This window comes from Myodes glareolus, chromosome 19 (genome assembly GCF_982192425.1).
Source record: "Myodes glareolus chromosome 19, mMyoGla1.1, whole genome shotgun sequence".
Classification (NCBI taxonomy): domain Eukaryota; kingdom Metazoa; phylum Chordata; class Mammalia; order Rodentia; family Cricetidae; genus Myodes; species Myodes glareolus.
In genome coordinates, this window is record NC_142044.1 from 43359310 (window position 1) to 43502692 (window position 143383).

Below are 143383 nucleotides of genomic sequence, written 5' to 3' on the forward strand. Positions count from 1 at the left end.
CCACAGGAACTGCAGACTAGCAGGGATGTGGGCCCTCTGCAGAGTACAGAATACACTGGAATGTTCGCAGAGTCTTGAACAGTCTCTGAGAGGAGCAGCAGGGTGGAGCTGTAGACTCTCATGGTGAGGGAGTAGAGTAGGGGTCTTTAAGATTAGTTTCGCCCCACCTGGACACCTTGAAAGATCTACTAACAGCAACTCAGTTGACCAGTGACATGACAAGAAATGTTACTCAGGGTGGCTGTCATTTAAGAGTTGAGGATGATCTTGAGGTCATTTTAGCCCAAAGGAATGTGACTCTGATGCAACAGGAAGCATTAACTGAAGGAGCTCTAGGGGGTGATGTGTGGACAACAGCATCTCCTAGAGGAGGGGTCAGTGACCAAGATGTCTGATCACCATGGTTACCCTATCACAGTCCATACACTGGAGAAATCATGGCCCAGAACAGCACTCACCTACTGCTGGTCTCTCTTCTTCTAGCAACTGGGATCTTCCAAATGAGCCTGTGACTTGGTGGCTTCTGAAATCATCTAATGGCCAGGACAGACAAACCCCCCATGTCGGGAAAACACAGGGGTGAGAGTAAGTGTGCTGTGTTGAGAGCCCCGGGAGGCTCCCTGGGAGAGGAAGGACAGCTACTGCTCCACATGATCACAGTCTGGACACTTGTACCCCATGAACATCTGATTTGTCTTTGCTCATTATGGAAAAACCAGGCCCAAGATAACAAGTGTCAGTTTCAAGAAGGTTCCAAGTTTTCGAACCAAGTGCAAATATTGCTTCTCAGCCTCTAGACTATAAGCAATTGTTGAACTGCACATAAAGATGATGGACTCTAGGCCATGAATGTAATATTTTTGTTTGAAGCACAGATAACTTTGCCCTCAGTTTGCCGCATGTGTAATCATCAGGAGCAGCAGGTCCATTTGCTGAGTGAGCACAGCAGCTTTTGGATTATACCAGAATGAGCTGACCAGAATTGACCCAGCAAAGTTGGAAATCACCTAGAGACTTGCTGCTGATAGTTTGGAAGTTGCCTACAAAGTTCATCCAGGGAGAGGACATGGTCTCATGATCAGAAGATTCCTGAGTGGGAGAGGGGACTTGTTATGAAAGTCACATCACCAGACAGCTCTGTAGCAAGTTTTAAAGGTACCATCTGGTCTCCCCACCTATACTATGAGTTAGAGGACATCGGAGAGCTGGCAGGTGTCATTCTTATGTCATAGCAAAGTCTTGAAATCCACTGTACCTGGCTTCTGTAACCAGGGTGGAGGGTCACCCCAATTACACAAATGCCTCATTACCCAGCCAATCCCCTTCCGAGTAAATGCACAGAAGCAACAATGAAAACAGACGCACAGGGAGATGTTTGTTCTCCTACGTTCATAGCAACTTGATTGACAACTCTCAAGGCACAGCCTGGATGTCCACTGTGAGCTGAACTGAGTGAGACTGTGAGTGGAATCTCTCAGCTTTAATGGGCAGGGAATTCTGACTCACACAACACAGTGAAGCCTGGAGACATTAGTGTTGACGAAATAAACTGAACACAGAAGGACAGATGCTGCATGTCTCCTTCATGAGAACAACAGGGAAGGGAGAGCCCACAGTGGAGAAGCCCGTGGTGGTTCCAGAGGTTGTGGAGAGCAGTGTCAGCCCACAGATGAAGAGATCTGGATGCTGGAGATGTTGCTCACATGCACACACACACACACACACACACACACACACACACACACACACACACACACAGGAGTGCTTACAGTGGGCCACATGGATATTTTACCACAGCTTCAAAAATCTAATTTTTCTTTAAAAACTTATTCTTCTCTCATGCAATACATCCTGATCACAGCCTCTCTTCCCTCCCCTTCTGCCAGTTCCTCGCCCCAGTTTCCCCCTCCCCCCGATCTACTGCTCCTCCATTTCCCTTCAGAAAAGCGCAGGCTTCCCAGGGATATCAACCAAGCATGGCATAACAAGATACGGTAAGACTAGGCAGAAACCCTGATATCAAGGCTGGAAACAACCCAGGTGGAGAAAAGTGTCCTGCAAGCAGGCAAAAGAATTGAACACACCCCCCTCCCACTGTTGGGACCCCAGAAAAACACCAAGCTAAACAACCACAGCCTGTTTGCAGAGTCCTAGAGCAGACCCAGGCAGTCTCTGTTATTGACACTTCTGTCTCTGTGAACCCCTGGGAGTCATGGTTAGATGATTCTGTGGGCTGTGTTCTCCTGGTGTCCTTGGCCCCTCTGGCTCCTACAGTCCTTCCTCTTCTTCTTCTGTAGGGTCCCATGAGCTCCTTCTAATGTTTGGCTGTGGGTCTCTGCATCTGCTCCCATCATCTGCTGGAGAAAACCTCTCTGGTGACGATTAGGCTAGACTGGTCCTGTGAGTAGAGCAGAACAATTAGGAATCAGCTCACTGACATTTTTTTTCTCAGTCCTGTTTGGTTCTACCCTAGGTCTGTGAGCCCAGTAGCTTCCAGTTCCTGGCCTTCCAGGCAGTGTTGGCTGTGGGCTCCCTCTTGTGGCTTGGGCCTCAAGTTAGACTGGTCATTGGTTGGCCACACCCACAGACTCTGAGTCACCATTGCCCCAGTGCCTCTTGTCAGCAGGGTCAAAGGTTTTGTGGCAGGATTGGTGACCCAGTCCCACCCCTGGGAGCCTGACTGGTTACAGATGATGGCAGCTCAGCTGCATGTCCTCCATTGCTGGGAGTCCTCGCTAGGGTCGACCTGACAGATTTTAGGAAGTTTCCACCGCACTAGGTTTTCATTCTGCCCCTTCAATGCCCACCTAATCCAGTCATCTCTCTCTCCATTCCTCCACTCCCCATCTGTTCCCCAAGTCCACCCACAAATCTATTCTATTTCCCCTTCCTAGGGGATCCATGCATCTCTCTTAGAGCCCTCCTTGTTACTTAGCCTCTCTGGGTCTGTGGATTGTGCATGATTATCCTTTACTTAACAGCTAATATCCACTTACAAGTGGGTACATAACATTTTTGTCCTTCTGGTTCTGGGTTATCTTGCTTAGAATGATTTTTTTCTTGTTCCATTCATTTGTCTGAAAATTTCATGACATCATGTTTTTTTTTTTAAAACATCTGAATTGTACTCCATTTTGTAAATAGACCACATTTTCTTTATCCAGTCTTGGGCTGAGAGACATCTCAAATCCAAACTTCTTTGGAAAAAAATGATAGTCAAAGGGGTCTGGAGAGATTGCTCAGAAGTTAAGAGACTCACAAGGCTGTGATTCACCATTGCCGTTCTTGTCAATGACCAGGGTTCAATTCCCAGCACTCAGAGGACAGCTTACAACCATCGTTAGTTCCAATTCCAGAGGATCCAGCACCGTCTTCTGGCCTCCTTGGACCAGGCATGCATGTAGTGCAGCCACAAACATGCAGGCTAAAAACCCACATACATCAAATATGAATAAGAAATAGATATTTAAAAAATTAAAGAAAAGAAACAATTGCAATGCATTGACTTAGGAAAATTATAGGAGGAGATAGCAAGACCCTGCCCAGCGCCGTGACAGACTGAGCAGGACAAGGAGGCTCATATGCATGCCTGGGGCTGTATACTCTGGGCTTCAAAGAGAAAATACAAGTTTGCCTGGTGCCTTATGCCGCTGGGCAGTTGGGCATTATTATGGTGAGCAAATGTTATGGGACAGATAGAGGTAGGTAGGTAGGTAGATAGATAGATAGATAGATAAGTAGATAATAGATAGATGATAGATAGATAATAGATAGATGATAGATAGATAGATAATAGATAGATAGATGATAATTAGATAGATATATAGACAGACAGACAGAGAATGATAATGGTTCATCTCCTCACTTCCCAGGGACACAAGCACATCTGAAGAGGTGACAGTGGTGAGGAGCAGGCTGAGGTGCTGACTTGATTGCCATCCAGGGCCATGGTGATGTCTGGGCCTGACCTGCTGCCCCGGGGCCCTTGTCTGGGTTCATGGCCCTGTTACATCCATGGTCTGTGTTGATGTCTCTGGCTCCTGATACTATTGAAAGCCCAGAGGATAGGATTGTCCAAAGTTGTCCCGACCCCTCTGCAACACTAGGGAGAAGTGGTGTTGCCCCTCACCAGCAGAAGCTCTCAGGAGAGAGGGTCCCGCACCTCACTTGGGCAGCATAATAGACGTGACCCTGTTTGGGGGGCAAGTGAGATGGCCCTGAGGGCATAAGAATGGGAGAATGGGTTGCACCCCCTCCTCTGCCGTGTGGTATCATGGGTGAGAGAAGATGCCCTTCTCCCTTGTCGTCTGCATCAAGAAGGGGAACAGACACAACTTGTGATCAATTTCAGAATTCAGGATAATGGGCCCCACACCTCACCTGGGCAGCACATTAGAGCTGAACTTGCAGGAGGGGCACTGCTGAGTCTGCCCAGAGGAAATGAGATTGGGATAGCTGGTACTGCCTCCTTTGTCTGCAGTGTGGTAGTGGGAGCAAGGCAAAGGTGCCCTCCTCCCTTGCCCCTGCCATCTCCAGCTGACAGGGAGCTGATCCTCCTGTTTACCAGCTGCAGCCCTTGGGAAAGTGAGCCCTACACCTCCCCTGGGCAGCACAATAGAGCTGACCTTGCTGTCAGAGGTGTGGGTGAAATGGTCTAGGGAATCCGAGTTTGGGAGAACTGGCCCTGCCCCTAACCTGCAATAGGGTGGTGTGGATCGGGGAGACATGCCCTCTCTGCCAGTCTTCCCTTCATCACCTGTGGCAGGTGGGGGAGCTGGTCTGAGGTCATCACAGTGGGAGAGCTGTTCCATCCATCACCAGCTGCAGCTCTCAAGAGAGTGGCCTTGGCACCTCACCTGTGCAACACAGTAGAGCTGGCCCTGGTGGCGTAGGTGTGGGAGAGATCTGAGGGCCTGAGAACAGAAGAACTGCCCCTGTCCCTTACTCCTTGCTGCATATGGTGCACTAGCCAGGGCAGCGCTGGTCATGCCGTTGGGGGAGAGCTGGCTGGCTGACCAACCCTGCGACTACCCAGGCCCAGAACTGTGGTTCTGAGTTCACCCACTACAGCATCCACCCCATCTGTGATCTGCTGGAGCACTTGAAAGGGCCGGTCCTGCAGTCCCAGAGCTGCAGGATCTCATGACACAGGGCAGCCACAGGATATCTAAGAGGAGTCCCAGTGAGGGCCCAGCATCGATAGTGTAGCAGAAACCAGAGGCCTTGAACCAGATCAAAGACTTCGCAATGACCGCTTGAGGTAAAGATACATGGACAAAGGGGTTTACTACATGAATTACTGTGTCCCAGTGCAGCTTCCATGATGAGATTTTTCTTTCTTTTTCCCCCTTACATTTTATTTTAGTTCATTTTGGGGGAAGAGTGGAAGGGCAGAGGGCGAATATTAAGAAATGGGGAGATGATTGGGATCTAGATACATGAGGAGAAAAACAAACAATAAATAAAAAGTCTAAAAATATAGAAAAAGTAAATTATAGATGCTTCAGAGACAACCCTGGTCTGCAAACACGTCCTTGTTTGCAAATGAGAAAATTACGCTTAAGAGTGATACTGTTGGGATTATACCCAGGTGTGATTCCTGTTTTCTCTTTGTTTTAAAGCAGTCGTACTCGCCAAAGGGAGAGAAATCCTCAGACTGTCAAGGGTTCTGAAAATGTGATTTTCATCCCTGCATTTTCCCTGGAGCCTAAGATGACTCACGACACTTCAAATACCACAAGATCATTTCCCGGTTCTTGCCTGGCCTTGAGGACAGAGGATGGTGTAGTTTGTCTGACTGTGTCCCCCATGAGCAACTGCTGTTCATGTCAATCCTCCATACGTTCCTGAAGCTCTTTGTTTTGTCTAATGGGGTGGTAAAGTCTTCAGAAATGTTGACGCCACAGGTTAGGGTTAATTATCAACCTCCTGCATGATGATCCAAGAATTGTTTCACCTGATCCTAGCTATCCATGTTTTGAGAATTCTATGTTGGCACCTGAGTTTTCCTGGGAGATATGAACAAATGTCTAGTTATACCAGGCCAGGAAAGGTACTGGTGACAGACCAAAGAAATGACCCTACCTGAGGCTGGTTCGGTAACTAAGCAGGTTCATTTGGGTTACTTACAGGAGATTATTTAAGGGGTTGCTTAGAGGTGTGTGGGTGACATAAAGACAGCTGTCTCAGAGCAGCCACTCCAGCATGGGTGACAACCCATAATATCTGTGAGTCTGGAGATTGCTGTACAAGCTGTGGGCGGGCCAACTGGAAAGGTCTCTAGCAGGTAAGGCGTACTGCTAATAAAGATGGGGCTGAGATTCCTTGAGAATCTTGTAATTTATGAACGTCTTAAGCCTTGCACGTTTTGTTACCTTCTTGAGCCTTAGGAGCATCTCTTCTCCTTCGCTTCAGAAATGACAGCTCCACAGGTCTCTACCCCTTCCCCAGCTCGTACAGTCTCTGTTCCCTCCACACTTCCATGTTCCCTGAGACTTGTAGGGGAAGTAATATAATTGTGTGATGACACACTTGTGTTTATGATTGTGCACAGCCCCACTTTGCCACAGCAATGGTCACTTATTATAGGGAGCTTGGCGGGGTATCAGCCTCCAGTGTATACTGCCCAGTGCATGATTTTACCTTCACGGCTGTCCAAGGCTGGAAACAGCCATGTACAGGTGTGAACACCAATGCTTAGAAGTCGGCTAACATTTCATCTGTTTATCCGAATGGGAGATGTATCCCTCCATGATGCAGTCCCATGTTGGACATCTCTCTTTTCCCTGGCAAGGACCATCTATGATGTTCTCAGAAGACTCCTCAGAAAGTCCTGGTTGACTTCATCTCCCCTGTGGAAGAAGAAATGGAGAACACACCCATATTTTGCTCTTTTCTCCACCGCTCCCCCTAACTCCCCCACCCAGAGTCAATACTCTGCATATGGCTACACATTTGAGCACTGCTTGATACAACAGGCATCTATCAATGGACAGCATGAAATCTTCATTATAAGGGTACTAAAACCCAGGAGAGAATACCAAGTCAGAAGTTAACCAGAACGATAGTTTGAAGGGCCATTCTAGTCCTGTGTGAAAATGGGCAGGAACACCACGAAAACAACCATCCTTAAAGCTCTGCAGGGGCTGAGAAGAAAGCAAGAAGGCATCTTGGAGAAGAATGATGCTGTCCAGGTGTCTGTCTTGGCCACTCAACAGCTGCACTTCATACACATCTGCACACAGAACCCTGAGCCCAGTTAATCCAAGGCTTGACTTTTGGGTGAGGAATATGTCTGAGCTCAGCTCAGCCAGCCAGGAATGAGTTTCACTGGGTTCCCTAGCGGGACTGCAGGGGGCAGAGTCTGGAGGAATCGAGTCTCTGTAGAGTGAGAAAGCTACACAGAAACACAGCAGAGGACTTGCTTTCTGACACCTTGAGAGAGGCTCAGGACGAATAGACATCAGACAGCTGGTGCCCAGGGGAGTCAGCTGGCTAACACAGCAGAGACGCAGTGTGTCCAGGGATCCAGCATTGTGTGACTGAAGCCATCTTGAATCAGAACTATTGGAATGGTCATAAATCACCCTGACCTGCTTTCTCTGCATGGTTCCTGCAATTTCAGTGGCACATGGGGCTTAACAGATGTACCCCAGTGCTGTGAATGTTAGCAATATGCCTGGCATCATTGCTGTCACTTGAGACATGAGCAGGCACATTTTGACTCTGATAAGCATCACCACTATCCTCCCTCTGAGCCAACTGACAGGGCCACCACCTTTCGTAATGCCCGTGTCCCTGGTGTAGTCTGTGGCTCCCTATTAAAAAGTACAGGGAAACCTTTGCATTCTCTCCTCCTCCCTAACGTGACAGCCTCAGCAAATGAAGAAAGAGGAGGAGGAGAAGAAGAATGGAGAGACCAGGCCCATTAAGGACTTTCTGTTTGAGGATTAGGCATAGGGAAGCTAGTGAAGGAAGCACCCTTGACCCCAAACCAGTCAATGGGACCAATGAAACAGATGGTCTGGCAGAGATGTGCCCATCATTAACATGGTAATGACAAGGATGCGTATCGGCCCCTCTGATTGGTTATTCTACCATTTTCATTGTGCTGTGCACTGCTTGGGAACCCAATATCAACTGGAGCAGTTTTTCCAAATTGTTACTTTCCAATTCTTTCCCAAGGAATCTGCTCTGTGATGATGGGACAGAAAAGCTCCTAAGGAATTTTCCAGAGGGGTAAATATAATTGCAGTGCACTTTCCTCACAAACTCAGCAATCCAGACAGGTTGAACAACTTTGGTTGCACCAACTTAGGGGACCTAGGTTCCCTGCTCAGTTCCCTGAGAATCAGTGAGGGGTCTTTAGATAGCAGAAGGCCTGGAGGGGATTTTGATGATCAAGCATAGGATAAAGACAGGGTGACAGTTCTTTCAGTCAAGGTAGAAATCAAGATTCTGACAAAATAGACATGGTCTGGATGGCCCGGACCACCACAGACAGCTTTGATGGCCATTTACATAGGAGAACCTATGACCCCTTTGGAGACAAATATCTAGATGGTTAAGATTAAGACCAGTACTAATATGGACACTGGGTACTAGGATGGGCATCACGGTACTAGGATGTGCACTGGGATATAGGATGTCACCGGCCAAAATAAGAATGACAATGGAACTGAGATTGACATGATTACTGAGGCCACAGAGACCATGACTGAAGTTATGACTCCATGACAGGTGGGAGGGAGGGAGGGAGGGAGGGAGGGAGACCCCCAGCTCTTAGTAAGCCTCCATACCTTAGCACAACTGACTCCATGATGGGAACACCATTCAGGCTGTAAAACTCAGCATGTGGACAGAACCACAGAATGGAAACAAAGACTTAACCCATCAAAGTCCGTACTTCTGAGGAAGTCTCTAAGTGTACTGACCTTGATTTCTTACTTCTGCAGTTCTGCCCCTGGCTAACTGTTCTTGTTAACTGAAGCATGCCAGCCTAGGATAAGGATTTTGTGCTCAAAAGCTCCCCCTGAGAAAGGCTTCTTTCTATACCGGGATTCTGAACACCCTTGTAGTCACTGGCCAGCCAATAAAGACTTTCTATGGGATTAAACCTGTGTCTGAGTCGTCTTCTCTGGCGGATACCCTACCACATACAGTTTCCCTTACTGGAATCCCATGCTGGTGCTCAGGTCTATCATGTGACCTACAGTGTGAGGTTTCCTGTTTATGAGGGTGGTTTCTTAACTTCCTTCTAGACTAGAGAACAATAGGAAGAGCAGTTGAAGGTTTTGCTTTTATTGGCAACACAGTAGCTTGACCTGTGTGCTTTGATGTGCACTGCTATAGGCATCAACTCCAGAGATGGCAGGTTTTCCTGCGATGGGAAGTCAGACAAACGACATCATGGCCTTTCATGCAAGCTCTAAGTCTGCTGTGAGGGAGTGTTGGTTTACTGTGCTGTTCAGTGGACATAGCAAACACTTAACCAGTTGATGGCCAGTAGCTAGAAAGGGCTCTTTCAGAGAAAGACCCATGTTGAATGTGGTTGTCGACAATAAAAGACAATTTGTCCTCTGTCTGCTTTTCTTCAAATAACTGCATCCAAGAGAAGGTGGTTCTGACTCACTCTCCTAGTTAAAATAAGACAGGGGTTGACTTAAGCTTCTGAACACATGAAACATTTGTACAAAGGTATCTTCTGTGAAAATGATTTGTAATCTGTAGACATTACTTAGAAGACACCTTGAGATGTAAAATCCTATCTTTCAGTTGAAATAATTTTGACTTTCTCCAAATAAACTTAATATTTAAAGATTAAAAACAGTAAAGATTACAATCAGGACAGGCTGACACTTTCTGCATGCTTGGTCGCATGTCTCCTTCTCTTGGCTGGGCGTTTTATATTATAGTTTTCCCCAACGGTCAGCAATATTTATTTAACTGTAGGTTATAGATGTGGGCAGAGCCAGTTGATGTGAGACATCATCTTGCCTAACTCCCCTTCCATCTTTGAGAGGGCCGAGGCTCACAGGCTGAGTCTCAGGATCCTAAACTAGTCAATATACCCACCCCAACCTGCTTGATCTTTTACTTAAACATCGCTTCCCCTCTCTCCCCAGATCACCTACTGACCCAGCTTGACACATGGAGATTGGTTTTAATTTCACTGGTCCTTCCAGCCACCCTGTCCCCTTCATGGGCTGGCCCCTTGTCAAGAGCTCTACCCCCTGTGGTGTCACCACCACCATCCTCAGCATCTCTGTCATCACATGGAAGGTGACCGATGGACAGAGGAGGAGTTAGTTCAGCTGATGCTGGACAGAAAGGGCTGTGGCTCACAACACATTTTCCTATGGGGAGGGAGGCTTGGAGCCTCCTGCTGCCAGCTCTTCTGTTTCCCTGACCTTCCCATTACTTGCTCCTGCACACTCCTCTTTGTTCATACCCACAAACCACTATGTGCTTTTAGACCATTCCAGCAATCTCTAATCCTCTCTGGTCCCTCAGTTCAGGCTGCTTTCACATCTTTCCTTGACCTTCTAGCCATCCATATTAACCATACAGTGAGCCACACAAATACAAACTCCTCAACGCTCAGTTCTATAGACTCACTCCCACACTCTCTGCTTTCCTAACTTTCATTGCTGTTGCTGTGATAAACATCCAACAGAAAAGCAACTGAGAGGAGAAAGCTTTTATTCAGCTTATAATTCTAGGCTATGGTCCATCACTGAGGAAGTCAAGGCTGAAAGTCAAAGCAACTAGTCACAATGCATCCACAGTCCAGTGCAATGAGAAGTGAATTCCTGCATGCAGGCTTACCCATGCACAGCCTGATTTTCCTTATACAGTTCAGAACCATACCTAGAGAATAGTGCTGCACATAGTGAAGGAATTTAGAGTCATAAAGAAAAATCTCTCCCAAGCATGACAACTTGAGCTAGACAATCATTGAGATTGTCTTCCCACAGGATTCTAGATTGTGTCAAGATGACAGTTAAGACTAACTACCTCCTTCTTTCTCCAGCAAAATGCCTCCGTGTCTCTAATCGGTCTAAGTCTTCTCAGCTGACCTCTGGGTTGCTCAGTGACAGGGAGGCTGTCACTAAGAAACCTGGAGGGTCTTGTGGATCTTGGCAATCTCTCTCACCTTCTCCTCTAGCTCCTGAGCCAGCGCCCGCAGTTCTGTGGCTGACTCTGACTTTGCTCCACCATGTAAATGCACTGATTCTCTTACAAGGTCATACACATCCACTGCGAGGAAGACACCTGCAATGGCTGCCCCTCTGATTCGGGCCTTTTTTGTCATTGCCAGGGCAGTGCCTCCAAAGACATTCTTCACCTGACTAGCTCGTTGGGCAGAGATTCTTCTAGCAGTCGTGAGGAGCTTGGCATCTGCCACTAAGTGAGGGTTGGCTGTGGCTACCCTAATGGCACGGATGATTTGTCCCAAGGTTTTCAATTGTTTGAAGACACCATAGAACCTTTTAGAAAGTGTGAGAGCAATCTTTTCCAGGATAAGAACCTTGTTTATAATATCCATGGTGTCTGACAAGAGGCGCTTGGCTTTGGCTTCATCTGACCACTTGTTTGTTTCTTCCACAACTACAGTGGCAGCACCGGCCACAGTAGCCACTGTTCCCAGCCCCACCCCAGTGGCTGAGAGCAGCAGACTGCCCCCTGCTGTCACAGGTGCCAGAGCTAGACCCAGGATGCCCAGGACTCCAGAGGCAACGCTAGTGGAGTTGGTCACCACGTGGGAAATGGTACAGCCCTTGTGCACCTGGTCAAGATGGTCAGCCAGAGCTCGGAGCTTCCTGATGTTTCCCTCTATCTTCTTTTGCAACTGAGGAAATTCTTCCATAAACCTCTTCCTGTCCTGCAGGTCTTTCTGAAGCCGTTCTTTGTCCTCCACGACTGGGAGCTCTAGGAGCTGCTTCAGAGCCTTATGCAGTGCAGCTTCCTCATCTCTGTAACAGAAGAGGTCAGAGCATCAGAAAGACAGCCTGTTTCTCTATAAGGTGGGTTCCCCCAAGATCTGTCTCATTCAAATCACAGAATTACATTGTAGAAACAATGGGAAATAATTTTACTATGTGCAGGAATCTGCATTCTGCAAGGAGCATTTGGTGGCCACAGACTCTCCGTGGTTCTTAGTCCATAGGTGCAGTGTGTGAAGTCATGTGAAGACACACATTAGTGACAGGCACATGATAAAGATGGCTCCACTCAAGGTCTGTGCCATCACTACCAAATATTTGCTCATTGGAAACTCTGTAAATGAGCACTGGGGTGTGGGATCAGAGTAAAATGGGGGACAATCTGGGGGTCCTGTGGAGATGACCTGGACAATTCAGCCTCTGCCACCAACACCTTCCAGGCTTCTTCTTTGGCCAACAGGAACTGCAGGTCTCTTCTGCTTGCTGAGTCCTGCAGATACTTAGTGACTTCCTGGATGAAGAGTCTCCTTAATACTTGGGAAGAAAAGCATGAGGTTAGAGAACAACATGGAGGGGACTAAATGGCAAAGAGTGTACCTATGGCATTTAACAGCCCAAGTATTCAGCATCTGCCATTGGGTGCGTGAATGGAGTCAGCAATGAAGGGAATGTGCTGTGCCTTCAATTCACATATAAAAAGCCTTCTGGATGCAAACAGTTTTAGAGATGAGCCTTTAAGAAAGAGAAGAAATGAGGATTAGATGATGTCATAAACACATGTCCCTAATCCATGGGAGTGTGGTACTGAGAACAAAAAGAACAGATACTACTATGTCATCTGTCTATCTATCTATCTATCTATCTATCTATCTATCTATCTATCTATCTATCTATCTATCTCAGTGGTCCTCAACCTTCCTAAAGTTGTGACCATTTTACACGGTTCCTCAAGTTGTGGTGACTTACCCCAGCATAAAATCATTTTCATTGCTACTTCCTAACTGTAAATTTGCTTTTGTGAATCATAATGTAAATATCTGTGTTTTCTGATGCTCTTAGATGACCTCTGTGAAAGGGTCTTTCAACCTCCAAAGTGGCCGAGACCCATAGATTGAGAACTGCTGACCTATCTTCGGACCTATCATCATCGATCTCTGTGACCATGTGTCCCTACCTCCACTTGGTCCCTTCCCGCCTTTCTGTCTCCATGCACACAGGAGAGGAGGTGTGCAGACTCTCAGTTAGGGTGCCGCTCCACATCTGGAGGAGTGCCCTCACCACACCTACCTGCCATTCCTTCATCGTGGACTTTGGCTTTCAGAACTGAGAGAGACAGAAGTCTTAGGTTCAAGCCCTCAGCCTGAGGGATGATGGGATGGCAGCTGTGACGACTCATATGCCTATCTGTCATGGATCTGTCATGGTGGTTTGCAGTGAAATGAAATGTCTTCTGCTCTGAACAGTTGGAAGGTGTCATTTTCAGTCTCAGAGAGTGACAACCTTGCAAGGGTGACTTCTGTCTTCCTTAAGGCTCGTGCATGTCAACATTGGCATCAGAGCCTATGAATGGGACTCACAACTCTCAGAGGTTTGTGACATTAGCTTGTTGAATAAAGGTAGCATTTCAATGAAAACAACTGACAACATCAGAACTAATTGAATGTAGGAAAGGTGAGGCTAGCTGTGGTGGTTTGAATGAGAATGAACCCCATAGGCTCCTTAATCAGGATGCTTGGTCCCCCATTGGTGGATTTTTTAGGAATGGTGGCCTTGTTGGAGGAGATATATCACTGGGAATGAACTTTGAGGTTTCAAAAGCCCACTCCCCTGTCACCTCCCCACCCCTTTTTCGCCTCATGCTTGTCGATCAGATAAAAGCTCTCAGCTGTGGCTCCAGCACATTCCTGCTTGCTGCCATGATGGTCAAGGGCTCATCCTCTGAAACTGCAAGCCCCCATGCGTTAGTCATGGTATCTTAGCACAGCAATGAAAAGGGAACTAAAGCAGCAGATGGCACTAAAGTGGGGGTTATTGCTGGGACAGGCCTGACCGTGACAGTTTTTATGGATAAATTTTATTGGCAGAGGAGATTTAGAGACAGCCTTGTGTTGACTCTGCCACTTGGCTATTATAAAAGATTCACAACTAAAAAGAGCAAGCCAGTGAGTGCCGTTTCTCTATGGCCTCTGCACCAGCTTCTGTCTTAGGTTCCTTACCTCCTTAAGTTCCTGACATTGATGGTCTTCGCTGATTAACTGTGGTGTGGAAAATGGGAGTGAAATAAACCCCTTCATCTGTGGTTACTTTGGTTGTAGTGTTTAATGACAGCAACAGGAACCCTTTTTCATACCCTAGCTGTAGTGAGTTTTCATAGGAGATGAAGGACTCATTCGCAGGAGTTGCCAAGCTTGTGAAACCTGGTGTGAACAATATCCCACACAAGTGTTTTCCTGTGTGGTGGGGAGCTTGGAGTCTCCTCAGACTTTGGAAGTTGTCACTAAGCCATAAGACCTGCTCTCCTCCACTTCTCTAGGCCCTCCTAACCCCTCTTGAGAGGCAAGGGAGGAAGGAGGGGAATCTGAGCATGTTTCCGAAGACAGGGCCAAGAAAGAGACCTCTACCTCTTATACCCAGGTAGAGGAGTCTCCTCTTGGCACATTTTGGAGGCTCTCTTTTTATCTTCAACTCAACAGGCTCTCAGTGTGGAGGTCCAAGGTTCTATACCACACTCAGGACACAGGCAGAGAAGAGGAATCCATACCTTTAGTGGCCATGAGGGCTGCAAGGTCCCTGAAGACAGGTGTGGGGTCTCTCAGTTTTTACTCGTAGGTATCTGTGAGTCAGTTGTCTGTGAGTCTGGGCTAAAAGGAAAAGAAAAACAAACTGTAGGATGGAGTGGGGACAGCCTCAATGGAGGCCGCTGTCTCATGGTTCTCTGATATGGGATTCCCCTCTGTATGCTTTAATATGTTTTATTGCCATTGGTTAAAAAACAAGCTGCTTTACCCTATGGAGGAGCACAATATAGCTAGGTGGGAAAACTAAGCTGAACGCAGGGAGGAAAAAGGCAGAGTCAGACAGACACTGTCCAAGAAGCAAAATGTGAGGTAATGAACCACAAGCCTCTATTATAAAAATAATTGAAATGGGTTAATTTAAGATGTAAGAGCTAGCTAGGAATATGCCTGAGCTGTTGGCCGATCAGAGCTGTAATTAATACAGGTTCTGTGTGATTATTTGTGTCTGGGCTGCCAGGAGACGGCAGCACAGTCTCCATTTACACTTCTCACCGTGATAGTAGAGTCAGAAAGTGACTGTCCCTGCCCTGCTGCTTAAGGACCCATTGAGCCTTCCCTACTCTTCCATCACCCTAGTCAGAGCAGAGGCCTCCGGTCCTGCTAGGTCCATGGAACAGGAGGTCATCTGGAGACATGACCATTGGTAGGGACGGAGTCCCTTCTGGAGATGAGGAGAAATGTGCGGGCACCTGGCATGGGAACTGTGTGCAGCAATGGCGATAGTCAACATTAAATGAGGAAGTCTGGTGCATGGGCCTGGGCTGCCACGGCAGGGCTCATGCCTCTGCAAAGAGAGGAAAGAACCCTGAATCTGCACATCACTGGTCTGTTGTGTGACGACACATTATTACATTGCATCAAGAAGGTTCTGTCAGAAACAAAAGCTGGTGCCTGGGCCATCCTCTGAGCCTTCCCAGACTCCTATTGTGTGCTAGATAAACATCTATCTTGGTAAGTCATATTTGCACAGTTAGCTTCTTATAGTCTCAAATATACCCAGGTCCCTTGTGGTGGAAAGAAAGAATGCCTGTTAGTCTTTACACTTTACCTCCTGCTCTTTGTCCACAGTCAGGGTTTTCACAGATGCATTGGACACAACTGCTCCTCACTTTCTGCAGCACACATCCTGACTCTCCTTCAAACTTCCCCTGCCAAGCCCTGATCCTATGTTGGATTCTTCCCATCTCCCTGGTCCAGCTGTCGATCTCCATGGTGAGCCTTCGTCATCACCGAGAATAACCACCACAGGCTCACTGGATGACGGGAGTGTCCTTAGCCACTGTGCAGGAGAACACTGACTACTCAGAACATGCTACTTCTGACATGTGGGGAGGGAGGAAGGAGGCCATGTAGTGGCAAGGCCTCCCTGCCAGGAAGCCCACAGCTTCCTTTTGCTCCCTTATCTATAGCTGTCCTGGTCATTCCCAGGCCAATCCATGTGTAGCTGTTGGTCTTAATGTCCCACAGTAGGACAGTGACTGTGAAGGCCACAGATGACTGGCCACCCAGAATGAAGGCCATGCTTCCCCAGTTTTTTCTTCCTTCTGGACTTCTTCTAGTCATGAGTTTCGAGGCTTGCAGTTGCTAACAAGTGCCTGAGTGATCCAGTTGTGAGCACCTAGGCACAGGGGGTTGATGATACGGGTTCTTGCTAAAGGCACCATATGGCAAGAGAGCTGGTGTCCCTATCTCCTGTGTCCTGTTTTATAGGCTACAGGACGCCAGAGGCTGCTAGGAAGAAAGACTGGCATTTGGGGTGACTTATACTTGGGTGAAATGTCTGCACACTTGTTCAGGGAGGCTGCTTGTTTGTTCCCAGCTGTCCAGAAACGAAATAATCACACAGACATTATATTAATTGCAATACTGTTTGGCCAATAACTTAAGCATATTTCTGCCTAACTCTTATACCCTAAACTAACCCATCTCCGTTAACCTGTGTATTGTCATGTGGCTGTGGCTTACTGGGTAAAGTTCTGTCCCCTGCCTCCGTCTCCAGTGGGGCTACATGGCATTTCCCTGACTCCACCTACTCTGTCTATCTATAGCTTTTCCAGCCTGGCTATATTCTGTTAAATCATTGGCTGAAAGCAGCTACTTTATTAACCAATGGCAATAAAACACATTCAGAGCATACATCACCTCCCACACCACACTCTGATTTCCTGCTTCTGTGTCACTGTGTGCTTGTGACACAGCCCAATGAGAGTGTATCAGTGGGCATAGGTCCTGGAGCTAACACTTAGTATCACAAAATAAATGAAGGGAGAAGAGAGTGGAAAGGCAAGGTCTCCTTCATGCTTCCTTTAGACCACCACCTCTCATGCGCTAATCTGCTACACAAAGAGCCTCTTAGCATCTGCTTCCTCTGGACGGGAGCCAGGAGGAAGTGTAGGTGGTCCCAATCCATTCATTCTGATGATGGTCAGCTGGAAGCCCAGGCTGGGAACCTCTACTCCCTTGCTGTGCACAAACTCTCCAAGAGGGGCAGATAGAGACTCTCAGCAAGTCTCGATTCCCTTTGGCTGTGGAGCCTCCTCTAGGGCAAGGAGACAGGGGTTCAGGACAGCTAGAACCTGGGACTCCTTAATTAGCTCCCAGGTCATGTTCAAGCCCATGCACGCTGGTGTCTCCTGCATACTGCACCCCCCCTTTATTCCATTCTCTCCCTTATTTCCCTGACTGTACCTCACTGGCCCTCAAGCAGCTCCCAGAGCTATAGGACGGTGAGTCTGTTCTCACAGGAAATGTCTCCCAGTCCCATATGGTGCCCAAATCAAACAGGACAGCCTCATTCCATGTGTCCAGACTGCTGCTGGCTGGAATCTGGAGACATTCATTGGATATTTAGACACTAACTTCTGATGACACAGCCCTATTCAAGGAGAAAGAGTGGATTAAAAAATAATAATGAAGTTTCTAGGACTTTTTGATTTTACAGACAGAGGTAATCTCCTCTACCCCCACCTGTGGTCTGGACTTTGACCTTGTGTTGACATTGCTCAAAGTGCTAAATATGTGATTGTGCAACTTGTCCCTCCATGCCCCACACTGTGCCCTGCCCACCCAAACACATAAGACAGTCTATCTTCCTTCTCCAACCCTCACCGGCTGGGCAGAGGCTGGGGAGGCCCAGGGGAGGCAGGCCTGCCTTCCACCTGCTCAGCCTGCTTCACAGAATCCTCCACAAGACTCAGATTTCCCCAGAGCCTTGGCATGAACATATCCTCGGAGACACAGTGTGTGGCACAACTCCTGGGCACTTTGAAGCCACCAAGTCAGTCAACATTTGTGCAATCTGGTCTTGGCAGCTGTAACTACCCAGGGCCAACCACAGGGTGCACAGGACACATGAACCAGTGAGGTCTGGGTTGTCTGCCTGCCTTTCTCTACACCCTTCATTTCCTCCATTTCCAAAGGAGTGAGGCCCCACAACAGTCACCTGCCCTGGGAGCCTGTTTTCCAGGTCTTGGGCAGACTGGAACTTCATCAAGGCTCTGGGAACCTTGGTGATCTCATCTGAGGATTTCCACCCTTTCTTATGCTAATGACAGAGAGGGACAACCAGAGCCGGCCATGACTGCAAGTCTACACTGTGTTCTGGGCTGATGTTTGACCTAGATCATTTTTTTTTCTCTGCAAGAGCTGCTGGGAGGAGGAGCAGTTAGGAGGAGATTAAGAGGTCCCCAACTTACCAGAAAAATCTTCTCCTGGTTGCACTGGAATCTCCCCTGTGCATCTGCCCACTAGCTGTGCAACAGTATCCCAATAAGGAGCAGCTTTGTCTTTCTGCTGGTTAATACACAGCAAATACACAGCAATCGAAACTGAAATCACCAACTTCCTGAGCACGGCCAGACCCACACAATAGAATGCTCACCTCTAGGGCACCACCCACAGTTCCACCCTATTTCCTGACTCACACAAAGGAACAGCCTTAGCTGGACATCCCAAGCCTTTCTCAGTCCATAACATCTTGAATGGGACTTCTCTGTGAGCTTGAACAACAAAGATCTGACATGACGGATTGTGGGCCCTCCATAGATCACCCCCTAAATGATCCTGCTCTGTCCACTCACCCTCTCAGCAGAACATTTCTTCCTCTTCTACCTCGGCACCCCCCCCCCTCCAATCCTGGGGTCTTTGATGCAGACAGCGGTGTGGTTGCATTCAGCAGTCGGCACCTGGATATCTGCTTTCATGGCTTCTTCTGCCTCTAGCCCTGTTCTGTACCTGGAACCACCATGCATTGTTTCTTCTCAGAAGCCCTCAACATCCTCCATGGCAGACTCCCTTGTTCCCTTTTGGCTCCTAAAGTACTTGGTGTCAAAGTCCACTGCCAGGGCAAAAGCTCCTGCCTCTAACCTGGAATAGCTCCAGGCAGAAGGAAAATTTACCCAAAGATGAATGAATCACAGGGACCAACTGACCTTTTATTACAGTGGGCATCATTCCAAACATGTCCTTGGGGTTTGATGTCCATCTCCATCCAGCCTCTCAGAGAAGGATAGCAGGCGACTCTGGATCTTCATACAACTGCCAGGAACTCATTTACTCATGGTTGGAATTTTAGAATCATTTCCTAAAAACTAAAGATCCCATTTTTAAATCAAATCATTACCTTATAATTGATAATTGTTGATTGTGGGGAGGTGGCCTGTGATTTTTTCCAGGTGTTAAGAGGTAATGGCTTTCAAACTACAGTTCAGGAACCAGTCACGACTCAAGCCAAGATCCATATTCAGACAGTAGACACTTGGGAGCACACTTTCCTTTTCAATGTTATATTTTCTGTAGCCTTTCTTGTTCTCATTCTTCCCTCTTTCATCTGCGTGACTTTATCTTGACAGTCAGAGGACACCACAGTGAGACGCAGAACCATGAAAATGTCCACAAAGCTGTGGGGCTGCCATGATGGAGACCCCCTGATCAGGGGACTGGAGGGAATGGAGCGTTACTACACTCCTGAATGGAGTCGGGGTGGTGTTTGGGGTTTTAGAACCCAGCTGCAGATCCAGCTGAGAGAGAGAAATAAGGATCTTAGCCTTCATGTACACAAGCAGAGACCATCCCACCTGAATAGCCTGACTTTGTGCTAGGAATGGCCCAGTTGCCCAGTGACCTGGTCGCGCAGGGCGGCTGTCACTACAGGGCTGAGGATGCTGCAAAGCCTTTGTTCCAGAGGTGACTGTGCTCAGTGGGAACGCAATTTTAAGCCTATTTAGTTTACAACCTGACCACAGTTTCCCCCTCCTTCTCTCCTCCCAGTCCTTCACCCCTGTTATCATCCAGGCAAATGCAAACTTGGCTGTCCACCCCTTGGGGACCTGTCAGAGGCAGAGTGGTCACCCCTGCATGCATGGCAGGCACTGCCCTGACTCTGTACACAGGTGCAAAGGTCCCTAAAGAGACAAGTTCCACATACTCCCTCTCTTGTTCAGCATTTCCCTGAGGAGGCAGCTCTCTCTCTCTCTCTCTCTCTCTCGCTCTCGCTCTCGCTCTCGCTCTCTCTCGCTCTCTTATCTCCCCTCACTCTTCTTCCTTACCCCAATAAACTTCCCTCCCATATAAGTTCTGCTTGATGGAATGTTTGTCCCCCTGCCATGGGATTCGTGGTCCCATCTCACACCTTACATCAGAACAACCCCCCCATCCCCCAACCCACCCTCCTCGGTTTCTATTTAGAAAATGGCAGGGCTCCTGTGGATATCAACAAAACATGTTGTATCAAATTGCATTAAGACTAAGCACCTCCCCTGGTTTTATGACAGGGCAAGGTGACCCAGTATGGGGAATAGGGTCCCAAAAGCCATCAAAAGAATTAGAGAGAGTGTTAATACTGCTAGGAGACTCACAGGAAGACCAAGCTACACACCTATCCCACGTATGCAGAAGGCCTAGGTCAGTCCCATTTAGGCTCCTGAGTTGTCGGTTCAGACTCTGTGAACTCCCATGAGCCCAGGCTTATTGATTCTAAGGTTCAAGGACATCACAAGAAAATCCACAGAATAACTAACCTGGAAATGTAACTGTAATGCAATGGGAAGCATCCCTGCAATGGCTTTGGGAGGCAGAGGGTGAACATCAGCACCACCTAGTGGAACCTGGAGGGGAAGCAGCAAAGGTGCTGAATGGTGATCCAACACAGCCCAGAAAGGACAGCTGAGACAATGTTGAGACAAGATTGATACTGCACTGCTGCCCCCAAATAGAGGCTACCTATATGCTGACTTCCCTTCTCTAGGGGCCTTGGAGGGGACAGGGTTTGGGTGAGTTTTGTTTTGTTTTTCATTTTTTGTTTTTGTTTTTGTTTTGCTTTTTCGAGACACACTATCTCTGTGTATCAGCCGTGGCTGTCTTGGAACTCGCTTTGGAGAGCACACTGGCCTAGAACGCACAGAGATCCTCCTCCTGCCTTTCCCTCCCAAGTGCTGGGATGAAAGGCTTGTGCCACATTCAATCATGTCATGTGATCAAGTAATCTCGCTTCTGAGTAACCTCCCAAAAGAACAGACATTTGTTATGGCCACTGAAAGCAATGCGATTTGTAACAGCCTAAAGATGGCCCTGCCTGTAAGATGTCCTGGTCAATGGTGGCACAGAACTTGTGGGGATGGTCACCCAATGACTAGTTTATCTTGTGCCCTATGCCGCAAGAGGGAGTTGAGCCAGGAAAGGGATTTTCCAACTGAGCATGTGACATGGGACTTCTTCACAAACCCCGCATCAGACAAAGGTCTGATCTCCAAAATATAGAAAGAACTCAAGAAACTAGACATTAAAATTCTAATTAACCCTATTAAAAGCATGGGATACTTAACTGAACAGAGAATTCTCAAAAGAAGAAGTTTAAATGGCCAAAAGACACTTAAAGTCATGTTCAACCTCCTTAGCAATCAGAGAAATGCAAATCAAAACAACTTTGAGATACCATCTTACACCTGTCAGAATGACTAAAATAAAAAACACCAGTCATTGCCTATACTAGAGAGGTTGTGGAGTAAGGAGAACACTCATCCATGGTTGGTGGGAATGCAAACTTGTGCAACCACTTTGCAAATCAGTGTGGTGGTTTCTCAGGAAATTGGGAATCAGCCTACCTCAGGATCCAGCAATACCACTCTTGAGAATATACCCAAGAGATGCCCAATCATACTACAAAAGCATTTGTTCAACTATGTTCATAACAGTATTATTTGTAATAGCCAGAATCTGGAAACAACCTAGATGCCCCTCAATGGAAGAATGGATAAAGAAGGTATGGAATATCTACGCATTAGAGTACTACTCAGCGGTAAGATGACATCTTGAATTTTGCATGCAAACGGATGGAAATAGAAAACACTATTCTGAGTGAGATAACCCAGACCTAAAAAGATGAATATGATATGTACTCACTCATTAGAGGATTCTAGCCATAAACAAAGGACATTAAGCCTATAATTCAGAAGCCTAGAGAAGCCAAATAACAAGGTGAACCCAAAGAAAAACAAAGAGATCATCCTGGAAATTGGAACCCATTTCTTTACTAATGCCTAATGAGGGCGATCGAGGCTTACAATGGGTGACTCTCCTGCAAATTAGCCACTCTATATGTCGACATCAAAGCCTTGACCATGGAAGCAGTTATGGTGAGCTCAGTCTAGAAAAGAGAAACTACTTGAAAAATTGTTGGCTGAAGTGAAATTCCGTGAAAACCCCACACCCGTTCAGCTGGAAGCAGTTAATTTATCTATGTCCATTTCTGTGGGAAGCTCAAAGTTTCCCCGTCTATCACTGTAAGGAAGGTTGTATGTTATATTTATGAACACTATTGAAGTGCTAAGGGTCCGTGAATGGGATTTGATGTGAAATGTCACCACTGTCACATAGGTTTGTAACTTGGTCCCCCCAGGCTGTGCTGATGGGGACACTGTGCAATCTCTGCACTAGGACCTATCAGATCATCTTAGATTGGAAGAATGGGGGATGAAAATGCCATGCAACCAACTACATCCTGCTCCTGAAGTCCATCCCACAATTTCTCCACTCTGTGTCTTATGCCCTTGTGAATCTGGGATTAAAGAAGCTCTCCTTTCATAACCCAAACATATGAAGTTATTTGATCACAGCCATGAGAAGGATCAGTATAGCTGCTCAAGATAGAAAGTGAGAGGAGGGAACAGCAACCACGGAACTCTGTGGGTGGTGCTGAGCCGCGATTGGCCCAAGGCAAGTGACATCACAAGGGTTTATTATGAGGTAAGCTAGATACCAGCGCATATAAGGTGCTTCCTGGGGCTGGGTTTTGTCCTTGTACAGCAGAGGAAGAGTTGTTTGCTGGAGAGCATTTAGATTTGGTCATTTCTCCTAGGCTCGAACATTCCAAACTGGTTGGATCTTGAAGAAGTGAGTTTTTCTGGTTTTTTGTTTGACTTTTGGTGTTTGGCATTTATTGATTGATTTTTTCAACTATATTGGTTACTGTTTTAAATGTGGCTGTTATTTCTATTCCTACACTGACTGAGAGTTTCCATTTTTTAAAACCTCATTTCTTTGTCATTGTTAGCTCTACTCTGGTTTGTTTTAAACTTTGGTGGTTTGTACTTACAGTGAAGAATTTAGGAAACTGTGCTGAATATTCAACAGCTGTGTGCCACCTCCCTGTCCGGGTCAAATGACCAATACTTTTATTATACAAAATCCATCTTCTCCATATGACAAAAGGTACAAAATAACAATTTTTGTGTTTGTAGAGTTGTGTTATTTACATTAAAATTTTCTGTAATTCCATGTTTGTCCCTAGCTGTGGCATTTCATTCCTTTTCATGGGTGACTGTGTCCACTGGATATTGTGACTATGATATGCTCTTTAAGTTTTTGTCTGTGGATTGATTCTTGTGTTCCCAGTGAAGGCATCTTGATCATGAAGAATGGTCTTTTCAAAGTGTCATTGACAGTAAAGGATCTAGTATTCTCTTTAATGCTATTCCCATGTATTTAGTAAATGACTCTGTCAGATACTTGTCTCTTTTCAAGGCATCTTTACTTGATTAGAGAGTAAGGACTTTATGAAAAAAGTTTGTTTTATAAAAAGATTTGAAAGTATCCCTTTCCTCGTTTTATGGCCTACTGGAATATTTCTGGATTGTTAGAGTTATGTCTTTAGATTGTTGGATTCATCAGTAAAGTTTCCTGGTAACAATACATTGTCAACCCAAAGGTTCTTTCAGATAGTGTTACCTAGGTTATTATTTAGACTTTCAAGTTTTCCACTGATTCTTGTGTCTCTCCTTGTTATATATGAGTTCATTTCTTTAGTGGGGCAGGGAAAGATGGGAGGCTGTGGCGGGACTGCAATACTAGAGGAGATCCTCCATCCAGGCCCAAGGACTCTAGTAATGATGGCCACTCAGTGGGAGTCTGAAGCACTTTCATTCCCATCAGACAAAGTATGTCTCCATGGACTTCAAGGTTTCTGAGTGAAGGTGAGGTCCTGCACCATCAGGAAGCAGGTTTATTTAATAGGAGGCCTATGCTACATGGCAGGGGTAGGAATTTGGAATTGAGGCTACTTGCAGGGGTCATTGTTTCTCTGGTGGAGGTGTTGGGGGAGACTCGGGCAGTGTGACTTATGATAGCAATGAATCTGCCTTGATTTCTGGGGAACACGTGTGGGATGTGGATTGGTGAGAACACCTTTTTCAATGCCCATGTTTATTGGTTACTATTCTGTTTTCATAAAAGTTCGTAAACAGTCTGCAGAAAGGCTGCTCTATTACCTCCATACCAATCCCTTGCAATCACAATGGAACTCTAAAACACAGCCTGCTACTACACAGAGAGGACCAAGGGGTGAGAGAAAAGCCACCCGGCAGGACACCCTACTCTCTAGGCCCTCCATACTGAAGCAGAACCGCAGGCCTCTCCCCCACGTCCATCAGCTTCTATAGTCAGCCAGCAAGTGAGCTTCCTGCAGGTAGGCTGCTCCAAAACTCTTGAGACACAGACAGTGATAGTACCGAGCAGACCAGGGACAGTTTCCAAATATGCAGACAGACACTGCAAGGAATGGACCAATAAGCAAAGACACTGGCGGCATCAATTGAAGGAAGAGATGGGTAGGCACCAATGCAAGAATTCATCCAACAATATGAAAAGCAACATGGTAACACCATAACCCAGTGGTCCTACAGCAGGAAAACTTGATCATCCTAATCCAGAAAAATCAGGAAAAAAAAAGATTTTAAAGGTAACTTATGAAGAAGATGGAGACCTTAAAAGAGGAAATGATGAAATCCCCTAAAAAATGGAGGAATAGGCAAACAAAAATTGGAAGAAATTACTAAATATCTCAAAGAAACCCAAGAAAACAAAGAAAAGGCAAACCCCGAAAGATACAAAATTTGGAGTAACCATCTGTATCTTATCGGATCACCATGATTTAAAGTAAGAATTTAATAACAGCAACAACATTCACAGAAAGCCAACAAACTCATGGAAATTAAAATGCTCTATTGAACCACCCCTGAGTCAAGAAGAAATAAAGAAATAATATAATAAAGAAATAAAGAAAGAAATAAAAGACTTCCTAGAATTCAATGAAAATTAAGGAACAATATACGCAAACCTATGTGACACTATGAAAGCAGCTAATGGAAACAGAGGCAGAGACCTGCTGCAGAGCAATAGACTGAGCTTCCAGAATCCAATAGAGGACTGGGAGGAGTGAGAATATTAGCAAAAAGGTTAAGACCATGATGGGTACACCCACTGAAACAGTCTACCTGAGCTAATGGGAGCTCACCAACTCCAGGTGGGCAGGGAAGGAACTAGCATAGGACCAAACTAATCCCTCTAAATGTGAGTTACAGTTGCACGGACGGGACAGCCTATGGGGCCACTGGCAGTGTTACCAGGATTCATCACTACTGCTTGTATTGGCTTTCTGGGAGCCTATTCTCTTTGGGTGGATACCTTGCTCAGCCTAGATATAGTAGGGAGGGCCTTGAACTTTTCCTAAAGCAATGTGACTTGCCCTCTCTGAAGAGTATCAGTAGGGGGTGGGATGGGGAGGAAGGTGGAAGGTAGGAGGAAGGGAGGGAGTGGGAAACAATCTGGAATGTAAAATGAAAAAAGTTAGTTTCTTCAGTTTTAAAAATAAGAAAAAAAAATCCAAAACCAAAAGCTAAAAAAAAGTTCATAAACAGAGAATCTGAAGAATGAACGCACATATCTGACTTATTTTTGGAGGGAAGGAGCCCATGGTGGTGCGACATAGGCCTGGCAGCTAGTTGGAAGCTTGAAGTCAAAACAAGAGTCTGAGTCACAGCCTCAAACTTAAGCAGGAGGCAGAAGCAGCCAATAAAGACTAGGATTGCTCATCTCAAGGACAGTTCCAGGAATGGACTCTGACACCAAGACTGCACCACATAAAGTTCCCCAAAATGTACCACCAACTCTCCTGTGTGTCCATGTGTCCAAATGCCCCATGTGTATGAGGCATTTTTAATTCAAAGTAACACAGGGATTTTTATACTGTATGTCAATGTGCTGAGCACTGGATTACTAGTTTGAGATTTCTGCAACAAGGTTGTGGAGCCAGCTAGAGGAATTGTCCACTTGGGGATAGAGAACTTCTAATGCAGCTCACCAGCCACCTAACATGCAGCTCTATAGGGAACAAGATGCTCCCACCCCCGTGGCTTCAGTGCCTCTTGAAAGCCTGTGCATAAATCAACCTTCTTCCAACTCTGGTCTGGGATTTGGTCCCAGAAATGAGAATAATGTTCAAGGCAGTGGTTGTGCTACAGAACCTGATCAAAACCACTGTCAGGTCTGACAAGCCATGATTGGTCGGTTGCTGTGGTGACATCACAAGGAGGCATTATGAAGAATCCTAGCAACCAGTCTATGTGAGGCACTGCCTGCATTTGGCTTCTGTCCCTGAATCTTGGAGTAGCTGTTGGCTGCCTACAGAGAAGTTGGACTTAAAACTTGCTCTGACAGACTAGGAATCTCCAGTATACTGGACCTTGCAGGAGTGAGTTCAGTTCCAGTATGTGATATCTCTTCCATAGGTTAAGGCTTGCTGTTAAATATTTACATTTATGCCACTGGTTTACATTATAGGTTTGATTTATGTAATCTTCTCTTTCTTCATTATCACCAATTTTCCTATTTGAAAACTCATTTAGTCTTTTTGTAAAATGGTTTTAATTTTCTTTGTGTTATTTTACATGTCTTCTTCCCCTAGCAATTTCATTATAACATCTCACACACAACTATACAACATTTTGGTGATAGTGTCTGACTCTATTTGAATTCCTCCACCCCATTCTGTGACATTATGTACCTGATAGTAAATTTGAATCTATGAAGTATCTCTGTGATAGAGGAGTAAATTCTGAAGCTTGGCCTTACTGTAGCGACATCCCAAGTGTAGAAAAGTAACACATCACCTGGCCTGTGCCAGTTTTCCCTCCACAGAGGGAATGATATCATTGCCTTGCCTTGCTGAAGAATAATGGGAAAGCGAGTTTCTGAAAACCTGTGCATAGAGAGGATCTAGTCTGTTGGAGTTGACAGCCATTCATTTTGACTATTTGATGTCATGTCATTTTGGATCAATGGGTTTTATTAGGGAGATGGCCAAATCCTTTTCTTAGCAGAAACCAAGAAGGAATTTTTTCTCAATAGTCAGACTACTAGCCATAATAATTCTCAAGGACTAGAAATTTGCATTAAATTGTTAAATGAGCTGTATAGGTACAATACCTTAGAAAAGATTAGAAATGTATGTACAGTATGTTTTAACAAAATTAATCTCAAATTTGTATATAATATACAAAAGTAAAATCAATGTAAAACATTTAAAACTAATAGTTGCTTTTACAAAATAGATTCAGTAATCTACCTTTCTAATTTATCATATTTATATCCCCTTTTTTATTTTTCTTTTTCTCCAAAGTAGATCCCCGAGCCTATAAAATTACACACCAACCCCAACCCTATAGCAGTGATGATCAACCCCTAATTAATGTCCCTAACCCTGAGGACAAACTTTGTTAGGAGTTTTGTTTGTTTTGAGGGGACGTTGTCTTCTAGAATTACTTTCAGCTGTCATGGGGGCAGTGTGATGTCTATGGGATCCTGTAAAACTAAAATGATGGTTAAGTTTCAAAATCCTGTCTGGTCTAACTGTAAATAGTCTCTGAGTAGTTGATAGGGTTTTTTGGAAATTCCCATCTCAACCATCCCACTCCGCCAAGCTCTCCCCAACCCTCTCCTTGTACCCTCTCCCTCTCCCTCAACCCTTCCTTCTATCCCCTACTCCCATGCCCCCAACTTTTGCCAGGCGATCTTGTCTGTGTCCAATTTCAAGGTGGATCTATGTCTTTCTTTGGGTTCACCTTATTACTTAACTTCTCTAGGATCATGAACTATAGGCTTAATTTCCTTTGTTTATGGCTAGAATCACTAATGAGCAAGTACATACCATATTCATATTTTGGGTATGGGTTATCTCTCTCAGAATAGTGTTTTCTATTTTCATCCATTTGCATGCAAAATACAAGATGTCATTGTTTTTTTACCACTGAGTAGTACTCTAATAAATAGATGTGCCACACTTTCTTTATTCATTCTCCCATTGAGGGGCATCTAGGCTGTTTCCAGGTTCTGGCTATTACAAATAATGCTGTTATGAACATAGTTGAACAAATCCTTTTGTAGTATGATTGGCATCTTTTGGGTATATTCCCAAGAGCGGTATTGCTGGATCCTGAGGTAGGATGACTCCTAATTTGCTGAGAACCCCCCATACTGATTTGCAAAGTGGTTACACAAGTTTGCATTCCCACCAGCAATGGGAATCCTCTCCAGCATAAGCCATCATTGGTGTTTTTAATTTGAGCCATTCTGACAGGTGTAAGATGGTATCTCAAAGTTGTTTTTTTTTATTTTTATTTTTTTAATTTATTTATTTATTTGTTTATAAAAATTTCCACTTCCTTCCCTCCTCCCCATACCTTCCCATTCCCCCACTCCCTCTCCCCCCCCCACTCCCTCTCCTCCTCCCTCTCCAGTCCTAAGATCAGTCAGGGTTTCCTGCCCTGTGGGAAGTTCAAGTTCCTCCCCCCTCCCTCCAGGTCTAGGATGGTGAGCATCCAAACAGACTAGGATCCCAAAAAGCCAGTACATACAGACAAAACAAGACCCAGTGCCATTGTCAATGGCTTCTCAGTCAGCCCTCATGTCAGTCACATTCAGAGACTCCAGTTTGATCACATGCTTGTTCAGTCCCAGTCCAGCTGGCATTGGTGAGTTCTCATTGTGATTTGCATTTCCATGATAGCTAAGGAAGTTGAACCTGTTCTTAAGTATCTTTTGGCCATTTGAAATTCTTCTGTTGAGAATTCTTTCTTTAGTTCAGTACCCCATTTTTTAATCAGGTTATTTAGAATTTTTAATGTCTAGTTTCTTGATTTCTTTATATATTTTGGAGATCTGTTCTTTGTCTAATGTGGGGTTGGTGAAGATCTTCTCCCATTCTTAGGTTGGCTTTTTGACTATGTCCTTAGCTTTACAGAAGCTTCTCAGTTTCAGGAGGTCCCATTTATTCACTGTTGCTCTTATTGTCTGTGCTACTGGGGTTATACATAGGAAGGAGTCTCTTGTGCCCATGTATTGCAAGCTACTTCCCACTTTTCCTTCTATCAGGTTCAGGGTGGTCAGATTTATATTGAGGTTTTAATCCATTTGGACTTGAGTTTTGTGCATGGTGATAAATATGGATCTATTTTTATTCTTCTTCAGGTTAACATCCAGTTATGCCAGCACCATTTGTTAATGATGCTTTCTTTCTTTCATTGTATAATTTTAGCTTCTTTGTCAAAAATCAGGTGTTCATAGGTGTGTGGATTAATATCCGGGTCCTCAATTCGATTTCATTGGTCAACATCTCTGTTTTTATGCTAATACCAAGCTGTTTTCATTACTGTGGCTCAGTAATAGAGTTTGATGTCAGGGATGGTATTGCCTCCGGAAGTTCCTGTATTATATAGGATTGTTTTGGCTATCCTCAGTTTTTTGTTTTTCCATATAAAGTTAATTATTGTTCTCTCAAGTTCTGTGAAGAATTTTGTTGGGATTTTGATGGGGATTGCATTGAATCTATAGATTGACTTTCTTAGGATTGGCATTTTTACTATATTAATTCTACCTATCCAAGAGTATGAGAGATCCTTCCATTTTCTGGTATCCTCTTCAATTTCTTTCTTCAAAGATGTAAAGTTCTTGTCAAATAGGTTTTTCACATCCTTGGTTAGTGTTACCCCAAGATACTTTATGCTATTTGTGGCTGTTTTGATAGGTGATGTGTCTCTGATTTCTCTCTCAGCTTCTTTTTCCTTTGTGTATAGGAGGGTTATTGATTTTTTTAGTTGATCCTTGTATCCTGCCATATCACTGAAGGTATTTATCAGCTGTGGGAGTTCTCTGGTAGAGATTTGGGGTCACTCATGTATACTATCATCATCTACAAACAACAAAAATTTGACTTCTTCCTTTCCAGTTCAAATCCCCTTTATCTCCTATGTTGTCTTATTGCTATTGCTAGAACTTCAAACACTATGCTGAAGAGATATGGAGAGAGTACACAGCCTTGTCTTGTTCTTGATTTTAGTGAATTTGAATCACTTTGAGTTTCTCTTCACTTATTTTGATGTTAGATGTCAGCTTGTTGTATATTGCTTTTATTATATTTAAATATGATCCTTGTATCCCTAATCTCTAAAATACCTTTTTCATAAAGGGGTGTTGAATTTTGTCAAATGATTTTTAGAATCTAATAAAATGATCATATGTTTATTTTCTTTCAGTTTATTTATATGATGAATTTCATTGATCAGTTTTTAAATGTTGAACCAGCCTTGCATCTATGGGATGAAGCCTACTTGATCATAATGGATGATTTTTTTTAACAGACTTGATTCACCGAGCTGGAGCCTGGGTCCTCTGAACAGAGACTCTGGTGTGGGTTTTCACAAGATGGTCAGTGAATTCCTGATAAGGAGACTTGGTGAACACAGTCTCTTTCCAGAGGTCAGGGGTCAGGTAGCTGTAGGTCTTAGAGATGGCATCCAAGGTGGCCTTGGCAAAGTTGCCCAGGGTGGCAGAGCAGCCCCTGGCTGATGTGTAGCAGTCATCAAACCCAGCCACCATCAGTAGCTTCTTGGGCACAAGAGCGGAGAGTATGCCAGTGCCTCTGGAGGCAGGGATGAGACACACCAGCACAGAACCACAGCAGCCTGTCACTTTGCAAGGCACAGTGTGGGGCTTGCCAATCTTGTTCCCCCAGTAGCCTCTCCGCACAGGAACAATGGAAAGCCTGGCCAAGATGATGATGGCCCCTCAGATGGCAGTGCCTACCTCCTTGGAGCACTTAACACTGAAACCTACATGTCCATTGTAGTCCCCAGTAGCGATGAAAGCCTTGAACCTGGTCCGCTGGCCTGCCGTAGTCTGCTTCTGCACGGGCATGATCTTCAGAACCTCATCCTTTAGGGATGCTCCCAGGAAAAAGTCAATGATCTCGGACTCCTTAATGAGCAGGGAGAACAGGTAGATCTCCTCTAGGGACTTGATTTTCATGTCCTTAACCAGGCGCCCCAGCTTGGTGACAGGAATCTACTCCTTGTCTTCAGCTTTACCTCCTCGAGCCCCGCGGTCTTGGCCAGGGTCTCAACCACAGCTGCGCCCCCCCTCAGACCACAGCTGTGGCCCCCTCAGTCTGCTGCCAAATCCTAGCCGGCCTCCCAATTCTACCTTCTCCCCCCACCCTCCCCGCCCCTCGTCCTCCTGGCCCTCCCGCTGCACAGGTGTCATCCGCCATTGGTGTTTTCCAGAAGAAGAAGATAATGGATGATTTTTTTTGATGTGTTCTTGAATTCGGTTTGCCAGGGTTTTATTAAGAATTTTTGGATCAATGTTCAGAGTGAGATTGGTCTATAATCCTGTTGCTTGGTTGAGTTTTTGTGCTGTTTTGGTATCAGAGTCACTGTAGCTTCATAAAAAGAGTTTGGCAATAACTCTTCTGTTTCTATTATGTGGAATACATTGAGGAGTATAGGTATTACCTTTTCTTTGAAGTTCTGGTAGATTTCTGCACTAAAACCATCTGGCCCTGAACTTTTTCGGTTGGGAGAATTTTGATGACAGCTTCTATTTCCTTGCAACTTATAGGTCTATTTAAATTGCTCACCTGGTCTTGATTTAATTGTGTTATATGATACTTATCTAAATAAATGTCTCTTTCTTTTATATTTTCCAATTCTGTGGCAAAGAGGCTTTTAAAGTAAGACCTAACGATCCTCTCAGTTTCCTAAGTGTCTGTTGTTATGTCCCCCTTTTCATTCCTGATTTTGTTAATTTTGGTTTTCTCTCTCTGCCTTTTGATTAATTTGGATAAGGGTTTGTCAATCTTGTTGATCTTCTCAAAGAACAAGCTCTTTATTTCACTGATCCTTTGTATTGTTTTCTGTGTTTCTATTTTGTTGATTTCAGCCCTCAGTTTGATTATTTCCAGTCTTCTACTCCTCCTGGGTGAGTCTGCTTCTTTTTTTCTAGAGCTTTCAGGTGTGCTATTATGTCGCCAATGTGAGCTTTCTCCTTTTTCTTTTATGTGTGCACTTTCCTCTTAGCACTGCTTTCATAGTGTCCCATAGGTTTGGATATGTTGTGTCTTTATTTTCATTGAATTCAAGGAAGACTTTAATTTCTTTCTTTATTTCTTCCTTGACCCAGGGGTGGTTCAGTAGTTGACTGTTCAGTTTCCATGAGTTTGTAGGCTTTCTGGGGATAGTATTGTTGTTAAATTCTACCTTTACTCCATGGTGATCCGATAAGACACAGGTGGTTACTAGAATTTTTTTGTATCTGTGGATGTTTGCTTTGTTACTGAGTATGTGATCCATTTTTGAGATGGCACCATGAGGTGCTGAGAAGAAGGTATATTTTTTGCTGTTTGGGTGGAATGTTCTTTGGATGTTTGTTAAGTCCATTTGATTCATTACATATGTTTGTTCTCTTGTTTCTTTGCTAAATTTCTGTCTGGTAACCTGTCCATTGATGAGAGAGGAGTGTTGAAATCTCCTACTATTGGTGTTTGGTGTTTAATGTGTGAGTTTAGTTTTAGTAATGTTTCTTTTACATATGTGGGTGTTTTTACATTAGGGGTATAGATATTCAGTACTGAGACTCTATTTTGATGAATTATTCCTGTTATGAGTATAAAGTGTCCTTCTTCATCTCTTCTGATTGATTTTTTTAAAATCAATTTTGTTAGATATTAGGACAGCCACACCTGCTTATTTCTTAGGTCCATTTGATTGGAAAACCTTTTTCCAACCCTTTATTCTGAAGTAGTGTTTGTCTTTGAGGTTGAGGTCTGTTTCTTGTAAACAGCAGAAGGTTGGATTCTGTTTTTGTATCTATTCTCTTATCCTGTGCCATTTTATAGGTGAAATGAGTCCATTGATATTAAGTGATATTAATTACCAGTGGTGGTTAACTCTGGTTATTTATTTTTATAAATTTATTTATTTATTAAAAATTTCCATCTCCTCCCCTCCTCCCATTTTCCTCCTACTTCCCCCATTCCCTCTCCTGCTTCCTCTCCTGTCCTAAGAGCAGTCAGGGTTCCCTACCCTGTGGGAAGGCCAAGGTCCTCGCCTGCCCATCCAGGTCTAGGAAGGTGAGCATCCAAACAAACTAGGCTCCCACAAAGCCAGTCCATGCAGTAGAATCAAAACCCAGTGCTATTGTCCTTGACTTCTCAGTCAGCCCTTATTGTCAGCCTTTTTCTCCCCATCTCCCCTTACCCCAACTCATCCCCACCCCCTTGCTCCCAACTTTTGCCCAGCGATCTTGTCTACTTCCAATATCCAGGAGGATAAATATATGTTTTTCTTTGAATTCACCTTCTTATTTAGCTTCTCTAGGGTCATGAACTATAGGCTCACTGTCCTTTGTTTATTGCTAGAATCCACTTATGAGTGAGTAAATATCATATTCCTCTTTTTGGGTCTGGGTTATCTCACTCAGTAAAGTGTTTTTTATTTCCATCCATGTTCATGCAAAAGTGAAGATGTCATTGTGTTTTACCACTGAGTAAAACTCTAAAGTGTATATTGCCACAACTTTATACATTCTTCTATTGAGGGGCACCTAGGTTGTTTCTAGGTTCTGGCTGTTACAAAGAGTGCTACTATGAACATAGTTGAACAAATGCTTTTGTAGTATGATTGGGCATCCCTTGGGTATATTTCCAAGAGTGGAATTGTGGGATCTTGAGGTAGGTAGACTACCAGTTTCCTGAGAAACCACCACACTGATTTCCAAAGCGGTTGCACAAGTTTGCATTCCCACCAACGATGGATGTGTGTTCTCCTTACTCCACAACCTCTCCAGCACAGGCTATTATGGGTATTTTTGATTTTAGACATTCTGATAGGTATAAGATGGTATCTCAAAGTTGTTTTGATTTGTATTTCCCTAATCTCTAAGGAGGTTAAGTATGACCTTAAGTGTCTCTTGGTCATTTGAACTTCTTCTGTTGAGAATTCTCTGTTCAGTTCAGCATCCCATTTTTAAAATGTGTTAATTAGAGTTTTAATGTCTAGTTTCTTGATTTCTTCATATATTTTGAAGTTCAGACCTTTGTCTGATGCTGGGTTGCTGAAGATCTTCTCCCATTCAGTAGATTGCCTTTTTGTCTTAATGACAATATCCTTTGCATTACCGAAACTTCTCAGATTTATGATGTCCCATTTATTCATTTTTGCTCTTATTGTCTGTGCTACTGGGGTTCTATGTAGGAAGTGGTCTCCTATGCCACTTCCTACATAGTCATGTGTTACAGACTACTTCCCACTTTCTCTTCTATCAGGTTCGGTGTGGTCAGATTAATATTGAGGTCTTTAATCCTTTTGGACTTGAGTTTTGTGCATGGTGATAGATATGGATCTATTTCCCTTCTTCTAGAGGTTGACATCTGGTTATGCCAGCACCATTTGTTAAAGATGTTTTCTTTCTTCCATTGTTTGTTGTAGTGTTTGTGTGTTTCCTTTCTCGAGTTGTATTGATGGAGGGTTATCAGATGTCTGTGTTATTATGGGTGTTGTTCCTTGGGTTGAGGTTGTCCTTCTAGTACTTTCTGTAAGGCTGGATTTGTAGATACGTATCGTTTAAATCTGTTTTTGTCATGGAATATATTGTTTTCTCCATTGATGGTGAAAGAAAGTTTTGCTGGCTATAGTAGTATGGTCTTGCATTCATGGTCTCTTATTGTCTGCAGCACATCTATCCAAGACCTTCTGGTTTTCATGGTTTCCACTGATTAGTCAGTTGTAATTCTGACAGGTTTACCTTTATATATTACTTGATCTTTTTCCTTTGCATCTCTTAATTTTCTTTCTTTGTTCTATGTGTTTTGTGTTTTTATTATTATATGGTGAGGGAATGCTATTTTTTTGATCCATTGTATTTGGTGTTCTGTAAGCTTTTTGTACCTTCATAGGGATATCCTTAAGTTGGGAAAGTTTTCTTCTTTAATTTTGTTGAATATATTTTCTGGGTCTTGGAGCTGGAGGTCTTCTCCTTCTTCTACTCCTATTATTCTTAGGTTTGGTCTTTTCATGATGTCCCAGATTTTCTGGATGTTTTGTGTTAAAAATTTGTTGGATTTGCTGTTTTCTTTGATCAATGAGTCTATTTCCTCTATAGTATCTTCAGTGTTTGAGATTCTTCTATTTATTGTATTCTGTTGGTTATACTTGTCTCTGTATTTCTTGTTTATTTACCCAAATTTTCCATATCCAGCCTTCCCTTGGTTTGTGTTTTCTTTATTACTTCCATTTTTGTCTTTAAGTCTTCAACTATTTCCTATATCTGTTTGATTGCTTTTTCTTGATTTTTTGGGTATCTTTGAGAAATTTATTAATTTCTTCCATTTTTGTTTGTCTTCTCTTCCATTTCTTTAATGGAGTTTTCACTTTCTGTTTAAAGGTCTCCATCTTTTTCATAAGGTTACGTTTAAAGTCATTTTCTTCTGCTTCTTCTGGGTTAAGATGTTCAAGTCCAGCTCCTGGGGATCCCTCTTCAGGGTTCATTAAAGATACCACAATAAGCTAAAGGGTGTGTAGAAATATAAAGGGTAAGAAATTTACTCACAACAGGATGTCTGTCCATGTTTTTTTTTAATTCTTCCTTTTTCCCATCCCTCTTCATCCTTGTTTTAACTGTTTCAAACATTCCCAGTCATATGTACCCTTATAACCAGCAATTTTCAGGCACATCAGGTTCCAGGACTGGAATTCTGTTGCCCATAAAAAATCAGAGAAGAGTTTTCTCATACACACACACACACACACACACACACACACACAGAGAGAGAGAGAGAGACAGAGAGAGAGAGAGAGAGAGAGAGACAGAGAGACAGAGACAGAGAGACAGAGACAGAGACAGAGAAAGTGTTAGACTGAGAGATCTGTGGCTGGAAGCTCAAAGGTAGACGTGGCTCCTGAATGGAGAGTGTTGGTTAAGAAAGGAATTAAATCATCAGGGAATTCTAGAGGGAAAGGTTAGTGCACTACACCATATTTTTAAGTGGTCAGTAAAGGGCTAAAAGTTTTATTTTCAGTAAAATTTTGAATAGGGCTTAAGAGTAAAACGCAAGCAGTAATTTTCGTGAATTAAAATCACCAGTAAACTGAGGTGAAAGTGAGAATCAGGAGTTAGGAATCTTTTAAATTGTGAAAAACAAGAACAACAGCTTGGACAGGTCATGATTCTTTTTTTTTTTTTTGAGATCTGTGAATATCTTAAATGGAATGCTTTTCCTGAACCCTAAGCACTGACAAAGTTCTTGCTGATAAAGATAATTGCAGGCCAAGGCTGGTTCAGGCACCCCCTCCTCTGTCCAGAGAACAATCTGGGGATCTCTCCTTGGACCTGGGATCCCATATATTTTGCTTATCACCATAGATCCCTCACCTGGCGTTGGATGACGATACAGATGGAGGCCCGCGTTGGAGCACCGAACTGAGCCCCCCAAGTTCCAAACGAGGAGCAACAGGAGGAAGAAAATGACGAAGGACTGCGAGGGATACTATCACCCACTGATACAAGGGGTCGGATCTAATGAGAGTTTACCAAGGCCAGATGGACCGTGACTGAAAGAGCATGTGATCCAACCAGATTCTCTGAATGTGGTTGGATTTTCTGAATGTGGCTGGCCTGCAGTCTTTCCGAGAAGCCATTGACAATGACACTGGGACTGGTTTCCTCTGCATATACTGGATTTTTGGGATCCAGTCTGTTTGGATGCTCACCTTCCTGGACCTGGAGTGAGGGGGGAGGAACTTGGACTTCCCACAGGGCAGGAGACCCTGACTTCCCTTGGGGACAAAGAGGGAGGAGGAGAGGGAGGGGGGGAGTGGGAGGGCGTTGGGAGGAGGGGCGTAAATGGAAACTTTTTATAATTTAATAAAATTACTAAAAGAAAAAAAAAGATAATTGCAGGAAGGCAGATCTGTGTTTATTTAGGAGAGAGGAATGAAGGCCTGGCAGTGGGAACTTTTTTTCATGAAACAATTCTGAACTGTGGGAATTAATTCCCAAATATGTAAGAGAAAAGGAGTCAAGTACAGAGAAAATCTACAGAAAAAGACAGCCACTTTATTCACACAGCAATAATGATAAAAAGTCTTGCCTTTTAGTTTAACTTTTATCAGAGCCCTTGGGTCTGATAAGTCACTCGAAAATGGTGGCTGAGCAGTTAGGTACTGTATAATGTTGTGGCATGTAACAGGGATGGCCGTCAAGTCCCAAAGACAGACGTGTGGGATGATGCCAGTCTGCATGGAATGTTCAGTTGGTCCCTAGAACCCAGCCTTGCTTGCTGTTCTTTCTGTTAGCAGAAAAAGAGAACCATTCAACAGTTATTGAGCTTAGAGACAAGAGATTTGTCCAGGCAGTAGACTTTGACCCCAAGTACTGTTGGGAACCAAGAAGAGAACAGGGGAGTCTGCTGTGGAGAATGCTGGTGCTTCTGAGAGGAAGCAATGCTGATGGTTCCAGGTTGCATCAGGGGCTGGAGGTGTAAGAAACCATGTAGGTAGATATCCGGGTGCCAGACTTGGTGAACGCAACAGCACAGCTATCTGCATAAACAAACTCCAGGATGAGGGACTGTGCAGAGATGGGGGAAGAGGAGAAAGAAATGTTCTGCTGGAGAGAGTAAGTGGACAGAGCAGGGTCATTTAGGGGATGATCTATAGAAGGTCCCACAATCTGTCATATCAGGTCTTTCTTGCTAAAATCCACTGAGAATTCACAACTAATGTGTCGTGGATTGAGACGGCCTTGGGATGTGGAAATAGATTGAGTCACTTTTTTTTAAAAGTAATTTTATTAAATTATAATAGTTTCCATTTACACCCCTCTTCCCAACACCCTCCCACTCCTCCCCTCCCTCTCCTCCTCCCTCTTTGTCCCTAAGGGCAGTCAGGGTTTCCTGCCCTGTGGGAAGTTCAAGTTCCTCCTCCCTCCCTCCAGGTCCAGGAAGGTGAGTATCCAAACAGACTGGATCCCAAAAATCCAGTATATGCAGAGGAAACTAGTCCCAGTGTCATTGTCAATGGCTTTTCAGAAAGACTCCGGGCCAGTCACATTCAGAGAATCCGGCCACATTCAGAGAATCTGGTTGGATCACGTGCTCGTTCAGTCGCAGTCCAACTGCCCTTGGTAAACTCTCATTAGATCCGACCCCTTGTATCAGTGGGTGATAGCATCCCTCGCAGACCTTCGTTATTTTCTTTGTCCTTCTGCTCCTCATTTGGACCTTGGGGGGCTCAGTCCGGTGCTCCAATGTGGGTCTCCGTCTGTATCGCCATTCATCGCCAGATGAAGGATCTATGGTGATAAGCAAAATATTCATCAGTATGGTTATGGGCCAAGGCCGGTTCAGGCACCCTCTCCTCTGTCCAGAGAACAATCTGGGGATCTCTCCTTGGACCTGGGATCCCATATATAATCAAGTTTCCTGAAACCCTAAAATGACTCCCTTAGTTGAAATATATTCTTCCCTGCTCCCATATTCATCCTTCCTCCCTTCCCCCCATCCCGGTCAACCGAGGTTTCTCCATTCCTCCCCTACTCCCTTCTCTCTAACCCTCTCCCCTTCCAACAACTCTCCCACCCCCCCCATGCACCCAAGGTTACCTGGGACTCTTGACTATTTCCTACCTCCTGGCGGATAGCTAAATAATCTTCATCAGGTTCGTCTTCTTATTTAGCTTCTCTAGGATCACGAATAATAGGCTCAAAGACCTTTAATTATGGTTAGAATCCACTTATGAGTGAATATATACCGTGTTCCTCTTTTTGGGTCTGGCTTACCTCACTCAGTAAAGCGTTTTCTATGTCCATCCATTTGCAGGCAAAATTCAAGATGTCATTATTTTTTACCGCTGAGTAAAACTCTAATGTGTATATGTTCCACAACTTTTTTAACCATTCTTCTATTGAGGGGCACCTAGGCTGTTTCCAGGTTCTGGCTATTACAAATAGTGCTGCTATGAACATAGTTGAACAAATGCTTTTGCAGTATGTTAGGGAATCTCTAGGGTATATTCCCAAGAGTGGAATTGCTGGATCCTGAGGGAGGTTGACTCCCAGTTTCCTGAGAAACCGCCACACTGATTTCCACAGTGGCTGCACAAGTTTGCATTCCCACCAACAATGGATGAGTGTTCCCCTCACCCCACATCCTCTCCAGCATAGGCTATCATTGGTGTTTTTGACTTTAGCTATTCTGACAGGTGTAAGATGGTATCTCAAAGTGGTTTTGATTTGCATTTCCCTGATCGCTAAGGAGGTTGAGCATGACCTTAAGTGTCTTCTGGCCATTCGAAGTTCATCTGTTGTGAATTCTCTGTTCAGTTCAGTACCCCATTTTTTAATTGGGTTAATTAGAGTTTTAGTGCCTAGTTTCTTGAGTTCTTTGTATATTTTGGAGATCAGACCTTTGTCTGATGAGGGGTTGGTGAAGATCTTCTCCCAGTCAGAAGGTAGCCTTTTTGTCCTACTGACAGTGTCCTTTGCTTTACAGAAGCTTCTCAGTTTCAGTAGATCCCATTTATTCATTGTTTCTCTTATTGTCTGTGCTACTGGGGTCCTACTTAGGAAGAGGCCTCCTGTGCCTATATCTTGTAGACTACTTCCCACTTTCTCTTCTATCAGGTTCAAAGTGGATGGATTAATGTTGATGTCTTTAATCCATTTGGACCTGAGTTTTGTGCATGGTGATAGGTATGGATCTACTTTCATCCTCCTACAGGTTGACATCCAGTTATGCCAGCACCATTTGTTAAAGATGCTTTCCTTCTTCCATTGTATACCTTTAGCTCCCTTGTCAAAAATTAGGTGCTCATAGGTTTGTGGGTTAATATCCGGGTCTTCTATTCGATTCCAAAGGTCGATTTCTCTGTTCTTATGCCAATACCAAGCTGTTTTCAACACCGTAACTCTGTAATAGAGTTTGAAGTCAGGGATGGTAATGCCTCCTGAAGTTCCTTTATTGTATAAGATTGTTTTGGCTATCCTGGGTTTTTGTTTTTCCATATAAACTTGATTATTGTTTTCTCAAGGTCTGTGAAGAAGTTTGATGGGATTTTGATGGGGATTGCATTGAATCTATAGATTGCTTTTGGTAGAATTTCCATTTTTACTATGTTGATCCTCCCAATCCAAGAACAAGGGAGATCTTTCCATTTTCTGGTATCCTCCTCAGTTTCTTTCTTCAAAGACTTAAAGTTCTTGTCAAATAGGTCTTTCACTTCCTTGGTTAGAGTAACCCCAAGATATTTTATGCTATTTGTGGCTATCGTGAAAGGTGATGTTTCTCTGATTTCCCTCTCTGCTTCTTTATCCTTTGTGTATAGTAGGGCCACTGATTTTTTGGAGTTGATCTTGTATCCTGCCACGTTACTAAAAGTGTTTATCAGCTGTAGGAGTTCTTTGGTAGAGTTTTTGTGGTCACTTATGTACACTATCATATCGTCAGCAAATAACGAAAGTTTAACTTCATCCTTTCCAATTCGAATCCCCTTGATCTCCTTATGTTGTCTTATTGCTATTGCTAGAACTTCAAGCACTATATTGAAGAGGTATGGAGAGAGTGGACAGCCTTGTCGTGTTCCTGATTTTAGTGGAAAGGCTTTGAGTTTCTCTCCATTCAATTTGATGTTAGCTGTCGGCTTGCTGTATATTGCTCTTATTATATTTAGGTATGATCCTTGTATCCCCAGTCTCTCCAACACCTTTATCATAAATGGGTGTTGAATTTTGTCAAATGCTTTTTCAGCATCCAATGAAATGATCATATGGTTTTTTTCTTTCAGTTTATTTATATGATGGATTACATTGATAGATTTGCGTATGTTGAACCAGCCCTGCATCTCTGGGATGAAGCCTACTTGATCATAATGGATAATTTTTCTAATGTGTTCCTGGATTCGGTTTGCCAGGATTTTATTGAGAATTTTCGCGTCGATGTTCATGAGTGAGATTGGCCTGTAATTCTCTTTCTTGGTTGTGTCTTTGTGTGGTTTTGGTATTAAGGTAACTGTAGCTTCATAAAAGGAGTTTGGCAATGACTCTTCTGTTTCTATATTATGGAATACATTAAGGAGTATAGGTATTAGCTCTTCCTGGAAGTTCTGGTAGAATTCTGCATTGAAACCATCTGGTCCTGGGCTTTTTTTGTCAGGGAGATTTCTGATAACAGCTTCTAATTCTTCACGACTAACAGGTCTATTTAGATTGTTCACCTGTTCTTGGTTCAACTTTGGTATATGGTACTTATCTAAAAAAATGTCCATTTCTTTTACATTTTCCAACTTTGTGGCATATAAACTTTCGTAGTAAGATCTAATGATTCTCTGAATTTCCTCTGTGTCTGTGGTTATATCCCCCTTTTCATTTCTGATCCTATTAATTTGCATGTGCTCTCTCTGCCGTTTGATTAGTTTGGATAGGGGTTTGTCAATCTTGTTGATTTTCTCCAAGAACCAGCTTTTTGATTCATTGATTCTTTGGATTGTTTTCTCTGTTTCTATTTTGTTGATTTCAGCCCTCAGTTTGATTATTTCCAGTCTTCTACTCCTCCTGGGTGAATCAGCTTCTTTTTTTTCTAGAGCTTTCAAGTGTGCTGTTAGGTCTCCAATGTGTGCTTTCTCCGTTTTCTTTATTTGGGCACCGATTGCTATGAACTTTCCTCTTAGCACTGCTTTCATAGTGTCCCATAGGTTTGAGTATGTTGTGTCTTTGTTTTCATTAAATTCAAGGAAGACTTTAATTTCTTTCTTAATTTCGTCCTTGACCCAGGGGTGATTTAGTAGTTGACTGTTCAACTTCCATGAGTTTGTTGACTTCCTGGGGGTAGCATTGTTGTTGAATTCTAATTTTAATCCATGGTGATCTGACAAGACACAGGTGGTTACTAATATTTTTTTGTATCTGTGGAAGTTTGCTTTGTTACCGAGTATGTGGTCAATCTTCGAGAAGGTTCCATGAACTGCAGAGAAGAAGGTATATTCTTTCCTATTTGGGTGGAGTGTTCTATAGATGTCTGTTAAGTCCATTTGATTCAATACCTCCAATAAATCTCTTAATTCTCTGTTTGGTTTCTGTCTGATTGACTTGTCCATTGGTGAGAGAGGAGTGTTGAAGTCTCCTACTATTAGCGTGTGTGGTTTGATGACTGCCTTGAGTTCTAGAAGAGTTTCTTTTACATATGTGGGTGCCTTTATATTAGGGGCATAGATATTCAGGATTGAGACTTCTTCCTGATGAGTTGTTCCTGTTATGAGTATGAAATGTCCATCTCCATCTCTTCTGATTGATTTTAGTTTGAAGTCGATTTTGTTAGATATTAGAATGGCCACACCCGCTTGTTTCTTAGGTCCATTTGCTTGGAAAATCTTTTCCCAACCCTTTACTCTGGGTAGGTGTCTGTCTTTGTGGTTGAGGTGTGTTTCTTGTAAACAGCAGAATGTTGGATCCTGTTTTCGTATCCAATCTCTAAGTCTGTGCCTCTTTATAGGTGAATTGAGTCCATTGATATTAAGAGATATTAATGACCATTGGTTGTTGACTCCAGTCATTTTTTTGGGGGGTAATAGAGTGTATGTGTTTTCCTTCTTTGAGTTGTGCTAGTGAAGGGTCGCTAGATGTCTGAATTATTGTAGTCAGTGTTGGCAATGTTGGATTCCTTGGGATGTAATTTTCCTTCTAATATTCTCTGTAAAGCTGGATTAGTAGTTACGTATTGTTTAAATTTGTTTTTATCCTGGAATATTTTGTTTTCTCCGTTGATAGTGAACGAAAGCTTGGCTGGGTATAGTAGTCTGGGCTTGCATCCATGGTCCCTTAGTTTCTGCAGTACCTCTATCCAGGACCTTCTGGCTTTCATGGTTTCTATAGAGATGTCTGGTGTAAGTCTGATAGGTTTACCTTTTTGGTTACTTGACCTTTTTCCTTTGCAGCTCTTAATATCCTTTCTTTAATCTGAATGCTTTGTGTTTTGATTATTATATGGCAAGGGGATGTTTTTTTCTGATCCAGTCTATTCGGTGTTCTGTATGCTTCTTGCACCTTCATAGGAACATCACTCTTTAGGATGGGAAAGTTTTCTTCTTTAATTTTGTTGAATATATTTTCTGGGTCTTGGAGCTGGAGGTCTTCTCCTTCTTCTACTCCTATTATTCTTAGATTTGGTTTTTTATTATGTCCCATATTTCCTGAATGTTTTGTGATGAGAATTTGTTGGATTTGCTGTTTTCTTTGGTCAGGGCGTTTATTTTCTCTATGGTGTCTTCATAATCTGAGATTCGTTCTTCTATCTCTTGTATTCTATTGTTTATGCTTGATTCTGTAGTCTCCGTTCGTTTACATAGATTTTCCATATCCAGCCGGCCCTCGGTTTGTGTTTTCTTCACTGCCTCCATTTCAGTTTTCAATTCTTGAACTGATTCCATTACCTGTTTGATTGTTTTTTCTTGGTTTCCCAGGGTATCATTTACGAATTTACTCATTTCTTCAAACTTTTTGTTATATTTGTCTTCCATTTCTTTACTCATTTCTTCCATCTTTTTGTTATATTTCTCTTCTAATTCTTTAAGTGAGTTATTCATACCCTGTTTAAGAGACTCTATTGCTTTCATAATGACACTGTTTTCCATTTCTTCCGGAATAGGGCGTTCAAGTCCTTCTGTCGTAAGATCGCGGGGATCTGGTGTTTTTATGTTGTTTTTCAGATTGTTGGAGGAATTCTTGCCTTGGCGCCTGCCCATCTCTTCCTTCAGATGCTCTCCAATGGCTCTTCCCTCCACTGGGTCTTCTTGTACTGGATTAGGGCCCCTTGCTATCCAGGAATCACTTTGCCTGCAGCCTTAGCTTGCTGAAGGCAGGCTATTAGAACAAAGGGACTTCCTTCCCTTTGCACTCACTGCCTGACCCGGCCCATGGTGCCCACCCCGGCTGAGATGGAGGAATTTAAGCCCCGAAAGAGGGAGAGGGGAGGGGATGGGTTCCAGGCAGAAAGCTGGGATGGCGTAGCAGGAAAGAGGGATTAGCTGGGGGAAGCTGCCCCTTTGGAGTAGCCAGGGAGATAAGGATGGCGGGAATATTGTGTGTTCCCTAACCGGACTTGTGTGGCGGTCAACACACTTACCCCTCCACAGGATCAGAGCCCCTCGCTGGTCAGAAGACTCCCTGCCTGCAGTCTTAGCTTGCTGCAGGCCGGCTATCAGAACAAAGGGACTCCCGTCCCTTTGCACTCATCACCTGACCCGGCCCGAGGTGCCCACCCCGGCTGAGATGGAGGAATTTAAGCCCCGAAAGAGGGAGAGGGGAGGGGAGGGGTTCCAGGCAGAAGGCTGGGATGGCTTAGCAGGAGAGAGGCGATTGAGTCACTTTTTAACTCTATCTGTCATGTCACCTAAAAAGTAAGTGGACACTGCGTAACTATAGAAACATGTTTTAGATTGCACTAATGTTACTTGGAGAAGACAGGGCCATGTCAGGAGAATATTGAGATTACTATGCCATAGAACTAACTGTACTTTCCTACTGATGTCCATGCCATTAGTTGCTTCCATTACGTTGACTTAATTTTCTATAAAACTAAGGTTACACAATCCCTACTTCCTTCTGTTTTTTTACTTTTTCAAGTCAGGGTTTCGCTGTAGTTTAGAACCTGTTTCGAACTAGCTCTTTTAGACCAGTCTGGCCTCAAACTCACAGTATAGTGACTGGAGAAAAGATTATAAGAGAAAAAAAATATTTAAAAGTCACTATGTATTTTTGCCAAACCCTGATTGGACCATTGCATGTGACATCACCATGGATTCTAAGTGAGGTAAGTTAGACATCAGCCAATAGAAGGGTGCCACCTAACATTGGGATTTATCCCTGTTCTTCAGAGAAGCAGTTGGGTGCTGCGGGGTGAGCAGTTGGATTCAGTTGTTTCTCCTAGATTTGGACTTTTCAAAACCTGGAGGATCTGACACAGTGAGTATATTTCCCAGGTTTCTGTCTAGGCTTTTGTTATTTGGTATCTATCTATCTATCTATCTATCTATCTATCTATCTATCTATCTATCTATCTATCTATCTATTCTTACCTCATTGGTTTTGAGTTTGATTTTGTCTTTAAGTTCTTTTTCTCATTTCAACCAGTTTTCATTTTATTAATTTCTTTTCTTTATCATTTTTCCAAGGTTCTTGTGTGATTTACATATTTAGTTGTACATATTAATTGGTTTTGATGACTTCCTGTATCTGCCTGTATTGCATTTTGATCATATTTACCTGCCTCAGTTCACTTACCCACCATTTGAGTGTGACAAGAACTTCCAAATGCAGAAAGGTTGTTCCCCCTGCTTGTTCATGACCCCTAGGAAACAAAATGTGACACTTGTGTTTGTGGAACTGGAATATTTGAAGTGACACTTTCTCTTTTCCCAAGTTTTTCCTGAAAAGGCACTTCATTCTTTTGATGTCTGATTATAGGACTTACCTATAACATTTTATGTATCCTGTGCTATGAGTTTGTGTGTGTGGACGAATCCTAATGTTCCTGCATGAAGACATCTTGAACATAAAGTATGGTCTTATTAATGTGGTGCTAAACTTGGTGTGAGCTACCTCTCATTAAGAATTTTTTCTCATTAAATGTGTTCTAATCTGTGTTAGTCAATTGCATTGCCTCATACTGGGTTCTTTTTAAGTTTTATTTACTTGGTTCGAGAATAAGAGTAATGCAGCCTTCGTAAAAAAATTGAAAATATTCCTTCCCTCATGTTGATAGACTACTGAAATATTTGGAGAACATTGCTATTCAAAGTTAAGATTATAGAATCCATCAGTGAATTGTATTGGTCACTCTTTCTTGATGCTCAATAATTTCATAGTGTTTTGTCTAGTTTTATTTCCTAGACTTAATTTTTTGTTTGATTTATTATTCCACTCTTTCCTGGATTTATTTTCATTTTTTTAGGAGGTGAGAGAGGAAATGGCCAGAGGTTACAGAAGGACAGTGTAGCTAGGGCATATCTTCCCTTAAGACAAAACATTGTTAGTAATGATTGACACTCAGTGGGTATCTGAAGTTTTATTCCAACCCAACAAAGTAAGTCTCCATGAATTTCAAGGTTTCTATGAGAAAGGGAGTTGTTGTAACACCCAGAGCAGGCTTAGTTAATATGAGACCTAAGGTACATGACAGAGGGTGGGATCTGGAATTTAGGCTACTTGAAAAGTTCATTGATTTTATTCAGGGGTAGGTGAGAGCAGTATGGTCAATGTGTGACTGTGACAGCAATGACTCTATCTTGACTCCTGGGAAAGTAACGGGTGGGTTGGGGATGGATAGCAGCCCTGTCTGCTAAGGGCATTTGTACTTGAGGGAAAGAATGTGAAATGAAAAATATTTTTCAAAAGCAACTGTGTTTTTTAAAACTGAGCTTTGATTGGTCCATTGCATGTGACATCACATGGAGTTCTTGATATTAGCCAATAATAACTCACTGCCTGTACTGGTTGTCTCTGTACTGCAGTGAAGCAGTCGGTTGTTGGGAGAGCAGTTGGACTCCCATTTTTTTTCTCATGTACTTGGTCTATTCCAAAACCTGCTGTAACTGGACATAGTGAGTTTGTCTCCCAATTTTCAGTTTGGGCTCTTGGTATTTGTCATTTATTTATATATTTACATTATTAGTTTGGGTTTTAATATTTTCCTTTACCTCCTTTTTCTTCATTTCAATTTTTTTCCTTTATCGACTTCTTTCATTGTCATTTTTGGCTGTGTTCTCCTGCATATTATAAATTTAGTGATAAACAATATCTGAATAGGATGAGGCATATGATCATAATTTTGACATCTGGCTATGGTCTATTTTGATCATATTTATCTGCTATATTTCACTTTACCACCCATTGAATTTGACAAGTACCTCCCATTATACAAAGGCTCTCCCCCTGCCTGCTCATGATATGTGGGAAACAAAGTCTATGGGAAACTTTTGTTTGTGGAATTGACATATTTATAATAACTTTCTCTAGTTCCAAGCTATTTCCAGAAACAGACATTTCATTCCATTGATGTCTGATCATAGGGCTTAGTATGTTATGCTCTTTGACAATTTTGTACCTGTGGACTAATCCTTAGTGTTCCTGGTTAAAGACATATTGATCATGAAGTATGGTCTTATTAATACAGTGCTGAATTGATGTGAGCTATCTATTACTCTCATGCAGGATTTTCCAGTCTGTTAACAAGGACATCGCCTGATACTAGGATCTTTTAAAAATGTCTTAAATGGTTTGAGAATTAGGGTAATCCTTCCTTTATGGAAAGAGTTTGAAAGTGTCCCTTCCTTCGTTTTATGGACTACAGATCATTGTTGTTGAGATTGTACAAGATGATTTCTGGTTTGAAGGTTTACATCCTGGGCTTTAGGTTTGCTGTTTTATATGTATATTTAAGTTTTTTACTTTGCTTTTCATTTATTCTTCTTTCCTGCAATATGTCCTGACTGCATCTTCCTGTCCCTCCACTTCTCCCATTTGCCCCACACCATCTCTGTCTTCCTGATTCACTGTTCCTCTGTTTCCCTAAAGAAAAGGGCAGGCTCCCTAGCAATCTCAACTGACTCTGGCACAAAAAATTAAGATTATATTAAAATATTTGCCTTTGTTCCAGGGGTATATTGTGCTTATATTATTTCATTCATCATTGAATATTACACAAATCTCAGTTTTGAAAAGTCAGTCTTTATTCCCATTGGTTTCTTTTTCTCATGTAAAACACATTTTCCTATTTATTAGAGATAACAATTGTATACTATATATTACATATTGGATGCTATATACATAAATATATGTTATATGTTATGCAATATTTAACATATAATTTTGTTATTCTAATTATATAATATACAGTATGGAATATATTATGTATGATATATGCTACATATTATATTACTTATAAACACTGGGCATATAATACTATAAGCCAATTGTAGTATTATAATATAGAACTATACTAGTTTATTTTAAGAATCTATTATATTATATACTTATAATAGTCACATATTATATATATTTTACTGATACACATATAATTTATACACATTGCAAAGAAGCAATTGCATGCTACAGATTCCATACATGCCTGTACTGTACTTTGTTCATTTTTCCCTGCACTGTTTCAGTGCCTTGCTACATCATTGTGTCTGATTCTGTGACTTTAAAAAAGCTCAGCCCCTACCTTCCTCATGATCCAGAAGAGGTAGAGGAGACAAAGTAGATCCTACTTCTGTTTGTGGACCTGCATTGTTCCAGGAAAAACTATATCTAGTGTTAGCTCTTTCGTTATAACACAACCGTTCAGTAGTCCCTGTGCTGGGTGTGGACCTTTCCCCACAGTCTCTTGCTGTGCTGTGCTGTTGATTAATTAGTTTGTTTCAAATGTTACTTCAGCTCCTGGGTGAGGCCATTCTGACTCTATAGTGTCTTGCTGAGATGGAAGTGCAGTATCAAGGACTGTCATTACGGATTTCACATCTATGTTCATCAAGGAAAGGAGCCTACACTTGCTCTATTCATTGAGCTCATTTGGTGGTGGGATTGGGGTAACACTGACACAGGAATGAGTTCTGATGTCTTCCTGTGTTTTCTCTTTCTGGAAGTATGTTCTCTGACCCTGGTCTTCATTCTTCCGGAAAGTTTTGAATGATTTAGGGAATCCATGAGATTGGTCTCTGCCTTGTTTGGACCTGTTTTCATTGCCAGTCAGACTTGTTGCTTACAAGGCATGGGTTTGTGCTTTATTTTATCTTAATTCAATAGTCACACAAGCCTAGGAATGTCTTTCATATTTTCTAAAATCCTGATGTACAAAACTGTAGCATCCCTGAAAGACCCTATGAACAGTAGTTCTATAGGTTACAAGATCGATTTTCTATAAAGTAATTTGTGTCTGCTCTCTCCTGATCGGTGTTTAGGAGGGGTTTGCACTGTGACATAGTCTTGAAAATATCTCCCCCTCCCCTTCAGGGATCTCAGGGTTTTCCTTTGACGCCCACTTCACTGATTCCTACTCTGAACTTTCCTATGACTCCTCATCTACTGCTGTGGATTTGGGTTCCTCTAGTGTGTTTATATTCTTGAAGAGCATCGTTAGCTCATTGGGGATGTCAGATTTCAGGACAGAGAACTGAAAGCTATAAACTTCCTGCCTAAAACTGCACTGATTTTTTTTTTAAGCATTGTGTGACTCTGAAATTTACCACAAATTAAAGTGGTTGAAATTGATCAAAACACCATGGCCAGCAGCATAGAAGAGGATATTCTTGAACAGGATTTCAAGCTCTTACTATCCCTAGGTTGTGGTGCATTCGGGGAGGTGAAGCTGGCCTGCCACCTGCCCACTCAAACACGAGTGGCTATCAAGGTCCTTGAGAAAAACACCAACAGTGTGGCTGACATCAGCACTGAAGTAAACATCCTTCAGTCTTTAGAACACAGGAACATTGTTCGATTTTTTCACATGATCGACACCCTGACAACCACGTATGTGATCATGGAGTATGTGGCAGGAGAAGACCTGGAGAGCTGCCTCAGGGCACTGGGCTGTCTAAAGGAGGAGGAGGCCAGAGTGATTTTCCAGCAGGTTGTATCAGCAGTTCACTTCCTTCACCAGAGACGCATCGCACATCGAGACATTAAATTAGAAAACATCCTAGTCGATGCAGCAGGCAATGCAAAGCTTTGTGACTTTGGTATGGCGATTGAAATCACAGAGGGGCAGATGTTGGAGGAGATCTGTGGCTCCTTGCTCTATTGGGCTCCGGAGATCTTGGCAAAGAAACCGTACGATGGACTGGCAGGTGATATGTGGAGCCTGGGCATCGTCCTATACACCCTGGTCACGGGGCATTTTCCATATGTAGAAACCACCATGGAGGCTATGCACAGGCTCATTACCACCACAATGTGTCCCATTCCTTACCATTTATCAAAACCCTGCCATATTATAATTGCGAGATTACTCATGGTCCCCACCTGGTACAGAATAACAATCTGCCAGCTTGTGGAACGACCATGGCTGGGCCCCATTCAAGAGCATGTGCCACCTGCCACTAAGGAACTCCTTCCCAGGGTCGTGGATACTATGTGTACTATCGGCTATACCTGTGAAGAGATTGTTTCATCCCTAAAGCACAGGCAGCCAAATAACTTAACAGCCACCATGAATATAATCAAATACAAACTGAGCTGTGGAGATAGCCATATGCAAAATAAGACCTGGTTAAATGTGACCCATGCAGCTCCCCTTTGCCTACCTGTAACCTTGAAGAGAAGTGCTAGTGAACCAGCTCTTCCTACTGGGAAGAGTCACTTTCACAAAGAAGGTTTGGATGAAAGTGTCAAGAGATGCAGAAGCTGTACCACACTCAAGAGATCCTGCAGCCTGGAGGTGATGCCGTGTTCAGGTAACACAGTCCCAGAAAAAGATGCCTTTATGGCTGATGTCATCAACTCTGCTCCAGAGAACACTGCAGTCAACAGGAATTCAGTTGACAGTCTGCCTGGCAATCTCTGCTACCAGGAATCAACTCTGGATGGAACTTTCACCGGGTTTGTGAACATGGGCTTCACAGACGAACCATCCACGGGTGAAGTCATTCCCAGTGACCAGTCCCAGGTGGCACCCACAACATCTGGATCCAGGCCATTCCGAGGCTGGAAACTGGTGAGGAAACGAATTTCCCAGGCACTGAGAGCACTGTGCTGCTGCTGCTGCCGCCGTCGCCTGTCCACACCACGGTGAGTCCTGAATCCTTGTGTCAGGGGCTTCACAGAAAAGAGAGGACAGTGGAGACCTACGTGGAGTGCAGTTGGTTTGGTCACCCAGAAGGATTCCTCACTTGTATTTTCACAATGTTATTTCAATATCATTTATTAACGACAAGGTGAACCCACATAGAAGGCACAGATACTAAGATGTCTAGTACGTTAGATGATACAGCTTCACAGTTTCCTGTTCATGTAAATACCTGCAATGCTGAGCCAAAAGCAGATAGCATAGCATGTGGACCACAGGGTGGGAAGGAACGGAGGGGATTTTGGAGGAATTTCTCAGAATGAAGGAATTGGTAGGTACCTATAGCAACAAACATTTTTCTGTCAGTTACTAACAGGGATGCTTTAATGTTTCTTTCTGCTTTGAAGTGTGGACGTTGAGATGGCCTAATAGAATTCCAGCCCTGGTGAGGAGTGACTGCCAATGAAGGGGGCCAGGACAGGTCTCCAGAGTGCCAGGTCCCTCCGACCCAGGGCAACAGACTCCTACATCCATCCTCCCGTTATTGGGAACCAGCTGCGAGATTGCTTCTCCTTCAGCTTCTTCCAGCTCCAGCACTGCTGTTGTAGGAAGAGGTGGTCATAGGCACAGCTTCCCAAGGACCCTCTACCTCCCTAGCTCTGGTTGTGCTTGCAGGACGACTCACACTGCATGTAAACAGCTGACTCTACAACCAGGAATGCCTTTATACCAATCTGGGCTGCTCTCATCTTGATAACTCTAACCTCTCCAACTTAATCTGTGACTGTCTTCTGGAAAGGACGGCAAGACCTGTGTGAGTCTCTGGAGGAGGGAGACGGGTGAAAGGAGATAAAGGGACTAACTGGGAAACTGGATTGAGACAGGATAAGGGGAAATGAGAGGTGGTGTAGGACAAGGAATATAGTCTGTCCTGAGGAACTTCCTGTCAACAAATAACATGAATGAGATGGGTGTACTGACCTGTTACCGTGTCTCTGGACAAGCTAGAGTAGTAAGAAGCCTCCCCTGAAGAGCATATAGGGAGGGTCTAGGAACAGCCAGCAATGAGCACGAGAGGGCCTCCTCTGATGGGTCCAGCATGTGTCAAGGCTCACATGTAGGATGCTGCCTTGGAAATTTCATCCTGATCTTTCCTAGTGAGCTAGGATGTGGCAGAAGAAAAGGGAGGCCTATTGGTCAGTGGATTCCTATCTTCTTCAGTGCAGAGCAAGTCCTGTCTGTCAAAGTCACTTGAGAGGGACTTTGATTATTCCCTTGGTTTTTATTGAGGGAGAGTGTAACATGAGGGCTGGTTGGCTTGGGTATCTGTCCTGCCCAGTACCCCACAGCCGCACACCCCAAGGAAAATCACACACAGGACTCCATAAGATTTTAAAGCTATTTGGCCCATTAGGTTAGGCTTCTTATTAGTCCTTGTAACTTATATTAACCCATTATCATTATCTATGTTAGCCACATGGCTCAGTACCTTTTCCAGCAGGGCAGCTTACCTCTTTCCTCTCCAGTGGTCTGGGAAGAACTGTGGAGGGAGCTTCCTGCTTGCCAGAATACTCCCAGTCTCTTTGCTCCACCCCTACTTCCTGTCTGGCTTTTCCGCCTATACTGCCTGCCTGGCCAATCAGCGTTTTATTAAAATATGATTGACAGAATACAGACAATTCTCCCACACCAGGAGAGTGAGATGACCTATTTGAAATACTGCTTGAAATGTAACTGGAAGGATCAGGTCAGAATTCTGTGTCCTGTGTGATGATATGTCAGGGCTACAGGTTCTGGTGTCCTTCTTCCCATTATAGAGTCTCAGTTCCACCTCACTGCTGCCCTGTACTGTTTTGGGACATCCCTGAGTAGTCACATGCAGCATCAACACTAAAGGCCTCCCTCCCTTGTTTCATGGATCCTGTGGGACCAAGCTTCCTCAGCATCTAATACCCGGCCTCTATCAACAGGAGAGAGTTGCACACAGGATTCAGGCTCAGTCCCCTGTGATCTCTCCATCTCCTCCAAACTGCTTTCTGACTGTCTTTAGGAAGAACTACAGGAAGCATAAACACAGTGGGGGAAGGGAGTAATGCGGGATGACCAGGGGAAAGGGAGGTGGAGAGGTAAAGAGGAAATGAGAGGACCTGTAGAGAGAGGGCTAGAGTCTGTCCTGAGGAGCTGGCCTGGATATCAATCAGGAGAAAAGAAGGTTTTGCTGGGCAGGGGTCTTGAAGAAGTAAGACCAGGAACAAATGTCTCCCGCAGAGCAGAGTGGGAACTGTGGTTTCTTGCCAGCCATGAGGAGGAAAGTCTCTGCTCTGAAGGTTTCTGGCTTTGCCAAGGTAGAAAAGTGTGAGGCGGTCTTGGAAAGGCCTTTTGACCGTGGCTACTGATGGAGGGTTTCTCAGGACAGAAGGATGCTCCATCATAATTGGAGTCCTCCCCCAGTCCTATCTGACATGACCTACGGCAGGTCTGATGACATCTGTGTCTTTGTCTTCACAGGCTCCTTCATCCAGGCTTTCCATGCTGCCTCTGATCGCCTGATCCAAGAATCTGGCATCATTTTCCCTTCTCACAGAGGGATTTATAACTTGCATTAGACCGCACATTACCATTGTTCTGCTCCAGCGTGGGAATGTAAGTACGTCATGTCAAGTCTGACTTTGAGTTCTGCCCCCTCAAGGGGACTTCTCTATGACCAATGCCCACCATAGGAGCATGTGTACAAGGAAACCTTGGTAGTCATGGAGCTCCTGGTGACAGCCAGTGGTGCAGTGTGAACACTGGTGAGTGTGGGATCTGAACTGTTTTCCAGGACACCTTCCAGGTAGGGAGCAGCTTGCTGAGATGCCAAGGGGAACCGAACTCAGTGGGTAATCCAGGGCCCTATCTGTGTGCATCATCCCCTGAAGGTAAGACTGAGTGCAGTGAGTATCTGTGTGTGGTAGAAGAGGAGTTTCTGAAGCCTGGTCCTGATGTCATGAAGAAAAGGATCCCATGAGGTGGCCTCTGCCAGACCCCTAACACAGAGGGAAAGTTATCATTGACTCACTTGACGGAAGAGCAATGGGAGGCTGAGAGACTGGAGGTGTGGCAAGGGAGGAACCATCTTCTCTGTTGTACTTGGCATCCGGCTTCCATTCTGACCATCTGAACTTTTAGCAAACACTGGTGAATATTGAAGGTTTGACCTGATCTTCATCCCAGCAGGACAACAGCCAGCTTGTGCGGTCACATACTTTCTAGAACCCTGACCATCTGGTGAGCCCCAGAACAAAACATTCAGAGAACAAAAAGCAGCTTGATTAGGGGGGTGAGAGCTACTTTAATTTATGGGCATCAACTGGGGTCAGGACTTGTTTCTGTTGCTTATCAGTGAAGCCAGGACTGTGAAATAGTTGAGTGTTCTGTTGAATTCTGCAAATGAGATAGGGAAATTTCCTGAATCCGCATTTTATATTTTATGTTTTGCGACTGAATTTCACTTATAGCCCTGGCTAACTGAGACTCTTTCTGTAGAGCACACAGATCTCAAACCCATAGAGACTGACCATGCACCCCTGCCTCCTGAGTGCTGCAATTACAGATGTACACTGCCATGCCTGGCTTCATCAGCTGTATGGTGTCAATGGTAAGTTCCTCCAAACAGTTCATGCAGAATCGTAACAGTTCTGTGCTTTTTTCATCTTGACAGGGTCAGGACTGAACTGAAGGTACTTTCATCTAGGATGGACTAGGAACAGGGGGCAAAGTCCAAACCTAACCTTCAGAATAGAAGTCTATGTCCAGCATGAACGGAAACTTGGAGGTAAGGAGTGTCATCAGGAGTTCTTGTGTGGACACAAGGCAGTAGGCTGGGGACATGTGCCATTGCTGATACATCCTTGGAATCAAGGCACAGAATATTAAATTCTATGCACCAACCATGTTTTTACAGAATCTACCACTGAAATCTCAGAACAAGTCATATGACTTCATGCTGACCAATCAGCAGAATCCGGATCGGTTTCCTGGTGTGACTGACTGAGTTCTCTCCATTTGGGCCTTGAGAACAAGGCTGAGGACTCAAGGTTTGTCACTGAGACACTGGGCTCCTGTCTTGTGATTTGAAGTCAGAGCTTTCACTCTAAGGACACCAGTGCTAGAGGCAGCGCATGAAGTCACAATTTCTAGATAGGAGCTTCCAGCCCTACTCATCAAACACACAGAGAGAGTCCACTTGGCTGCTGGTTTCCACGGCTGGACTTGCTCATGGATGTCCCATTGATTTCTTTGCGTGTCAAAACCAGTTTGGGTTGGTTTTTTGGCCATTGAACCATCTTCATTCTTGCTGGCTAATGGGGATCCCAGAGCTGCCGGAGTCCTGATACTGAACCAACTAGGACTCTGAAGCACACACTGGATTCTCCGTGAGGGTAGAGATGATCATTCCCCTTCTTAACATTGTGGACCATCTCTTGGGGACTACTGTCCTACTCCATGTCCTCAGTGTTCTGTCATTCATGTTCTGGCCCCTACAGACCTCCAGACTTTCCATATGAGAGAAAACAGACCTCTTTGGCTTTTGGGACTTGTTTGTCACACATAATGCAGAAATATTAAGACAGACATCAATTCTGGAAAATATCAAATTTTCTCTTGCTGCTGAGCATGTGCTCTTTGTCCCATATCTTCACTAAGTTATGTCATCAATTTTTTTATTTCATCCTTTTTTTGTACTTGAAACTGTCATTTGTCTTTTGCAACTGGTGCATTAATTTGTTTACCTATCTGTGTTAGTAAATTTCCAAGTCTGACATCTAAATCTCCAGACCAACACTTCTCCCGGCTTCTAAGTAAAGTGACATAGTTGAGCTGGAGATGGTGACCAGAGGATGAGAGACAGAGGCTGCAGAGGCAGCAGGAAAGAGTTTGCAGAGGGAGGAATGTGGATGGGGTGGAAGAGACTGGGGAGAAGGAGCCATGGGGAGAGGGTAGCTCAGTGGGTAAGGAGAGTGGAGACTGAGTGCTGCTCGTTCCAGATTCCCTTAGAGCCCCTCTCACGGGTCCTTCCTGTTTAAAGTGATGAGCTCTGTACATCAGGAGACACCGGGTGGAGATTGCAAGTGTGGCCTGAGACTCAGAAGCAGGAGCTCTGTGGGAATTCCAGATGGCAGGGTGCCCACTTACCCAGCATATAGGGTCTCTGTCCAGCAGAAGAGGAGGTAAGCCATCTCCCACAGGTTTCTCCCCCAGGAAACTATAGTTTTCAAGGGAATATGGTCCAGGGCTGGTCTTTCCCGGCATCCTCGTCTGAGGTGATCATGAGCCAATTCCATGTCCAAGCTGCCTATGAATGTGCAGACCCTGTGGACAAGTCTGCAGGGAAATATCTCAGCAGAACTCATTTATCTCTCTATTTCTTTATGTTTCTGGTCCTAGTGAAATATTTCTCCATGTGAAGACAAGAGAGCTTCTTCCCATCCTTCATCTCCCTCTGCTCCCTGTGGTTGTGTTTGCCGCTTTCATTTATCCCGGGATTCTTCCCATCAGAAAAGACACAGTCACACTGGGTCCAGCTCTGGTTACTGTGTTTGTGAAGAGGCCTCACTATAGGGAGTTTTATTAGAACTGTACTTTTCTCCTAACAGGCAAGTGACTGTCGGCTGGAGGAAAATGGACATCACTTTGGAATTCTGGGACTTCGCACCACCTTGAAAGTGAGTTGGGCTTACCTAGCCTTGGACACAGTGTCCAGAGGTGGGACCAGCACTCTTACACCTACTCTATACCCAGGTTCCATTGGTCTAGGGGCCAGGCCTTATTTACTTATTTACTATAGAGTTAGGACTTTCAGCTCAGCTGTCTGCTTGGCTGTCCTGCTGGGCTAATTGTTTAAGTGTTGCCGGATGCACCTGACAGGCAGATCGCAGCTCCATGCAGTGAAGGATGGGGTTGAATGACAAAGCTCATCTGAGGACTACACATGGATGAAGGCATCACTGAGTGCCATGCCTGCACAGCCTGGAACCAAGAGATGTCAGGATTCAAGAGACATCACACCAACTGAATGAAGCTAGAACCTGAAGTCCTGGAACTCAAAGCCCTTTATTTACAGCATAAGGGAGGTTTTTATAACCGACCCAAAAGAGATATCAGGTCCAGCCAGGTGGTAGACTCATCATAGGAGCAGGAGGTCAGGGCAGGGGCAACATGTTTCCAGGAAGCTAGGCCTGGGTAAACAACTCAAAACATGGAACTAGGGCTGTTTTCGGAAGCTTGGTACAAAAGAGCAAAAGGTCACCAGTGGGGGAGGAGGAGGGCAGAGGCCAGACTAAGAGATCCCAACATCTCCCCCATAACTGTAAAATAAAATGAAGACTTCCTGTCTTAGTCCATCTCAGGATAGGAGACCCTTACCCATCATTGGGAGGCCTCTTCCCAGTCTTAGGTGGGCGTCTACCTGTAGAAGTTGCCCGTTATGGGAAAATTTTCAGTGTTTCTGCAGCATTTGTAGCCAGACTTGAGGTACTTCAGGATTACCAGAGGATAGACCAAGTAACACCTGCTGGGTGACCATCTTCTAGGTCTGAATAGACCGCATGAATTTGCATAGTACCCAAAAACAAAGGCCCAAGCCCAAAAGACCAAATAGATCCAAGGAGAGTATTCCCAATCATTGCTGTACCCAACCCCCTATCTGGGCCATAGCATTCCGCCATCCCTCTGCAGATACAGGAGGTGCTCTAGTACTGTTCAAGTCATAAATTTGATGTGACAGTTGAATAGTCGATTAAGTTGCAATACCATGGCAGAAACATTCTATACAATAGAAGGTGTAACACACACACTATGATAACAAGACATTTGTTGTGTCAACCAAAGGGGGCATCAATTTATTCCTGCAGTACGGCAGTTTGCTGATTTGAATTTAGCATGCCTAGCTTTATTTGAACATTAAGACCATTTTGAGTTTGTAGCTCCTCGCTAACTTGACCGACCAACTTGTCCACAGTTTCAGCCACCACCGATGTCTGCGACATGGCCAGTCCAGCAACAGTGGCAGCAGTAACCGAGATGAAGATAATGGCCACCATGGCGGCAGTTATCCCAAAGTCCTGTTTCTCTTGATACAAGGTGATTTCTGTCCGGGATCGACCTTCCTCTATTGGCAATGGGATCAACGCCAGTACTCGAACTAAAAGTGCGGCTGCGGATTCATCCCAACAATTGCTAAGACTGCAGTTTCTGGAAGAGCAATTTAGCAAATCCTTCTCCCCAATAGTACTGTTCCATAAAATGAAAAAAAATGGAGCTATACGCAGGCCTGAGACTGAATGGTGAAATTACGACCCGAAGTATAATTAACCTTTAAGGATGTTTCAAATATATCAGTTTGATTATATTTTGTAGTAGCATTAAAAGCAAGACCTTTCTGTAGCATTAGAGGGATGAGAATTCTTTTCTTCAGGTCGGTGGCGGTACCACCACATATCATTACTACCTCTAAGCAAATCCAGATTTTGTGTGATGCACTCGCCCCAAAGCAATCCTTCTTTTAAATTAAAATAATGGGTACCATATCTCTTTTAGTCCCACCATTTTACTGGGTGTGGCATTATTCGGAAAATCAGCTATGGATGCATTGCTAACACTACACAATGATTCACATTACCAGAGGCAGTGCCTGTGGAAAAGCTGGTGGCCTAAAAGGATGGAAGTAATGGGCTAGACTTACTCACTGGCATCAGTATGGGCAGGTTCTTTACCAGGTTCCAATCCGTGTGCTTGGTACAACTGAGAGTTGGTAGGCAAATGATCATCATGAAGAATACCCAAAGGATCATGGCTCTAGGACAGACACACCTCTCTGGTATTCAGATAGGTTTGTTGGATCCTAGAGAGAAAACACCCACCGCTCCCTCATCCTGGCCAAAAAGGGAGTTAGCCTCTCCCACTGGCCTGTGACTAGATCTTTCCATTGCACCAGGCCTAACAATTGTGATTTTTGCTGCCAGTGCCATTCCATTGCTAGTCCTTGACTATCAATTGTTAAAAATTTTAGAATAAATAAAATAGAGGCTAATTGAGTTGTAGAGGAGGATATATACTCCCCTCTTTTTACTTTTGCAAAATATTGTTTTAGAGTCATATTTACCCGTTCCACAATAGCTTGTTCTGCAGGATTATAGGGAATCCCAGTTTTGTGTATGATGTCACAGTCTTTACAAAACATTCGAAATCTGGCACTAGTAATAGCTGGTCAATTATCTGTTTTGTATATATTAGGGGATCCCCATATATGCAAAAGTCACTAAGTAATGGGCCAAAACATTCTTAATGTATTCCCCAGTATGTAAGGAAGCAAAAACTACTTTAGAATAAGTATCTAGAGAAACATGCAAATATTTCAATGAGCCAGCAGAGGGAAGGTGAGTGACATCCATCTGTCAAATGTCATTAGGCTTTAGCCCCCGAGGATTAACTCCAAGGTGTGGTGTATTATGATACGGGCACAGTCTGGGCATTGAGTGGAAACTTGCAAGGCGATGTCCTTAGAGCATCCAATATGATGCTGCAAATAACAGCATTTAAATGATAATTTTTTAATGAAGTTTCAGATTCTTTTCCTCAGGACTACTAAAGAGCATCCGGGTATGTTGATCTGCAAGATGATTACCCTCATCCAATGGTCCAGGAAGCAAGGTATGTCCTTTAATGTGACTTCCTTAAATAGGATCATGCCTACATCATAGCAAATATTGTAAACAGCATGGCTGCTGTTGAATATGGGAAGTGGGAGGAATATAGGATGCTGTTTCTAAAGGAGAAATAATTTGAGAAAGATAAACACTATCTGTATACAAATTAATAGGTTCTTCATTATATATTTGCACTGCTAGAACAAGCAGTTAATTCTGTCGCTTGAGCAGAAACATCTCCCACTGGCTGTTGAAACATCTGTCCGTTCAATCCCACAACTGCATATCCTTTAGGGGAGCCAAAAGGTACGCACTCCGGCAAGAGGGACAGTATGCACCACACGAGGAAAAATAACGGGATGGTTTTTAAACAAATTAAGTAAAGCATGTTGAGGATAATGACTATCAATCTAAGCTTTTGGGGATAGTAGAACAGAGTCCAATCATCATTCTATTGTTGTAAATGTATCAACTGATCTTTATCATATGGAACAACTACTCTATCAGGTTGCTTGCCAAAAGTTTGAGTGCTCAAATTTATCTTTCCATAATAGTTGTAATACTGAATCATAATACGGAGTGACCACTCTGGAAGGAGAGGCAGGCATGTGAAACCACATGATGAGTCCCATTTGCCAAAAAACTCCAGTTGGTGCAAAATGAGAGGTTCACACTAATAATTGCATGGGCTTATCATAATCTACCCTTTGTAAATGTACCTGTTCTATACTTTGCATGAGCAATTTTAGAGCTCCTTTGGCTTCAAGAATAAGCATTCGGGTGATGAGGGGTCAGTATCCCCAGGTGAAACGTCGTATAATGGTTTAAGATCTCCAGACTTAATAGATAGTGAAGGGCCTAGTTGGGGACCTCCCCTTGGATACCTGGGAACCCTTCTAGAACCAAGTCTCTATCCAACCCTAAAATGACTCCCTTAATTAAGCTATCTTCTTCCCTGCTCCCCTATCTGTTCTTCCTCCATCTCAACCATCCCACTCTCTCAAGGTCTCCCCAATCTTCCACCCTCCCTTCTTTCTCCCCCTCTCGCCTTCCCTCCACCTCACCCCCACCCCCATGCTCCCAACTTTTGCCCAGTTATCTTGTCTGCTTCCAATTTCCAGGAGGATCTATATATGTTTTTCTTTGGGTTCATCTTATTATTTAGCTTCTCTAGGATCACTAACTATAGGCTCAATGTTCTTTGTTTATGGCTAGAATCCACTAATGAGTGAGTACATAACATATTCATTTTTTAGGTCTGGGTTATCTCATTAAGTATAGTATTTTCTTTTTCATCCATTTGCATGCAAAATTCAGGATGTCATTGTTTTTTACCGCTGAGTAGTACTCAAATGTGTATATGCGCCACACTTTCTTTATGCATTCTTCCATTGAGGGGCATCTAGGCTATTTCCAGGTTCTCTCTATTACAAATAATGCTGCTATGAACATAGTTGAACAAATGCTTTTGTAGTATGATTGGGCATCTCTTGGGTATATTCCCAAGATTGGCATTTCTGGATCCTGAGGTAGGTTGACTCCCAGTTTCCTGAAAAACCATCACACTGATTTCCAAAGTGGTTGCACAAGTTTGCATTCCCACCAACAATGGATGAGTGTTCCCCTCACTCCACATCCTCTCCAGCATAGGTTATCATTGGTGTTTTTGATTTTAGCCATTCTGACAGGTATAAGATGGTATCTCAAAGTTGTTTTGATTTGCATTTCCCTGATTGCTAAGGAAGTTGAACATGACCTTATGTGTCTCTTGGTCATTTGAACTTCTTCAGGTGAGAATTTTCTGTTTAGTTCAGTGCCCCATTTTTTAAGACATCAGATTTTAATGTCTAGTTTCTTGAGTTCTTTATATGTTTTGAATATCAGGCCTTTGTCTGATGTGGGGTTGGTGAAGATCTTCTCCCATTCAGTAGGTTGCCTTTTTGTCTTAATGACAGTGTCCTTTGCTTTTCAGAAGCTTCTCAGTTTCAGGAGGACCCATTTATTCATTGTTGCTCTTATTGTCAGTGCTACTGGGCAATACATAGAAAGTCTTCTCCTGCGTGCATGTGTTGTAGACTACTTCCAACTTTCTCTTCTATCAGGTTCAGTTTGGCCAGATTTATATTGAGGTCTTTAATCCATTTGGACTTGAGTTTTGTGCACGGTGATAGATATGGATCTATTTTCATTCTTCTACAGGTTGACATCCAGTTATGCCAGCACTATTTAAAGATGCTTTCTTTCTTCTGTTGTATAATTTTAGCATTTTTGTCAAAAATCATGTGTTCATAAGTTTGTGGATTAATATCCGAGTCCTCATTTCGATTCCATTGGTCGACTTCTCTGTTTTTATGCCAGTAGCAAGCTATTTTCATTACTGTAGCTCTATAATAGAGTTTGAAGTCACGATGGTAATACCTCTGGAAGTTCCTTTATTTTATAGGATTGTTTTGGCTATCCTGGGTTTTTTGCTTTTCCATATAAAGTTGATTATTGTTCTCTCAAGGTCTGTGAAGAATTTTGTTGGGATTTTGATGGGGATTGCATTGAATCTATAGATTGACTTTGGTAGAATTGCCAGTTTTACTATGTTGAACTTACCAATCCAAGATCATAGGAGATCCTTCCATTTTCTGGTATTCTCTTCAATTTCTTTCTTCAAAGCCTTAAAGTTCTTGTCAAATAGATCTTTCACTTCCTTGGTTAGTGTTATCCCAAGATACTTTGTGCTGTTTGTGGCTATTGTGAAAGGTGATGTTTCTCTGATTTTCCTCTCTGCTTCTTTATCCTTTGTGTATAGGAGGGCTACTGATTTTTGTTTGAGTTGATCTTGTATCCTTCCATATCACTGAAGGTATTTTTCAGCTGTAGGAGTTCTTTGGCAGAGTTTTGGGTGTCACTTATGTACACTATCATATCATCTGCAAATAACAAAAGTTTGACTTCATCCTTTCCAATTCTATTCCCCTTTATCTCCTTATGTTGTCCTATTGCTATTGCTAGAACATCAAGCACCATATTGAAGAGATATGGAGAGAATGGACAGCCTTGTCGTGTTCCTGATGTTAGTGGCATGGCTTTAAGTTTCTCTCCATTTAATTTGATGTTAGCTGTCGGCTTGCTGTATATTGCTTTTTCTTATACTTAGATATAATCCTTGTATCCCTGATCTTTCTAAGACCTTTATCATAAAGGGGTGTTGAATTTTGTCAAATGCTTTTTCAGCATCTAATGAAATGATCATATGTTTTTTCTTTCAGTTTATTTATATGATGGATTACATTGATAGACTTTTGTATGTTGAAACAGTCCTGCATCTCAGGGATGAAGCCTACTTGATCATAATGGATGTTTTTTTTTATGTGTTCTTGGACTCGGTTTGACAGTATTTTTTTTTTTTTTTTAAGAATTTTTGCATCGATGTTCATGAGTGAGATTGGTCTGTAATTCTCTTTTTTGGTTGAGTCTTTGTGTGGTTTTGGTATCAGGGTAAATGTAGCTTCATAAAAAGCGTTTGGCAATGACTCTTCTGTTTCTATTATGTGAAATACATTAAGGAGTATAGGTATTAGCTCTTCTTGGAAGTTCTGTTAGAATTCTGCATTAAAACCATCTGGTCCTGGGCTTTTTTTTGGGGGGGGGTTGGGAGGTTTCTGATGACAGCTTCTATTTCCTCGTGACTTATAGGTCTATTTAAATTGTTCACCTGGTCTTGATTTAATTTTGGTATATTGTACTTATCTTAAAAATGTCCATTTCTTTTACATTTTCCAGTTTTGTGGCATTCAGGCTTTTGTAGTAAGACATAATGATTGTCTGAATTTCCTCAGTGTCTATTGTTATGTCCCCTTTTTCATTTCTGATCTTGTTAATTTGCGTGTTCTCTCTTTGCCTTTTGATTAGTTTGGATAGGGGTTTGTCAATCTTGTTGATTTTCTCAAAGAACCAGTTCTTTGTTTTATTGATTTTGTGGATTATTTTCTGTGTTTTATTTTGTTGATTTCAGCCCTCAGATTATTTCCAGTCTTCTACTCCTCCTGGGTGAGTCTGCTTCTTTTTTTCTAGAGCTTTCAGGTGTGCTGTTATGTCTCTAATGGGAGATTTGTCCGGTTTCTCTCTGTAGGCACTTAGTGCTAAGAACTTTCTTCTTAGCACTGCTTTCAGAGTGTCCCATAGGTTTGGGTATGTTGTTTCTCTCTCTCTCTCTCTCTCTCTCTCTCTCTCTCTCTCTCTCTCTCTCTCTCTCTCTCTCTCTCTCTCTTTCTCTCTCTCTCTCTCTCTCTCTCTCTCTCTCTCTCTCTGAATTCAAGGAAGACATTAATTTCTTTCTTTATTTCTTCCTTGACCCAGGGGTGGTTCAATAGTTGACTGTTCAGTTTCCATGACGTTGTAGGCTTTTTGGGGGTGGAATTGTTAAATTTTAACTTTTAATCCCTGGTCCCTGGTGATTTGATAAGACACACATGATTACTAGAATTTTTTTGTACCTGTGGATGTTTGCTTTGTTACCGAGTATGTGATCAATTTTCGAGAAGGTTCCATGAGGTGCTGAGAAGAAGGTATATTCTTTCCTGTTTGGGTGGAATGTTCTATAGCTGTCTGTTAAATCCATTTGACTTATTACATCTGTTAGTCTCCTATTTCTCTGTTAATTTTCTGTCTGGTTGACCTGTCCATTGGTGAGAGAGGAGTGTTGAAATCTCCTACTATTAGTGTGTGGGATCTGATGTGTGATTTGAGTTCTAGTAATGATTCTTTTACATATGTGTGTTCTTTTATATTAGGCTCACAAATATTTAGGGTTGAGACTAATTCATTCTGATGAATTGTTCCTATTATCAGTATAAAGTGTTCTTCTCCATCTCTTCTGATTGATTTTAGGTTGAAATCAATTTTGTTAGATATGAGGATAGCCACACCCACTTGTTTCTTTGCTCCATTTGATTGAAAACCTTTTCCCAACCCTTTACTCTGAGGAAGTGTTTGTCTTTTAGGTTGATGTGTGTTTCTTGTAAACAGCAGAATGCTGGATCCTGTTTTCTTATCCATTCTCTTAACCTGTGCCTTTTTATAGGTGAATTGAGTCCATTGATATTAAGTGATATTAATAACAGTGCTTGTTAACTCCGATTATTATTTCGGTGGTAGTGTTTGTGTGTTTCCCTTCTTTGAGTTGTGCTGGTGGAGGGTTGTCAGATGTCTGGCTATTGTGGGTGTTGTTGGCTTCCTTGAGTTGAGGTTTTCCTTCTAGTACTTTCTGTAAGGCTGAGTTTGTGGCTACATATTGTTTAAATCTGTTTTTGTCCTGGAGTATCTTGTTTTCTCCATTGATGGTGAAAGAAAACTTTGCTGGGTATAGTAGTCTGGGCTTACATCCATGGTCTTTTAGTGTCTTCAGCACATCTATCCAAGACCTTCTGGCTTTCATGGTTTCCATAGAGAAGTCAGGTGTAATTCTGATTGGTTTACCTTTATTTGTTACTTGACCTTTTCCCTTTGCAGTCCTTAATATTTTTTTTTACTCTGCATGATTGTGCTTTGATATTTATATGGCGAGGGGATTTTTTTTTTTGATCTAGTGTATTTGGTGTTCTGTAAGCTTCTTGTACCTTCATAGGAATATCCTTCTTCGGGTTGGGAAAGTTTTTTTTCTATAATTTTTTTGAATATATTTTCTGGGTCTTTGAGCTGGAATTCTTCTCCTTCATCTACCCCCATTATTCTTAGGTTTGGTCTTTTCATGGTTTCCCTGATTTCCTGGATGTTTTGAGTTAAGAATTTGTTGGATTTTTTTTCAGTCAATGAGTCTATTTCCTCTATAGTATCTTCAGTGCCTGAAATTCTTTCTTCTATCTCTTCTATTCTGTTGGTTATACTTGTCTCTGTAGTTCCTGTTCTTTTACCATATCCAAACATCCCTCAGTTTGTGTTTTTATTATTACCTCCATTTTGATCTTTAAGTCTTGAATTGTTTCCTTTACCTGTTTGATTGCGTTTTTTTGGGTATCTTTGAGGGATTTATTAATTTCTTCTAACTGTTTGTCTTCTCTTCCATTTCTTTAAGGGAGTTTTTCACTTCCTGTTTAAGGGTCTCCATCATTTGCATAAGGTTACTTTAAAAGTCAATTTCTTCTAATTCTTATGGGTTAGGGTGTTCAAGTCTTGTGTTGCATGTTCACTAGATTCTGGTGTTATGTTGCTTTTCAGGTTGTTGGAGAAATTCCTGCATTGGCGTCTGCCCATCTCTTCCACTCCGTTTCTCCTCAGCATGGGAGCAGGGCTTCTTGCTGGGCTCCAAGGACCTTGCAGACAAAACAGCAGGGTTGGGGGGCAGAGTAGTATGGTTCAAAGAAGCCCCAGATGCAGGACCATTCCCCGCTGGCTCCCCGGACCTCTCGGCCCCAAAGCAGGCTGAGTTTGGAGATCCAAGGACCCTGCAGGTGAAATGGAGTGCTTGGGCACAAGATGGAAGGGGAAAAGGAAGCCAATAGCTGGGAACATGCTGCACTGGATGGCCAGATAAATTTAGGGCATTGGAGGGGGCCTGGATTCTGTTCCCTGGGACTGTCCTGCTGGGTGGCCACTCACCACTTTTTATCTCCTCAGCACAGAGTGGGGCCCCTTGCGGGGATTCAAGGACCTCACAGGAGTTTATTTAACTTTTATTTTATTTTATTTTATTTTATTTTATTTTATTTTATTTTAGTGTATTGGTGTCAGACCCCCTGGATCTGGAATTACAGACAGCTGTGAGCTGCCACATGGGTGTTGGGAATTGAACTCAAGGTTTATCTGGAAGAGTAGGCAGTGCTCTTAACCATTGAGCCATCTCTTTAGCCCTGGTTGGCTTTGTTTTAAATTTATTGTGTATAAATTATGTTCCTGCACAGGGTGTAGGGGCTGTTTTGTGTATGTATGCGTGTTCATAAGTGTGGGTGCCTGCAGAGTCCAGAGGTTTTGGATCTTCTGGAGCTGGAGTTTGGGGTGGTTGTGATCAATTTTACATGGGTTCTGTGAAACAAACTTGGCTCCTCTGCCAGAATCTCCAGGGTTCTCAACCACTGAGCTGTCTCTCCAGCCTGGCTGCTAGGAATCTGAGGCAGGAAAATGACTGTGCCACTTCTGTAAGGTTTTGAATGTAACTCAAAGTTGGACACTTTCCTAGCATGTCTGAGGCTCTGTATTCTTGCCCTAGAAGTAAAAGGAAAAAAAATCATTTGTGTGGATTAAAGGTGAAGATTCAGTGTGAGGATGATGGCTCAGTCAATACAACCCTTTCAGTGCAAACAAAAGGACCTGAGATGGATTCTCTGCACCCTTGTAAATCTGTACTACAACATAGTCCTGTCGTGCAGGTGCTGGGAGGTGGAGACAGACAAACCCTGGGACTGACTGATCACAGAGTCTCACCAATTTGTGATGTCCATGTTCAGTCAGAGCCACTACCTTAAACAAAAACTTCCAGGCCTACCAGGGGTACATAATGTGTCTCTGAAACAACAGCCTAATAAAAGAAACAAACAGACAAAAAAACAAAAACCCTCATTAAAATTCAGTCCTGTTTGCAGAAACTCAAAAGCAGTCACATTCCAGAGAATGAGTGTCAGTGGAAGGCTCAACCACAAATGGGACGGTGCACAGCCTCTGCCCCTGGGTCTCAGGGATCCTCATGGAAGAGGAGATGACAAATTTTTTGTTTTTGTTTTCCTTTTTCAAGAGGGTTTACCTGTGTAGCCCTGGCTGTCCTGGAACTTGCTCTGTAGACTACCCCGACCATGAACTCAAAGATTTACCTGCTTCAGTCTCTTGAGAGCTGGGATTAAAGGCATGTGCAGGCATACATGAAGGCAAAACTCTAATATTACACATAAATAAGTAGTTTCAAATTTAAAAATAAAGGGCAACAACAACAAGGAGATGGGAGCTGGGATCTGGGAGAAGTAAGATGCAGACTCCATTTCTCTGGATTTCAGATGTTTGTGAGGCTGTGCAATGATCCCTGAAAACCTAGGATGTAGAAGGAAGTTGTGGGGACTCCATGTGTGTACACAAATTGGCTAGAACTTGACCGCAGGTGTCTTCCTCAATCTCTTGCCACTCACTGAGCTATGCTGTCTGGCCAGCAAGACATGGGGATCCTCCTGTCCCTGCTTATCCGGTGCTGGGGTTACAGACATACTCCATCATGTGCAGGGATGGAACTAGGGTCACATGCTTTAGCTGCCATCACTTTACTGACTGAGGGTTAGAACATATATCAGTAGAATTTTTATGTATATAGCATTATACCCAAATCCGCACAGTCCCCCAAAAGCCGACAAGGAGACTAAGTCCTGTATATAAAAGCAAAGAACCTTGACTTTATGCATGTTTGCAAACTTGGTTTCTCCACATGGCCAACATATTAGAATAAAGTGAGAGCTTCGAGTTCAGTTAGAGTTGAGTTTTTATAGTAGTAAGGGTAGGGGTGAGGGGTTACTGAGGTTCAAGACACATGGTTGACTGACATTTGTCTAGGGGTGTCCTGGTGAGTGTACTGGCAGGTGATCCTATCTACAATGGTTAAAATATTAGGCATTTCCTTTGGATGGTCTGTTCCTGGGTTGTGCCTGGGTAATCTCAGTTCGTGGTCAATCCTGCAACCAGGTATGGCTTCAGGGTAAACTACTGAGACTCAGGCCTCCATTAAACTTATCAATGGTTGAGTCTTACTCTGGCAGGGGATAATGGTTTGGAGTTAAGAACTTCCTTTGGGTGATCTGTTCATATTTAGCTTACCATGGCTGGCTCCTACATATAGGTATTTGCTTTTGGTTTTTTCAAGACAGGGTTTCTCATCGTATTCTTGGCTGTCCTGGAACTCTCTCTGTAGACCAGGCTGGTCTTGAACTCACAGAGATCTGCCTGACTCTGCTCCCTAAATTTAGGGATTAAAGTCTTGTGTCACCATGGCTGGTCATATATACATGTTACACTCACCCTCTCTTCTTACCCTCCTTGCTTCCCATCTTCAAAGTTAGTGTCGGCGTCCTCAGAGGTCAGAAGAGAGAGAAGGAGCCACTACAGCTGGAGTCACTGACATGTGTGAGTTGTGCTGTGGGTGATGGGAATCAACCTGGGTCCTCTGAAAAACAGCCTCTAACCACTGAACCATTTCTCCAGTCCTTGCCTTTTTTAAAAAATCACATTTATTTATTTATTTATTTATTTAGTGTGTGTGTGCATTTGTTTGATTTGTGTGTGGGGAGGTGTGCATGTGGCAATCAGGACAACTTCATGGAGTCTGTTCTCTCCTTCCAAGTTTGCATCTGGGATGGAGATTTGAACTCAGGTAGCACTCAGGTAGTTTGTGTGCCAAGCTCTTTTCCATGCTAAACCATTTCACCAGGCCAGTTCTGAGAATTTTGAGCAAGCAGAACATTAGAGCAGACATAGGGATTAAGAACATTCCAGTCTCTGCCTGAGTTGACAAAGGGACTAGGCATATTTTCTAAGCATCCAAGTAGAAGGGAACTTTTGCTTCCTACCTGGGAAGGGTGCACAGGTTTGCTTAGTGCCTGGACACATCCATCCTAGGTGCTGGGGAGGATTTAAAGTTGACATGCCCAGGATGATGAGAGAAGCACCTTCCAGGAGTTTTATGCTTTACTAAGACAATGCCACGGCTCATGCACGCCAAAGAAAACTACAACTCCCATAAGCCTCCCTACTAAGGGCCTCCTTAATGGAGGCAGGGCTTGGGCAAGCATGAACTGGGTTTTCCTATTTCCTAGGGTGTGATTGGTCTGCAGTTCAGGTGTAGTTTTCAGTGAGCACACTCTTGGTGAGAGGAGAGGGCAATATTGTGGGGTAAAAGGACAAGCAAAAAAAAAAAAAACAAAAAAAAACAAAAAACAAAACCACTCTGAACCTGAAATCAGAGCCAGTAAAGGAAACACACCCTGACTCAGAGACCTGAGCCAGTGAAAGAAATCTTCTCTCAGAGACTTGGGTCAGTGAAAGAAATACTTTTGCCCTTAGTCCAGAACAAAATAAACATACCCTGACTCTGAAACCAGTGCCAAAGAAACACACATTGGCCCTAGAATCAGAGTCAATCAAAGAAATATGCCCTGGCTTTAACATCAGAGCCAAAAGGTTCAAAGGGGCCAGTGAAGAAAACACACTTTGGCCCTGTAACCAGAGCTCAATCTGCCCCTTACCAGCTAAGCAGAAAACCATCCAATCCCTGTACAGGGAAACAAACCAATCCCTGATAAGAAATTTAGCCAATCCAAGCTGAAGGGAATGAAATCTGACCAATTCCCACCCTGTAAACCTTCTCTCTGGAAAAAACTCCACCCCGAGGAAACCCTAGATAAACCCTGTGCCTGCTGAGTTAACAGCTGCTCTTCTTCCACCCTGGCAGGGGCAGCTGCTCTCCTGGATTCTTCCCTCCCAGTAAATCTCTTGAATGAGGTTAGGTGAAGACCTTCTTTCTCCAGAGGACAGGAGCTGGAGACAGAGGAGTGGAGCAGGGCTCTAACACTTTGGCTGGGAAACCTTCCCCGAGCAGAGCAGAGCTGTTAAACTCAGGAGCACTGGACCCAAAGTGTAAGACCTTCGCTGGTGAAGCCTCTCCTCCTAGAGCAGGGCTGTGAGCTGCTAAGCTTATTGTGTGTGACCTATGCTACTCCCTGCTCCCGACTACCTGAATACTCTTCCACCTGAGCTGTAGCCCTTGGTATTTCCTGGCCCCTGAATGCCAGAATACTTTTCCATCCCAGATGGAGCACTCAGGATTCCTTGGCTCCCGACTGCCAGGATCCCTTTCAACCTGGGCTGTGATACTTTGTAGCACCTGGTGATGACTGAGGATATTGAATTTGGCATCATGGAGAAATCACAGGCAACTGAGGTAAGAGGAAAAGGGCCTCGCTCAGAAGTGCACTGCAAAACCATTTTAGTTATGCCTTGCGGGTGGAGAGTTGCAGGATTGATAAACTGAGGAAAGGAGCTTAGTCACGACTAGAGACTACTGAGGTTCATTTTTATTCTGTGGCCTCAGGTCTGTGGAAGAAGGAGGAAGGAAACGCCTTCCCATTCAGGGGCTTGGAAAAGGGGCTGTAACTGACTCCACTTCTTTGTCTTCTTGGTTTCTCGGTCATGTGCTTTAGGGATTTACTTCAATGCAGGAAGTGAAGGGAAACAACATTGATTAGTCCCCCACATTGGGGCGTTCTCATGCCTTTCTCCGAGTATTCCCCAGGAAATTGACAAAGCTGGAAATGACAAGAAGTTGCCACTAAGTATGTCAGCTTCCAAAGTCTTGTTATGTTTTGCCCGTGGCACAGCACCTGGGTATCAACCACACCTCACGTTTGAAGTCTCTCTCTCTCTCTCTCTCTCTCTCTGTCTCTCTCTCAGCAGTAATAACGCATTTATGTAGCACTCTTCTGAGTGATTTGCTTTTATAAACCCTTCTTCTCAAAGTACTTTAGACTGATATCGTCCTTGTTTTATGGAAGCTGAGACAATGGAGGTGACTCGCTGTGGGTTCTACAGCTAAGAACACTAGAGGTGGTATTTGAATCCTGTGTTTTTCTGTGGCATTACTATTTGGCATCTTACTCTAATCCTCCTTGAGACAGTCTGGGTCTCAATTCATGTCTGAATTTCCCTCCTCCCCATTTTAGGAAGAAAATAGTTTTATTGAATACACTTGCAAGGGACAATAACAGGTGTACAACAGCTCCCAGACTGAAATTTGTCTTTGAGTCAGGTGGTGGTGGTTCACGCTTTAATTCCAGCACTCAGGAGGCAGAGGCAGGTGGTTCTCTCTGTGTTCATGGCCAGTCTGATCTCCAGAGTAATTTCCAGGACAGCAAGGGCTGCATAGAGAGACTCAGTCTCAAAAAGAAATTTGTTGAATTAAAATCATTTGGGTGTGCATATACGGAACAGGGAAAAATGGATCTCAAATGCCTTCTGCCCAGGAAGTTCTTCTGAGTGCTTGTGGTAATTCCACATTTTTTAAATTTGATGTTCAGTTGATCAAAGTGAAATTAAAATTTCGTATTACTGTGGTTTTAATATTTATTTTATGTGCTTTGCTATTTTCCTGCATGTATGTCTGTGTGAGTGTGTCCTGTTCCCTGAAACTGGAGTTAACTGGTGAACTACCATGTAGGAGCTGGAATTGACTCTGGATTTTCTGGAAGAGCAGTCAGTGCTCTTAACCACTGGGCCATCTCTCCAGCCCTTCCTCTGCCACATTGTTTACAGCCCTGATCCCTGACATCATGTTTTGACTTTATAGTGGTGTAAAAACAGTGTTTATTCAATGGATTTTGTATTTTGAAGTCTGCTCTGTGCACAGCTACCTACAAGAGAGGTCTTTGGTAGGCAGAAGCATATACAAACCAGTCACTCATGACTACTCAGTATATATCCCACACTCTCTTTAAAGGCAGACTTTCTCTGTGTATCCCTAGCTCACCTGTCACTCACTCTGTAAACCAGGTTGGTCTTGAACTCAGACATCAGCCTACCTTGGCTTCCTGAGTGCAGGGATTAAAGGCACGTGACACCACTGGCCAACCTTCTCTTAAAGAAAAGAAAATGGGTGTTGATGGTGCATGAATTTAATCCCAGCTTTCGGGAGGCAGAGGCAGGCAGATCTCAGTAATTTCAAGATCAGCCTGGTCTACAGGAGCTAGTTCCAGGACAGCCTAGTTTAGCTACACAGAAACCCTTTCTCAGAAAAAAATATGTATAAAAATGCCTGCCTTTGTGGGAAGTGACAGGGCTGAAGAGAATGCTTTTGTCTTTTTACAAAAGGAATTTTTTAGCACAGGCAAAATATATAAAATGCTTTTGAATTCCTTTAGTGCTGTAGAGTTGACCTTCATCTTGTTTCCCCCTCCAGGATTATGACCTGTGTATCACTTGTTATAACACTAAAACCCACGACCACGAATTGGAGAAACCAGACCTTGGCTTGGATGATGAGAGCAACAACCAGCTCACAGCAGCCACACAGAGCCCAGCTGGCTCTCACCTCCTGAGCATCCACGCTGCAAACAGGCTCTGGTACAGGCCTGCCTGTGCCTCCACGCCGAGTGTTCCTGCCCGAAGATGAAGACGATGCAGGACAACAAAGGCTGCAAACAGGAACCCAATGGTGGACACCTCATCTGCAGACAGCTTTTTGCCCTCTGCTGGTACCAGGCCAAGCACTGCCAAGAGAAGGATTTCCTGGTGCTATCATCATCAATCAAAAACTTCAACAGCCGTAGGTGTAGCAGTGGCTCCTAGAAGTTCATTGCGGTGCAGGAGGATGGCCTGCATGAAAGAGACTGCCCCCCGCAACTCCTGCTGCTCCAACCACCCCCACTGACCAACAGCCAGCCACCCCACAGACACGCCAGGACTCCAACTACTGGCCCTGTGTCCTAGGGTAAGGCAGCCATGTGACCCTCATGAGTCAGAGTGCTCAGCCCTCCCTGGCAGGGCCTCCACCTGCAGCAATAAAAATGTAAAAAAATATGAAGAAAATAGGGGAGCATCATCTTTGTATTTTTTCTTTTTCTTTTTTAGGGCTTATCATGTTTAATTTGCTCAGGTCAGGAGCCAGAGGAATTGTGTCAGAGACAGATCGTTCCTCTCCATGGTCTCCATGCACACAACCTGGGGATCACTTTGGCCTCACTTGGTGTTTTCTGTCAGGGTCTTGTGGGCAAGAGCAGCAGGCTGGATGAGATAACGAGGGCCTGCTGTGTTTCAGAGCAGACCCAGCAGAGACTGCTCCACTGAGGCATCCAGACGGGGTCTCAACTGTTGTTGCTTTGCTCCCCTGGGTCTTCTGGATCCAGAGTGGCTTGTGGCTCTTTGTCGGCCTTGACTTCTACCTGAATTTGAACAACTAATTGCTCCACGTGGCAGGTGTTTCTTGCCACTGCCGGGGGCTGTGTGTCTTCTGGTCCAGAGAGCTGTGCGAGCAGGAGAACTCTCCCTGGCAGTGAAGCCTTTTCCTAGAGCAGGGCTGTAAGCTGCTACATTTACTGTGCCCTGTGCTATTCCTTGGCTCCCAACTGTTGGAATACTCTTCTCCCAAGCTGTGATGCTGGGTATTTCTTGCCCCCGCTCCCCGACTGCCAGGATACTTTTCCCTCCATTCCTTGGCTTGTAAATGCCAGGATCCCTTTCCATCTGAGCTGTGAATCTTTCTTGCACTGGTTGCGGTCGAGGGAGTTGAGTTTGGCATCATGGAGACAGCAGGACACTGAGGTAAGAGGGAAAGGGCTCAGCCCTGCCGGGAAAGGGGACCCCGAAGGCCTCACTTGGAGGTGTGTCACAGCACCGTTTTAGCAAAGCCTTGGTGGTTGAGAGTTGCAAGATTGGTAAACTGAGATAAGGAGCTTAGTCCTGACCAGAGACCACCCGGGTTCCTTTTTATTCTGAGGCTCAGGTCCATGAAAGAAGGTAAAAGGAAACACCTCCCCATCCAGGGCCAAAGAAATGGGGCTTTAGACTGTGACACCTCTTCTTTGTCTTGCTGGTTTCATGGTCCCATCCTTAGGGATTGTGTGGTCTATCACTTCCATGAGGGAAGTAAAGTGAAATGTAAGTTGCCTTTTACTCCATGCTGGGTCGTTCACGTGTCTGTCTGCCAGTATAGGCACAATCATCTTCATTAGGGAGGGCTTAAAAGAGCCTGTTGGTGTCCGCCAGAAGCTGACACACCTGCAACGGCAAGAGGTTGCCACTAAGTGTGTCACTTTCCAAAACCTTGTCATGTCTTCCGTGGCATGGTAACCGGTTGCCCACCACCCCTTCCATTTGAAGTCTCTTCCCTTTTCCACACAGTAATAATGGCCAACGTTTACGGAGCTCTCTTGTCATGGTTTACTTTTGTTAACCCTTCTTCCCAAAATATTATAAAGTGTTATCCTTGTTTTGTGGAAGCTGCGACACTGGAAGTTGGCTTGCTGTGGATTATACGGCTAGGAAACAGTAGAGGTGGTATTTGAACCCTGGGTTTTTTAGTATCACATCTGTGAGCCAGCCCGTTCTGTCAAGGTGAGAAGACTGAGGTTCTCAGAAGGTAAATGACCCGAGGATCAGTGGCTGATTAAGATCCGAGCTGAAGTGTAAGCTAAGGTCCACACCGCCCTGCGATTACTGTCTGTGGCATCCGCTCAGAGCCTCCCTGAGACAGTCTGGGTCTCAACCTTTTATCTGCCTTTGCCTCTGTTAGGAAGAAAATGGGTTTGTTGTTTTGATTTGTTTTTTGTTTTGGTTTCTTCAAGACAGGGTTTCTTTTTAACTTTGGACCCTGTCTGGAACTAGCTCTTGTAGACCAAGCTGGCATCGAACTCAGAGATCTGCCTGTCTTTACCTCCCAAGTACTGGGATTAAAGGCGTGTTCCACCACTGCCCAGCAAGAAAAGAGGTTCACTGAATGCACTTGCAGGGGACAGTGGGCTAGGCAGTGACAGGAGCACCACAGCTGCCAGGCTCACATTTGTTATTGAGCCAGGTGGTGGTGGCTCACGCCTTACTCCCAGAGCTCACGAGGAAAAGGCAGGTGATCTGTGTTCAAAACCAGTCTGTTCTTCAGAGCGAGTTCCCGACAGCCGGAGCTCACAGAGACTTTGTCTCAAGAAAAAAAAAAGTTGTTGAATTAAAATCATTTGGGTATGCATACACTAACAGGGAGGAATGGATCTTAAATGCCTTCTTCCCAGCAAGTTCTTTTGAGGTGCTTGGGTTAGTTCCACATTACTCTTTTAATTCAAAGTTCACTTAAATAAAATTAATATTAATTTTATATTGCTTTTAAGACTTATGTATTTATTTTATGTGCATTTGTGTTTTCCTGCATGTTAGTCTGTGTAAGAGTGTTGGATTCCCTGGAAGTGAAGTTACAGAGAGTTGTGAGCTGCCATATGGGTGCTGGAATTGAACCTGGGCGAGCAGTGAGTGCTCTTAGCCAGTGAGCCGTCTCTTTAGCACTCCCCCGACAGCAGGATTATATGGAGCTCTGCACGCTGGCACATTTGTTGACTTTATAGTGGTGTGGGAACAATATCGATTCAGTGGACATTGTTCTATGAAGTTTGCTCTATGCCCAACCTCCCCGTGTGAGAGGTCTTGGTGGGCAGAGGCGTACACCAACCACAGCTTGCGGTTAGCCATGCAGTCCCTAGAGGAATTTTTTTTGAGACAAGATTTCTCTGTGTTACCTTGGAGCCTGTCCTAGAATCTACTCTGTAGACCAGGCTGGCCTTGAACTGGCAGATCTTCCTGCCTCTGCTTCCCAAATTCTGGAATTAAAGGCATGTGCCACCACCCCCCAGGGTCTTTTCCTTTCTTTTAAGAGAAGTTTGGCCAGTGTTGGCATAGGCCTTTAATCCTTACACTCAGAAAGCCAAGGCAGATCAATCTCTGAGTGATTTCCAGGGCTGCCAGGGATACACAGAGAAAGTCTGCCTTTTAAAAAGCAGGGCAGGGGCAGGGGATAATCTACTGTGTAGTCCTGGGTGACCTGAAACTTGCTGTGTATACTTGATGGGCCTCAAATCAACGTGATGTGTTTACCACTGAGTAAGGGATTACAGTTGTGTACCATGGTCCTCGGCCTCCTGGATGATGTAGATGATGTTTCAGGTATATATATATATATAAATATATATATATATATTTGTTTTTTTATATTTTTTGATAGGGTTTCTCTGTGTATCCTTAACTATTCCAGAACAATCTCTGTAGAATAAGCTGGCCTTAAACTCACAGATCTGCCTGCTCTGCCTCCCAAGTGCTGGGATTAATGGTGTGTGCTTCCACCGCCCAGCATTTATATTTATTTTAAAAAGACATACTTTATGCTGGGTGATAGCGGCACACCCCTTTAATCCCAGCACTCAGGAGACAGAGTCATGCAGATCTCCATGCTTTTTTAAGGCCAGCATGGTCTAGGAGAGCTGGTTCCAGGACAGACAGAACTGTTTCACACAGAAACACTGTCTCAAAAAGCCCAAACAAAACAAAACGGTGTTACAAACACCTTCCCCTGTGGGAAGTCAAGGAATAGCACAGGTCACAGCAAGCTTAACAGCTTACAGTTCTGCTCTAGATGGCAGTTAAGAAATTGTGTTTGGAATCTTACCTTATACATCTTATTAAATACTCAGTGATGTGGTGTATTAGAAACTCTGTATTTTACTATTATCCCGAGATATGGTCATTCATATGTCTCTTCCAACATGCAGGTCTTTCAGTGTCAAGGAAAGACTCATTCAACTCTCTTCATCAAAGCAAAAGACCCTGGAAAAATGTGAACATGGGAGAGGCAGACAGTGAACAAGGTAATCCAGAATGAAGCACTGGGACATGTGGGAAATCTAAGGCATGGAGGAATTCAGTCCTAAAATGAGGTTTACTGAGATCTTTACTTGGAATGATGAAAAGTTACATTGAAAATTATTCCCAAATATTACAGTGGATGACAGAGTCTTTCTCTGCACTCTCTCTCATCTGTGTGTCTGCTCTCATGACGGCACTCCACGGTGTTCACTGTCTTGTAGAATCACATGAAATCAGGAAATATAAATCTTATAGCTGTGCTCATTGTAGAAGATCGCAGAGTTCTTTCTTTGCCTTCAATTCTACAGAATTTAAAAGGTAGCTTTAGCTTTTTCTGTAGAAATATTCATTAGAAATTAAGAATAGTTTTGAGTCATATGTGTTTTTGTGGCAGGAGTGAGCATCCGTACTTTGACCCTGAACTCCCCACCGACCACCTCTGGAGTCTCCTTACCTGCAGCAGCACTGCCCTCTGGATCATACAACCCACCGCCATGCAGTTTCAAGGAACACCTGCCCTGTGAGTGCCTCCTTGTTCAAAGGCTGGCAGAAGTCAAGTTTGTAAAAGGCACACACTACTCTGAACCTGGATGGCCAAGGGGAGCAGAGCAACACGGCGGTGGGACCCTCTCTGGACCTCATAGACCATGAGTCTGTGCTAGGTCGGCTCTGACACACAGCACGTCTTCATGCTCTCATCACGTGTGCTGCTCTTGCCTGAGGGGAAGATACTTAAAAACATCAACTGAGAACAAAATGATGGTTAGCGCATGTGAATGAAGGTCACGGATAGGGGTGATTGTCTCTAAAACACAATTCCTCTGGCTCCCAACCTGAGCAAGATAACATAATAAACCTTTAAAAAATAGATACTTCTCTGTTCTGTTTTTCTTCGTTTCTTTTCTTTTATGTTTTTTTAAAGCATTTCTTTTGCATATGGAGTCCCTAAAGGGGAGAGGCTGAGCATACTGAGATGGGGTTGGTGCAACACTTGGTGTGTGACTTACCCTAGGACCCAGGGTCAGTAGTTTGAGTCCTGGGACAGTAGGGTGACATGGTGCTGGGAGAAGTAGGCTGAGGCTGAGGGAGGTGGGGCTTGGGGTATCTGTTGAGCAGGGGGAATGGATGGAGTAGTAGGAATTGGGGGTGGCAGGTCCTGCTGTTGTCTCGCCAATCCAGGCCTTTGCATGCTGGCCTCCTCCTGTGGAGCATCTGAGCCTGTGGGAGACAGTTCTGGATGGGGGAGAACAAGCTAAAGTCAACTCTGCAAGACTGGATTTTACTACTGCAGTAGTAGAAAAGGCAATGAAGTTTCAGAGGAAAGCAGACACAGCAGCTAGATGGCCAATATCCAAATTTTCCAAAGGCCAGTGCAGTACCAGATGCCCCAGATGATGCCCTTGTATCATGGATCCTGTCAGACAAGGCTTCCCCAGTATCTCAAAGCCGGCCTCTGTCAACAGGACAGACTTGCACACAGGATTCAGGCTCAGTCCACTGTGATCTCTCCATCGTCTCCAAACTGCTTTCTGACTGTCTTAGGAAGAACTGCAGGAAGCATAAAAACAGTGGGGGAAGGGAGTAATGGGGGAGGACCAGGGGAAAGGGAGGTGGAGAGGTAAAGAGGAAATGAGAAGACCTGTAGAGAGAGGGCTAGAGTCTGTCCTGAGGAGCTGACCTGGAAATGAATCAGGAGAAAAGGAGGTTTTGCTGGGCAGGGGTCTTGAAGAAGTGAGACCAGGAACAAATGTCTCCTGCAGAGCAGAGTGGGAACTCTGGTTTCTTGCCAGTGATGATGAGAAAGTCTCTGCTCTGAAGGTTTCTGGTTTGTGTCAAGGTTGATAAGTGTGAGGTGATCTTGGAAAGGCCTTCTTGACTGGGTCTACTGATGAAGGGTTTCTCTGGACAGAAGGGTGCTCCATCATAATTGGAGTCCTCCCCCGGTCCTATCTGACATGGCCTATGGTCCTGATGACATCTGTGTCTTTGTCCTCACAGGCTCCTCCATCCAGGCTTTCCATGTTGCCTCCCATCGCCTGATCCAAGAATCTGGCATCATTTTCCCTTCTCACAGGGATTTATAACTTATATTAGACCTCACATTACCATTGTTCTGCTCCAATGTGAGAACGTAAGTATGTCTTCCCAGGCCTAATGTTGAGTTCTGCCTTCACAAGGCCAGCAGCCTGGGGACTTCTCTATGACCAATGCCCACCATACGGCCATGTGTACAAGGAAACCTTGGTCGTCATGGAGCTCCTGGTGACAGTCAGCGGTGCAGTGTGAACACTGGTGAGTGTGGGGTTTGAACTGTTTTCCAGGACACCTTCCAGGTAGGGAGCAGCTCGCTGAGTTGCCAAGGGGAACCGAACTCAACAGATAATCCAGGGCCTTACCTGTGCGCATCATCCCCTGAAGGTAAGACTGAGTGCAGTGAGTATCTGTGTGTGGTAGAAGAGGAGTTTCTGAAGCCTGGTCCTGATGTCATGAAGAAAAGAATCCCATGAATTGGCCTCTGCCAGACCCAACACAGAGGGAAAGTTACCAGTGACTCTCTTGACTGCAGAGCAATGGGAGGCTGAGAGACTGTGGAGGTGTGGCAAGGGAGGAACCATCTTCTCTGTTGTACTTGGCATCCGGCTTCCATCCTGACCATCTGAACTTTTATCTAACACTGGTGCATATTGAAGGTTTGACCTGATCTTCATCCAGAAGGACAACAGCCAGCTTGTGCGGTCACGTACTTTCTAGAACCCTGACCATCTGGTGAGTACCACATACACAGAACAAGAAACACCTTGCTTAGGGAGTGATAGCTACTTTTAGTTTCTGAGCAACAACTGGGATCAGGTGTTGTTTCTGTTGCTTATCAGTGAAGCCAGGACTGCGAAAAGGTTGAGTGTTCTGTTGAATTCTGCAAATGAGGTAGGGAAATTTCCTGAATCCGCATTTTATATTTTATGTTTTGCGACTGAATTTCACTTATAGACCTGGCTAACTGAGACTCTCTCTGTAGAGCACACAGATCTCAAACCCATAGAGACTGACCATGCACCCCTGCCTCCTGAGTGCTGTGATTACAGATGTACACTGCCATGCCTGGCTTCATCAGCTGTATGGCGTCAATGGTAAGTTCCTCCAAACAGTTCATGCAGAATCGTAACAGTTCTGTGATTTTTTCATCTTGACAGGGTCAGGACTGAACTGAATGTACTTTCATTCAGGATGGACTAGGAACAGGGGGCAAAGTCCAAACCTAACCTTCAGAATAGAAGTCTATGTCCAGCATGAACAGAAACTTGGAGGTAAGGAGTGCCATCAGGAGTTCTTGTGTGGACACAAGGCAGTAGCCTGGGGACATGTGCCATTGCTGATACATCATTGGAATCAAGGCACAGAATATTAAATTCTATGCACCAACAGTGTTTTCACAGAATCCCCACCTGAAATCTTAGCATAAGTCATATGACTTCATACTGACCAATCAGCAGAGTCCAGATAGGTTTCCTGGTGTGATTGACTGAGTTCTCTCCATTTGGGCCATGAGAACAAGGCTGAGGACTCAGGGTTTGTCACTGAGACACTGGGCTCCTGTCCTGGGATTTGAAGTCAGAGCTTTCACTCTAAGGACACCAGTGCTAGAGGCAGTGCACGAAGCCACAATTTCTAGGTAGGAGCTTCCAGCCCTACTCATCAAACACACAGAGAGAGTCCACTTGGCTGCTGGTTGCCATGGATAGACTTGCTCATGGATGCCTCAGTGATTTATTTACTGGGTTTGTGTTGTTTTTTGGGCATTGAACCTTCTTCACACTTGCTGGCTAGTGGGGTTCCCAGAGCTGCCAGAGTCCTGATACTGAACCAACTAGGACTCTGCAGCACACGCTGGACTCTCCGTGAGGGTAGAGGTGATCATTCCCCTCCCCAGGACACTGTGGACCATCCCTGGGGACCACTGTCCTGCTCCATGTCCTCAGTGTTCTGTCATTCATGTTTTGGCTCCTGCAGACCTCCAGATTTTCCATATGACAGAAGAGAGACCTCTTTGGCATTTGGGACTTGCTTTTTACACATAATACAGTCATATTAAGACACACATCAATTCTGGAAAATGTCAAAATTTCACTCTTGCTGTGCTCTTTCCCCATATCTTCAGATAGTTATGTCTTGAATTTTTTTATTTCATCTAATTTTCATACTTGAAACTGTCATCTGTCTTTTGCAATTGGCCCATTAACTCGATTACCTATGACGGTATGTAAATTTCCAAATCTGACATCAAAATCTCCAGTCCCACAGTTCTCCCGGCTTCTAAGTAAAGGGACATAGTTGAGCTGGAGATGGTGACCAGAGGATGAGAGACAGAGGCTGCAGAGAGAGCAGGAAAGAGTTTGCAGAGGGAGGAATGTGGATGGGGTGGAAGAGACAGAGGGGAGGAGCCATGGGGAGAGGGAAGCTCAGTGGGTAAGGAGAGTGGAGACTGAGTGCTGCTCGTTTCAGATTCCCTCAGAGCCCCTCCCACGGGTCCTTCCTGTTTAAAGTGATGAGCTCTGTACATCAGGAGACACCGGGTGGAGATTGCAAGTGTGGCCTGAGACTCAGAAGCAGGAGCTCTGTGGGAATTCCAGATGGCAGGGTGCCCACTTACCCAGCAGAAAGGGTCTCTGTCCAGCAGAAGAGGAGGTCAGCCATCTACCACAGGTTACTTCCCAGGACACCATGGTTTTCAAGTGAATATGGTACAGGGCTGGCTTTTCCCAGCATCCTTGTCTGAGGTGGTCTTTAGTCAATACCATGTCCAAGTTGCCCATGAATGTATAGACCCTGTGGACCAGTCTACAGGGAAATATTTCAACAGAACTCATATATCAGTTGCTCCTTCAGGTTTCTGGTTCTAGTGAAATGTTTCCCCACATAAAAGCAAGGGAACTCCTTCCCCTCCTTCCTCTACCTCTGCTCCCTGAGATTTTGTTTTCTTCCTTTTTATCCCTGTGTCCTGCCCATCAGAGAAGACACAGTCACATTGTGTGCGGCTCTGGTTACTGTGTTTCTAAAGGGGCCTCACTGTAGGGAGTTTTATCAGAACTGTACTTTTCTCCTGACAGGAAAGTGACAGCCACCTGGAGGGAAATGGGCATCACTTAGAAATGTTGTAACTTTGTTCTGCTTTGGAAGTGAGTTGGGATTATCTAGCCTAGGACATAGGGGCCAGAGGTGGGGCAAGCGTTCTTACACCTATTTTACACCCAGGTCCCACTGGTCACAGGAATCAGGCCTAGACAGCCTTGACAACCACAGAGGTAGGACTTTCAGCTCAGCTGTCTGCTTGGTTGTTCTGCTAGGAAGTGTTGTCGGGTGCATGTGGCAGGCATTTCACTGCTCCATGCAGTGAAAGATGGCCACTCTGATGGGGTTGAATGCCAAGACTCATCTGTGGGCAGCACATGGCTGAAGGTATCACTGAGACCACGATAGACCAGCCTGGGGTCGTTGAGATCTGTTTGGTTTGTGGTCTAAACTTGACTCTGCCTTATGGGTTAGGAAGCTTGAGGCTGGCCAGGCAGGCTTTCCTCAATCCGAAGGGAAAGTGGTCATTGAGCTTGTGTTACAGAGGACAAGAAAGAGAATGAGAAACAAGACTCAAGGCATGGCTTCAGAGGGATGTTGAGAAAACTTGGTGTAGGTAGCACATCTCTCCCCTCTGATCTTAACATCACTGGGGAGGGACAGTTTGAAACAAAGAAGATGAGCATCTTCTCACACAAGGGGATTATAATAACTACAGCACACGATACAGATGGCATTCACTCTGCTACTCCCCAGTGACTTCATTTATGTTGGGCTCCACAGCCAGGAGCATGATGAAATGGAGCTGCTTCCTCCTCAGCGGTTGTCTGATCAGTGAGTCAGTCCTGATGTACTCTACTGTCACCAGTGCCTGGGCAAGGGACACTTGGGGACTGTGACCAGGTCATGGAATCTCAGAAGAGACAACCCAAGTGGACCAGGGGCCCCAAGCTCATGTGATAGTCTCTAACAATGTGAATCTCAGAATGCAGACCTGCTATCCAAGAGGCCCAGTGAGTGTAATGTGCACTTTTTAATGCTGGCCACTAGAGGGAGCCTGTTGTGGCTTTTAGACTGTTATCTGAGATCAGTCAACTTCTGATCAGGCTCACACATTTAACATCCTCCTTCCTCACTGTCTCCCTGATGGAGACAACAGGAAGAGATGCAGTCAACACCAGCTATTTGTACCCAGATCTCTGCACACACTACCCTAACGTTGCTCAGTACTGTTTCCTTCGCAGTGGGGAAAACTGAGTCCCAGAGATGCTCAGAGAGCTTGCTCTTTGGACAGAGCATGACTGGGTGGATCCCTGTTTAAATTTCTTGTCCCCAGATATGAGCACCATTGTGGTAGCAGTCTGGGTCGCTTGTAGTCTCAGAGGTCAACCCCAGGACTCTCATTGACCTCCCTTCTCTCCTCAGATCTCCTGGTTCTGTTGGACATGCTCTGGGACAAAGCTCACTGTCACCGTATGTGCATCCTGTGTCGTCCAGGCAAGTGTTGAATGAGATGGGGTACAGGAAGCACAGTGCCCAGATACAGATGTGTTGCTGGGAACCTGCTCTCCTCCCTGACCCTAGAGCCTTTTCACAGGACAGGAGCAGGGAAGCCAGGACAAACCAATCCCTGCAATCAGAGCTTCCTGACGAGTCATTACTGAGTTTTCCTTTAGGAAGGTCACATAAGAAAATTGACATCGACCCTGCCTTATTAGGACCCAAATCCCACCAAAAAGAAAGCTGCTATTTTCCAAAGACCACGGGATAAGGACTGATGAATGAATCTTTCTGCCAGCCTCATCATTAGTCTAAAATAAGGCTTCTCTCATAGGTGCCGGACCACATACTGAATCATGAACCCCGAAATTCCTGCCTGAGGATGTGCACACTGAGCATTAGTGATCTTTAATGTGGAGTCTGTCCTCACCTCTACGTCTCCTGGAAGACGAACATGCCATTGCCTGAGCTTTTGAGGATCTCAGAGGCTCCACTGGATGTTATGAGGACACTCTGTGGAGGACAAGGAAATGGTTGCTCTTCCACCTTCCAACTACAGACAACCACCCACATTACTGACGAGATCTGGGGAACCTATCAGAAGGGCCCCTTGGGAAAGTCTCCCAGTGTTTAGATATTATTGTATCCCTGCCCAACTTAGACCCCTCTGCATTTTGACAGTGCAGAACATAACCTGTGCCTCTTTGTCCTCTCAGATAACCCAGAAACCCTGTGTGAGCAGGATAAGAAAGAATCTCAGAAGGGCCTTGAGTAATGAATGTGTTTCTCTTTCTGACTGGATCTCCCAAGAAGGGAGCTCTGCCCGCTGTCAGACCCTGCTGAACACTGCCCCCCCCCCCCCGGACACACAACCTCAAATACATTCCTAAATATTGGTCCATGAAGAAGCTCCCACTCAACCACATACTAGCTGCTAGGTATCAGGTCCTGCTGAGCAATTGAGTCTCCAGACCTCGTATTTATACCAAGGCATGGACCTTGAATGACACTCACTTAACCCCACTAAGTGCTAGTTTCCAGGCCATGGCCGATGATCTCCCACTCTGTCCAAAACACACTGCTTTATTTGGTACCCACAGGAAACCATCACACCACACAAGTGACGTTCTCCATTGTTAATTATCAGGCCCTGTGATACCTCATGACATCAACTCATATAAATTTTGGGATATCAAACCTTAGTATCTAAACACTCTGGCCATGATATGTTAACTCCTGTAATGGTAGCTGAAGGCCCTTGAAACACATGCATCACCCTGCAGCAGCCTCAAATATATTTCTAGGTATATATCCCTGGTGGTACCCATGGATATCAGACCATCCAGTGCCAATCTAGTATATTAACAGGCCTGGAAGGACACTAATTCACCCCATCAGGAAACATATATTTACCAGGTATGGGGTGCTGCTAGAGACCCCGTTCTACTGCTCCTCACTGATATGCATTATTATTCTTAAGGCCTCTTGAACACCCTACCACCACAATGCCAAAGACACAGGGCAAGGTTTCAGATCCTGCTAGGTAAACCCTACCTGACAGACAACATTCTTCTAACACAGCTGGATATCAGGTCTCCCTAGGAATCTCCCACCTACAGTTAACCCTCTCCAATGGGGATTACTTGTTAGGTCCTGCCAGGGTCTCCCTTAAGTATAGTCAAATATCCTACATATAAACTGATACACATAGGACTATGCGTCATGTTCTTTGATTCCCTCTCTTAACATCGAAGTCCCCTGATGTACAGTTAGTGTCAGGATCTACTAGGTATACCTCCTAATAGAGTCTCATGCACATGACTGTTTGTCAGGTCCTCCTCAGAAACACCTCCGCTAGAGGAAAACTTCAAATACACAAGCATGGCAAGGTGTCCTGTCATGCTAAGAGTCTCCTCCGGTATAGCCAATTACACCCATATACATAAAGATGGAGTTTGATATCTGGCACCTACCTGATATGTAAACCCTGCTCTCTCTCTCTCTCTCTCTCTCTCTCTCTCTCTCTCTCTCTCTCTGGTATACACACACACACACACACACACAAACACACGCACAAAGAGAGAAAGAGATTTAGAGAGAGGAGAGGTGAGAGAAAGTTAAGAGGGGAGGAGAGAGAGAGAGAGAGAGAGAGAAACAAAACAAGCACTCATGTCCTACATGGTATCCCTACACTTACCTCAAAAGTCCCACCCGCATACATGCATAGGTTTCCTGTCCTGATAGTAATGCTGACGTCTACAGTCAATGACAGAACACAGGGTGGGTGTCATGTCACGCCAGCTGTTCCTTCTGTCACAGCCTTTGCTCCACCTGCACATTGGTCTTAGATCATGCTAGGTGTACACTAACTTACAACCAAAATTCAGAGACACATAAACAAACATACATGCACACATGTGTGCTTGGCTATGTAGCAGGTTGTCCATCTTGTTCCCTCAGGAACAGATGAAGTCACACCAATACATTCATGGCTATACCTCACGTCCTTCTAGTCCCTCTAGTCAAATCCACAGACTCAGTTTTTCATGTAGGCTTTCTACGTGTCCACTCCTCCATAGCCAAATCCCCATACACACACAGACGCGCACGCGCGCGCACACACACACACACACACACACACACACACCATCGTGTCTAAGTGTCATCACCTGAAATGTATCGCCATCCATTTTTGATTTTCGAGACAGGGTTTCTCTGTAGCTTTGGAGCCTGTCCTGGCCTCAAATTCACACAGAACTGCCTACCTGTGCCTTCTGAGTGCTAGGACTAAAGGTGTGTGCCATCACCACGTGGTAGGTATCCCCAAAGTTAAATTGAAATATCACTCCCAAAATATAAACACATGAATATACATCAGGCCCTTCTATGAATGCTCACTACTATAGCCAATGCCAAACGTAAAGGGCTAGATGTCAGGTTCTGCTAGGTCCACCCTCCCCTGCAACCAACCCTCCTCTGGCACAGTTGTGTAGCATGTCCTTCATCAGAGCCCCTACTTTACAGATAAAGCCACATGCACAGGGCTAGGTCCTTCATATACTATGTCACAGCCAAACTTACCATACACAGCACCCCCGTATTCATTCACATAAGTCCAAGGTCAGGTTCTGGTATTATCTGTTCACAACCAACTACATATACATACATGTTTAGATCAGGTCCTGCTATGTAACTCCTTCCAACAGCAAAATGACAGGTTCACACAACACAACACATAGACACATGTATGTACACATGTGAACAAGCAAGTAATCATGCATTCAGGTCTGAATGAACCTTATCCATGCTTCAAGATGCCAATAGATTTCTCCTAATCCTGTGGTGTAGCTTTGGTCTTGAGATCTGGGGTACCTAAAAGGACTAGACACCTGGCTCTGGGTGTGTGGCATTGCTCTAGAAGAGTAGATTCTCTCAGGCCTGACTCCTGAGAATCCATGTATGTGTGATTGCATAGGCTCTAAATGTGGGACTACATTGCTACACCTGCTGCCTAACCGTGTGTGGAGAGTTTGGGTTCTAAGGGAATGAGAAATATATCAGGACCTGACACATAACTGTGTGTGTTGATAAGGACAGGGGTGCTTTACCTATAGGGTACTGAAAATAGCAGTTCTTAACACCTATCGTACAGCTAAAGCCCCTTGTATGCTTACATGGCTAGTTGTCAGGTCCTGCTAAAATACTCCTCCTTGGAGTGCTACACCTAGGTATGCCCCCTACAGTCAATGGCTTCCATACATGCCTAGGTCATGTCCACCTCATTTATTCTTCGTGTAAAGCAAATCTCCAAACATCATGCAAGGCTAGGCGTCACATCATGCTAGGTGTCTCTGCCCCTACATCCACTGCCACAGATACACATAGGCTGTGATGGTTGTCCCTGACCTAGTATTCAAAACCAATTCTCTCTACCTCCTTCTCTTCTCTTCTCTTCTCTTCTCTTCTCTTCTCTTCTCTTCTCTTCTCTTCTCTTCTCTTCTCTTCTCTTCTCTTCTCTTCTCTCCTCTCCTCTCCTCTCCTCTCCTCTCCTCTCCTCTCCTCTCCTCTCCTCTCCTCTCCTCTCCTCTCCTCTCCTCTCCTCTCCTCTCCTCCCTCCTTGCCCCCCCTCTCTGTCTCTCTCACTAGGACTCTGGTCCCTTCGTTAATTCTGTACCATATACCCAAAGGCAGACACCTCTTCCACATAAAGCCCTGCTCGGTATCACACACCCTCTAGGCAAACCATCTCATACACATAAACAACTAAACGTCCGGTTCTTCCAGACATTGCCTCCCCACAGCAAAGCCTGTAATGCACACACAGGGCTATGTTTCACCTCCTGCTGATTATGATCTTCCTTACAGTCAAAGCTACATATGGAAAATAGATGTCAATTCCTGTTGGCATCCCTACCTTCCCTGCTGCGCTTTGATCTTCTGTTTTATTCTCACCTTGGAAGTTTGGGAAACAGAAACACCAGATGGAGAACGTTCCTGCCATAACTCTCTCGGGATCTAGCATCTGTCACTCGATATCTTTCCCACATACATCCATTTACACGGAAAGATGGCTTTAAAACAAAGAGGGTTAATTGCTGAGCATCTGAAACTGGGTTTGGGGTTTTGCAGCTGCTGGCAGATTACAGCACCCATTTCTTAGTAATGATTGCTATGGGAGATCCAGTTGTCTTGAATTGTGTAAAAAAGCAAACTGAGGCGGCCATGAAGAGTGAGCCAGTAACCATCTGTCACCTGCTCTTGATTGAGTTCCCACCCTTGCTTCCCTAATGATGGACTTGAGCAGGACACAAGAGGCAAAAAAACCCCTTCCCTACCAGTGGGTTTTGTCATGATTTCTATCGGCAATAATGAGTACTACAGTGGTATGTTATTTGTGTTTTAATAAATAAAGCTTACCTGAAGATTAGAGAGCAAAGCAGCCACAGTCGTCAGCCATATAAGCCAGGCAGTGGTGACCCACACCTTTAGTCCCAGGAGATGGGAGACAGAGTTCAAAGAATCTCTGTGATTTCAAGATCACCCTGGGCTACATAAGATTGAAAATGTTTGAGAGAGAGAGAAAGAGAGAGAGAGAGAGAGAGAGAGAGAGAGAGAGAGAGAGAGCCAACACATAGGTCATCTCAGTGCTTGGGCTCACACTCCTTTAATCCCAACACTAGGGAGGTGGAGACAGAAGCAATATGGATGGGAAAGGAATATAAAGGGAGAAGAGACCAGAACTCAGTGGAGCGTGGAGTCTGAGGTTGGTGGAGAGCATTGCAGGATCCCCCTTTGTTTGTCTGGCCCTTGGTAGAGGTAAGATCTCTCCAGTGGACAGGGTTTCTCTGTGGCTTTGGAGCCTGTCCTGGAACTTGCTGTAGTAGACCAGGTTGGCCTCAAACTCACAGAGATCCACCTGCCTCTGTCTCCCGAGTGCTAGGATTAAAGGCATGCACTACCACCGTCTGACTGGATTTTTATTATTCATACTACATAGTATACTTGGACTGTATCCCAGGACTTGTTCTCAGACCTGGGGACTTCCTGGCTGTACCACCTGAGTGTTGGGATACTTGTGCACACTGTAACACTATAGGAACAAACAGCAGTTTTCAGAGTGGGTAGATGCATGGAAAAAACCAATCAAGGCCCAGGAAAATACACTTCCATGGGTGAGGATAATTTTAATGATGCTAATTGCAAAAAGTATCTCGAGCAGGTGGATTTTTGAAATCATACTAAATGAGAGTAGGAAAAACAACAAGAAGAAAATAAATGTGTCCATGGATGTATAAAAGCACGTCAAAAGGAATCTGCATTTATTTTAACATGTTGAGGCTTCATCAGAGGATACAAACAGAAGAGTACAATCGGCTGACTTTATCTGACCTGAGCTAGTTAAACAGCGGACATGTGAGCAGCATCAGTGATTGCAGGAACATCAGTTTAGCAGGCTGGCAGAACTGTGCCAACATCAAGGATGGTTCAACCCCTAGATCAATGCCTTAGAGAATTACCTATGGCACCGTGTGCATAGTGGGTCATGCGGTCAGAATATATGTGAATACATAGGGCACAGAAGACAACCCTTGTAATACACATGACCTAGTTCATGTGATCAGAGGGTGTGGGACATTCTGAACCCTGCCCAGCACATATCCCATCACAGTTCCTGAAGGCTGGTTTGTGAGGTCAGAAGGGACACCACTGTTACTTCATCCAGCACCAGTCACCTATCCCATCTACAGTCCAGCCAGTACCATGTGTCTCCACACCTGAGCTCAGAAAAAACACAGATGAGCCAAGCACAACCCAACTAGGAACAGCAAATACCAATCCAAACACTCGCTGCACACAAAGGTATCTGAAACACTTGACCAGCAAACTCAGTCCAGAAGAGCATGCCCTGTTACAAAAAGAGAAGTTACATAAAAACCCAGGACAACATAGCTCCCCTCAAAATGGCCAATCCCATAGTAGTGGCAAACAGGAAAAGTGACATAAATAAAATTCAAAGACAGTATTCCAAAGAATGATTTTGAATATGTTCAGATGAGTTCACCATTGGATTTATCAGGGTACAAATAATTTCCTGAATTAATTCAGAAAACAAAAAATTAAATCAGAGAGAAATTCAAGATATGAAAATAGACCTTAATAGAGACACATGTAAAAAACTATCTTAGAGCTTAAGGAATTAAATAATCCTCAAATTGAGAAATACATAAGTCTAATCAAAAGCACACTGGGAAGCTGTAATCTTAGCAGATGTTGTATGAATTCTGGGTTACAAGACAAGAGAAATTTAATCATACAAATACAAGGTCTGTGATAATTTAATTATGTCATATTATGAAAGAAATGTGAGTTTTTGGGAAACCAGAAAAATACGCAACTATGAATTACAGGAGTAAAAGAATTAGAAGAATTTTTCCTGCAAAAATATGCAAAATACATTCAGTAAAAACCACAGAAGACAATTTCCACACACATGGGAGAGAGGTATACATCCCACCTGGGCAGTGGTGGCCCAGCACTTGGGAGGCAGAGGCAGGCAGATGTGTATGAGTTCAAGGCCAGCTTAGTCTACAGTACAAGTGCTAAAACAGGCTCCAAAGCTACAGAGAAACCCTGACCTAACAAAAGAGAGAGAGATACATCCATACAAGAGGCATACCAGGACACTAAATAGAAAAGGACACAAAAGCCAGTTCCCTATTCACTAGTTATTCCCCAGGATTACAGGAATGTCCTTTCCCAAACCCAAGAAAGTACCCTTGTCCTCCCCACAGGGAGACCAGATGTATGCCGTGCTCCCTCAAGGACCTGGTACTCCCCAAGGCAAGAACAGGGAACAAGGACACAGAGAACTCATTTCTTCCCAGGTGGCAAGACAGCACCTCAGTATTATCTTAGTGTATCCTACATGTTCCTGTTTTGTCATAATCACAGGTGGGAGTTTCCTGTGTGCCCCATTTCTTCCCTTGTGGGGTCTCATGGATGAATTTTTATGGCTCCCATAAGCTCCTAGAGATTGGCACTATCAGGAGGTGTGCTTTGTTGGAATAGGTATGGCCTTGTTGGCGAAAGTGTGTCACTGTGGAGGTGGGCTTTGAGGTCTCATATATGCTCAAGCTACACCAGTGAGACAGATCACTTCCCGTTGCCTGCACAAGGTATAGAACCCCCAGCTACCTCAACAACACTGTACACCTGCATGCCATGTCCCACCATGATGTTAAGTGCCTGAACCTCTGAAACTGTGAAGTCATCAGTTGAAATGTTTTCCTTAGTAAGAGTTGTCATGGTCATGGTGTCTCTTCCTAGCAACAGAAACCCTAAGACATTATGTAATAATATGCACCCACAACTTGTGGAATGCATTTTTGCTGTTGTGTGTATATGGCTTCAGGACTTATCAGTCTGATGAGTAAATAAGTGGGTTCAACCCTGGGAGAGGCTAACTGTTTCGGCAGTCGTTAGTTGCCTGTGGTCCTTTGCTAAGGGGTGAGCCTTCTCTGTTACATGTTGATCCATACCACCATTGTCTCTCTCTTCTTTATATAGCCATTACTAGAAGAAACTATTTCAGAGCTAACTCTCTAGTATTCTAGCTTTCACAACCTTTCTTCCATATTGGTACCTAACCTTAGACACAAGAGCTTTGATGTAGATGGACCCACTGGTGCTGGGCTCCTCACAACTCACTGTTTTGTTTCTGCATTGTGTCCATTGTGGTTTCCTGTTATGCTCCCCAGGTTCTGTAAAGAAAAGAGTCCCAGACGACGGGTGGTTGAATAAGAAAGGTCCCCCATAGGCTCACATATTTGAACACTTGGTCCCCTTGGTAACACTGTTTGAGGCAATTATAAATAGGTGGAAACTGGTTGGAAGATGTATGTACCTAGGAATGAACTTGGAGCATTATGGTCTTGCTTCATTTTGAGCTCACTGTCTCTGCTTTTGTTTTTCGTTTGAAGATCAAACAGTAGGTCAGTATAAAATCTTTTCTAAGCTGCTTTTAGTCAGAGAGCTTCCCAGAGATAGTGAGGTCATGGACCTTAGAAAAGAGTCTGCTGTCACCACTTTTCTAGACCAGCATAATTCCTTACTACACTTTAAATCTGCCAGAGCCCACTCCTGCAGGAATCATCAGGGGGTATCTAGGATGGGGCATGAGGGTTAAGGAGATGGCAGATTTCCAGGAAAGGAGAGAGAAAACACGAGATAGACCTGGGACTGAAGGTTGATACCAACCAGCCCCGAGTTTATTTCAGAATGTGCTTTTATACATAAAGGCAGAATGAAGAGCAGTACAGTCAGCTACCTGCTTGTCCTGATACCCACAGAGAAGTGAAGCGACCACCCATCGTCTGGGACTAAAGAAGAGAGACAATGCTGGTATGGATGAACACATAATGGAGAAGGCACATCCCTTAACAAAGGACCACAGGCAGCTAATGACTGCCGAGACAGTTATCCTTTTCCAGGGTTGAACCCACTTATTTACTCCTCAGACTGATAAGGCCTGAAACCATATACACACAAACAGCAAAAATGCATTCCACAAGTTGTGGGTGCATATGTATTACATAATGTCTTAGGGTTTCTGTTGCTAGGAAGAGACACCATGACCATGACAACTCTTACTAAGAAAAATATTTCAATTGGTGACTTCACAGTTTCAGAGGTTCAGGCACTTAACATCATGGTGGGACATAGCATGCAGGTGTACAGTGTTGTTGAGGTAGCTGGGGGTTCTATACCTTGTGCAGGCAACAGGAAGTGATCTGTCTCACTGGCGTAGCTTGAGCATATATGAGACCTCAAAGCCCACCTCCACAGTGACACACTTTCGCCAACAAGGCCATACCTATTCCAAGGAAAGCATCTTTAACAAATGCTGCTGGCATAACTGGATGTCAACCTGTAGAAGAATGAAAGTAGATCCATATCTATCACCATGCACAAAAATCAAGTCCAAATGGCTTAAAGACATCAACATTAATCTGACCACTTTGAACCAGATAGAAGAGAAAGTGGGCAGTAGTCTACAAGACATAGGCACAGGAGACCACTTCCTAGGTAGAACCCCAGTAGCACAGACAATAAGAGAATCAATGAATAAATGGGACCTCCTGAAACTGAGAAGCTTCTGTAAAGCAAAGGACACCGTCAATAAGACAAAAAGGCTACCTTCTGACTGGGAGAAGATCTTCACAAACCCCTCATCAGATAAAGGCCTGATCTCCAAAATATACAAAGAACTCAAGAAACTAGACACTAAAACTCTAATTAACCCAATTAAAAAATGGGGTGCTGAACTGAACAGAGAATTCTCAACAGAAGAACTTCGAATGGCCAAAAGACACTTAAGGTCAAGCTCAACATCCTTAGCGATCAGGGAAATGCAAATCAAAACAACTATGAGATATCATTTTACACTGGTCAGATTAGCTAAAGTCAAAAACACCAATGATAGCCTATGCTGGAGAGGATGTGGAGAGAGGGGAACTCTCATCCATTGTTGGTGGGAATGCAAACTTGTGCAGCCACTGTGGAAATCAGTGTGGTGGTTTCTCAGGAAACTGGGAGTCAACCTCCCTCAAGACCCAGCAATTCCACTCTTGGGAATATACCCAAGAGATGCCCTATCATATCACAAAAGCATTTGTTCAACTATGTTCATAGCAGCACTATTTGTAATTTCCAGAACCTGGAAACAACCTAGGTGCCCCTCAATAGAAGAATGGTTAAAGAAGATGTGGAACATATATACATTAGAGTTTTACTCAGCAGTAAAAAACAATGACATCTTGAATTTTGCATGCAAATGGATGGACATAGAAAACGCTTTACTGAGTGAGGTAAGCCAGACCCAAAAAGAGGAACACGGTATGTATTCACTCATAAGTGGATTCTAGCCATAATTAAAGGTCTTTGAGCCTATTATTCGTGATACTAGAGAAGCTAATTAAGAAGGTGAACCTGAAGAAAATCATGTAGTTATCCTCCTGGGGATTGGAAATAGACAAGAGTCCCAGGTAACCTCGGGTGCATGGGGGGTGGGAGGGCTGTTGGAAGGGGAGAGGGATAGAGAGAAGGGAGTAGCTGAGGAATGGGGAAAGCTCGGGGGACTGGGATGGGGGGGAGGGAGGAAGGATGGATATGGGATCAGGGAAGAATATATCTCAACAAAGGGAGTCATTTTAGGGTTTACAAGAGACTTAATTATAAATGGGATCCCAGATCCAAGGAAAGATCCCCAGATTGTTCTCTGGACAGAGGAGAGGGTGCCTGAACTGGCCTTGGCCCATAACCATACTGATGAATATTTTGCTTATCACCATAGAACCTTCATCTGGCGATGGATGGAGATAGAGACAGAGACCCACACTGGAACACTGGACTTAACTCCCTAGGTCCAAATGAGAAGAAGAAGGAAAGAGAACGTGAGCAAAGAAGGCAAGACCAGAGGGAACCTTCATCCGACGATGAATGGCAATACAGATGGAGACCCACATTGGAGTACCTGACTGAGCCCCCCCAAGGTCCAAATGAGGAGCAGAAGAAGGAAGAACATGAAAAATGAAATCAGGACCGTGAGGGGTGCAATCACCCACTGATACAAGGGGACTGATCTAATGAGAGTTCACCAAGGCCAGTTGGACTGGGAAGGAACGAGCACGTGATCCAACCAGATTCTCTGAATGTGGCCGGATTCTCTGAATGTAGCTGGCCCGGAGTCTTTCTGAAAAGCCATTGACAATGACACTGGGACTTGTTTCCTCTGCATATACTGGATTTTTGGGATCCAGTCTGTATGGATACTCACCTTCCTGGACCTGGAGGGAGGGGGGAGGAACTTGAACTTCCCACAGGGCAGGAAACCCTGACTGCTTTTAGGGATGGAGAGGGAGGAGGAGAGGGATTGGGGGGAGTGGGAGGGTGTTGGGAGGAGGGGCGGAAATGGAAACTGTTATAATTTAATAAACTTTGAAAAAAAAACAAAATCCAACACCTCTTCATGATAAAGGTCTTAGAGAGATCTGGGATATGAGGAAGATATTTAAACATAATAAAAGCAATATACATCAAGACAACAGCCATAGTCACATTAACTAAAGAGGAACACAAAGCAATACCACTAAAATCAGGAATAAGAGAGAGCTGTACACTCTCTCCATATCTGTTCAACATAGTTCTTAAAGTTCTGGCTTGAGCAATAAGACAACAAAAGGAGATAAAGGGGATTCAGATTGGAAAGGAAGAAGTCAAACTTTTGTTATTTGCAGATGGTATGACAGTATGCATAAGTGACCCCCAAAACTCTACTAGGGAACTACAACTGATAAATACACTCAGTAATGTAGCAGTATACAGGATCAACTAAAATAAAAACATCAGTAGCCCTAATAAAAAAAGCTGAAAAAGAAATGAGAGAAGCATCACCTTTCCCAATAGCCACAAATAATGACTCTTCTGTTTCTATTTTGTGAAACACACTAAGAAGTATAGGTACTAACTCTTCTTGGAAGTTCTCGTAGAATTCTGCATTGAAACCATCTGGTCCAGGACTTTTTTTGGTAGGGAGGTTTCTGATGACAGTTTCTATTTCCTTGTGACTTACAGGTCTATTTAAACTGCTCGTCTGGTCTTGACTTAATTTTGGTGTATGATATTTATCTAAAAAAGTGTCCATTTCTTTCACATTTACCAATTTTGTGGCATACAGGCTTTTGTAGTAAGATCTTATGATTCTCTGAATTTCCTCTGTGTCTGTGGTTATGTCCCCCTTTTCATTTCTGATCTTGTTAATTTGTGGGTTCTCTCTCTGGCGGTTTGATTAGTTAGGATAGGGGTTTGTCAATCTTGTTGATTTTCTGCAGGAACCAGCTTTTTGTTTCATTGATTCTTTGGATTGTTTACTGTGTTTCTATTTTGTTGATTTCAGCCCTCAGTTTGATTATTTCCAGTCCTCTACTCCTCCTGGGTGAATCTGCTTCTTCTTCTTTTTTTTTCTAGAACTTTCAAGTGTGCTGTTAAGTCTCTAATGTGTGCTTTGTCTGTTTCCTTTATGTGGGCTCTTTGTGCTATGAACTTTCCTCTTAGCACTGCTTTCATAGTGTCCCATAGGTTTGGATATGTTGTGTCTTTATTTTTGTTGAATTCAAGGAAGGCGTTAATTTCTTTCTTTATTTCTTCCTTGACCTAGGGATGGTTCAGGAGTTGACTCTTCAGTTTCCATGAGTTTGTAGGCTTTCTGGGATTAGAATTGTTGTTGAATTCTAACTTTATTCCATGGTTATCCTATAGTACACAGGTGGTTACTACAATTTCTTTGTATCTGTGGAAGTTTGCTTTGTTACCAATTATGTGATCAATTTTTGAGAAGGTTCCATGAGGTGCTGAGAAGAAAGTATATTCTTTTCTGTTTGGGTGGAATGTTCTATAGGTGTCTGTTAGGTCCATTTGTTTCATTACATCTGTTAGTTCTCTTATTTTTGTTAAGTTTCTGTCTGTTTGACCTGTCCATTGATGAGAGAGGAGTGTTGAAATCACCCACTATTAGAGTATGGGGTTTGATGTATGCTTTGAATTCTAGTAATGTTTCTTTTACATATGTGGGTGCTTTTATATCAGGGGTGTAGATATTCAGGATTGAGACTTCCTCCTGATAAATTGTTCCTATTATGAGTATAAAGTGGCCATCTCCATCTCTTCTGATTGATTTTAGTTTGAAATCAATTTTGTTAGATATTAGTATAGCCACACCCACTTGTTTCTTTGGTTCATTTGATTGGAAAACCCTTTCCCAACCCTTTACTCTGAGGTAGTGTCTGTTTTTGAGTTTGAGGTGTGTTTCTTCTAAACAACACACTGTTGGATCCTGATTTTGTATCCATTCTCTTAACCTGTGCCTTTATATAGGTGAATTGAGTCCATTGATATTAAGTGATATTAATGACCAGTGGTTGTTAACTCCAGTTATTTTTTATGGTGGTAGTGTTTGTGTTTTTCTTCTTTGAGTTGTGCTGGTGGAGCGTTGTCAGATGCTTGTGTTATTATGAGTGTTGTTGGCTTCCTTGGTTTGTGATTTTCCTTCTAGTAATTTCTGTAAGGCTGAGTAACATAAAATGTCTTGGGGTAACACTAACCAAAGAAGTGAGAGAACTGTTTGACAAGATCTTTAAGTCTTTAAAGAAAGAAATCGAAGAGAATACCAAAATGGAAAGATCTCCCATGCTCTTGGATAGGTAGGATCAACAAAATAAAAATGGTAATTCTACCAAAAGCAATGTATAGATTCAATGCAGTCCCCATCAAAATCTCAACATAATTCTTCACAGACCTTGAAAGAACCATAATCATCTCACATGGAAAAGCAAAAAACTGAGGATAGCCAAAACAATCCTGTACAATAAAGTAACTTGTGGAGGCTTCACCTTCCTTAACATCAAGCTCTATTATAGAGCTACAGTAATGAAAACAGCTTGGTATTGGCATAAAAACAGAGAGGTTGACGAATGGAGTCAAAGTGAAGACCCGGATATTAATCCACACAACTATGAACACCTGATTTTTGACAAAAAGCTAAAATTGTACAATGGAAAAAAAGAAAGCATTGTCAACATATGGTGCTGGTATGTCAACCTGTTGAAGAATGAAAATAGATCCATATCTATTGCCATACTCAAAACTCAAGTCCAAAGGGATGAAAGGCCTAAATATAAATCTGACCACACTGAACTTAACAGAAGAGAAAGTGGGAAGTAGTCTTCAATGCATGGGCACAGGAGACTACTTCCTAAATATAACACCAGCAGGACAGACACTGATAATAACAATAAATAAATGTGACCTCCTGAAACTGAGAAGCTTCTGTAAAGCAAAGAACATAGTCAATAAGACAAAAAGACAGCCTACTGAATAGGAAAAGATCTTCATGAACTCCACATCAGACGAAGGACTGATATTCACTATATATATATGTGTGCGTGTGTGTGTGTGTGTGTGTGTGTGTGTGTGTGTGTGTGTGAGACTCTAGAAGAGTAGATTCTCTCAGGCCTGACTTCTGAGAATCCATGTATGTGTGATTGCTTAGGCTCTAAGTGTGGGAATACATTGCTACACCTGCTGCCTAACCATGTGAGGAGAGCTTGGGTTCTAAGGGAATGAGAAATATATCAGGACCTGACACATAACTGTGTGTGTTGATAAGGACAGGGTTCCTTTACCTATAGGGTACTGAAAATAGCAGTTCTTAACACCTATCGTACAACTAAAGCCCCTTGTATGCTTACATGGCTAGTTGTCAGGTGCTGCTAAAATACTCCTCCTTGGAGTGCTACACCTAGGTATGCCCCCTACAGTCAATGGCTTCCATACATGCCTAGGTCATGTCCACCTCATTTATTCTTTGCGTAAAGCAAATATCCAAATATGCATGCAAGGCTAGGTGTCTCTGACCCTACATCCACTGTCACAGATACACATAGGCTATGATGGCTGTCCCTGACCTTGTATTCAAAACCAACTCTCTATCTTCTTTTTTCTCTCCTCTCCTCTCCTCTCCTCTCCTCTCCTCTGCTCTCTTCTCCTCTCCTCTCCTCTCCTCTCCTCTCCTCTCCTCTCCTCTCCTCTCCTCTCCTCTCCTCTTCTCTCCCCCCCCCCACACTAGGACCGTGGTCCCTTTGTTAATTCTGTACCATATACCCAAAGGCAGACACCTCTTCCACATAAAGCCCTGCTAGGTAACACACTCCCTCTAGGCAAACCATCCCATATACATAAAAAACTAAACGTCCGGTTCTTCTAGACATGGCCTCCCCACGGCAAAGCCTCTAATGCACACACAGGGCTATGTTTCACCTCCTGCTGATTATGATATTCCCTACAGCCAAGGCTACACATGGAAGATAGATGTCACTTCCTCTTTGGCTCCCTCCCTTCCCCGCTGCTCTTTGATCTTCTTTGTTTTATTCTCGCCTTAGAAGTTTTTGAAACAGAAACACCAGATGGAGAATGTTCTTGTCATAAATCTCTCGGGATCTAGCACCTGTCACTCGATATCTTTCTCACAGGCATCCGTGTATACAGAAAGATGACTTTAAAATAAAGAGGGCTAATGTGTGCTGAGCGTCTGAAACTGGGCTTGGGGTTTTGCAGCTGCTGGCAGGTTACAGGACCCATTTCTTAGTATTGACTGCTATGGGAGATCCAGGCCTACTCTGGGTGTCTCCTCCCCTGTAAGCTGTCTTGAATTGTGTAAGAAAGCAAACTGAGGCAGCCATGAAGAGCGAGCCAGTAACCATCTGTCACCTGCTCTTGAGTGAGTTCCTACCCTAACTTCCCTAATGATGGACTTTGAGCAGGACATGAGCATCGAATAAAACCTTCCCCACCAGTGGGTTCTGTCATGATTTCTATCAGCAATAGATAGTACTATAGTGGTATATTATTTGTGTTTTAATTTTAAAAAAGCTCACTTGAAGTTTAGAAGGCAAAACAGCCACACTTGTCAGCCACATAAGCCAGGCAGTGGTGGCCCACACCTTTAGTCCCAGCAGATGGGAGACAGAGGCAGAAGTATGTCTGTGATGTCAAGATCACCCTGGGCTACAGAAGATTCAATTTGTCTGGGAGAGAGAGAGAGGGAGAGAGAGAAAGAGAGAGAGAGAGAGAGAGAGAGAGAGAGAGAGAGAGAGACAGCTCACACAAAGATCATACCTGTGCTTCGTCTCACACTCCTTTAATCCTAACACTAGGGAGGTGGAGACAAAAGTGATATCGATGGGAAAGGAATATAAAGGGAAGAGACCAGAACTCAGTGGAGCGTGGAGTCTGAAGTTGGTGGAGAGCATTGCAGGATCCCCCTTTGTTTGTCTGACCCTTGGTAGAGGTTTGATCTCTCTAGTGGACAAGGGCTTCTCTGTAGCTTTGGAGCCTGTCCTGGAACTAGCTCTTGTAGACCAGGCTGGCATCAAACTCACAGAGATCCACCTGCCTCTGAGTCCTGAGTGCTGTGATTAAAGTTGTATGCCACCACTGCCCGACTGAATTTTTATTATTCATACTACATAGTACACTAGGACTGTATCCCAGGACTTGTTCTCAAACCTGGGGACTTCCTGCCTGTACCACATGAGTGCTGGGATACACGTGCACACTGTAACACTATAGAAACAAACAGTAGTTTTCAGAGTGGATAGATGCATGGAGAAGACAAATCAAGGAACAGGAAAATACACTTTCAGAGGGTGAGGATAATTTTAATGACACTAATTGAAAAAAGTATCTCAAGCAGGTGGATTTTGGAAATCATACTAAATGAGAGTAGGTAGAACACCAACAAGAACAAAATAAATCTGTCCAAAGATGTATACAAGCATGTCGATGGAGTCTGCATTTATTTTAACATGTTGAGGCCTCATCAGAGGATACAAACAGAAGAGTACAATTGGCTGACTTTATCTGACCTGAGCTAGTTAAACATGGGACATGTGAGCAGCATCAGGGATTGCAGGAACATCAGTTTAGCAGGCTGGCAGAACTGTGCCAACATCAAGGATGGTTCAACCCCTAGATCAAAACCTTAGTGAATATACCCATGGCACTGTGTGCATAGTAGGTCATGACGTCAGAATATATGTGAACACAGGGCCAAGCAGACAACCATTGTAATACACATAACCCGGTTCATGAGATCAGAGGGTGTGGGACATTCTGAACCCTGCCCAACACACATCCCATTACAGTTCCTGAAGGCTGGTTTGTGAGGTCAGAAGGGACACCACTGCTACTTCATCCAGCACCAGTCACCTATCCCATCTACAGTCCAGCCAGCACCATGTGTTTCCACACCTGAGCTCAGGAAAAACACAGAGGAGCCAAGCAAAACCCAACTAGGAACAGCAAACACCAATCCAAACACTCCCTGCACACAAAGGCATCAGAAACACTTCACCAGCAAACTCAGTCCAGAAGAGCACGCCCTGTTACAAAAAGAGAAGTTACATAAAAAACCCAGGAAAACATTGCTCTCCCCCAAATGGCCAATCCCATATAAGTGGCAAACAGGAAAAGTGACATAAATAAGATTCAAAAGACAGTATTCCAAAGAAAGATTTTGATTATGTTCAGATGAGTTCACCACTGGATTTATCAGGGTACAAATAATTTCCTGAATTAATTCAGAAAACAAAAAATTAAATCAGAGAGAAATTCAAGATATGAAAATAGACCTTAATAGAGACACTTGTAAAAAACTATCTTAGAGCTTAAGGAATTAAATAATCCTCAAATTGAGAAATACATAAGTCTAACCAAAAGCACACTGGAAGCAGTAAACTTAACAGATGTTGTGTGAATACTGGGTTACAAGACAAGAGAAATTTAATTATACAAATACAAGCTCGGTGATAATTATGTTTTATTATGAAATAAACATGAATTTTTGGGAAACCAAAAAAATATGCAACTATGAATTACGGGAGTAGAAGAATGAGAAGAATCCTTCCTGCGAAAATATGCAAAATACATTCAGCAAAAATCACAGAAGACAATTTCCACACATATGGGAGAGAGGTATATATCCCACTTGGGTGGTGGTGGCCCACACCTTTAATCCCAGAACTCGGGAGGCAGACATAGGCAGTATGTGTGAGTTCAAGGCCAGCCTAGTCTACAGTACAGGTGCTTAAACAGTCTCCAAAGCTACAGAGAAAACCTGTCTTAACAGAAATGAGAGAGAAATATACTCCAGACAAGAGGCATACCAGGACACTAAATCGAAAAGGACACAAAAGCCACTTCCCTGATCACTAATTTTTCCCCAGGATTACAGGAATGTCCTTTCCCAACCCAAGAAAGTACCCTTGTCCTCCACACACAGAAGCCAGATGTCTGCCGTGCTCCCTCAAGGCAAGAACAGGGAACAAGGACACACAGAACTCATTTCTTCCCAGGTGGCAGGACAGCACCTCAGTTATTATCTTAGTGTACCCCACATGTTCCTGTTTTGTCAGAATTACAGGTGGGAGTTTCCTGTGTGCCCCATTTCTTCCCTTGCTGGTTCTCATGACTGAATTTTTATGGCTCCCATAAGCTCCTAGAGATTGGCACTATCAGGAGGTGTGCTTTGTTGGAATAGGTGTGGCTTTGTTGAAGGAAGTGTGTTACTGTGGAGGTGGGTGGGCTTCGAGGTCTCATATGTGCTCAAGCTACACCAGTGAGACAGTTCACTTCCTGTTGCTTGCACAAGGTGTAGAACCCCCAGCTACCTCAACAACACTGTACACCTGCAAGCCATGTCCCACCATGATGTTAAGTGCCTGAACTTTTGAAACTGTGAAGTCACCAATTGAAATGTTTTCCTTAGTAAGAGTTGTCATGGTCATGGTGTCTCTTCATAGCAATAGAAACCCTAAGACATTATATAATATATATATATATATATATGCACCCACAATGTGTGGAATACATTTTTTCTGTTTGTGTGTATATGGTTTCAGGCCTTATCAGTCTGTTAAATAAATAAGTGGGTTCAACTCTGGGAGAGGCTAACTGTCTTGGCAGTCATTAGTTGCCTGTGGTCCTTTGCTAACAGGTGAGCCTTCTTTATTTCGTGTTCATCCATACCACTATTGTCTCTCTCTTCTTTATATAGCCATTAGTAGAAAAAACTATTTCAGAGCTAACTCTCTAGTATTCTAGCCTTCACAACCTTGATTCCATATTGGTAACTAATCATAGACCCAGGAGCTTTGATATAGATGGACCCACTATATATATATATATATATATATATATATATATATATATATATCCATATATATATATATATATATGTGTGTGTGTGTGTGTGTGTGTAACTCAAGAAATTAGACATGAAAATTCCAAATAACCCAATTAAAATAGGGGTACAGAACTAAACAGAGAATTCTCAACAGAAGAATCTCAAATAGCTGAAAGACACTTAAGAAAATGTTCAATATCCTTAGTCATCAGGGAAATGCAAATCAAAATAACTCTGAGATATCTTACACCTTTAAGAATGGTTAAGATCGAAAACACCAATGAAAACTTATGTTGGAGAGGATGTGGAGTGTAGGGAACACTCCTCAACTGCTGGTGGGAATACAAACTTGTCCAACCACTTTCAAAATTGGTCTGATGGTTTTTCAGAAAATTGAGAATCAACCTACCTAAGGACCCAGCAATACCACTGTTGTGCATATACCAAAAAGATGCTCAATCATACTACACGAACATTTATTCAACTATGTTTTTAGCAGCATTATTTGTAATAGCCAGAACACGGAAATAACCTAGATGCCCCTCAACCAAAGAATGGATAAAAAAAGGAACTTTTACACATTAGAGTAATAAGCCGAGAAAAACAATAGCATCTTGAAATTTGCATGCAGATGGATGGAACTAGATGACACTATCCTGAGTAAGGTAACTCAGATCCAGAAAGATGAACAAGGCATGTACTCACTTATAAGTGGATACTTGCTTTAAAGCAACAGATATTGAGTCTATAGTTCATGATCCTAGAGAAGCTAAGTGACAAGGTGCACCCTAAGAGAACCATACATAGATTCACTTGAAAATGGGGAAATAAACAAAATTACCTGATGAAACTGGGAGCATGGGGGCGGGGAAGTAGGGAGGGCAGAAAGGGAGGATGAAGGGAGAAGGGGAGGGGCAGGAGATCCTGAGGAAACAGGGTAGTTGAGATGGAGGAAGGACAGAGATGAAAGCAAGGAAAGAGATATTTTGATTGAGGGAGCCATTATGGGGCTAGCAAGAAACCCGGCACTAGAGAAATTCCCAGGAATCCACGAGGATAACCCTGGCTAAGACCCTAAGCAATAAAGTAGAGCGTGCCCAAATTGGCTTTGCCTTGTAGTTAGACTGATGAATATCTTAAATATCACCATAGAATCTTCATCCAGCAACTGATGGAAACCAAGGCAGAGACCTGCAGTGGAGCAATAGACTAAGCTTCCAGAGTCCAGTTGAGTGGGAGGAGTGAGAATATTAGCAGTCCTAAACAGTGGGTGTTTCAGGGTACACCCACTGAAACAGTCTACCTGAGCTAATGGAGGCTCACCAACTCCAGCCAGGCAGGGAAGGAACTAGCATAGGACCAAATTAATCCCTCTAAATGTGAGCTACAGTTGCATGGATGTGACAGACTGTGTGGCCACTGGCAGTGGCACCAACATTTATCACTACTGCTTGTATTGACTTTCTGGGAACCTGTTTCTTTGGATGGATACCTTGCTCAGCGTAGATATAGCAGGGAGGGCCTTGGAAATTTCCCAAAGCAATGTGCTTTACTCTCTCTGAGGAGTGGATAGAGGGTTGGATGGGGAGGTAGGTCAAGGAAGGGAGTTGGAACTGGGATTGGTATGTAAAATGAAAAAAAATGATAGTTTTTCCTTTTAATAAATAATAATAATAAAAAACCCAAAGGCTAAAAAAAAAGTTCATAAACAGGTTATCTGAAGAGAGAAAGCACATATCTGACTTATTTTTGGAGGAAAGGAGCCCATGGTGGTGCGACATAGACCTGGCAGCTAGTTGGAAGCTTGAAGACAAAACAAGAGACTGAGTCACTGCCTCAAACTTAAGCAGGAGGCAGAAGTAGCAAATAAAGAATAGGATTGCTCATCTCAAGGGCAGTCCCAGGAATGAACTCTGACACCAAGGCTGCACAAAATAAAGTTCACCAAAATGTACCACCAACTCTCCTGTGTGTCCATGTGTCCAAATGCCCCATTTGTATGAGGCATTTTTAATTCAAAGTAACAGGAAATTTTTAAAATGTATGTCAATGTGTTGAGCACTGGGTTTCTAGTTTGGGAATATCTGTAACATGGTTGTGGAGCCAGCTAGAGGAACTTTCCACTTGGGGATAGAGAACTTCTAAAGCAGGGTCACCAGCCAACTAACACCCAGCACTATAGGGAAGACGTTTCTCACACCCCCGTGGCTTCAGTGTCTCTTGAAAGCCTGTGCGCAAATCAGCCTTCTTCCCTAGAGTTGATTCTGGTCTGGGATGTGGTCCCAGAAATGAGAATAATATTCAAGGCAGTGGTTGTGCTACAGAACCTGATCAAAACCTCTGTCAGGTCTGACAAGTCATGATTGGTCGGTTGCTGTGGTGACATCACAAGGAGGCATTATGAAGATTCCTAGCAACTAGTCCATGTTAGGCACTGCCTGCATTGGGCTTCTGCCCTTGAATCTTGTAGTAGCTGTTGGCTGCCTACACAGAAGTTGAACTTAAAACTTGCTCTGACAGACTAGGAATTTCCAGTATACTGGACCTTGCAAGAGTGAGTTCAGTTCCAGTATGTGGTATCTCTTCCATGGATTAAGGTTTGCTGTTAAATATTTACATTTATGCCATTGGTTTACATTATAGGTTTGATTTATGTAATCTTCTTTTTCTTCGTTATCACCAATTTTCCTATTTAAAAATTCATTTAGTCTTTTTGTTAATTGGTTTAGTATTCTTTTATGTGATTTTCATGTGTTATTGTGTTCTACACTTGTAGATTCTGAAGCCTGGCCTTACTGTAGCGACATACCAAGTGTAGAAAAGTAACACATCACTTGGCTTGTGCCAGTTTTCCCTCCACAGAGAAAAAGATATCATTGCCTTACCTTGCTGAAGAATAATGGGAAAGTGAATTTCTGCAAATCTGTGCATAGAGAGGATCTAGTGTGTTGGAGTTGACAGCTATCCATTTTGACAATTTGATGTCATGTCATTTTGGATCAATGGGTTCTAGTAGGGAGATGGCCAAATTCTTTTCTTAACACAAACCAAGAAGGAATTTCTTCTCAATAGTCAGACTCCTGGCCATAATAATTTGCAAGGACTAGAAATTGTTAAATGAGTTGTATATGTACAATACCTTAAAAAAGATTAGAGATGTATGTACAATATGTTTTAACAAAATTAATCTCAAATTTGTATCAATATACAAAATTTGTGTATAATATACAAAAGTAAACCAATGTAAAACATTTAAAACTAATAGTTGCTTAGTTTTAAATTCAGTAATCTACCTTTCTAATTTATCATATTTATATCCCTTTTTTTTTCTTTTTTTTCCAAATTAGATCCCTGAGCCTATACAATTTACACCCCAACCCCAACCCTATAGCAGTGATGATCAACCCCTAATTAATGTCCCTAACCCTGAGGACAAACTTTGTTAGGAGAGGGGATGCTGTCTTCTAGAATTACTTCCTGCTGTCATGGGGGCAATGTGATTTTTATGGGATCCTGTAATACTAAAATGATGGTTAAGTTTCAAAATCCTGTCTGGTCCCACTGCAAATAGTCTGAGCAGTCAGTAGGGTTTTTCTGAAGTTCTTATTTGTAGTTCTGACCAGAATAATGTATGAAGGGGCACCACTTCAACTAATCATGTTGGAATCATTTTGAGCAGGTGGTATGCAAAACTGATCTTAAACATCATTCATAAACATATATTCAGTAAAAGGTAAAATAGAGAGAAAAACATTTATGGGGAAAAGTAAAATTTTTCCTCAATTCTTTCTTCTTTGTGTCACATACCAGCTTGTTCCTGATATGAGATAGAAAGTTTGATTTTTTTCTTTTAACAACTTGCTTGGATTTACAGAAGAATAGCCATTCTCCAGCTCCAAAGCCAGCTTTGATTTTTTAAGTGATTTACACTTTTATTTTATTATTTTATTTTTATCACTTTAAAAATTATACCAATCAAAATTCCCAATTCTTCCTTCCTTCCACTTCCCTCCCACTACCCCACACACCCTACCCCCTATCCTATCCAGTCCTAAGAGAGGGCAAGGCTCCCTGCCCTGTGGAAAGTTCAAGGCCCTCCCCTACTATACCCAGGTTGAGTAAGGTATGCATCCAAAGAGAATAGGATCCCAAAAAGCCAGTACATGCAGTAGAGACAAATCCCTGTGCCAGTGCCGTTGGCCCCACATTCTGCCCCAACTATGAACCACATTCAGAGGGATCACCTTGATCCCACACTCATTCAGTCCAAGTCCAGCTGGATTTTGTGACCTCTCATTAGCTCAGGCACATTGTCTCAGTGTGTGAACCCCTTGTGTTCCTGACTTCCTTGGTCATATTCTCCCTCTATCTGCTCTTCAACTGGACCTTGGGAGCTCAGTCCAGTGCCCTGATGTGGGTCTCTGTATCTGTCTCCATCCGTTCCCAGATGAAGGTTCTATGGTGATAGTCAAGATAGTCATCTGTCTGAATACAGGACAAGGCCAGTTCAGGCACCCTCTTCCCCACTGCCCAGAGTCCTATCTGGGGTCATCCCCGTGAAATCTTGGGAACCCCTCTAAAGTCAAGCCTCTTGCCAACCCCAAAATGCTCCCTCAATTAAGATATCTTCTTCCCTACTCTCATATCCGTCCTTCCTCCATCTCACCCATCCCACTCCCCAAAGCTCTCCACAACCCTCTCCTTGTACCCTTTCCCTCTCCCTCTACCCTTCCCTCTACCCCCTACTCCCATGCTCCCAACTTTTGCCAGGCGATCTTGTCTGTGTCCAATTTCCAGGTTTATCTTTATATGTTTTTCTTTGAGTTCACCTTGTTACTTAGCTTCTCTAGAATCGTGAACTGTAGGCTCAATGTCCTTTGTTTATGGCTAGATTCCACTAAAGAGTGAGTACATACCATATTCATATTTTTGGGTATGGGTTATCTCTCTCAGGATAGTGTTTTCTACTTCCATTCATTTGCATGCAAAATTCAAGATGTCACTGTTTTTTTTTTTTTAACCTCTGAGTGGTACTTAATGTGTAGATATGCCACACTTTATCCATTCTTCCATTGAGGGGCATCTAGGTTGTTTCCAGGTTCTGGCTATTACCAATAATGCTGCTATGAACATAGTTGAACAAATGCTTTTGTAGTATGATTGGGCATCTTTTGGGTATATTTCCAAGAATGGTATTACCTGTCACAGGCTTTGGTGTAGTCATAGTCTCAGAACAGATTGGCCTCTAGGACTGACTGACATTTTCAAGACGTCCCCTCTCTGGCTGTCTCTCTGCAGATATAGGCTTTATGGAGACCCCTGTAGACGGATCTGTCCTCACTTTTCTCAGCAGACACTGGAGATATTACTCCAACAAGGCTCACCACAGCCCAGCTCCTGCAGTGGCTTTTCCCATAACCTTCACTAATACCATGATGCCATTTACCGGATAATGGCAATACTGTCCCTGTGACCTTTGGCTGATCAGACACATGTTGCTAGTGTGACAGGGAGGAGTGAATAAATCAAGGCCCCTGTAAGGTGTCCCTGTGCAGCCTGTCAGAGGTGGTCCTGGCTTCCAGAGGTTCCTCTCTTCAGCAGTTGGTTTTTGCTCATTGACCTCATCTCAGCGGTGCAGTGGCTCCTGAGGTCACACGTGTGCTCCCACCAGTGCAGAATCCACCCCACTGCCCCTCCCTTAACCCTCCCTCTCCTCTTGGGCACTAGACAGCCAGGACTCTGATCATGGGTCATGTTCAAACTGACAGTGAATATGTGACTCAGGTCAAAAAACAAGGAAAGCCTGCAACAGAATTTCTGGGACTCGTACTGCAGATAGAAGTGTGTCAGCAGGGCTGGCTTCCCTTTCTTTTTCTTCCTTCCTTACAGACTGTGGGACCTCAGAAACATGATGACCGTCCATAAAATAGGTCCACATGCTCTTCTGGAGATATGGTTAAGGTGAGCAAGTCAGGGATCATACTTGGGAAAATGGGAAGTCATGTCGACACTGAGTCCTGGGTGACAGCAAGTATTGCTAACAGCGTCTGCACTGTGGGTCTCATTCTTCCATGCTCCTATGGTGCTGGGGATGTGGCTCAGTGCTAGAGCACTTCCCTAGATGTAGGAGACCCTGGGTAGAGCACGGGGGTGGACAAATTCTCTCTTTGTCAGCTCTGAACCTGCCTTGGACCTAGCCCTTCTGGCCTTCTTGGATAAGTGTCCCCTCTGTAGATTCTTTGAGGGATATCTGATGATGTCTGCCCTGTCCTGCTCCTGGTGAGCTGGAAGCCCAAGCAGGGAGCCTCTTTCCCCTGCTGTGCTGAGATCTCCAGATGAGGCAGAACTGAGGCTGTCTGCACAGCCTTCCCAGGGCAGTGGGATTCCCTGCCTCTGCTTTAGGAGGGAATACAGGGGTCAGGACTACATGTTTCTTCATGTGTCGGGTTAAAGCACTCCCACACAGCACACAAACCCTTCTCCCCGCTGCAGCTACTCCCTCATCAACCCCTCCCAAAAGAGGAACGGTTCAGGATTTCTGGCCTCTTGTGGGCTCTGCCCACCCCTTAAAATTCTTCCTTTTCCCTCCCTATTGAGATTATTACACAAACCTCCATTTGCTGGCTTGCACAGTCCTTAGAGCCATGGATGTCCTATTTCCTAGTGTGTGCATCTCTCTACTACAAATGCCCCCTACACCCAGGTCTTTCACACCACCAGGGAACTTGGCACAAACTTGTTGCAGCCCAAAGATAGTAACTAGGGCTAGTTGTGCAGCCTCTTTCTTTGGGGACCAATGAGGGTCCCACAGGTACCCCACTTCTATAGCAGGGAGACCACAGAGGCTGTCCATGGAGACACTGTGGGGACCAGAGCAGCTTGAATCATCCAAGTGGGAAAGAACTGACTGTCGGGCCATAAGGGAAATGACAAACAAAGCAGAGACTACAAGCACCGGGAAAGGCTCTGCTGCCCAGAGACATAACAAAGGGAAATAAATAGCCAGATAGTTAGTAACCATGGAGACCTGTGGGAAAGAGGCTGAGATGCATTGCTTCCTGGAGCTGATTGGTTGGGCCCCAGAGGGTGGGTGTATGTCTGTATCTGTCTTATTCTTCACCTAGATACACGAGACAGAGCTGCCATAGTTCCTATCCACCACATGCTGAGACACCAGGTGAGGCCCAGAGGGCACAAGCCTGCCACCCACGGCTCTGCCTCCTCTCCTTGACAATCCCCTGTCTTCTGCAGCCTCAGATTCCACACAGAGCCTGACATAGAATAGGGCCTCAGTGCCAGGTTGTGGGACACCCCAACCCCTTGGCTCTTTGTATCTGAGCAGGCAGCCTTTGTCCCCTGTCCACTTTAGTAGCAGCACCCCAGAGCCAGCTTTACTGACCAGGCCCCAAGAACAGCCTTATGCCCCTGCCCTCCTCCATCTCTTTGTTTCCTCCATTTCCCAGTGGAGGGGGCACCCATTCCAGACTCTTCCCCTCTAGGATCCCTGGTCATGTCAGAAGAATCCTGTCATCTAGGCTGAGCAGCTTGGTGATCCCAGTGAGAGTGAGTCTCTCTCATTCTTCAGAAGATCCACCTCACCAACCACAACTTGAAATTCCAGTCTCTTCTCACAGAGTGTGGGCATAAAATGGGTTCATACTCTAGGGCTGTGCTGAAGACAAGCAAGTGGGGGAACTAAAAACTATGCCCAACTTACAGAGGAGTTTTCTGACTGGATTTGAGCGGGACCCAGGTCTCAGGAGGGTGGCTTCCATTCCTGGTTGTGTCTTTGAAAACCTGACAAAGGTCAAAATTCAAAGGGAAAGAGAAAGCCGCCTCCTCTGAGCAGCTCAGATCCACCTGAGGACCCAGACTCAGGTCCTGAGCTCCACATCCACCCACATTCTTGTTCACCTTCTTAGAGGACCAACCTCAGTCTGACTTCCTAGGTTCTTCTATGTACACCCATGTTGTTTGTATGTACTCCATGGTCTTTAAGATAGAAAATCTGCCACTTCAGCCCTAGGGACCTTCCAGAGGTCACTTTCTACAGCTCCTTGGTTCTGATCAGCCCATCCTCTCGCCAAGGACACCAGCTCTGCTCAGCCCTCACGTGGTCCTGGGCTCTGGAGTGGATGGTGCTGACAGTGTCTGCTGAAGTTCGTGAGCATGGCATTTGGAATCTGTAATTTACATAGAGCTTCCTGCACTGCTTCCTCCTAGAATGTCCCAGCATCCTCTATGGCAGGGTCCTCTACCTCATGTCTTACACTCATGGCATCTTTGATGCGCGGACCAAAGTCCTCTGCTCTATCAGAAAACATAAGCTGGAAGGCTGTGTGGCATCTCTGCTTTGTTACAGAGAAAGGGACTGAGAGGACCTGGACACCAGGTGCCAGGTCTCTTGGGCCTGTTTCATCATAGACAAATGTCACTGGGGGGGATGGCCATGTCTTCATAGCTTGAGGAGAGAGAACAGGTGACTATTTGGGACCCATACACTACAGTTAACAACACACTTATTCACCATTTGGAGTTTTATAATCATTCCTTAAGATACCAATCTTATCTCATATTTTCAAATCACTGTGTAACTATCACATGTTCTATGTGGCTATGCTGTGATTTTGCGGAAGGGGAGACTACGTTGAGGAACAAGCTTTCATTCCACATCTCAGAGCCTGAGCCCAGAGTCGAGCCAAGATGGAGCCTATGAGACTCATGTAAACATGCTTCCAGGTAAAATGTGATTTGTGGACAATAAAAAGATCTTTTTCTTACTCTTGACTCCTCCTCTTTCATCAGCATGACTCTAGCTTGGAATAGAAAAACACAGCGAGACGCAGGAGCATGTAAATGTCCCCTGAGCCACAGGCCATCATGGTGCAAATCCCTTGATCAGGCTGAGGAATGGGCTGGAACATTCACAGAAATCTAACGGTCAGGATGGGGCTACAGATTCTTACAACAGGGGTCAGGACACCCCCATCCCTCCTTCTCTAACTCCAAGGACACAAGAAGAGTCCATGCCACCCAGAGTTCTGGCAATCTGCTAGGGAACTGCTCAACATGAGCGGTGTTACCTCAAGAACATCATGCAAATATCTGCCACTTGAGAGTTGATGAGTCTGCCAATGTCTTTGGTCAAAGGAAATGTCAACCAACGGAAATGTGATCCCAATCCAGTGGCTGCTCTTCTAATTCTGCTTCAAGTTACTATTAGCTTTACCAAGTGGAGGGTGGAGGGGTCAGCACCAAGGGACTTGTCACCATGCTTGCTTCAGCATAGCCCACAACCTAGTGAAGGGAAGTGGCTAACCTGGACATCTGAGCAAACACAAGAGACAAAACCTCCAAGAGCTGCAAATCACAGGGAAGGAAACTGCATGCTGTGCTGACAGTCATTCTGAACCAGTCCAGATCATCAGTAGAAGAGAAATCCTCAAGCTATCAAAGGTTCTAAAAGTGTGTTTCTTATTCTTGTGTCTCTGAGTTGAGTCATGACACTTCAGATCCATGAGATTGTTGCCCAAAGGCAAATTGAAGTCAGGAGACCAACGCCTAGAGGAAGCAGTGGGTCAACATTAGACAGGCTCAATGTGTTAGATCAAGCTTGGCCTGACTACAGCCATGTGAGTCTAAGCATCAAGAGTGGCCATGAGAAGATCTAAGCTGCTGCCCCTACATGGCCTGTCATTGCAGTGGCATGTGGGCTTTCAAGGGGACTGAAGTGCTGTCTGTTAGAGACACTCCTAGCGTCCTTAGTGTTAGCTGAGGCCAGAGCTGTCACTAATGAATGTCACCAGTATCTTGATTACCATACATAACTCCTCCCTCTGAGCCCTGTGGCATCCCACTAGGCTTCAATCTTCCCTCTGCTTGGCATTGTGTGTAGCTCTCCACCAATGATAACAGCATATTATCTTGACCCTGCCCTTTTCTTTGTTCCCATGCCATCTTCTTCTGATGTAATTGACTGCTTTTTACTCAGATTTTCTAGACCAGGAGGTTAATATTTCCTGAGCACAAATCTATAAATATAAGAGTACAAGAGCCCATTGATCTGAGATACCATCTTGGCCAGGACACCTCCCCCCAGAGTGAGAAGAAACTGAGGGTCACCAGCTGAGTCTCTTGTCACAAACTGCGAACTTCATCTCCAAACCATAAGTTGCTTAACTCCCCATGCAAATCTACCTTGATTCTCTAAGCCCAAGCCCACCACTGAAACATCACAGCACACAGACATTCACTTTGATGTCATTGGTCTCTCAGGTGACCATGTCTCCTTGGAGGCCTGGCTCCTTGTCAAGAAATCGAAAAACTTTGTTATCACCACCACCATAATAACATCATCTTCATCACCATCTGTTGAAAGGTCACTGCCTGGAGGACACATGGGTGAGCTGATCCTACTGCTGCTGAGAGGAATAATCCAGGGTCATAGGATACTTCCCTCGGGGGAGGGGATCCTGGCCACCATTATGACTTCTCCATATATAGAATTCTAACTCTGACTTTCTCCCATTATCTGCTCTCCTGGTTTCCTGCCTTCTCATTGCTTGTTCTTGTGTAGCCCTCCCTACTCACACCCACCATGTTTAAGTCCCATTCCCACTCTTTAGGTTGGAAAGACTGGGGTACCTTGTTTAGACTCCAATTTCTGTCTTCTATTGAGTCACTGTCTGCATTGATCTCGCTGTGCCCAGTCACAGAAATACAAACACCTCAATACTCAGTTCCAAAGACTTTATTTCTCGTGCTTTCCTTTGTAAAGTATACCTTCACCCCCCCCCCCATTGATGCCATCTTTCCTGCATTTTTAGCTTCTTGGGGGAGATGTCACTGAGGCAGATCTCACTGCAGAGCCTTGTGAATCTTCTCAAATTCCTGCAACTTTCTCTCCAGCATGAGAGCCAGTTTCCTCAGTGCTGCAGCCGACTTTGTAGTTGCCCCATTGTACAAATCTATTGAATCTGTCACGAGATGATACACATCCAATGCAAGGAAGAGACTGGTAACGCTTATTCCTTTAATACTGGCTCTTAATGCATTCCCCAACTCCCTTGAACCTTCAGCAGAGCTGCTCTCTGCAAATTGTCCTAGTGGGCGATAACCAGCTCTGGACATCCTGGTGGCCCTGATTAGATCCTTGAGGCTTTTACAGGCACTCACTAAATCCACACCCGTATTACTAAGTTTGACTGTGATCTTAGGCATAATTTTCATAAGCTCATGGAATGTGTTCATGCTGGCTCCAACTAGACGACTGGCTTCGGATTCATCTGAGAGCCGGTTTGACTCTTCCACGATGGTGGTTGTGAGGCTAGTCATACCTGCTACCAGCCCCAAGGAAGTTGCTGAGAGCATCAGGCTGGTTCCTCCTGTAATGGGTGTCAGAACTAGACCCAGGATGCCCAGGACTCCAGAGACAGTGCTGGTGGATTCGGCCACCACATTGGAGATGGTGCAGCCACTGTGAACTTTATCAAGATGGTCAGCCAGGGAGCGAAGCTTCTGGATGTGTTCTTCAAGTTTGATTTTCAACTGAGGAAATTCTTTCAAAAACCTCTTTTTCTTCAGCTCCTCTTCAGCCCTCTCATTTTTATCTGTGGGATTCCGAGCTAAATGCTTCTTCAGCGCATCATGCAGGGCAGCTTCCTCCTCGCTGTGACAGAAGAGGAAAAGAACATGAGGGAAACGGGCTTTGTATTTTTTTTAAAAAAAAACTAAACTCTTGTTCAAAATATACTTTCATAGTACAAACACAATAGGAAATGATTTTACAGAGTCCATAATTGTGCTATCTGCCATGAGCCTTGTGTACAATTTATATATCCATGGACTTTAGTCTACAGGTCAGTGTAAAGTTGAACCATGGCACTGTAGCGACAGACTCTTTAAAATGCCTCCCTTCAAGGCCACTGTCATCGCTACCTGTAGGGACTGTGTAGATGAGCACAGGGAAGTGAGGTTAGAGCAAATACACTTTAACTCAGAGAACTGTGTGTGTTGTGAGGGAGCCCTGTTTCCCAGGAGTCGCCTCTCTGCACTCAGCTGCTGGGAAGTCATCTGCAGCCCATGCAGTACCCAGTCTGCAGGAATGCCTGTGCTGGCCTGGGGAGTTCTGCAAGGGACACACAGTGCAAGCCAAGAGTGGATTCCTCAATCTTAAAGGCTCCCAAACCTGAACAGTCAAAAGCACCCTCTGGCCTCATGGGACAGTCACGGTGACAGCACAGTCGCTGCAGAAGCTTTGCATAAAACTCCCCCCTCTCCAGTACAGTGTCAGCAGTAACGGTAGATTTGGGGCCCATCTGTAAGAACCTTCACCCATTATCTGCAAATATGTCTAAGTGGGAAACTGCAGGATCTAAGATATTCCTGTTCTCAAGAATTACCTGTAGAAATGCTCAACCTGAAAGATGTGGGGTGTGGTGGGGACTTTGGAGCCATGTCTGACCCCTGGAGGCACTGGAGTACAAAGGCATTGACATTAGGAAGATTCCCATGAGGCCTGTGTCACTGAATTGATCTGTTGTTGGTTTCCCTGTAAAGGATCTGCCGTCCTGCCCTCCTGACCTGTGTCTGTAAGTCCCCAGCTCCCTGTGTGTAGAGTGGCTCCACCTCTGTTCCCCTAGGGCAACAGTCTTGATCAGTGTCCTTTGGCTGCCGGCCTCTGGTTCAGGATGAAGATTCTTTCCTAGCGTGGGCTGCCTGGTGTAGAGTAGTCATGTGATTCTTTTGTACACTCAATGAAGGACAACGCTGTGTCCTGAGGACAATAAGCTTCAGGGATTGAATGTCTCCTTGATTTGGCTTCTGTGTGTTTGCACTGCTGATGTAAACCTTCTGGTTCCATAGTCAGCTGTACTACCCACCTGACATTTGAGTTCTATGGGCCATTCTAGATGATTCCTAATCCTATAGTGGGTTTAGCAGAGTCTTTTATCAACAGCTGGTGTCAAAAGGAAAGAAGACTCACTGGGACCCTTTCCTCAGACTTTACTATTTAGCTATATTTGAGAATTTAAAAGTAAATCAAAACAAATAAAACCCCCAGAGCCATGAGATCCCCCCCATCCTTTGTCCTGCTGTCTGCTCTGCAGATGCCCAAAGTCCTTTCGCTCCATAGCTGGAGTCACAAGGTAGTGCCTGAGAGCAGAAGAGAAGCCACTAACACAGGCTACACTCTTTGGGAAGGGCGGTGGCACTTGGTTTTCTTTTCCTGACCGGTTGTTCCTCCCAGGCTGTCACCCAGCTCTGTGCAGCTGCACTGTGGACTCTCTGCCTCCTCAGCTGACAGGAGGATCCTGCTGTTGTTACAGCTCCTCAGGTGGAAGGGGAGTGACCGAGACAGAACCTGAGGACAGGGCTGATCATGTCTAGACTTTTCTGACTTGTCTCAAGATAAGCTTTTGAGTTCTCAGTCCTACAGGAGATCCCCGAACTTGATCTCTTCCCATTTTATAGTTGGCTTTCAATGCTAACTTTCAGGGGCACCCACTGTGTACTAATCACATGCTGAGAACTCCACACACATGATCTTATTTTTTCATACTACAGTTTTATGGTGGTGAAACTCAGGAAGTAGTAACTGATTTGCTAAGGTTGCATAACTAATAGATGGCAGAAACAGTCCTGGCACCCTGGGCAACATCTTCAGTCACCCTGAGGTGATTTCCATCAAGGAAGCTCTTGGATGGTTGAGAATGTTGAGAAGAAGGACCCATAACCCCACCCCCTGGGACTTCCTAGAGTGGGTATGACTGCCCAGGGAAAAAACCCCCATCGTCATGGTCGGTGGACAATTCCGGGTGCACCATGCAGGTAACCTTGACAACTCTGCTGTCTTCACAAATGCCTTCCAGGCTCCGTCTTCAGTTATCAGACGCTCCAGATCCACTCTGCTGAGTGTGTCCGTGAGATAATCCACAATTTCTTCCACGATGCGACTTGTCACTTATTCAAGAAAAAGAATGAGGTTAGAAGACAGTATGACAGAGATTTAAGGGCAAGTACCAGGAGCTGGTGAGATATCAAGTTCTCATGCATTTGTCAATGGATCCTAATGGGATTTCCAGGGTTGGTGATTCAATGATATCTCCCAAATTCATATGTTAAAAGCTCTTAGGATTAGCAACTGTATTTGGTGACAAAATCATTAAGGAAGTAAAGTCATGAGATCAAATGATGCCATAAATATAGAGTGCTATTCATTGGGACTGGAGGCCTCATGACAAGGATTACTAGAGATCTATTATCTATCATCTACCATCACTATGTTATCTGTCATATCTATGCCTATGTCTCTCTTCCTCTGCATCTCTTCTATGAAGAAGGATGCTTTAAAGAAATCCCACACTAGCTCAGAATTGAGAAATAGGTGGTTATTTATTGAGGGGTAGACTCACAAATCAGAATCCTCTGATTTAAGGGAGATCAGAAACCAAATCCCACAGCCAGAAAACAGAGAGACCATACACATGCTCTACATCAGCATATATAGTATAAGAGGCCAAGCCCCAGTGGGCCGGTAACCACTGGCTGTAAGACTTCCTACAGCACTTCTACTCTGATCCTGCTCTACAAAAACAAAGGAGACACTATGTGCAGACATCAGGACCCTGTTTCCTGTGCACACCTCCAAGAGGGTGTTTGCTGGGACCCACTTTCCATATGTTCATCATAGGCTTTGCTTTCCAAGACTGAGTGAAACCACGGGTCTGTAGTTGAAGTTTCTTATTCCATCCACCATGAACCTCTTACATGTCAAACATTGTGGTACCAGTGCCTTCACATGTGACTTTCAAGTCATTAGAGGAATCTTCAATGTTTCATTGTGACAATAATGATATTTTCAAAGGAAATGGAATTAACATCAGTGTATTCTGAACATGGACGAGCTCAGGGCTCCTGGAAACCAAGACATCCTCAAGCCCTTGACTCTTGAATATTTCCTGTCTCTAAAGCCAGGACCACATAGACAACACTTCCCGGTTTGACTGCCAACTTGGCATAGACCCTTGTCACAGTCATTCATGCCATAAACAGCTTTGTACATGGAAGCAATGGCATTCCAGGAGCAAGAACGCTCTGGGCTTTCTCCATTCTCAAGCTGAAGCTTGCTGTCTGGGGCCTTGCATGGAATGCATCCTCCCACTGTCCCACCTCAGAACAGGAGCCTCCCCTCAGTGCCCTTATATCCTTGACAGTCACAGTCATCCTGGGACACTGAGCTTTCTAGTGCTCTTTTCTCTGCAAATGAAAAACGCTGAATGCTTGTCATTTCTTATTGTCCCAATTGCTCTTTTCATTGTAGGCCTACATAAGGAGTCACCATTAGTAACCATCCACAGACTCAAAATTATGCGCTATTGACCTTTTCCTCACCAAAAAATCCTGACTGATCTAGAACTCACTGTGAGGACCAGTCTGGTCCCAAGTTCACAGGGATCCACCTACTTCATCATGTCAAGTTCTAGGAGTAAGGCAGGGCAGTAATGTCTAAAAGCCTACACATAGGGTTGAACTTCCTCCAGTAAGCCTCTATATCCTAAGACTTCCCTAACCTCCAGAAATCATATCAACAACTAGAGACCAAGTGTTAAAATGCATGAGCCTCTGAGATATTATAGAATCAAGACAGCACACTTATGCACACACTTATATGCTTCAATTCCTTTTCCACTGGAACACTTGTCATCTGGAAGCAGCCGGAAAAGAAATAGACTACCTGATACCGCCATGAGGATGTTCTGGGTCTGAGCACAAGGATTTCTGACAGGTTTTCCTTAAGGCTCTTCTGGTGGCTAGGCTGGAAGGAGAGGAAAGAAGAAACTGTAAGATGTAATGGAGACAGATGCAGGGAAGGTAAGGTTGGAGGGGCCAGAGACCCAATGGTTCCTTCGGAGTGGCAGTAATGGACCAAAGGACTGACAGCCATAATGCTTCTCCTCCGGTGGGTTCTACACTGCTACTTACAGATACCAGTCATCTGGTCTACCTTCTCCCCTCATCCTGGCCAAGACAGCCTTCCAGTCCTGTCAGAGTCCAAGGAGAATGTCACCAGCTAGAGACATAGCCATGAAGAAAAGCAATATACAGTCTATACATAGGAGAAATGGGAAAGGATGTTCTGCCAACTCTTTGGTGGAAACATATGTGAATTAATGTTAATAGAAAAAATTTACTGTATGTTTGTGATACACAAGGCTCCTCATACACACCTCATTAGAGGACCACCATCCTCTATGAGATGAGGACTCTTGTGAGCCCCATTTTAAAGTGGAGGGAAGAACATAAGGGTTTGCTGGAACAGGGTTTGACCCCAAGTTGTTCTTATTGGTACCCCATCTTTTAGGTATGACTCTCCACTCTCTAAGGCACCCATCAGCATTTCACCCCCTCCCCATGTGACTATGAATGGCTTCTCACCTACATCAGGGCCTGTGCCCTTGAATGGTTAAATTCACAGATGCTGCCCTGTTCTCCCAAAGTTCACATCCTCTTTGTTCTGCAGGATCCTGAACCCAACCAGGGCTGGAGTTCCTGTTAGTCCCTGTCCTTGTCCCTGCTCTAGCCCGTCCAGTGCTCTGTCGTCCTTCTTAAATGTTCAACCTTAGGTAACTTCTAATAACCAAGTGAAACGAACACTCTCTTGAATACAATTTCTGCACTGTGGATTACATTCTTTAAGATATCTTTTTTATTTTTTTAAAAAAGATTTATTTATTTATTTATTAAGAATACAGTGTTCTGTCTGTATTATTTCTGGCCAGAAGAGGGCACTAAATCTCATTACAGATGGTTGTGAGCCACCATGCGGTTGGTTGCTGGGAATTGAACTCAGGACCTCTGGAAGAGCAGTCAGTACTCTTAACCTCTGAGCCATCTCTCCAGCCCCTCTTTAAGATATTTCTAGAAGAAACATGAGTAGATCACAGAGCTTCAATTTAAAGTTTTCATAGCCTGGGGCTCAATGTTGCATCAATAATGTGTGAGAAGCCGCATTCCCACAGGCAATGCACAAGGGTGGGCCTTCTCCCTAGGCGACTAGTGTATAGTAGCCTTGAATAAACAGGATATCTGATTGCACGTGGGGTAACGTCAGCACTGGAGAGGCTGAGGCAGGATGTCTGCTGGCAGTTCAAGTACAGCTGAGGCTTCACACTGAGATCCTAGTTTTAACTCAGTACAAACATCACTGGTGTCTGTGTCTAAGGCTACATTTTGGTGATGAAAAGCCCCTCAGTGTGTATGAGGCCCCAGGAACAATTCCTAGTGCCACAAGTGGTCAGGATAACCAGATCCTCTCTGTAGGCTTGCCCAGTCACTCCCAGCCCCGGAAGACCTATAACTAAGGGCACTTCTCTGCATTACACTTGCCACCTAACCCAGCCTCATTCCACCTCCAGGACCAGTGGGCTTGGCATGATGCTGGTAGCAGCCCCATGCTGGTAACCAGGACCAACTAACTGTACAACCTCTTTCTCTAGGGCCCAGCTAGGGTCCTACAGCCTCCCCACCTCTATAGCATAGAGACAGCAAAGTGTGTTCATGGAGACCGTGAGGGGTCAGACAAGACAACAATAAGGAAGTAGACAGACAAACCAGAGTCTACAAGCACTAGGATTTTTCTGTTGCCTTGAGACAGAACAAGGACAGAAAGTGAAGACTCCAGGCATAAGAAAATAAAAATGTAAAAATAAAGAAATATAAAGTCATAAGTCTAGGAGAATAAGAACAGACTATCAGCAGCTTTCTCAGCAGATCGAGGATCATTCATTCACAGTGAATGAATTTTTCTCAGATGCTTGGGATGCATAGGTAATTTTACAACTGGCTGTTTTATTTACAAGGCCAGAGTGTCTCTCTACAAATTAAGAGCAGTGTCCTGACCATCCTTGATAAATGGCAGATGTAAACTGAGTTTAACCTTTAGGAGACAGAGATATGTGACCTCTGGGTCAGACACTGTCTCTGTTATGGGAAACTGGCACCACCAGAGGAGAGGCATGACCTCAGTTTGCACCCGGAGGTACCAGGAGACAGTAGATAAATAAGAAGGTTTAATTAATGAGCTCTGATAATGGAGGTTATAAAGTATGGCAGTCAGTATCTGAAGATTTACCTGAAAACAGTGTGAAAGGTTTTTCCTCCTAAATTCTCAGCCCAGGAACCAGTTAATTCCAAATTCCTCCTTGACATTAGCACTCACTCCCCTCCCTAGGGTCTCCGCTGATCAGCCCAAGGGTCAGGGCAAGGTTGTAAAAATTCTTTTACCCAGACCTAATGCTTGCTGTCCTAACTATAAAAGGCAGGGTCAAAAAACCGGCCTTTTGCCACAGCCTAACAAACACCATCTCTGGCTGTGGTCTCAGCTAGCTGATAAGCTTCTGTGCCCCGCGGTGTCTTATTTTTATTTCTTATTTTTAAGTTTGCTTATGGTTATCCTAGGATCTGGTTTCTGGAATAAAGTTTGCTTCTGGTTTATTAGACTTGGTGGTGTTCTCATCTTTGCGCGACCCCCCTGGACCCAACAGAGTGTGACCAGGTAGTAAGCAACCATGGAGACCTACGGGACAGAGGCTGATACACATGGTTTCCTCAAGCTTGTTGGTTGGACCCCAGAAAGTGGGTGTATGTCCATGTCTGTCTATTCTTCACCCAGATACATAAGGCAGAGTCTGCCATTCCACAATGGAGTGGGCATCCACACCAGACACCTTCCTTTTGAGGTGCCCTGTCACGTTCCAAGAATTCTATCATCCAAAGTGAGCCATTGAAGATCAGTGGTCCCATTTGATGCCTTCTCCAGTCTTTCCTGTGCTAAGGAAGAACAACCAGACCCAACCCGGCTGTGAGTCCAGATCTACTGCCCCTGAGTACCTCTATAAAATGGTCCACAGCTTCCTCTAGAGCTGCAGTGGAGATGAGCAGTGTGGGAACTGCACACCTTCCCACACTTACTGAGGAGTCTTCTGGATGAATTTGAGCAGGACTCAGGTTCACAGGAGTGTGGGTGTTGCCCCTGAGTGTGTCTGTGACAACCTGACAAAGGCTAGAACTCAAAGTGGTCTGCTGAAGTCGGTGAGCAGGCCCTTGGAATCTAACTTTACATTGACCCATCATGAATTGCTTCCCCTCAGAAGTTCCCAGCATCCTCTATGGCAAAGTCCACTACCTCATGTCTTACTCTCATGGCTCCTTTCATGGAGGGGCCAAAGCCTTCTGCTCTACCAGAGACCTGCAGCTGGAAGGCTGTGGGGATTTGTTGCTTTGTCTCAGGAGAAGGGACTGAGAGGAGCCGGGCACTGGGGCCAACATAACCCTCTCTTCTGGGGCCTATTTCACCATGATGAATGTCACTGGGGCTGGATGGCCATGTCCTCACATTTTTGAAGGAGGGAGATAGGTGATTTCTCAGGACCCAAACACTACAGTTTGCAACACATTTATCTCACCATTTTATTAGAGTTTAGTAATAATTCACTAAAATATGTATCTTTCTCCAATTTACAATTCAGTGTGAAAGTTACTACATATGCTATGGGGCTATGCTGTGATTTTGCAGTCAGGAGCGAGCCATTAGTTTTGATCCCACAACTTAGAGACTGAGCCAAGAGTCAAGCCAAGATCAAGCCTTAGACACAATGCTTAGACCACGCTTCCTTGTAGAGACTCATTTTTGCCATTAAAAGACTTTTCATTTATTTATTTATTTTGCTTTCTTTTTTGAGGCTTTTAAAAATTTATTAGGTTTTTAAAAATACCAACCCAAGTTCTCACTCCCTTCCTTCCTCCCATTCCTTCCACACACCCTCCCATCCCACTCCCATTCAATCGTCAGAGACTGTAAGGCACATTGCTTTGTAGGAGGTCCAAGGCCCTCCCTACTCTATCTAGGCTGAGCAAGGTATATACCCAAAGAGACTAGGTTCTTAAAAAACCAGTACATGCAGTAGAGATAAATCCTGGTGCCATTGCTGTGGCCCCCTCAGTCTGCCCCAGCCATACAATTGTCAACCGCATTCAGAGGGACTAGTTTGGTCCTATGTTTGTTCTTTCCAGTCCATCTGGAGTTGGTGAGCTCCCATTAGCTCAGGTAGACTGTTTCAGTGGGTGTCCCCATCATGAGGAATATTTGAGGGAATGAGATAGTTGAGATGGAGGAAAGACAGAGATGAGAGCTAGGAAAGAGATACCTTGATGGAGGGAGCCATTATGGGGTGAGCAGAATCTAGAGAAATTCCCAAGGATCCACAAGGATGACTCAGCTAAGACCCTAAGCAATAGAGGAGAGGGGGCCCAATCTTGACTTGCCCTGTAGTCAGACTGATGATTATCTTAAATATCACCATAGAACCTTCATCCAGCAACTGATGGAAACAGAAGCAGAGACCTGCTTCGGAACACTGGACTGAGCTCCCAAAGTCTAGTTGAAGACTGGGAGGACTGAGAATATGAGCAAAGAGGTAAAAAAAAAATCTTTTCTTTCTCTTGATACTTCCTCTTTCATCATCATGACTTTAGCTTGGAAGAGAAAATCACAGTGACAGGCAGGACCATGTAAATGCCCCCTGAGTCATAGGTCAGCTATGATGGGGATTCCTTGATCAGTCTGAGGAATGGGCTGTAATGTTCACAGACCCTTGATCAATCAGGATGGGGTCACAAACTCTTACAGCAGGGGATGGGATACCCCATATCTCCCCACCTCTAACTCCAGAAACACAAGCAGATCCCACCTCACCTGGAGACCCTGATGCTCTGCTAGGGAACTGCTCAGCATGAACAGTGACACCCCATGACAGTCATGCAAATGGCTGCCACCTCAGAGTTGGTGACTCTGCTAATACACTTGGTCCAGAGGAATCTCCAGCCAGTGGGAATGTGATTGTTGTAATTTAGACAAACTCAGCATGCAAGAGAAAGATGCCATGCGACAGAGTTCATGGGGAGGGCATTTTAATAGGGGAAAGGGAACGTAAAAGGAGAAAAGGGGATGGGGAGACAGGTCTCAGGGGACAGGAGGAGCAGAAGAAAAGCTTCCGGGCTGCTTGAGTAAAATTATTTCCCTTCTCAGATCTTTGATGGAGTTGAAGATTAGATAGTTGTAGTTACCATCTACATTATTTAGACTCCCTGAGACAGAATGTTTTGCAGAACTTTTGTTATATGTTTCTTGCTTAACATTGTTTGTTGTTTGTAACTTTATATTTATTATTTGCTTCTATTGTATATAGTTGTATTTGGTTTGGTTCTGTCTTATTTTAGAAAAAAGGGGGAGATGATAGGGGAGTTCAGCCAATCACATTCTGTTTTGGGGGTGTGCTGCCCTTAGGCTAAAGCCTGCCTATAAACCTGCAGGTGCGTTTCTGATAGTTCCTTTTTCGCCTTGGTCCTGCGTCCGGACGGATCGTTTGGATTCTGGTGTAAGCTGTTGTAAGTCTTACTTCTGTTTATTAAAGCTGTATATTTTGTATCAAAAAAAAAAAAAGAGAGAGAGAAGAGAGAAAGGAAGAGATGGAAATGAAGACAGAAGGAGAGGGGGGGGCAGGGCCATTTTAAAAGGGAACATGGTGAATGTGCACAGATGATTCTCTTTGTGGCTACAGCTGACAAAGTAGACCACAAGGTCGGAGCAGCACAGATGCCCGAATGCTATAAATGATCACAGTTCAATTGGAGATGTCAGAATCTTGGTTTTTCGAGACAGGGTTTTGCTGTAGTTTTAGAGCCTGTACTGGAACTAGCTCTTGTAGACCAGGCTGGCCTCCAACTCACACAGATCCACCTGCCTCTGTCTCTCAAGTACTGGGATTAAAGGCATGCACCACCACTACCAGGCTGAGCAAGTCATTTGGAACTTCCTTTTCTGGTGACACCTGGGGCCATCACGTTGGACCCAGTTCCCTCCAGCCTCGCATATTCCTGCACTAACATATCCAGGGACTTGAGACTTAGGGCACCTTGGCAGAGTCACTTTCTTTCTCGTCTCTCTATTTCCTCTGTAGACACACAGGGTCAGGAAACACAACAGGCCAAAGGATTGAAATCTGCTTTCAGTCAATGACCTGCTGTAGCACCCACACTGCCTTTGGGTTGATGGTTATAGAAGGTTTCAGAATTTTTGAGGACAATCAGCAAGATCTAGTTGTTAGATCACAGACCACTTACCTGTCCTCCCACTCCCTACCTCAATCCTTCCTTCCTCTTTTCCTCCCTCCATTCCTCCTTTCCTTCCTCCTAGCCTCCAAGCTGTCTTTGAGAAATCAGACCATGTGCCCATGCCTCTCTGGTCCCACCTTCTATTGCGGTGGGCTCTATTACCAAAGGATGTGAGAAGAACTTGTGAACCAATGTTTTTCCTTATTTTCTGTCATTCAGAGTCAATCAGATGCCTACTCTGAAATTGACTTTGAGCTCTGGCCAGGCTCCCCAGTCTCTGGGGACACATTATAAAATTGAGGGAATTTTTATTTCACTCTCTTATTCTCTCTCTCTTCCCTCCCCAGCTTTATCTCCTTCTGCCTTTCTGTCCATGGTGGCTGTCTATCTTACTATTTAGTTAGACTTTTTTTCTCAATGGATCTCCTCTCCAGGTCCTAGAGTGAAGCTTCCTTTAAGGCTCTGTCACATCACCTCTGAAGATCCTTTGTTCCCTGAGTGTTATTCTACCTTGAAGCCCAACCACGTCCTGCCCATGGTGACTTTCTCTCCTAACAAAGCTCATGCTAGAGGTTGATTTCCTGCCAGCTCCTTCCCCAAAGGCAGCTTTTCTTACACCAGCCTATGTTTAATGTGCTTCGATGGAACCTCATCTGACCCAGGTATCCAGCGGACAGAATCAGAACACACATTCCAGGAAACTGCTTGCCGGGTCACAGAAGCAGCCAGTAGCATATAAGTTTTAAGGCCAAAAAAGAGAAGGAATCAAGTTTCCAGTCATTCTGCAGTAGTCAAGCAAACCCGAGTTCAGTGACACCATAGAGCACTCCCAAAACTTGGCTTCCTGGAGCTAGGACTGAAAATACAATGCAGGCTTGTGTGTGTGTGTGTGTGTGTGTGTGTGTGTCTAACCTCCACATGGACGTATGAGAGGCTCTGGCCTGTCCACTCATCCCCTAATAGGTGAGCAGAGGCCATGCAAAGCCCAGAATATAAATGGCTGCCAGCCACCTGCTCAGCCCCTGTCCCAGAGTCCTGGTCAAGTCTCTCTCTCCTGAAGCCTCAGTTTCCTCACAAGGCCTGACTCAGAGTGTGGGTTCAGAGAAAGATGGGTGGAAAACCCTGGGGTCCTTGTGTCTCAAAAAGCCGTTCTTGTCCCCATTCTGCTTAAGTCACATCACTCAGAATCAACTCTGCGTGTCCAGGCCCCCAAACAGAGATGTGCGGTCCCCTGTCCCCTATCTTGTTGTTTCCTCCCTTTCTCAGAGGAGGGACTCTGAGAGCAGATTCCTCCCTGAGGTCTTTTGGTCACATGTCAGGAACCTGGTGCACATCTGAGTGCCATAGGTGCTATAAGCCTGTCTGAGGAGCTCCTCATCCTACTTTGCACTTACGGTAGATGAAAAGAGGGGAGCGGCCAGACCCCACCCTGGCTGCAAAGGAGGCTTCATTGCTGCTGTGTCTGTGACCCGAGGCAGATCCCTGAGCTTACTGAACTTATCATGATCCTCTTTCAGAGTAGCTATGGGGGTATGCAGGCGTGAGAGCTTAGACATTCCCCAACTTACCAGGAATCTTCAACAGGATGAATTCAGATGGGGTTGGACAGTCCTTAGCTGTGTGGACACGGTGACCAGCTGTGCTTCCAAGTGATTACTGAACACAGCCTCCGGCTGATATACCCAACCAGAAAACGAAAGAGAAAGTCCCACTTGGCAAGGAACTGACAAACACCGGAAATTTGAGTCTTGCTGGATGCTACCCTCATCCCACGCCCCTGGCTGACACACTCAAAGGAGTGACCTTAGTCCTAGGTTCTTAGCTGAGCCCATTTTAAATGGTGGGGGGGGGGGTCTCTGTGGTATGGAGGGAAAAGATCTGGCACCACAGACTCGGGGACCATCCACAGATCACCCCTTGTACCTCTTAGGCTCTAGTCATTTCTCCATCCCCCACCCACTGCCTCAGCACCACCCCCACCTCCTGGGTTCTGTTGATGCTGACCTTGGTGCTGCCGAGGATGGTGTGCACAGCATCTGGTCATCTGCTTGTGTGGGTTCTCCTCCCAGGAACTCCTGCTCTGAATCACTCAGTATCACATCCTCTCAGGGTAACAGTTCCTCAAACCTTAGTAGGCCTCCAGACCTTAGCACAGCTGACTCCATGATGGAAGTGCCATTCAGGCCACAAACCCAACACATAGACAGCTTCACCTGACATAAGGAAAACTAAATTCTAATCCATCAAAGTCCATGGTTCTCCCGGAAGTCTCCAAACGTGCTAACCTTGCATTGTAGCTTCTGGAGTTCTGCTCCTGGCTGGCTGTTCTGGTTAACTGAAGTATGCCATCCCAAGATGTGGTTTTTGTGCTTCTGAGAAAGGCTCATTGCTACACTGGGATTCTGAACACTGGTGAGGTTATCAGCAGACTAACAAAGACTTTCTATTGGCTCAAGCCCGTGTCTGAATACCCATCTCTGGTGGATTCCCACAACATTTCTGGAGATCCCTAGAGACATCAGGGGGTCTCAGATCCTCTCAGAGCAGGAAAGAGTGCAGTGGTCAATGACTTCCAAGGGGATGGTAAACCTGAGATATCTCAGGTCCCCAGGACTCCCTTTCTTTCTTTTATTTATTTATTTATTACGTATACAGTATTCTGTGTGTATGCCTGCAGGCATGAAGAGGGCACCAGACCTCATTACAGATGGTTGTGAGCCACCATGTGGTTGCTGGGAATTGAACTCAGGACCTTTGGAAGAGCAACCAATGCTCTTAACCGCTGAGCCATCTCTCTCCAGCCCCCCCAGGACTCCCTTTTATCACTTCCTGTCTAATGCTCTCGAGGGATCTGACACCTGCACTGGAAAAAGAAACACATTAGAATGTAACCTGTGCTTTCACCTCTAGAGGTAAGTCTGGTTAAGATGTCTTCTGTATAGGTCACAAAGAGAGGTGTCCGATATCTGTGTGAACCATCACCAGACTCCCCTGCTGTATGAATGTGTGGGGTCACCCCTGGTGTCTCTACTGTGTGTCTCTCTACATGTTTCTGTCAGTTCGACGTCCCTGTATTGACCTGACCAGTGACTTTCTGTGGTGTGAGATACCCCCTCTTCCCTGCTAATGACCTGTGCCCTCTTTGTCAGGGACCTGAATTCTTTTGGTTCCGCACACAGAGAAACCCAAAAACCCCTGCCTGTCCAGCTGACAGAGTGCTCATTGGCTTTGTTGTTGGACTTCCATTCATGGTTGGAGTCCGTCTCAATCTCTATGAAGTGCTGGGGAAGAGCTGGTCCTCTTATGCGGGTGGCAGGAGAGGGGGCTGCTATATGCAAAATTTATCAACAAAACAGTGCTAAGATCCTCTTTCAGAGTGGCTGTGGGGGTATGCAGGTGTGAGAGCTTAGACATTCCCCAACTTACCAGGAATCTTCAACAGGATGAATTCAGATGGGACTGGACAGTCCTTAGCTGCGTGGACACAGTGACCAGCTGTGCATCCAAGTGATTACTGAACACGGCCTCCAGAAAACGAAAGAGAAAGCCTCACTTGGCAAGGACCTGACAGAACACAGGAAACTTGTGGTTTGCTGGATATTATCGTCTTCCCACGCTCCCTGCTGACTCAAAGGAGTGACCTTAGTTCAGTCATTCTAGGTTCTTGGCTGAGTGCGTTTCAATTGGGGGTCGCTGTGGTCTGGAGGGAAAACATCTGCTATCTCAGACTCGGGGACCCTCTACAGATCAACCCTGTAGCTCTTAGGCTGACATCTCAGCAGAATGTGCACATGGAGGAGAATAGTTTCCCAAGCCACACACTTGCTCTACTCCTACCCTTTTCTCTATGCAACCCCTGGGAATGGGAAAAGTTCCCTGAGCAAAAGAGGAAGTTCCACTCCTTCCTCTTCCATTATTTATGTGTCGTTTTCATAGAGCAACCTGTGCAATGGGAAAACTCAAAACCTAGCATTCTCTGAAAATGTAGAGCCCCCCCCCACCCACCCAAGACCTTGCCAGAGTGTGGATTAGTGCAGAACAATTCTTCCTGGGCAGAATGGATTTTCCCTTCTGTGCAACACTGACCAAGGGGACTTCAAATACTTTTTGCTGGGTCCGTTTTAGAAGGATGAACAACAGCTGCTGAAAATATTTCCTTTGTCTCCTAACATTGACCAAGGGGACTTCAAATACTTTTTTTTCCATCTCAAAAATACAAGTTTTAATGATAAGGATTAGAATATTAACAGAAAGCACAAAGACTCACACAGACACAACTATGGAAGCCGCCTTCTACTTTTGGTAACAACAATTGGCAAACCAAAGTCCACTCAGACTGCGTTCCCTCCCTCTCAACCTCCCAGAAGCGAGAGAAGAACTTCAAATACTTTTTGATGGGTCTTTTCTAGAAGGATAAACAACAGCTGCTGAAAAGATTTCCTTTGTCTCCCAGTTGGCCACAGCTATTAGAAAATGTTTTAAAATTAGAAAAATGTAAAGGTTTAAATGAGTCCCAGTTGCTGGAGGTAGCCCAAAGGTGTTTAATAAAAGGGAACCAGTTGAGAGACGACACCTTATATATAAACTGAAAGTCATTGTCACCTTCTCTGACGATGACACACAGTTAGACTTACAGATTCTGTCAGAGGAATATCTCCTATAGAAAGTCCTGCCCCAGTCAAGGAATACAACTGAACTCTCAGATTTACAGTTCCTGGAAGTATGGGCAGAAACCAACCCCTAAGGAGTGGCCCAACACCAAGTTCAGCAAATCAGATCAACTACTCTCTACAGATTAAACAATACCAAAAGACCCTGGAAACAAAAAGGGAAGCTGTGTTTCCCATTGCCAGGCTTAGAGAGACAGACATCCTGGTGCACTGCCTTCACCCTGTAATACACCTCCCATGTCTTTGAAGAAACCTGGGACCTCTGGTTCTCTTGAGTCTAACTCTGCCAGAGAAACAGGTGCCCACTGTCTTGGACCTGAAGGATGCCTTCTTCAGCCTCCCATGGGCACATGTGAGTCAACCTACTTTTGCTTTGACAAAGACGGATCCAGAGAGAGTTTGCAGGGCAAATTCCCTGAACCAGGTAGTCCCGATTTGAAAATTCTTCAACTCTGTTTGATGAGACACTAAATGCTGACCTCTTGCTTTTCATCAGATGTTTCCTCAGTTTCCTTGTACTGACATCTGTCCCCTTAATTAGCATGACTTCACTTAGCCAATCAGAGAACATCACGGTGTGATGCGGGACTGTGAAAGGGTCCACAGGAACTGCAGACTAGCAGGGATGTGGGCCCTCTGCAGAGTACAAAATACACTGGAATGTTCGCAGAGTCCTGAACAGTCTCTGAGATGAGTAGCAGGGTGGAGCTGTAGACTCTCATGGCGAGGGAGTAGAGTAGGGGTCTCTAAGATTAGTTTTGCCCCACCTGGACACCCTGAAGATCTACTATCAACAACTCAGTTGACCAGTGACATGCCGAGAAATGCTACACAGGACAACTGTCATTAAAGAATTGAGGATGATCTAGAGGTCATTTTTGTGCAAAGCAATGTGACCCTGATGCAATGGGAATCATTAACTGAAGAAGCTCTAGGGGGCAATGTGTGGACAATAGCATCTCCTAGAGGAGGGGTCAGTGACCAAGATGTCCGATCACCATGGTTACCCTATCACAGTCTTCCAAATGAGCCTGTGACTTGGCGGTTTCTGAAATCATCTAATGGCGAGGACAGACAAACCCCCCATGACGGGAAAGCACAGGTGTGAGAGTAAGTGTGCTGTGTTGAGAGCCCCGGGTGACTCCCTGGGAGAGGAAGGACAGCCACTGCCCCACATGATCACAGTCTAGACACTTGTACCCCAAGAACATCTGATTTGTTTTTGCTCACTATGGAAAAACCAGGCCCTAGATAACAAGTATCTTGGAACAAGAAGGTTCCAAGTTTTCTAACCAAGTGCAAATATTGCTTCTCAGCCTCTGGACTATAAGTAATTGTTGAATTGCACATAAAGGTGATAGACTCTAGGCCATGAATGTAATATTTTTGTTTGAAGCACAGATAACTTTGCCCTCAGTTTGCTGCATGTGTAATTGTTAGGAGCAGCAGGTCCATTTGCTGGGTGAGCACAGCAGCTTTTGGATTAAACCAGAATGAGCTGACCAGAATTGACCCAGCAAAGCTGGAAATCACCTGAAGACTTGCTGCTGATTATTGTGGAAGTTCAAACAAAGTTCATCCAGAAAGAGGACATGGTCACATGTTTAGAAGATTCCTGAGTGGGAGCAGGAACTGGTTGTGAAAGTCATATCACCAGGCAGCTCTGTAGCAAATTTTAAAAATTTATTTATTTCCTTTTTTCTAATAATTTTTTATTACTATATAAATGATACCATTCAAAATCTCCATATCCTCACCTCCTCCTACTTCCTACCTGCTCCCCCACTCACCGTTTCCCCCCTCCCTCTCCAGTCCAAAGAGAGGGCAGGGTACCCTGGCCTGTGAAGTCCAAGGCCCTCTCCCCTCCATCCAGGCTTAGGAAGGCATGCAACCAAATAGAATGGTATCCCAAAAAGCCAGTACATGCAGTAGAGACAAATCCCAGTGCCATTCTTGTTGGCTTCTCAGTCTGCCCCAATTGTCAGCCACATTCAGAGGGTCCACTTTGATCCCATGCTCGTTCAGTCCCAGTCCAGCTGGAGTTGGTGAGCTCCCATTAGCTCAGGCACACTGTCTCAAGCGTGGAACAACCCCTCGTGGTGTAGTAGTCTGGTCTTGCATCCATGGACTCTTAGTTTTCTGTAGCACATCTATACAAGAACTTCTGACTTTCATAGTTTCCATTGAGAAGTCAGGTGTAATTTTGATAGCTTTTCCTCTGTATGTTACTTGATCTTTTTCCTTTGCAGCTCTTAATATTCTTTTTTTATTCTGTAAGTTTTGTGTTTTGATTCATATATGGTGAGAGAGCTTTTTGTGATCTAGTCTATTTCGTGTTCTGTAAGCTTCTTGTACCTTCATAGGAATATCCTTCTTTAGGTTGAGAAAGTTTTATTTTATGATTTTGTCGAATATATTTTATGGGCCTTTGAGTTGGAATTCTTCTCCTTTTTCTATCCCTATTATTCTTAGGTTTGACCTTTTCATGGTGTCCTAGATTTCCTGGATGTTTTGTGTTAACAATTTGTTGGATTTGGTGTTTTCTTTGATCAATGAGTCTATTTCCTCTATTGCATCCTCAGTGCCTGAGATCGTTTCTTCTATCTCTTATATTCTGTTGGTTTTACTTGTCTCTGTAGTTCCTGGTCATTTACCCAGATTTTTCATATCCAGCCATCCCTTGGTTTGTGTTTTCTTCATTACCTCCATTTCGGGCTTCAAGTCTTAAACTGTTGCCTTTACCTGTTTGATTGCTTTTTCTTGGTTTTCTTGGGTATCTCTGAGGGACTTATTAATTTCTTTAAGGGAGTTTTTCACTTCCTGTTTAAGGGTCTCCATCATTTTCATAAGGTACGTTTAAAGTTGAATTCTTCTACTTGTTCCGGGTTAGGATGCTCAAGTCTTCTTGTTGCATGTTTGCTGGATTCTGGTGTTGTCATGTTGCTTTTCAGGTTGTTGGAGAAATTCTTGCATTGGTGCCTGCCCATCTCTTCCTTCAAATGAGGCTGCTTAGTTTAATCTTTGCTGTGGCTGACTGTGTACTTGGGAGTTTTTCTTGGTCTGCCCTCTCTTAGGTCTCCACAGCAGTGGAGTAGGCTCTCAGATCCCCTCCGCCCTGAAGCAGGTTGTGCTGGGGCATCCAAGGACCCTGCAGATGAAAAGGTGGGCTTGGGAGTAGGGTGGAATGTGGTAAAGAAAGGTAGCAGCCGGGAAACACCCTGCTGGCTGACCAGAAATGCTTAGGGAATTGGAGGGGGCCTTTACTCAGTTCTTCGGAATTGTCCGGTGGCGCCACCACTCACTCACCTCTCTGGATCTCCTCTGTAGCAAATTTTAAAGATACCATCTGATCTCCCCACCTACACCCCGAGTTAGAAGACATCAGAGAGTTGGCAACTGTCACTGTTATGTCATGCCTAAGTCTTGAAATCCACTGCAACTAATCCAGTCATCTCTCTCTCTCCACTCCTCCATCCCCCATCTGTTCCCCAAATCCACCCACAAATCTATTCTGTTTCCCCTTCCTAGGGGATCCATACATCTCTCTTAGAGCCCTCCTTGTTACTTAGCCTCTCTGGGTCTGTGGATTGTGCATGATTATCCTTTACTTAACAGCTAATATCCACTTACAAGTGGGTACAGAATATTTTTGTCCTTCTGGTTCTGGGTTATCTTGCTTAGGATGATTTTTTTCTCGTTCCATCCATTTGTCTGAAAATTTCATGATGTCATGTTTTTTAACATCTGAGTTGTACTCCATTGTGTAAATAGACCACATTTTCCTTACCCAGCCTTGGGTTGAGAGACATCTGAAATTCAAAGTTCTTTGAAAAAAATGATAGCCAAAGGGGTCTGGAGAGATTGCTCAGATGTTAAGAAACCCACAAGGCTGTGATTCACCATTGCCGTTCTTGTCAATGACCAGGGTTCAGTTCCCAGCACTGAGAGGACAGCTTACAACCATCGTTAGTTCCAATTCCAGAGGATCCAGCACCGTCTTCTGGCCTCCTTGGACCAGGCATGCATGTAGTGCAGCCACAGACATAAAAGCTAAACACCCAAATGCATCAAATATGAATAAGAAATAGATATTTAAAAAATTAAAGAAAAGAAACAATTGCAATGTTTTGACTTAGGAAAATTATAGGAGGAGATAGCAAAATCCTGCCCAGCATCATGACAGACTGAGCAGGACAAGGAGGCTCATATAAGTGTCTAGGGCTGCCTGCTCTGGGTTTCAAAGAGAATATACAAGTTTGCCCGGTGTCTTACGCCGCTGGGCAATTGGGCTTCATTATGGTGAGCAAATGTTATGGGACAGATATAGATAGATAGGTAGATAGATAGATAGGTAGATAGATAGATAGATAATAGATAGATAGATAATAGATAGATAGATAAGAGATAGATAGATAAGAGATAGATAGATAGATAGATGATAGATAGATAATAGATAGATAGATAGATAGATAGATAGATAGATAGATAGATAGATAGATAGATAGACAGACAGAGAGAATGATAATGGTTCGTCTCCTCACTTCCCATGGACACAAGCACCTCTGAAGAGGTGACAGTGGTGAGGAGCAGGCTGAGGTGCTGACTTGATTGCCATCCAGGGCCATGGTGATGTCTGGGCCTGGCCTGCTGCCCCGGTATCCTTGTCTGGGTTCACGGCCCTGTTACAGCCATGGTCTGTGTTGATGTCTCTGGCTCCTGATACTATTGAAGGCCCAGAGGATAGGGTTTTCCAAAGTTGTCCCCACCCCTCTGCAACACTAGGGAGAAGTGGTGTTGCCCCTCACCAGCAGAAGCTCTCAGGAGAGAGGGTCCCGCACCTCACTTTGGCAGCACAATAGACGTGACCCTGTTTGGGAGGCAGGTGAGCTGGCCCTGAGGGCATAAGAATGGGAGAATGGGTTGCACCCCTCTCCTCTGCCGTGTGGTATCATGGGTGAGAGAAAGTTGCCCTCTTCCCTTCACCATCTGCAACAGGAAGGGGAGCAGACATAACTTGTCACCAATTTCCGAATTCTGGATAATGGGTCCCATACCTCACCTGGGCAATACATTAGAGCTGACCCTGCAGAAAGGGCACTGCTGAGCCAGCCCTGAGGGTATGAGATTGGGGTAGTTGGTACCGCCTCCTTTGTCTGCAGTGTGGTGGTGGGGGCAAGGCAAAGGTGTCCTCCTCTCTTGCCCCTAACAGGGAGCTGATCCTCCTGTTTACCAGCTGCAGCCCTTGGGAAAGTGTGCCCCACACCTTCGCTGGGCAGCAGAGTGGAGCTGAACCTGCTGTCAGAGGTGTGGGTGAAATGTGAGCTTGGGAGATCTGGCCCTGCCCCCAACCTGCAATCTGTTGGACTGGGTGGGAGAGATACGCCCTCTCTCCCAGTCTGCCTCTTGCCACCTGTAGCAGGTGGGAGAGCTGTTCCATCCCCTCACCAGCTGCAGCTCTCAAGAGAGTGGCCTCGGCACCTCGCCAGTGCAACACATTAGAGCTGGCCCTGGTGGTGTAGGTGTGGGAGAGACCTGAGGGCCTGAGAGCAGGAGAACTGGCCCTGTCCCTTGCTCCTTGCTGTATTTGGTGCACTAGCTGGGGCTGCACTGGAGAACTCACCCTGGCTGTGAAGATGGGGGAGAGCTGGCTGGCTGACCAACCCTGCGACTACCCAGGTCCAGAACTGTGGTTCTGAGTTCACCCACTACAGCATCCACCCCATCTGTGATCTGCTGGAGCACTTGAAAGGGCCGGTCCTGCAGTCTCAAAGCTGCAGGATCTCATGACACAGGGCAGCCACAGGATACCCAAGAGGAGTCCCAGTGAGGGCCCAGCATCGATAGTGTAGCAGAAACCAGAGGCCTTGAACCAGATCAAAGACTTCGCAATGACCGCTTGAGGTAAAGATACATGGACAAAAGGGTTTACTGCATGAATTACTGTGTCCCAGTGCAGCTTCCATGATGAGATTTTTCTTTCTTTTTCCCCCTTACATTTTATTTTAGTTCATTTTTGGGGGAGGGTGGAAGGGCAGAGGGTGAATATTAAGAAATGGGGAGATGAATGGGATCTAGATAGATGAGGTGAAAACCACTAACAATAAATAAAAAGTTTAAAAATATAGAAAAAGTAAATTATAGATGCTTCAGAGACAACCCTGGTCTGCAAACACGTCCTTGTTTTCAAATGAGAAAATTACGCTTAAGAGTGGTACTGCTGGGATTATACCCAGGTGTGATTCCTGTTTTCTTTTTGTTTTAAAGCAGTCATACTCGCCAAAGGGAGAGAAATCCTCAGACTGTCAAGGGTTCTGAAAATGTGATTTTCATCCCTGCATTTACCCTGGAGCCTAAGATGAGTCAGGACACTTCAAATACCACAAGATCATTTCCCGGTTCCTGCCTGGCCTTGAGGACAGAGGACGGTGTAGTTTGTCTGGTTGTGTCCCCCATAAGCAAATGATGTTCATGTCAATCGTCCACACGTTCCTGAAGCTCTTTGTTTTGTCTAATGGGGTGGTAAAGTCTTCAGAAATGTTGGTGCCACAGGTTATGGTTAATTATCAACCCCCTGCATGATGATCCAAGAATTGTTTCACCTGATCCTAGCTATCTGTGTTCTGGGAATTCCAAAGTGGCACCTGAGTTTTCCTGGAAGATATGAACACATATCTATCTACACCACGCCAGGAAAGGTACTTGTGACAGACAAAAAAAAAAAAATGACTATATCTGAGGCTGGATCAGTGACTAAGCAGGTTCATTTGGGTTACTTACAGGAGATTGTTTAAGGGGTTGCTTAGAGGTGTGTGGGTGACATAAAGACAGCTGTCTCAGAGCAGCCACTCCTGCATGGGTGACAACCCATAAAATCTGTGAGTCTGGAGATTGCTGCACAAGCTATGGGCGGGCGAACTGGAAAGGTCTCTAGCAGGTAAGGCACACTGCCTTAATAAAGTTGGGGTGGAGGTTCCTTGAGAATCTTGTAATTTATGAACGTCTTAAGCCTTGCACATTTTGTTACCTTCTTGAGCCTTAGGAGCATCTCTTCTCCATCCTGTACGAAAAACTTCCATTCGGAAATGACAGCTCCACAGGTCTCTACCCCTTCCCCAGCTCGTACAGTCTCTGTTCCCTCCACACTTCTGTGTTCCCTGAGATTTGCAGGGGAAGTAATATAATTGTGTGATGACACACTTGTGTTTATGATTGTGCACAGCCCCACTTTGCCACAGCAATGGTCACTTATTATAGGGAGCTTTGTGGGGTATCAGCCTCCAGTGTATACTGCCCAGTGCATGATTTTACCTTTATGGCTGTCCAAGGCTGAAAAAAGGTCATCTACAGTTGTGAACTCCAATCCTTAGAAGTTGGCTAACATTTCATCTGATTATCCAAATGGAAGATGTATCCCTCCATGATGCAGTCCCATGTTGGACTTCTCTCTTTTCCCTGGCAAGGATCATCTAAGATGTTCTCAGAAGACTCCTTGGAAAGTCCTGTTTGGCTGCATCTCCCCTGTGGAAGAAGAAATGGAGAACACGTCCATATTTTGCCCTTTTCTCCACCACTCCCCTAACTCCCCCACCCAGAGTCAGTACTGCTCAATACAACAGTCATCTATCTATGGACAGCATGAAATCTTCATTATAAGGGTACTAAAACCCAGGAGAGAATACTAAGTCAGAAGTTAATCAGAACAATAGTTTGAAGGGCCGTTCTAGTCCTATGTGAAAATGGGCAGGAACACCATGAAAACAACCATCCTCAAAGCTCTCCAGGGGCTGAGAAGAAAGCAAGAAGGAATCTTGGAGAAGAATGAAGTTGTCCAGATGTTTGTCTTGGCCACTCAACAGCTGCACTTCATACACATCTGCACACAGAACCCTGAGCCCAGTCAATCCAAGGCTTGACTTTTGGGTGAGGAATATGTCTGAGTTCAGCTCAGCCAGCCAGGAATGAGTTTCACTGGGTTCCCTAGCGGGACTGCAGGGGGCAGAGTCTGGAGGAATCGAGTTTCTGTAGAGTGGGAAAGCTACACAGAAACACAGCAGAGGACTTGCTTTCTGACACCTTGAGAGAGGCTCAGGATGAATAGACATCAGACAGCTGGTGCCCAGGGGAGTCAGCTGGCTAACACAGCACAGACTCAGTGTGTCCAGGGATCCAGCATTGTGTGACTGAAGACACCTTGAATCAGAACTATTGGAATGGTCATCAATAACCCTGACCTGCTTACTCTGCATGGTTCCTGCAATTTCAGTGGCACATGGGGCTTAACAGCTGTACCCCAGTGTTGTGAATGTTAGAAAAATGATTGACATCATTGCTGTCACTTGAGACATGAGCAGGCACATTTTAACTCTGATAAACATCACCACTATCCTCCCTCTGAGCCAACTGACAGGGCCACCACCTTTCCTGATGCTCTTGTCCCTGGTGTAGTCTGTGGATCCCTATTAAAAAGTACAGGGAAACTTTTGCATTCTCTCCTCCTCCCTAACATGGCAGCCTCAGCAAATGAAAAAAGAGGAGGAGGAAGAGAAGAATGGGAAGACTGGGTCCTTAATGGACTTTCTGTTTGAGGATTAGGCGTAGGGCAGCTAATGAAGGAAGCACCCTTGACCCCAAACCAGTTAAAGGGACCAATGAAACAGATGATCTGGCAGAAATGTGCCCATCATTAACATGGTGATGACAAGGATGTGTATCAGCCCCTCTGATTGGTCATTCTACCATTTTCATTGTTCCATTAACTGCTTGGGAACCCAATATCAACTGGAGCAATTTTTCCAAATTGTTACTTTCCACTGCTTTCCCAAGGAATCTGCTCTGTGATGATGGGACAGAAAAGCCATAAGGAATTTTCCAGAGGGGTAAATATAATTGCAGTGCACTTTCCTCACAAACTCAGCAATCCAGACAGGTTGAACAACTTTGGTTGCACCAACTTAGGGAACCTAGGTTCCCTGCTCAGCGCACTGAGTATCGGTGAGGGGTCTTTGGAGAGCAGAAGGCCTGGGTGGGGGGTTTGATGATCAAGTATAGGATAAAGACAGGGTGACAGTTCTTTCAGTCAAGGTAGAACTCAAGATTCTGACAAAATAGACACAGTCTGGATGGCCCGGACCACCACAGACAGCTTTGATGGCCATTTACATAGGAGAACTTTTGATCCCTTTGGAGACAAATATCGAGATGGTTAAGATTAAGACCAGTACTAATATGGACACTGGGTACTAGGATGTGTATCAGGGTAGTAGGATGGGCATCAGGGTACTACGATGGGCATTGGGGTATAGGATTGCACTGGCCAGAATAAGGATGACAATGGAACTGAGATTGACATGATTACTGAGGCCGCAGAGACCATGACTGAGGCTATGACTCCATGAAAGGTGGGAGGGAGGGAGGGAGGGAGGGAGAAAGAAGGAGAGAGAGGGAGAGGGAGAGAAAGTAGGAGAAGTTGGAAATCAGAGACATTTCATCTCAGTCCCCAGAAGACCAGAAGGTGTGGGCTCAGGAGTCACTGCTTTTCTCAACCATCTCTTTGTTATCTTTGATTCCTGCTCTTGTCTGCCTTTTCCTGCTGCTTTTGCCCCTGCAGGTCAGGGTATTTCAGCTGATGTGTTGTGGGGGTGAATAGGGGTGTGTAAATAGGGAGATCTGAGTTGCAGTCCTTCAACCTTGATTTGGGTGTTTTCAGGTCTCTACTGAAAAAGACCCCCAGCTCTTAGTAAGCCTCCATACCTTAGCACAACTGACTCCATGATGGGAGCACCATTCAGGCTGTAAAACTCAGCATGTAGACAGAACCACAAAATGGAAACAAAGACTTAACCCATCAAAGTCCGTACTTCTGAGGAAGTCTCTAAGTGTACTAACCTTTATTTCTTACTTCTGTAGTTCTGCTCCTGGCTAACTGTTCTTGTTAACTGAAGCATGTCAGCCTAGGATAAGGATTTTGTGCTTAAAAGCTCCCCCTGAGAAAGGCTTCTTTCTATACAGGGATTCTGAACACCCTTGTAGTCACTGACCCGCCAATAAAGACTTTCTATGGGATTAAGCCCGTGTCTGAGTCGTCTTCTCTGGCGGATACCCTACCACATACAGTTTCCCTTACTGGAATCCCATGCTGGAGCTCAGGTCTGTCATGTGACCTACAGTGTGAGGTTTCCTGTTTATGAGGGTGGTTTCCTGACTTCCTTCTAGACTAGAGAACAATAGGAAGAGCAGTTGAAGGTCTGGCTTTTATTGGCAACACAGTAGCTTGACCTGTGTGCTTTGATGTGCACTGCTATAGGCATCAACTCCAGAGATGGCAGGTTTTCCTGCGATGGGAAGTCAGACAAACGACATCATGGCCTTTCATGCAAGCTCTAAGTCTGCTGTGAGGGAGTGTTGGTTTACTGTGCTGTTCAGTGGACATAGCAAACACTTATCCAGTTGATGGTCAGTAGCTAGAAAGGGCTCTCTCAGAGAAAGACCCACAACATTGAATGTGGTTGTGGACAATAAAAGACAATTTGTCCTTTGTCTGCTTTTCTTCAAATAACTGCATCCAAGAGAAGGTGGTTCTGACTCACTCTCCTAGTTAAAATAAGACAGGGGTTGACTTAAGCTTCTGAATACATGAAACATTTGTACAAAGGTATCTTCTGTGAAAATGATTTGTAATCTGTAGGCATTACTTAGGAGACACCTTGAGATGTAAAATCCTATCTTTCAGTTGAACTCGTTTTGACTTTCTCCAAATAAACTTAATATTTAAAGATTAAAAACAGTAAAGATTACAATCAGGACAGGCTGACACTTTCTGCGTGTTTGGTCGCATGTCTCCTTTTCTTGGCTGGGCGTTTTATATTATAGTTTTCCCCAACGGTCAGCAATATTTATTTAACTGTAGGTTATAGATGTGGGCAGAGCCAGTTGATGTGAGACATCATCTTGCCTAACTCCCCTTCCATCTTTGAGAGGGCCGAGGCTCACAGGCTGAATCTCAGGATCCTAAACTAGTCAATATACCCACCCCAACCTGCTTGATCTTTTACTTTAACATCGCTTCCGCTATCTCCCCAAATCACCTACTGACCCAGCTTGACACATGGAGATTGGGTTTAATTTCACTGGTCCTTCCAGCCACCCTGTCCCCTTCATGGGCTGGCCCCTTGTCAAGAGCTCTACCCCCTGTGGTGTCACCGCCACCATCCTCAGCACCTCTGTCATCATATGGAAGGTACCCGATGGACAGAGGAGGAGTTGGTTCAGCTGATGCTGGACAGAAAGGGCTGTGGCTCACAACACATTTTCTTATAGGGAGGGAGGCTTGGAGCCTCCTGCTGCCAGCTCTTCTGTTTCCCTGACCTTCCCATTACTTGCTCCTGCACACCCCTCTTTGTTCATACCCACAAACCACTATGTGCTTTTAGACCATTCCAGCAATCTCTAATCCTCTCTGGTCCCTCAGTTCAGGCTGCTTTCACATCTTTCCTTGACCTTCTAGTCATCCATATTAACCATACAGTGAGCCACACAAATACAAACTCCTCAACGCTCAGTTCTATAGACTCACTCCCACACTCTCTGCTTTCCTAACTTTCATTGCTGTTGCTGTGATAAACATCCAACAGAAAAGCAACTGAGAGGAGAAAGCTTTTATTCAGCTTATAATTCTAGGCTATGGTCCATCACCGAGGAAGTCAAGGCTGAAAGTCAAAGCAACTAGTCACAATGCATCCACAGTCCAGTGCAATGAGAAGTGAATTCCTGCATGCAGGCTTACCCATGCACAGCCTGATTTTCCTTATACAGTTCAGAACCATACCTAGAGAATAGTGCTGCACATAGTGAAGGAATTTAGAGTCATAAAGAAAAATCTCTCCCAAGCATGACAACTTGAGCTAGACAATCATTGAGATTGTCTTCCCACAGGATTCTAGATTGTGTCAAGATGACAGTTAAGACTAACTACCTCCTTCTTTCTCCAGCAAAATGCCTCCGTGTCTCTAATCAGTCTAAGTCTTCTCAGCTGACCTCTGGGTTGCTCAGTGACAGGGAGGCTGTCACTAAGAAACCTGGAGGGTCTTGTGGATCTTGGCAATCTCTCTCACCTTCTCCTCTAGCTCCTGAGCCAGCGCCCGCAGTTCTGTGGCTGACTCTGACTTTGCTCCACCATGTAAATGCACTGATTCTCTTACAAGGTCATACACATCCACTGCGAGGAAGACACCTGCAATGGCTGCCCCTCTGATTCGGGCCTTTTTTGTCATTGCCAGGGCAGTGCCTCCAAAGACATTCTTCACCTGACTAGCTCGTTGGGCAGAGATTCTTCTAGCAGTCGTGAGGAGCTTGGCATCTGCCACTAAGTGAGGGTTGGCTGTGGCTACCCTAATGGCACGGATGATTTGTCCCAAGGTTTTCAATTGTTTGAAGACACCATAGAACCTTTTAGAAAGTGTGAGAGCAATCTTTTCCAGGATAAGAACCTTGTTTATAATATCCATGGTGTCTGACAAGAGGCGCTTGGCTTTGGCTTCATCTGACCACTTGTTTGTTTCTTCCACAACTACAGTGGCAGCACCGGCCACAGTAGCCACTGTTCCCAGCCCCACCCCAGTGGCTGAGAGCAGCAGACTGCCCCCTGCTGTCACAGGTGCCAGAGCTAGACCCAGGATGCCCAGGACTCCAGAGGCAACGCTAGTGGAGTTGGTCACCACGTGGGAAATGGTACAGCCCTTGTGCACCTGGTCAAGATGGTCAGCCAGAGCTCGGAGCTTCCTGATGTTTCCCTCTATCTTCTTTTGCAACTGAGGAAATTCTTCCATAAACCTCTTCCTGTCCTGCAGGTCTTTCTGAAGCCGTTCTTTGTCCTCCACGACTGGGAGCTCTAGGAGCTGCTTCAGAGCCTTATGCAGTGCAGCTTCCTCATCTCTGTAACAGAAGAGGTCAGAGCATCAGAAAGACAGCCTGTTTCTCTATAAGGTGGGTTCCCCCAAGATCTGTCTCATTCAAATCACAGAATTACATTGTAGAAACAATGGGAAATAATTTTACTATGTGCAGGAATCTGCATTCTGCAAGGAGCATTTGGTGGCCACAGACTCTCCGTGGTTCTTAGTCCATAGGTGCAGTGTGTGAAGTCATGTGAAGACACACATTAGTGACAGGCACATGATAAAGATGGCTCCACTCAAGGTCTGTGCCATCACTACCAAATATTTGCTCATTGGAAACTCTGTAAATGAGCACTGGGGTGTGGGATCAGAGTAAAATGGGGGACAATCTGGGGGTCCTGTGGAGATGACCTGGACAATTCAGCCTCTGCCACCAACACCTTCCAGGCTTCTTTTTTAGCCAACAGGAACTGCAGGTCTCTTCTGCTTGCTGAGTCCTGCAGATACTTAGTGACTTCCTGGATGAAGAGTCTCCTTAATACTTGGGAAGAAAAAGCATGAGGTTAGAGAACAACAT

General features: G+C 44.4%; 4 protein-coding genes, 2 long non-coding RNA genes and 1 pseudogene across 24 annotated transcripts in view; 2 read left to right on the forward strand and 5 right to left on the reverse strand.

Annotated features, from left to right (window-relative positions):
- Positions 1-10684: 10684 nt before the first annotated feature.
- Positions 10685-19048, reverse strand: LOC125395729 (apolipoprotein L3-like). 6 transcript variants are annotated; one of them, XM_087899047.1, is made up of 5 exons: positions 18823-19048; positions 17432-17569; positions 14707-14806; positions 12350-12479; positions 10685-11975 (listed from the first exon to the last, which is right to left on the reverse strand). In XM_087899047.1, exons 3-5 carry the CDS (start codon positions 14717-14719, stop codon positions 11111-11113), a joined length of 1008 nt encoding a protein of 335 aa, XP_087755173.1. In that variant the 5' UTR covers positions 14720-14806; positions 17432-17569; positions 18823-19048; the 3' UTR covers positions 10685-11110. The 6 variants fall into 6 exon arrangements, with proteins under 6 accessions (XP_087755173.1, XP_087755171.1, XP_087755170.1 ...); XM_087899045.1 differs by having other exon boundaries at positions 17432-17618; XM_087899044.1 differs by lacking the exon at positions 18823-19048 and adding an exon at positions 18439-18594 and having other exon boundaries at positions 17432-17618.
- Positions 19049-23047: 3999 nt separating this feature from the next.
- LOC125407201 (putative sperm motility kinase W) lies at positions 23048-58598 on the forward strand. 6 transcript variants are annotated; one of them, XM_087899053.1, is made up of 10 exons: positions 23048-23131; positions 49613-51175; positions 51581-51987; positions 53682-53816; positions 53995-54440; positions 54699-54987; positions 55117-55249; positions 56201-56383; positions 56810-56878; positions 58174-58598. In XM_087899053.1, exons 2-3 carry the CDS (start codon positions 49671-49673, stop codon positions 51600-51602), a joined length of 1527 nt encoding a protein of 508 aa, XP_087755179.1. In that variant the 5' UTR covers positions 23048-23131; positions 49613-49670; the 3' UTR covers positions 51603-51987; positions 53682-53816; positions 53995-54440; positions 54699-54987; positions 55117-55249; positions 56201-56383; positions 56810-56878; positions 58174-58598. The 6 variants fall into 6 exon arrangements, with proteins under 6 accessions (XP_087755179.1, XP_087755176.1, XP_087755178.1 ...); XM_087899050.1 differs by having other exon boundaries at positions 53995-54987; XM_087899052.1 differs by having other exon boundaries at positions 53995-54987; positions 58296-58598.
- Positions 30716-31410, reverse strand: LOC148118961 (small ribosomal subunit protein uS5 pseudogene; annotated as a pseudogene).
- An 11439-nt stretch (positions 58599-70037) lies between the features above and the next one.
- Positions 70038-78074, forward strand: LOC148118962 (uncharacterized). 2 transcript variants are annotated; one of them, XR_015735645.1, is made up of 5 exons: positions 70043-70757; positions 72768-73298; positions 73439-74128; positions 77113-77208; positions 77601-78074. It is a non-coding gene; the product is annotated as an uncharacterized LOC148118962 (long non-coding RNA). The 2 variants fall into 2 exon arrangements; XR_015735644.1 differs by having other exon boundaries at positions 70038-70757; positions 72768-74128.
- LOC148118963 (uncharacterized) lies at positions 74124-87833 on the reverse strand. 2 transcript variants are annotated; one of them, XR_015735647.1, is made up of 5 exons: positions 87707-87833; positions 84204-84286; positions 81855-82042; positions 77010-81574; positions 74124-75091 (listed from the first exon to the last, which is right to left on the reverse strand). It is a non-coding gene; the product is annotated as an uncharacterized LOC148118963 (long non-coding RNA). The 2 variants fall into 2 exon arrangements; XR_015735646.1 differs by having other exon boundaries at positions 77010-82042.
- A 25971-nt stretch (positions 87834-113804) lies between these two features.
- On the reverse strand, positions 113805-126968 carry LOC148118964 (apolipoprotein L3-like). Its single transcript, XM_087899064.1, has 4 exons — positions 126812-126968; positions 118807-118887; positions 116906-117032; positions 113805-114738 (listed from the first exon to the last, which is right to left on the reverse strand). Exons 2-4 carry the CDS (start codon positions 118817-118819, stop codon positions 113928-113930), a joined length of 951 nt encoding a protein of 316 aa, XP_087755190.1. The 5' UTR covers positions 118820-118887; positions 126812-126968; the 3' UTR covers positions 113805-113927.
- Positions 126969-141552: 14584 nt separating this feature from the next.
- Positions 141553-143383, reverse strand: part of LOC148118965 (apolipoprotein L3-like) — an 8367-nt gene continuing 6536 nt past the window's right edge. For all 7 annotated transcript variants that reach the window (XM_087899076.1, XM_087899073.1, XM_087899071.1 and 4 more), the window contains 2 exons: positions 143218-143347; positions 141553-142843 (listed from right to left, as the gene is read on the reverse strand). In XM_087899076.1, the coding sequence (XP_087755202.1) occupies positions 141979-142843; positions 143218-143347 (995 nt within the window). In that variant the 3' untranslated portion in view covers positions 141553-141978. The remainder of the gene's footprint in view (positions 142844-143217; positions 143348-143383) is intronic.

Bases quoted from the DNA above. Each gene is read 5' to 3' on its own strand.
- LOC148118964 (XM_087899064.1), bottom strand. The intron at 114,739-116,905 runs GTTACCTGCATG...CTTCTGTCACAG, and splicing joins AAGACAGCAGAGTTGTCAAG to CGAGGAGGAAGCTGCCCTGC.
- LOC125407201 (XM_087899050.1), top strand. From the start codon at position 49,671: ATGGCCAGCAGCATAGAAGAGGATATTCTTGAACAGGATTTCAAGCTC. The intron at 51,176-51,580 runs GTGAGTCCTGAA...TCTGCTTTGAAG, and splicing joins CGTCGCCTGTCCACACCACG to TGTGGACGTTGAGATGGCCT.
- LOC125395729 (XM_087899048.1), bottom strand. The intron at 11,976-12,349 runs GTCATCTCCACA...CTTCTGTTACAG, and splicing joins GCAGAGGCTGAATTGTCCAG to AGATGAGGAAGCTGCACTGC.